This window comes from Lagopus leucura, unplaced genomic scaffold (genome assembly GCF_019238085.1).
Source record: "Lagopus leucura isolate 7727_CA_CO unplaced genomic scaffold, USGS_WTPT01 Super-Scaffold_73, whole genome shotgun sequence".
Classification (NCBI taxonomy): Eukaryota; Metazoa; Chordata; class Aves; order Galliformes; family Phasianidae; genus Lagopus; species Lagopus leucura.
The window spans coordinates 25,121,049-25,265,227 of NW_024962252.1; the positions used below are offsets into that span (position 1 = coordinate 25,121,049).

General features: G+C 38.6%; 1 protein-coding gene across 2 annotated transcripts; it reads left to right on the forward strand.

Moving 5' to 3' along the window:
- Positions 1-3,182: 3,182 nt before the first annotated feature.
- Positions 3,183-110,784, forward strand: BCKDHB (branched chain keto acid dehydrogenase E1 subunit beta). Of its 2 annotated transcripts, none has more exons than XM_042881259.1 (11): positions 3,183-3,288; positions 5,224-5,301; positions 7,599-7,667; positions 25,444-25,577; positions 28,084-28,239; positions 30,939-31,047; positions 35,036-35,133; positions 37,975-38,085; positions 60,160-60,246; positions 106,065-106,217; positions 110,454-110,784. In XM_042881259.1, exons 2-10 carry the CDS (start codon positions 5,238-5,240, stop codon positions 106,203-106,205), a joined length of 969 nt encoding a protein of 322 aa, XP_042737193.1. In that variant the 5' UTR covers positions 3,183-3,288; positions 5,224-5,237; the 3' UTR covers positions 106,206-106,217; positions 110,454-110,784. The 2 variants fall into 2 exon arrangements, with proteins under 2 accessions (XP_042737193.1, XP_042737184.1); XM_042881250.1 differs by lacking the exon at positions 110,454-110,784 and adding an exon at positions 106,324-106,734 and having other exon boundaries at positions 3,206-3,288.
- Positions 110,785-144,179: the final 33,395 nt, after the last annotated feature.

Below are 144,179 nucleotides of genomic sequence, written 5' to 3' on the forward strand. Positions count from 1 at the left end.
GGCACAGTGTAAACAAAGCAATACATACTGGGAAATGTAGGAAGCTCGTAAGGAGTCTAAGATTCAGCTACAGGCTATGTCCAAATTTGGGAGATTTTGCAGTAGAATAACAGTCCTGGGGCCATACGCTCATGTTGGAGTCCAATACTTGCAATTAGTTCACAATTAGATTAATGTAGATCTTAAGTAATATCGTGGACTTCAAAGGTGTTACATCTGATAATCTGGTCAATGCCAGCAGAGCAAGCAGTCACCACCAGAACCTCATTAAGTGCATATTCAGAAATAGTAGTAATGACTACCAGAGTTCTTTTAATGGTTGTCAACAACACAAATGATGCTCATAACGACATATACGCACAGATGGAGAGCACAGTTGATTTCAGCTCCTAAAGTCTGGAGTATACATTTAGCAGAAGTGGTCCAATGTGAGTGAATGACTTGCAGTTAAGAGAGCTGATCGGAGTTGCTGGAATATATCAGAAATGATGTGGATCTTATTACCCTATCAGAGCTGAAAGTCAGGAATCTGGGACTTATCTCCACTAACATACTGGTCAGCCAAAGTAGATTCGGATAAACCCCTTTGATCGTCCATTTCTATTTTCAGTCCAGTGTAACTTTCCAAGGCCATGCGAGTACAAACTATCCTTTGCACTCAAAAGGCGGCAATACTTCAGGTGACAAGCCTCATCTCCAGGCACTATTTTCTCTTTCATGCAGGTACGAATGGCAGTACACAGGTCCTGCTGCAGGCATTTCCTCTTTGTGTCCTTCCACAAGAGATGCCAGAACTTCCTCTATTACACGGGGCTGCATTCCTTTTCAAGTTCTGTGTACAGCAGCTGTGGGAGACAACGGCCTCTGAATGAAAGCAGCAAGGAGCATCCTTTATCGGCCGGTGCTGAAAATGGAGGCATCTCCTGGGCTGTCTAACCAAGGCCGTTGCTCTGTGTTATCCACTGCTGCATGTAGACCTACTGATTGTTACAGCTCGTGGTTTGAATTCAGCTATTTGCAGGTCCAGCAATGACGTATTAACAGATGACTCCTTGTAGTGTTTTTATGCGCCGTTCTCCATTTGCAAGTGTTGCAGTGTGCAAATACAGGTAAAATTGCTCCTACTAGAATACACTATTTTCTGAAGGAAACAACCGCCTGAATAGTAAACCAGATTGGAATAACCTACCCCATTATCAGGCGCACAGGGATAAGGTAAAAGCTTATATATACCTTCAGTTGTTATATCTTTGATGTATTATACTTTTTCAGGCATTTCAATCTCACAGAATCACAGATTACAGAATCACAGAATCACCCGGGTTGGAAGGGACCTCAAGGATCATGTAGTTCCAACCCCCCTGCCTAGCAGGGCCACCAAACATACACATTCAGATCAGGTTGCCCAGGACCCCGTCCAACCTGGCCTTAAACACGTCCAAGGACGGGGCATCCACAACCTCCCTGGGCAGCCCGTTCCAGGGCCTAACCACTCTCCTAGTAAAGAACTTCCCCCTAACATCCAACCTAAATCTTCCCTCCTTCAACTTAAAACCATTTCCCCTAGTCCTGCTGTTATCAGCCCTTTTGAAGAGTTTACTCCCCTCCTGGGTGTAGGTTCCCTTCAGGTATTGATAGGCTGCAATGAGGTCGCCCCGCAGCCTTCTCTTCTCCAGGCTGAACAAGCCCAACTCCCTCAGCCTGTCCTCATATGGGGAGGTGCTCCAGCCCCCTGATCATCTTAGTCGCCCTCCTCTGGACCCTTTCCAAAATCTCTATGTCTTTCTTGTACTGAGGGCTCCACACCTGGACACAGTACTCCAGATGGGGCCTCACAAGAGCCGAGTAGAGAGGGACAATCACCTCCCTGTCCCTGCTGACCACCCCTCTCCTGATGGAGCCCAGGATCCCATTTGCCTTTCGAGCTGCCAGAGCGCACTGCTGGCTCATATTCAGTCTCTCGTCCATCAGGACCCCCAGGTCCTTCTCTGCCGAGCTGCTCTCAAGGACCGCTCCTCCCAGCCTGTACAGGTGCCTGGGGTTCTTCCGGCCCAAATGCAAAACCTTGCACTTTGCCGTGTTGAACCTCATCAGGTTCACCCGAGCCCAGCCCTCCAGCCTGTCGAGGTCCCTCTGAATGGCATCCCTTCCTTCCACTGTATCAACCGCACCACTCAGCTTGGTGTCGTCAGCAAACTTGCTGAGGGTGCACTCAATTCCCTCATCGATGTCATTAATAAAGATGTTAAAGAGCACCGGTCCCAAGACAGACCCTTAGGGGACACCACTTGTTACCGGCCTCCACCTGGACTTAGAGCCATTGACCACCACCCTCTGTCTGCGGCCTTTCAACCAATTGCTTATCCATCGGGTCGTCCACCCATCAAATCCACTTCCCTCCAATTTGGAGATGAGGATGTGGTGGGGGACCATGTCAAAGGCCTTGCTCAGGTCCAGGTAAATGACATCGGTCGCCTTCCCTTCGTCCACCAATGCCGTCACTCCATCATAGAAGGCCACAAGATTAGTTAGGCATGACCTTCCTTTGGTGAAGCCGTGCTGGCTGTCTCGGATCACATGCTCATTCTTTATGTGACCGAGCGTGTTGTCCAGGAGGATCTGTTCCATGATCTTCCCAGGCACGGAGGTGAGACTCACCAGCCTGTAGTTCCCCGGGTCCTCCCTGCTCCCCTTCTTGTATATGGGAGTTATATGGTTATATGGTTACTCTCCCAATTCAACCCCAACACTCTTATTTTTCCTCTTGTTTATTACATTTCTCATTAAGATGCACTCACACATCGCCCCCCTCACAACACCACGCTCCCCTCCCCAGCGACCGCCGCCCGCCCGCTACGGCGCACGACGTGCTGCGTCACAGCCCTGGCCCCGCCCCCCGTCATGGCCTCGCCCCCCCGTCATGGCCCCACCCTTCAGGTCCCTCCTTCCCGCGTGCCTCCGCGTATAAACATTTCACCCTCTCCTCACTGCCCTCTCAATCCTCCCCACCCACCACGGAGCGTTCTCTGATTGGTCCGCCCCCTGCCGTCGCTGGCCAATGAGGGCGCCCACCCGGAACCCCGCCTCTTTAGAGCGCGCGGTGGCCGCGGCGCCCCCCGATAGCGGCGGTGATGGCGGCGGCGGGGTTGGCGCGGGTGCTGCGCCGGTCTGGGGGCAGAGCGCGATGTTGCGGAGCGCTCCGGAGCCGCCCGACCCCCCTGCCGGCCGAGCCCCGCCGGGCCGCTGCGCACTTCGCTTTCGAGCCTGATCCGGCACCCAGCGCTTACGGTGAGAGAGGGGCCGGGGTCCTCCCTGCGGGCAGGGCTCTGCTGTCGGTCCCGCCCCCGCCGCCTCTCTGCGGTGGAGGGGAAGGGCGGGCGGGGCCTCCGCAATCCCGGGTGGCTCGGCCTTGACTCGGCCGCGTGGATGAGGTCCCTGCGTTTGCTCAGCGCAGAGCAGAGGAGCTGAGGGGAGGCCTGATGTCGGCAGCTTCTCACAGGCAGCGGGGGCAGCGCTGAGCTCTGCACTGTGTGACAACAACGGGGCCCGAGGGAACGGCATGGAGTTGTGTCAGGGGAGGGGCAGCTGGGGGTTGGGGACAGGGCATGGAATGGGCTGCCCAGGGCAGTGGGCGCGGCCCTGAGCTGCTGGAGTTCGAGGAGTGTTTGGATGCCACTTTTAGACATAGGGTTTGAGTTTTGGGTGGTGCTGTGTGGAGCCGGGAGTTGGGCTCGATGATTCCTGTGGGGCTCTTCCAATTCCAATTCAGGATGTTCTGTGAGGTGTTCCAACTTTGTAGCTAAGTCTGAGACAGCTCTCAGCCGTTCCCACGTGCTTTGAGGAGGCACAGGCATGCAGGGCTTCCCAGAGCAATGTCTGTGTGCTGCCGGCCTCTGCTGGAGGGAACAGCGAAGAAGCCCTTATGGGGCAGTCAGCCCTAATGCTAAGTGGAAAGCTAGGTCCCTGACTTAAACAAAACTAGCTAAAAACAACCCTTGGAGTTCTGTGAGAAATAATGAAAGAAAATAAATGACAGTACTGGTCTGATCTTGATATTAATCCTGGCTTCACAGTTCACACCTGAAGGGCACAATTACTTTCTACTCTCTTGCTTCTGTAACAGCCTTTTGTTAGAAGCGGGACCAGCAGGTTGGGACAGTCAGTGCTAGCAATTTGGCAGTTGCTGAAGGAATAGGCATTTCCTTGTAGAAAATACTGAAATGAATGTGACCTGCTGAACGGATAACCTTGTGTGGTTGACTGAGAAAGGAGAAACAGCTGCTGTTCCCCAACTTCCACCTTGCAAATGTTGATTGCTTATAGATTTAATAAAATTTGAATGGTTCCCATAATGGTTTCTTACAGCTTTCTCTTAAAGGCTTCTGTAAACTATAACAAGAAAAGCTATTGAGCATGAAAAAATATAGGAACACAGCTCTCTAGCTCTGTTATGACTTGAACCATTATCTTGATCAAGAAATGCTAATTACCAAGGGATAATTGGCTGAGTGATTGTTGAGAGATACTGTAAACAGAAGTCAGTTCTTTTGGTTACTCTTATTCCTCACATATGGCTACCACTTTTGTTTTATTTTCTGCCACTTCTTTCCTTGCAGTACAAAAAGGGACCTGCATTAGATCTTAATCAAATCCTTTTTTTAAAGTTTTTTTTTAAGCTGTTCCATATCTAACTTCCCCCTCTTGTTTTTTTGTTGCTTCTAACGCTTTCTAATTGCAATCCAGAGAGTGGGCAGGAGGCATAGAAAACTTCTGATAGCAGCAGATGTCTGTAAATAGTGAAGGCAAGAGGTTAAAAAGTGGTGATTGAGACACAATAAAGGAAACTTGCTGAGATCTGGTAAACCGCAGCAGAAGGTATTCCTGTCCTCAAGGTAGTAATGCTTGACTATGGGTTCTTTTTCCTTTGAAAAATGGAATTAACTTTTGTTCCTAGTATTTGAATAAGCTTTGCAAATCTGCGTTTGCAGCCACGACTGTACTTCTTTCAAAAAGGCTGAGTAGAGTTACAGTCCTTGGGATTGCCAAGTATGCTGTACTTGGTCCCGTCTATCCCATAAATTTAAGTTTGCTCAATAAATGAATCTTTGAGGGATTGTGCTTATGACTATTGACTAAGCTTTTAGCAATGTTTTGCACTAGTGTTTTCTAATGTATTGCGTATTTTGAACTGAATTAAATATCAAAATATTCCCTGTCTCACAGGGCAAACTCAGAAGATGAATCTCTTCCAGTCCATAACAAGTGCCTTGGATAATGCTTTAGCCAAAGATCCGACTGCAGGTATGCTCTACTTGTTAGCATGTTTTGCTTTCCATCAGTTGCATTTTGTATTTGTGCACAATAGTGAATGCGTTTCTCATTGCCTTTAAGCTTTGTATTATGTTATTTTCTACATTTTGATATTAAAAAAGGCTTAAAAATGCACTGGGATTTAAAACATATAAATGGAATATTAACAGATTATTAATGGATTATGTATTCTAACCTGTAGTTGTCTTCTCTATCAGCTTGTATTTTGATTGAAAGTTGGGACAGAAATATACGTTTATTAATACATTTCTGCTATTTTAGGGTGGCCTGAGTCCCAGAAAAAAGTAAAGGAGGATTTTTTTTTTTGCCTCACTTTTAGTTCACTCAACTCTCCATACTCAAAAAGTGGCACTTTTGAAAGACTGCATGTTTCTTGTTCTGTCATTCTCCCTTCTCTTCTTCCATGTTCTCTCATACCCCTTTTCAGCTTTACTGATTTTGGGTCATCATTGTACGTCACTGTATGTAGGTGATGTAAGATTTTTCCAGACTGCAAAAGACTGGAGAACTGATAGCTTTGAAGAAACTAGTTCAACACAGATCAGTTAAAAATGAATTATCCTAAACTTTATTTTGCACAAAATGACTTAATTCATATAAAGATAACAAGAGATCAGTTGCTTCTGTCATCAACAGAGGTGGGATGAAGGCCAGATATTAAAAATGTTATTTTTTTTAATGGAATGAACACAGCTGGAAAAGCTGTACGATCCTGTTGTGTAAGTTTGTTTTTTTTTTGACTTAATGCATTAGTAACTGTTTTTGGCAGTGTTTTAACCACTGCTTAATTTGAAGCCTGACTAATTGTCTAATCTGTCAGGATAAATTCCATGTTCAGTATCCAGTAGTATGCTTGTATGCATTCCCTCTCAATCTAAAGCTGTGTTACAATCAGCTTTAGTAAGCTTGATTTAGACAAGAACAGCTTTTAGTGATATTTCTGCAGTACTAACAATATAAAAGCAAGTGCAATGTAATTCTGAGAGGAACCTAAATGTGTATGTGATCTTCAGCCTTTGACTTGCTCTAATGTTCTAGTCTTTCTCCTCAGCTTGCAGGTCTGTATCTGTGTAAAACCCTTTGCCAGACTATACTGGAATTCTGCAATCCAGATCTGTGTTTTGTCAGTATCACTCTACTTAATGAATTAATTAGTAATTCTTGCAGTAGGAAGCGTATTCTTCGTGTGTTTTCAGTTGTGTGGAAGTTGAGCAACTGTCGTTTAAGTGGTGGGGAAACTCATGCTTGGGTAGATGAGAACTAGAATCTGGCCAGGAAAGCATTTCAGTGGATGAGGAGAATGAGAAGGTTCATGGAAGCTTGCTGACATCATTGTCAAATGAGGCTGTTCTTAATACCAGATGATTCCCAAGTGTGTAATCACATGGTAGTAGGAAAACACTACAATGTTTTTAACACATTAAAAAAAAAAAAAAAAAAGCAAATTAGTAAAAATGAATTGGAGCAATGATTTGAGATTTCTGTCGTGAACACTATGATGGCATAGCTTTTTTCCAATCTCTATTTTAACAGTTTAAATAAAACTGTTTTAATGAAAGTCAAATTTCAGCATTTGGTAAATCTAAAGAAAAGAAGATCAGATGAAAATTTAGCCATAAATCAGCTGAAGATAATTAGTTTGGGGGGGGGGAAAGACTTTAATTGTCCAGGTGCTGTATGAGAATGGTAGTGTTGAATATAACGTTGAATACTAATAGTTGTCCTGGCTATTAGATTGCCATCTCTTCTGTATAGGATTTCCTTTGAAGAGGCTCTTGAGGGATCTGGTGAGTATGTTTGAAGAAGGCTTTAAATTTCACATTAGATACTTATTTTGTAGAACACTTCAATTTGACACTTTTCAAAACACTAAATATACTGGAATCTGTGGATGAAAAATGAGTGTTTGAGTTGAAGCACAATATACAACTTCAGTAACTCTTTCATAATTGCTTATTGGAATTGTTGTTTTATTTGTTTTGATGTCTTGATGTTATAGAATACTTCAGAAAAATAAATGGGCTAATGAAGCCATAACTGAGTCAGTTAGATTAATACTATTTCAAGGCATAGATGTGTTACTTCACTGATTCTTTGCTAGCCTTGCTTCTTCTACAGTTAGGCTGTCTAAAGGAAGCACTTAGATGTCTAGATAAATCTTGAACTAGAATGAAGTGTTAAGTGCTTAACAGAAAAATTGCTTCGGCCTTCATGGAAAAATCAAACGCACTGGGATTACATTAATCTTCCTTTACTTTTTTTTTTAGTAATATTTGGTGAAGATGTGGCCTTTGGTGGAGTCTTCAGGTGTACAGTTGGCTTGCGAGACAAGTATGGTAAGCCACTGTTTATATCTGGTGTTACCTTCGTATCAACATTTGCTTTTCCTGCCCTGTATGGTTTGTGGGAGAAGAGAAGAATACGTATGAGAGAAATCTTATAACTGGAGTACTTTTTTATTCTATTTGTCTTTGAAAGTAGAAGTTTTGAATATGCTATCAGTGTAAGCTTTCGAAGTTACTGAATTTACTGACATTTCAATTGTCTTCTGTTTCTTCAAATAACTTTATCAATATAACTTCACATTTTTAACTATTCTTGGACTAAATGTTCGTCATTTGGGCCCCTTTTTATTTGTCATCAAATTATAGCCTCTTATCAATGATACATAGTGATGCTTTTTGGTCTAATCTGCCACAAACTGGAAAAGACTTAACTTGAAATAGGTTTGAGTACTTTGTTAAATATAATATTTTTTAACATGCCCTGGAAATATAGAAAGAAAACACAACATAGAAATGTTTTAAGCTTGTTCTTCATCCAGAATGGAACTGGTTTACTTGTTTGGGAGACTTGTGTGCAGGCATTCAGAGAAATAATGACATTGCCATCTACATAGGGAAAAATATACATGCAAAAATATATGAAAAAATGTGACACACTTAATTATCTCAGACATTTGAGGTGGATTCAGGGGAAGAAAAATGTAGTTACTCACAGGATATTTTAATTTAAAAGGCCATCTTAATTTTTTTAAAGTGAATTTAAAATAAGGAACTTTCTAGAAAGAATAATTGAATTGGAAGAAACCTTCAAAGGTGATGTAATCCATCTGAATTTTAAAAGCTTACAGGAATTTTCAATAATTTCTTGCATTATCTGTGGTTTAAATTAATCTTTATATTGTGTTCATTTAAGAAGGAAATGCTCTTTCTGTGGTGTGATCTTCTGTAGCTTCACGTCAGTGGAGATAAAGGTGTGGACTTTGTTACAATGAATAGTCGGAAAGCAAATAAGTGCCATGTTCACAGTTTTTGTTGGATAAAGTGTGTACTCAGTGATATCTTGTTGGCAAATTTGGAGGAATTCTTGTCATCACTGTTTTTAACTTAGGTGTGATTTCCTTCTGTGTGCTTTTTGCCCCCAAGAAGTGCTGTGGAATGCTACAAAAAATCACTTTTTAATCTATGGCATGCAATGTGATACATAGTGGTTTACCCTTTTGGAAACTGGTTGTGGCTACAGTAACATGGTGGCTTGTTATGGGGGTGTTGTGTCCTCTGCTGGGCTATCCAACGGTCCAAGTAGAGCATTACAAATTCAAGGCACAAAAATGACTGGAACCACTTGCTGCAGATTACATCTATTTCACTGTTTTATCTGGAGGAGATGAGTTATTGCTGACTTGGACGTTACAAGAAAACTGGGCAGAAAAAGGGAGTGGAGGAAGGCTGTGCTTTTAAGACAATTTAGAAAGATAAGTCTGTTTTGTCTTAATTCTCTGCTTCAGTGAATATCATAGAACCATAGAATGGCTTGGATTGGAAGACACCTCAAGGATCATGAAGCTCCAACCCCCCCGCCACATGCAGAGCCACCAACCTCCCCATTTAATACTGCCCAGGGCCCCATCCAATCTGGCCTTGAACACCTCCAGGGATGGGGCATCCACAACCTCTCTGGGCAGCCTGTTCCAGCACCTCACCACTCTTCCCCCTGACATCCAACCTAAATCTTCCCTCCTTGATCATGAAGCTGTTTTCTCATTCTGCTGCTTATATATTAATATGTGTTTACATAAAGTCTGGTTGAAACTATTAGTAATAGTCATTATAGTTGCATGTTGGGATTGAGTTAGTTCTGTAAGTCTGGTGGAACATGTTCTCTGCTCATCAGATTTCATGTGAAAATGAAGGCTCAGAGACAGCAGCTAGCTGCTGTAAAAATGAGCAGCACAAGAATTCATTTGGGAAGTAAGCAAGAGAAACAGAAGGCTTCATTATCGACCTTGTTTTTTAGTTAGCATCTCCACTTTAAAATGAAAAAAGAATAAACTTTCTACCATTAGGGTGTTGCTTTGAGGATAATTTGTTCGTCTCTTCTGAGGTAAGAAAGCCTTGCAATACTGAGGGACAGATACTACATGGTCAGATGTCCTGGTGCTGTTCGAAGACTGTGACAGCTCCTGCCCCAGGGTACAGGGGTGCTGTAGGGATGGGTGCTGCTGAAGTAATGCAGGGAACATCTGCAGAGTAACTTGGTTGGTGTGACAAACAGCAGTCTCAGTGTAGTAGCAACTTAGCTAGAATTGAATTTATTTTATGAGTGTGCAATAAAAAATTTTGGTGAATATTTTGAGGAAGATACGGCATGACTTTGGGAATATTTGAGTGGAACTCCCTTAAAGCTTGAGGAGGAAGATGGATGAGGAATTGTAACAGTACTTATATTAATATATTCAATAATGGCCAATGAAAGTTAATATTGATTCTGACCTTTTTCTAGTGAAAAAGATGATAGATTTTTATGAGGAAAAATTAAGCTCATATTTCTTGTGATTAAAATAAAATAAATGGGTACATAAAGTGCTGGTGAAACCAAATTGGCAAGATGGGAAACTGACTCTTCATGTCAGTTCTGACCACCACAAGAATTGTTTTGACTGCAAATGATGTTAGTTGGAAGAGAAATTCAGAAAGGTTTTCTGATGTGTTTGTGCCTTAAAAGAAATATAATCTCTTATTTTCTTACATTATAGAAAGATCTCAAGTTCCCTTTCTGTCTTGCAAATTCTGAGATTTAGGTGTTGTTGAAAAGTGAACTGAAGATGCTGATAGTGATTGAGATGGGAGGTGGTAGTAGAGAAGATGTGACAGGAAAAACAAATTTTTTTTATAATTATGCTGTTGGCGAGGTCCCTGTAAGTACATGGTGACAATATCTGATCTCACATTTGGAGAGAAGGTGAAATACGAAGGAGTTGTCCATAAAATGATAATTCAGCTTGGTAAGGCAGGCACGGTGACACAAGTAACTTTTGGTTTCTTCACTAACAATGAAGTCTTATAGAAAGCATGCAGTAGCTTGAGTGAAAATAGCCAAGAGGAACCTCATGACAAACTGAAGGTGTTACAGTGCTTAGGAGAACTAGGAAAACCTGGAAGCACAAAAATTGAAGGAATCCAAAATTTCAATTAGGATGCATCTGTCTTAGATCAGTGTTGTCTGAGACAGGAGATAAGTTTCAGTTGCAGCTCTTGTCTTATGCAGAGGCTGTATGTAGTCTATTTTAAATGAGCAATTCCAGACAGAGCTGATGAGCAGGCAACCAGCCTCATTGATCTTGCTTGTACAATAAAGATTACATACTTACTGGCCTCTCTTTCCACACTTCAGTCCTGCAATTATCATTAGCATAGTAACAGGGAATGCAAGTAGCACATTATGTTGATATAAAATTTGATGAAATTGATTTTTTTCTCATATTCTGGAACTGGTTTTCCAGTTTTGTAGCTAATCAAAATCACTAGGTGGCAGTCTATGCCTGTAAGTAATTATTTTGCTATGTATTATCCTCCTTTTAAAGTGCATTGAAGAGATTGAGATCTAATTATCTAATGTTATAGCAGTGAGAACTCTGCACTAATATTCAGCAGTAACTCTATGCAGATTGTGGTTGCTATCTGTACTGTTACTCAAGTCTCTCTGGACAGGTAGTGAGGAGAAAAAAAATACTTCTAGAATAAATCATAATCAAATCTAAGACTTTTTTTTTTGCCAGAAGAGCTACTTAAGCCCTGTGTTTTTATTAAGACACAGATAGAGATGTATACTAATAAGCAAAAGCCCAGCTTTTAGACTTCATATAAAAAAAAAAAATCTTAGTTGTTGATTAGATGAGTATGTTTTGAAATTGTTTAATTGAGGAAATGTATGTAGAATTTTCTTTGCTATGAGAGCTGTACCTAGGATATCATGTTTCTTCCTGTGCGTCTTCTGTTAACATCTCAGTGACGTCAAAGCTGGATTCAGCCTTAGCAAATCATTATTCTTCCATGGATATTAGTAACTTCTGCTTTAACTGAATGCTTAGAAGTCAGTTGCTGTATAATCCTCCTTCCTGAAAACATGTAGATTCCTGATTATTACCACTTCATTTTTATGTGGAAAGTTCCTTTTGAATAAAGGAAAGGAAGTCTTGTTTTTTTGTTCCTTTTTTTGCCCCTCCCTTAGGTCTTACACACTAGATGGTGTACTCTTATCTTACTTCTTCTTTCCTTCCCCATTACTTCCTGCCAGGTCACCATTTTGCAGAGGTTGCATACTCTAACCTGAAGAATATCTTTGTTGAAAAAGGAACAAATACCTGCTGCTCCATACTCCTGCTATCTTGGAAAGGTTTCTTGTTCCTTGTCTCCAGAGCAAAGATGTAAAACAAATATTTTGTATCTGGTTCTTTTGCCTACTTTATTTTTGTAGCCTAGGTAGTCTATTTTCCTTTTTAAAGGATACATATTATTTTAGACTTGGAGAAAATAATTGGCTAAAATATCTGTACACATTTGTCTTCAAGCCTATGGATGGATTTAAAAGGATGTTGGAGTATAGGTAATTGTGGCTGGTTTCTCTGCTTGGAATGTGAAATAAAATTGTAGCATGGAATAATTAATATTAACTCTTTTGCAGAATCATAGAATGGTTTTCAAGACCACACCTGTTCATAGGTCTTGTCACTTACACACAGATGCCTTTCACAAAAATGCACTTGTATGTATGTATCTGGATACCTTGTTTTGGTGAAGTTATGTTTTATGCAAGTACTGGAAGGTTAAAGTGCTCCCCAAAATATTGGTGGGGAGATAAGGTGACATGCTATGATTCTAGCCCTCTGGAAAGGAGTCTGGAGGCTCTGGCTGATGGGAAGCTGCATCTGAGCCACCAGTGTGTCCTGGCAGCCAGAGGGGCCAACTGTCCCCTGGGACGCACCAGGCCCAGGGTGCCACACCAGGGTGTGAGGTGGATGAGGGAAAAAGATTGTGAGTAAAAATTAGAATCTGTTCAGTCTCTCCAGATTACAAGATATTTTTTGCAAGCTGGAAAGTCACTGAAGAAATAGCACTTGTATAGAACCCTGTGGGTGCAGGGGGAGTTGAATTAAAGATTTCTCCCTGTGGAAAATTTCAATCACATCAAAAAGCAAGTGATTTAACTGCATATGAAACCACAGAGCAAGAAAATAACATCCTTATGTGAGGATGACCTAGCCACATCATTCGCAATCAGCTGGATGCTTTAAAAATGATTTTATTTATCACTTCCATATTTGTTTTGCTCTTCTTTCTGCCTGCCTTACAGATTTGGATCTGTGAAGGACAGGGTATGTTTTGGGACAGATAACTGCCAAGGCTGTTCTTAGCCTTCAGATATGGAAATTCTGTGGCTTCCCTACTGCACTGTCCCAGCGCAGGATTATGTTTTCAAAGCTCTTTCTTATTGATCAATCCTCTCTGGACTCTGCTTACTGCAGCTGAAGATTATGGGCCATCCAAAGCTGACTACATTACTCTACTTGGATCTTACTGAGTAAAACATGATTGCTTACAGCTTTCTGCTGATATATCTCATCGTAATGTTAGCTTGTCATGCAGCCCTGATGTTTATTTCCAATGTCTGATCCCCTGTAATCCCTGAATGTTATTTTGCAGATTCTGTGTCTAAGGTGTAAGCTTGTGTGTGAGTTTGCAGAGAACACTTCATTCTCAGTAGATGACTGGTTTGTATATAGTCCAGCAACATAATTCAGGAGGTTTTGTTTATCTATCCAGGAGATGCCTGCCTTTGTAAAATTGAGGTAGTCAACTTTGGAGAAAAGTGTTTACTTAAACACACAAAATATGCTGTGTTTATGAGCTGCAGAAAACCACTGAAGGCAGACTGTTTAAGTGAAATGCCTATGGGGGAAAATGTACACGATGAGATATAGATGTCCCCAAGTTGTTATTGTATTTGCTGAAGTTCTTGACTAAGGAATGGATATGCTTAAAAAGAAAAAAAATGCTGAGCATTGTGAAATAGTAGAAGAACTTTTTGAAGCTAGGCAAATAGAAGTAGATAAAGAGTTTTTTGGTTTTTTTTTTTTTAAATTCTAAATATTTTCCTCTAAAATTTATAAAATACTTTAAAATGTTTATATTGTGAAATTGTTTTTGTTATTTTTTTTTTCAGGCAAATTAGTTATTGTGGAGACTTCAAAGCATTTTCTGCGAAGGAAGTAGAGATCAATCAATGGAAGTTCTGTGTCTGCACTTGTAGTGCCAAGCATTGCACTGCAAGGTCACCAAGTAGCTGAATATAGTTTGGATAGGCTGTCTGGGTCTTGTAGTGCCTTCCAGAAGCCTACTACTAGTTGGGGATTACGTTAGTAGGTGTGACATGTTCTTTTTTTTTTTTTTCTTTCTAGTTCTTTTTAATCAATAATCTTGGGTCTTTTGCAGGCTGTATGAAACACAGCAATAAGCTGAGGAGAAAAATTCATCCTAAAGTAGCATGAGAAATGAGTGATTAGGGGTTTATTTTATAAACGTTGCTTGAGAAGTAGTCTGCAAGCTTATTGGAGAAGCACCCTGCTACCCCTTTTATGGATATGCTCGTCCTTACGCGCACAGTGCGTGTGCTTGAATGAAGTAGCTCAATATTTTTTGATTTGTCAGACTTCAGTTGGGGTTGGAAAACATGTTGGAAAATTTCACTGAGTTGAAAGTGGTTTATGTATCTAGACGGGGTAAAACTTAAGAAGCCTAGAGTTTGGTTATCCTTGTATCTTTGTGAATAGATTTTAGCAGATAATTCTGCAGGTTTTTTTTTTTTTTTTTTTCCCTGATTCTTCCAGAGCAGTCTGGCAAGACTGTGATTTTGTTCTGATTTATATAAATGCCTTTGAATAGGAACATCTGGAGAACGTGTTCCTTGCTCATTACACAACTGTACATTTTGTTCATTTTCATCTTAATAGCCAATTCTTTTCTTAGGATTTGCAGCTTAAAAAAAAAAAGTTATTTGAGAATTTGATAATGGCATAGTATGTACTTCTACAATCTGTATCAATGGGATATTGACATAAAGTCAATGTTTTTGCTTTGTTTTTAGTGTGTCTGTTTTGAAAGCAATGCATATTTTGTTTGGGACTTACTGGTTTTAATTGTTTCTTCTTATAGATTGTAAATCTGTTTGAGGAGAAATAAAGGACTGATGCTGTAATATGGAACTTAGTATCGTAGGATCATAGAATCCTTGGAGTTGGAGGGGACCTTTAAAGGTCATGTAGTCCAACTCCCTTGCAGTGAACATCCATAGGGTTTCCCACGGCCTGATTCAGCCTGACCTTGAGAGTCTTCAGGGATGGGGCATCTACCACCTCTCTGGGCAGCCTGTTCCACTGTCAAACCACCCTTATTAAAAACAAACAAACAAAGACTTTGCTAATATCCAGTCTAAATTTCCCCTCTTTCAGCTTGAAACCATTTCTCCTTGTCCTAGGTATGTGCCATTCCTTGGATCATTTTTGTAGCCCTCCTTTGGACACACGCTAACAGGTCTATGTCTCTCCTGTATTGGGTTCTACGTCTGGACTCAGTACTCTGGACGAGGCCTCATCAGTGCAAAGTAGAGTCCAGAAACCTTAGAGACTCTGTCCAGAGCTTTCAAAAGCTACTGCAATACATTTTAAAGGTAATTAAAGATATTTTTCTGAGCATAAAGTGTTTGCTGCTGAACTCCATCAAAATGGAATTTTCCATTTGAGAAAATCCTTGCTCTGAAGTGTTTAAAAAATAATATTGTAGTAATAAGCATCAACAAGGATGAAACATCAAGTATTAAGAATGCAAGATGGAATTTATGGATATTAGCTATATCTGCCGTCTGTATCAATACGAAGTTCAGCTGCATAATTTGTATGCCTTGTTTTAGATGTCAGTCCTCAAGCCTTTACTATTCCTTAAATGGAATTAGGACATTCTCAATTGCCTTGGTTAGACCTGTGATCAGCCTGTTCTCTGTTTCGTTTGTATTCATTGCATGGGACTAATTTAGCACGTCCACTATTTTTTCTGCCTCTGAAGTTGGTGATGAGTATGTGATAATTATCACTACTTCAGTTTAAGATCACAGAATCACAGAATTGTAGGGGTTGGAAGGGACCTCCTGAGATCATCGAGTCCAACCCCCCTGCCAAAGCAGGTTCCCTACACCAGGTAGCACAGGTAGGCATCCAGGCAGGTCTTGAACATCTCCAGAGAAGGAGACTCCACCACCTCCCTGGGCAGCCTGTTCCAGTGCTCCGTCACCCTCGCTGTAAAGAAGTTCTTGCGCATGTTTGTGCGGAACTTCCTATGCTGCAGTTTCTGGCCATTTCCCCTTGTCCTGTCTCCACTCACCACTGAAAAGAGTCCGGCCTCGCCATTCTGCCCCCCACACCTTAGATATTTATAGACCTGGATCAGGTCCCCTCTCAGTCTTCTTTTCTCAAGGCTGAACAGACCCAGTTCACTCAGCCTTTCCTCATAGGAGAGATGCTCCAGGCCCTTCACCATCTTCGTGGCCCTCCGCTGGACTCTTTCCAAGAGATCCCTGTCTTTTTTGTACTGGGGAGCCCAGAACTGGACGCAGTACTCCAGATGAGGTCTTACCAGGGCAGAGTAGAGGGGGAGGATCACCTCCTTTGACCTGCTGGCCACGCTCTTTTTAATGCACCCCAGTAAGCCATTGGCCTTTTTGGCCACAAGGGCACACTGCTGGCTCATGGCCAACCTGTCATCCACCAGGACACCCAGGTCCCTTTCCGCAGAGCTCCCCTCCAGCAGGTAGATGATGTTGCAGACTTTATTGCAGGGGTACAACATTGAGTTTTCATGGGAGTAATTTGTTAGAAGTATCAAACTGCTCAAGTTATAGAATTACCAAGGTTGGACAAGACCTCCAAGATCATCCAGTCTAAATGTCCTACATTTTCCTACTAAACCTTGTCCCTCAGTACAACATGTGAATGTTTCTTGAATGCCTTTGGGGATTGAATGCCTTTGGAGCTCCATGAGCTCCCTGGGCAGTCCATTCCTGTACTTGACCACCCTTTCAGAGAAGAAATTTTTCCTAACATCCAAGTTGAATCTCTGCTTGTGCAACTTGAGGGCATTCCCTCTAATCCTATTGCTAGATACTTGGGAGAAGAGGCTGACTCCCACCTTCCAGATCCTCTTTTCAGGTAGTTGTAGGGACAGTAAGGTCTACCCTGCACCTCCTTTTCTCCGGACTCAGCAATTCTAGTTCTTTAAACTGCTCCTTATAAGACTTCTCCTCCAGACCTCTCACCAGCTTTGTTACCCTTCTGTGGACCTACTCCAGGGCCTTGATGTCTTTTTTTGTAATGAAGGGCCAAAAACTGAAAACAGTGCTTGAGGCATACAGGAGGACAATCACCTTCCTTCTCCTGCTGGCAACACTCTTTCTGATACCAGCCAGGATGCCATTGGCCTTCTTGGCTATCTGGGATACCTGCTGCCTCGTGTTTAGCAGAGCATCAACCAACACCTTCAGATCCATTTCCTCCACACAGTCTTCCAACCACTCTGCCCCGAGCCTGTACTGTTGCTTGGTGTTGTTGTGGCCAAAGTGCAGGGCTAGGCACATGGTCTTGTTGAACTTCATCCCGTTGGCCTAAGCCCAGAAATCCAACCTATCCAGATCTCTCTGTAGAGCCTTCCTATCCCCAGAGAGATCGATGCTTCCTCCCCGCTTGCTGTCATCTGCAAACTTACTGAGGGTGAACTCAATGCCCTCATCCAGATTGTCAATAAAGATATTGAACAGAATGGGTCAAATATCTGAGCCATTTTGCAACGGAAGCACTTTGAGGAGAACGTTAATCTTAATTCAGTATTGTCTGCTGGTGACTAGCATGACATAACAGACCAGCAATTACTGAATTACTGAATTACTCCTTTATGTTACTTTGTTGAAACACTATATCCTTATAATCTGGCAGGGATTTTTCCCTATTCTATGGGAGCACTGCATGTAGATCATTTTTTTCACGTACTTTGCATTATCTGAGATACATGTTTTTCATTACTGCAGATTCTTGGTAATTCAGTACTTTATTTTTTTTAGCGGCATTAAATCCATGCTGTTGTGTTGAGCGTGGTTGCTTCACAATATAGACTAGAGCCAGCTTGCTTTCAGACTGTCATAAAGTATTTCTACGCTACTGATTCTAATGAGTAAAGAGAAGCTGCCTCTGTTTCTTCCCCAGTTTGTCACTCAGATAGTCTACCCAGCCTCTCGTAGCAGAGAGGCTATGATTTAATACTTAGCTTTGGTAACTGTTGTGCATTTTCCTGTTGGATATCTTGTAGTGCTATGTAATATCTCACATGGTCAGAAAATGTGTGGAACTGATCAAAGTTGGTATATTATCCCACGTGTAAGTGTTTGGTGAGTGCTGAGTTTAGAGCTTGTTTTTTCAAGTGAATATTCTATCACCTGATACAGCTTTCCTAATCTCTGTAGTCAGTTATGCTTTTCTGCAGGTGTGCTTCTTGTGCAGCAGAAGTTTGTGGTGGGTGGGCAAGGGATAGGATGAATCATTGCTGTAGGAACACATGAATGCTGTGGTGTGGTTAGGCAGAGTGCTTTTTTCTTGAGTCTGGTATAATGTGGTGTATGAGTCAGGTGATCAGAATGAATTCATCGCTGAGTGGGCTGCCTGCATAGTCAGCAGCAGAAAGAAATTTTGGTGAGTAAATCTGCAGCTTTGATGTGAACTGTTGATAAAATGTTTTTCTAACAATTTGGAGCTGAATCAGCAGGGTAGGTGCAGAAAAGATGTTAGGACATCCAGCACATAGCCCTGCGTGGGGCTGTTAATGAGCCATAGAATAATAAAGGTTGGAAGGAAGAGGCCTTGAAGGTCATCTGCTCCAAACCAATTTTCACAGTAAGAGTCAGTTTGGGTTGCTTGTGGTCTTATCCAGGAGTTTTGAATATGTCCAAGGAAGGAGCTTGAATAACTGCTCTAGGTAGCTTGTTTGAACATTTGTCTAACATCAGAGTGAATTGTTTTCCTTAAATAATTATTTTTCCATTTTGCATCTGTTTCACATATCACCGTGCTCCTGAAGAGAACTTCTATGCAGTTGCTTGTCTGCTTTTCTAGTATGGAAGAATTAAATGACGTGCAAATTTACTGGCCGTTTCAAGTTAATGCAAAAGCTTTGCATTAGCCTCTTCTGACCTCTTCTGTTCCCACCTGCCTGCTGAGAAATGGAGAAAATTAGGTAATACATTTTATCATTTATGCTTTACTCTTTAGCTTTTGTGGGGATGCCAGTTTTTCGTAGATGATAGGAAATCTAGCATGGAGGACAGGGCAAGAAAAGTAAGTTTAACTTATGTTCTGTCAGTAGGCAGAGCTGTAAATAAGCAAATTTCCTGGGTCCTCCCTCACCCAGAGAGCCACAAGCCTGGCAGTTAAGTAAATGCTTAATGTTACTTCATGTTAGAAACAACTTCAATCTTTTACTAGAAAGTAAGTATCCTTTCTTTCCACACCTGCAACTCACTAACTGCACAGACTATAAGAATTTAAGAATTGAGTAAGGTTATAAGAATAAGGTCATGGAGAGGGTTGCTCTTCATCCAGTAGTTCTCCTGATATTGAGATTCTTTGAGAATGATGATTAAATGGAAATTGAATACTCTTTTCTCCTAAGGGTCTCTTAGGGGAGAGGTAGAAGTACAATTTGAGTATATGGAGCACTTGGGAATAACACGTACCGCATTGAGCAAGGGAGCATCATGCTGAGAATGCTTTGAGCTGTTGCTACTTCACATATTCAGATCTGTTTATATGTATGAATGCTTCAGAAATAGTAATCAGGGAAGACTTAGCAGCTGAAGGAGTAATTTTTCTTCTTATAATTTCCAGTTTACCTGAACTACTCTTCTGAAAGGAACAAAAGAAATCTGGATAAACCTGTGAGGAATTCCTGTTCTTCATAGCTACCTGTCAGAATAGGTGTCCTTTCCTTTGAACAACACTCTGGTGATCAGTGCTTCAGAAGTATAGATTTATTTATTTATTTATTTATTTCCTCACTGAAGCTTTTCTGAGAATCCTGTGAAACAAGTGAAACCAAGCAGTCATTCAATTGCTGTAAAGCTTTCATATGGAAGACGTCAGGATCTTTTGTTGCAAAGTAGTGTTATAGCAGATTCTGCAGCAATAGAAGAGGGAGCAGAAAATGTAGTTCAGTGCATGCAGGTCTCCTTTCTGACCTGGATTTCTGTCACTTGCAGTTTTCTTAATTTTTCTTTTTTTTTTTTTTTTTTTGACTTAGTTATGTCTAGATACCATGTCATGACTTGTTGGTTTAAGGGAAGAGCTGGAATACTGTTATAGGATTACCTGCTAATTAACCAAAATTCAAATGGATTTTACATTCATCCTGAGTTGTGGGATATATGTTTAGCTTTAGAATGTTTTTAGCTTGTTGGACTCTTCTGACTTGTAATGGAGATTTTTAGTTGAAGCTACTGAGATCACAGGGCAAATAAAATGTTGCCTAGATAAATTGCCAATAATTTTATTATTGAAGCAACCCAGTATTAATGTGTTTTTTTTTTTTTTAAGATGCGTTTTTTAACAAGAGTGATGTAGAAATACCCAAAAGAAAAGTGTCCTTAAGAAACTAACCAGTACTACACAAACTACTCAAATATTTGAACATATGCTCTTACAGAGCAAAATGCTCCAGAGTTGGAGCTTTGGGTCATGTGTTAGTATATAGGAGATTTCATATTGTTTGAACAGCTCATTTTTAGAGATAAATTAAAACAGAAACATGTTTCACTCATTGTAGATATTGAAAGCTGAAATAGTTTTTTCCTGACAGCTTGGAATAAATAAAGAAGAAGCAGGCCAAAACATTAATGCGTAATAATCGACTACATATGCCTGTAGACATGTGTTCTGTTAGGTTGCTATGAAGCTTTTCCTTTTGGAGCAGGAAATGGTTGTAAGGCTGAGTTAAATCCATTGCCCCTTAGGCAGAATGTCAGTGACAGTTTGAGCACTGGTTGAGGTTCTTTTGGTTCAGAAAATGTCAGAGACCAATCTTGTTTTATTCAAATAAAAGCAGTTCACAGATGGATGAAAGAACTGAATTAAAAAAAAAAAATCAATCAGCTGCTACTTTTTTTTTCTCAATTATTAATCTTTTCAGGTTTACCTTTCTAGGTGATGTATTTATTCACTTTGTTAACGTGCATCTAACCCTCCTTCTGAATTCCTGAGGTGGAGACATAATGAGAATCTTCCGCTTTCCACATAGCTCTGTATGTCACTTGTTTAACTCACTGCATGGAGAAGAACACCAGTATGTTCAGGTGGCAGAAAGTAGGGATGCTGAGAAAGCTGGGCAGGCTGAATGAAAGTGGAATGTCTCCTCAGAGGATGATGTATGAGGGTTCAGATAAGGTAGAGGTGTCACTTCCTTCCATCTGTAGTGGAAATCTGAGTTTTTACTTGCTTGTTTTGAGCTGCTTTGCTGATGTGAAAGCCATGTTTTAGGAAATGTTTCTTCGTTGATACGAAGTGAAGTATGGAAAGATAAAATATCTCTGGATTATTAGTCTTGAGTTAAAGTTCAGCTGAGTGAATGGTTTCCAAAGGCTGATATGAATAACTCCATCAAAACAGACTTCCTTTCCGCATTTTGAAAAGTATGTAAACATACGTAAGCTTTTAGTTTTCAGTGTTTAATATTTGGTATTCCTTTTATTAATGGTTTTCAGATTGTGTAAATACAAATAAGAGGCTAAAAACATACCCTAACATTTCTAGTGTTCAGGAAATTTGCCTTATCTGATGACGTGTATATCTTTTGTTCTGAAAGGCTAGCTTTTATGTAAAACAGGATCATAATGAAACTGTATCCAAGACTTGTTTTCCCATCTAATGAATAGAAAAGGCGTACTTTGGGCTTTGGTTGAAAGAGGGTCCTTATAATTGTTATACATCTAAAATTAATTCCTAATTTATGAATCTCATATACTGAGAATTACCAAAATGTCTTTACTGTTTCAAGCTGTAATACCTCAAGTTTACACCTTTACTTCTGAAAGTTGTAATTAGGTGCTTCAAACAAATTATACTATAACTGTTGTGGTATATTTTATGGTTTTTTTTCACTGATTCTCTTATCATTTATCTTATTGTACCCATTTATAGCATCATGCTGCCTCTAATTTAATCCCAAAATGATATTAAACAATTATTTTTGAAGTTCTTATAAATGACTACTCAAAAACTAATTTTGTGATTGTTCAAGTCCATTTAATTTTTTTTTTTTTTTTTGCATGATGATATTACAATTATTTATAGGACCAATGCACAAAACTATTTCAGCTTACTCTGAAAAATCTGTTCTTAAAAAAGTAAGATCAGGTAAGCTTAGTATTATTTGATTGTTTCTGGGCAATCCATTTGTTTTCTTATGTGACAGTAAGCATTGCAGACTTGTTTTACCTTTCCATCTATAGTACATCCATGAGATGGCTTCCAGTGCTCTACCTGAGAGGGAAGAATTGTGACCAAATGGAACAGCACATCTAAGAGAAACAAATTAAAATGCAAACTATACCCAAACTCTTCCCTTATGCTGCTGCTGGTTTTCAGGCCTTTAGAAGTGTGGTGAATTTAAAAAATACATTTGCTTGTATATGATCAGAATACCATGTGAGCAAATGAGGTGAAATGCTTTGAGCTGCCTGTAAATGTCTATGAAGCAGACACATGTAGTATGATGTTACCACGTTGTAAGTTTGAGACAAAATGATTAAAAAAAAATAATTAAGAAAAGCAAACATTACATTTGTCATTGAAGAGAAGGGCTTCCTGACAGGCCCAGGTGGTGGTGAAGCCTGGGGCAGGTACACACATGTTCATGGGTGCTTTATGCTCCTTTTTCCTGGCTAAAAATTCTTTTGGCTGAAGAAAGCTGGCTGTTCATTGGATTTTACTGGCTAGAGGCCCTGAAAAATAAAAATACAGGTGCTAAATGGAGGCTTGGATTGCTCAGGCCGCTACCAGTGGTACAGGCACCTGCAGTGGAGGCCTGTTGCACATTAGCAGAGGGGAAGGCTGTGGTGCCCCTCAGCAGAGGGAGACTAAGGGGGATGCATACAGCATGTCCTCTGGGGTCAGGGGCAGCAGAATGTGGTTGCTCTAATTTAAAAATCATTCTATGGCTGTGTTATAGGGATTCTTCTGTCTTTCCATGGCATTTCTTTATTTCTCTGTCTTATGGGTTAGTTCACTGATCTACTGATTCTGCACTCTGCTAAACTGCTCTTAGAGCCAAAATTCCTTTTTCTGCACGTGGAAAGGAAAGTAGTGATGTGACTTAAAATGTCCCCATTAGTCAATTTCTAAGGGTAGACATAATTCCCTTTTGAAGCTTTTCAAACCGTTTTTTCTTCTTGATAAATTTCTTGGCAATAAAGCCAATGATTGACATCTGTCTGAAATTAGGATAATTTAATTGCAAGGACAATAAAAACAAACAACATTTTTATAAAGATCTATTCCGTGTGTGGATTTCCTAGTCTTTTTATGGGAATCTTTTTGGTTTGGGGCTATTTTTATGCAGTGATGCTGGTAGTACATGTAAAGGAAGAATAGAAATATGCAGGCTTGGTGTTTTACTGAGGCACACTGGTAAGATAAATGCCCAGCAACAGTAAATGTCAGTGCTATGAAGTTACTGCCATTGTGACTTTCTGCATCACTTTTGGTCTGAAGAACTTTTAAACATGGTACCTGTAAGGATTATTTTTTATTCAGGACATGTGAAATGAAGTACAATTGACCCACATCTGGAAATTACTTTGGTTAGTTTGCTCATATATTTTGGAAATGAGAGCTGTTTGTTCTTCCTACTTGTAAAATGTTCTGAAATCTGCAGGGTGATGTGATTCAGGAGTTGATCACGATAATATTCAGTGAATATTTGGCATATTGACAACAAGGAACTTATCTCAAAATGGTTTTGTTAATCTGGAATTCAGTCTTACTTGCTGATTTAGCTATAGTAACATGTCTCCCACAAATGGCAATTCTTCTAAGTTCTAAGAAATTAAATCTCGAATTTTCTTGGAAATCAATTTCTAAACAAGAAGTGGCCCAGTGTGCTCATATCTTAAAAGTACTGTAGGTCACTGGGATTTGAGACCTACACTCATTTTTAAAGAATGAGTAGAAGTCATGGAAGTTCAGAAAACAATGCTTCCCTCCAGAAGAAATAATAATAAAAAAAGTAAGGTGCTTGCAAATATTTTTTGTCTTGCCTGTGAAACTGTAACATCTCCTGCAGTTGTGCTAGGCATTCAGGCTTGTGATGACTTACATAGCCTCACTGACACTACTAACAATTTTAGTATTGTTGGATGGCATTCTTTTTTACTTGCCTTAAATGAGTTTGTTTGAGTGGCTGGAAAGCTGCCTGATGGAAAGGGACCTTGGTGTACTGATGGACAGTCGGCTGAATATGAGCCAGCAGTGTGCCCAGGTGGCCAAGAAGGCCAGTGAAATCCTGGCTTGTATCAGGAATGGTGTGGTGAGCAGGATGAGGGAAGACATCCTGCCCCTGTACTCAGCACTGGTGAGGCCTCACCTCAGGTACTGTGTTCAGTTTTGGGCATCTCAGTACAGAAAGGACATCGAGGTGCTGGAGTAGGTCTAAAGAAGGGCAACAAGGCTTGTGAAGGGCTTGGAGAATGTACCCTACAAGGAGTGACTGAAGGAACTGGGGCTGTTTAGTCTGGGGAAGAGGAGGCTGAGGGAAGACGTTATTGCAGTATTTGAAAGATGCTTACAGTGAGTGTGGGGTTGGTCTCTTTTCACTGATGACAGGTGGCAGGACGAGGGGAAATGGCCTCAAGTTGTGCCAGGGCAAGTTTAGGTTGGATATCGGGAGAAGCTTCTTTACAGAAAGGGTTGTTAAGCACTGGAATAGGGTCCCCAGGGAAGTGGTTGAGTCACCATCTTTGGATGTGTTTAAAGACCATTTCAATGTGGTGCTCAGGGCCATGATTTAGCGCAAGGTTGTTAGTTAGGGTAGTATGGTTAGGTTGTGGTTCAACTTGATGATCCTTAAGGTCTTTTCCTACCTGAGCAATTCTATGATTCCATAATTCTATGGTTCTATGATTCCTAGTGATGAACCAAATTCTTTAGGAAATGCAGTCTTTCTTTAAAAAAAAAAAAAAAAAAAAAAAATAGCTGGTTAGACTGGAATCTGCTTATGGGGAGTGGTGGGAAAAGACAGCATACTGGAGACAGATGACGCTTGTAGGGCCATGTATGTTTGAGGGTGGACAGATAATTTTGATTGTCTGGAAAAAAAAAAAGCAGTTGATGTAACAATGTTTTTTCTTTGTTGTAACTTTATTAATGTTTGCAAGTATTTATTCCTCCTGTGTAAACATGACTACATGTGTTTGTTTGTATGTCATCGAAACAACTTATTTTCCTTGAAGTGCTAATAAGAATATTGTAAATTACTTAAACTGTTCTTATCTTACATCTAACCCTAACCCTTGTTTTCCTCTGAATGACTGCAGATACCCATATCTGTAATGGATGTTTATGATTGATACACATAAAAAGCCTATCTAAAGAGCAATATGCTTAATTGCAGACAATTTAACTTGAATATTTCTGGTGCTAGGTTTTCCACTTACAACTGATGCATTAAAGGAATTGTTCTTGTTTTACAGGCAAAGACAGAGTTTTTAATACGCCCTTGTGTGAGCAAGGAATTGTTGGATTTGGTATTGGAGTTGCAGTTGCAGGTGCTACAGCCATTGCAGAAATTCAGTTTGCAGATTACATTTTTCCTGCATTTGATCAGGTTAGTACCAATAATTTTGAATGAAGTAAAAAAGAAGTTTTATGAATTTGTTTTAAATATTCTTTTGTTGGCATTAATGCTTGGTAATACCTTATGCAAAAATAGCCACGGCTGTAATACTAATATTTATGCATGCACTATGTAAACAGGAAGGTACCAGTTCCAAGTTGAATGCTGATTAAATAATTTAAATTAGTTTAAAATGCCTTAAAATCCCCATCTGTGTTATTCCAATACCATCTCTTACTTCTTTGTGTGATTGCAGGCCAACCATTTGTCAACAGGATAAACTGTGAATTTGAACTGAGCTGACTGTCTTCTGGGAATGGGGAAACAACTGGGCTATATGACAACTCTTGATAGAATCATAGATTCATAGAATCATAGAAGGTTGCAAACGACCTGCAAGATCATCTAGACCAACTGTCCTTCCATTACCACTGCTATCACAAGCCTCTAAACCATATCTCATAGCTCTTCATCCAGACATTTCTTGAACACTGCCAGGGATGGCGACTCTGCCATCTCCCTGGGCAGCCATTCCAGTGCCTGACCACTCTATGAGGGAAAAAGTTCTTCCTTATGTCTAACCTGAACCTCCTCTGGTACAGCTTGTGGCCATTTCCTCAGGTCCTGTTTGTTGCCTGGGAGAAGAGGCCAAGCCCCTCCTCATCACAGCCTTGCTTCAGGAAGTTGTAGAGTGCACTGAGGTCTCCCCTGAGCCTCCTCTTCTCCAGACTAAATAATCCCAGCTCCCTCAGCCGCTCCTCATAAAACTTGTGCTTCAGATCCCTCACCAGTTTCATTGCCCTTCTCTGGACATGTTCCAGGTCTTCAATATTTTTTTTGTAATGAGGGGCCCAAAACTGAACACAGTACTCAAGCTGTGGCCTCACCAGTGCTGAGTAGAGGGGGATGATCACCTCCCTGCTCCTGCTGGCCACACTATTTCTAATGCAGGCCAGGATGCCGTTGGCCCTCCTGGCCACGTGGGCACACTGTCAGCTCATGTTCAGCCGAGCATCAACCAACACTTCCAGGTCCCTTTCCTTTTCACAGTCATCCAGCCACTCATCATTAAGCCTATAACGCTGCATGAGGTTGTTGTGCCCAAAGTGCGGGACCTGGCACTTGGCCTTGTTGAACCTCATCCCATTCACCTCCCCCTAGTGATCCAGCAAATCTAGATGCCTCTGAAGGGCCACCCTAATTGACACCACCTCCCAGCTTGGTGTCATCTGCAAGCTTACTGAGGGTACACTCAATCCCTTCATCTAGGTCATCAATAAAGATATTAAACAAGATAGCGACCCACTTGTAATGCGTCACCAGCTGGACTTAGCTCCCTTAAACACTACCTGTTGGGCACGGCCCTCTAGCCAGTTCCTTACCCAAAGGAGAACGTACCGGTGCAGGCCACGGGCAGCCAGTTTCCCCAGAATACTGTGAGAGACTGTGTCAAAGGCTTTGCTGAAGTCTAGGTAGACTACATCAACACCTTTTCCCTTGTCTACCAGTTTCATCACCCAGTTGTAGAAGGAGATGAGGTTGGTTAAGCATGACCTGCCTTTCATGAACCCGTGCTGTCTGGGCCTGATTCCCTGGATGCCACGCACATGTTGTGTGATCTCACCCAAGATGATTTGTTCCATAACTTTCCCTGATACTGAGGTCAGGCTGACAGGCCTGTAGTTCCCTGGATCCTCCTTATAGCCCTTCTTGTAGATGGGAGTCACATCGCCAAGCCTCCAATCCTCTGGGACCTCTCCAGATAAGCAGGAGCGCTGGTAGATGGTCAATAGCAGCTTGGCAATCACCCCCACCAGCTCCCTGTTCTTGTGCCTTTAAGATTTCCATCATGAGAAGCATCCAGGCTTCCTGGACCCCTTTACCCTTAAGGAGTGACTCCCAGGGGACCTGTGCTACAAGCGTCCTGAACAGGTCAAAGTCTGCCCTCTTGAAGTCCAGGATCGCAGTTTTTCTAGTCACCCTTCTGACATCTCCAAGAATAGAGAATTCAACAATTTCATTGTTGCTCTGCCCAAGACAGTCCCCAACCTTCACATCTCCCACCAGTCCTCTGTTAGTGAAGAGGAGGTCTAGCAGGCCGTCACCCCTGATGGGCTCTCCTACTAGCTGCTTAAGGAAGCTATCTTCCACACACTCTAGAAACCTCTTAGACTGCTTCTTCTGTGCTGTGTTGTATTTCCAACATATATGAGGGAAATTGAAGTCTCCCATGAAAATGAGTGCTGGCGTTTGCACGACTTCTGCAAGCTGCTCATAGATAACTGAGTATTTAACTTGGATCCACTAAATTACCAACTCACTTGCCTTGGAAAATGTTTACCTTTCAATAGACTTAAAGGAGTCTTTTGCAGCTAGTTTAGTTCTCTTAATTCTATGCATGGAGTAGATGGTATAGATGCATCTTGTGTACTGTAGAGGTTTAATGATATGTAACTAGAGGTATTGGACTGGATATTACTTTCTCTTTTTTCCCCAGATCGTTAATGAAGCAGCAAAGTATCGTTACCGCTCTGGAGATCTGTTTAACTGTGGAAACCTCACCATCAGAGCCCCCTGGGGTTGTGTGGGACATGGTGCGCTGTATCACTCTCAAAGTCCAGAAGCTTTTTTTGCTCATTGTCCAGGAATAAAGGTACAGTAATTCTTATGTTACAAAGATTGATTGTGAGTGAACCTGACTAATCAGACTAATAAATCTGAGTGCAGGCAGGGAAGGGAGGATGGAAGTCAATGTACACAGCAGAACATCTGAATGTGCTAATTAAGAACTCTGTTAGAAGCTTTCCATTAATAAAGCTTAAACTGTGTTGGAGAATTTATAGTCATAATTGAAACAACCTTTAGCAGGTATAGCATTGTGTTTGCTTTTGCACTAAAAGCATACGTTTTATGTTTGCTCAGTATGCCCCAACAAACTACAGAAATTAAAAACTAATGAATAGTGCTTTAATTCAAGGATGCATTAATGGGGACAAATATGCTGGTTTATGGCTTGCGGGTTCTACTGAGAAAAAGTGGGTGGTGGGCATAGGGTTTGGAAGAGGCCTTAGGGACTGTAGGGAATTATAAGTTGGTGAAGAGCTTAAAGGAACCCAAAGCAGAAATTCCTTGAGTAATGTGCTAAAAAACATTGTTACAGTTAATTGCTGCCATCTCAGTTAAAGAACGCATGAAATTCTATGGAATTGGTGGAACCATCTATTAATTTTGGATGCATGGAGGAGTGCTCGTTTGAATTTTGTATCTTTGTGAAAACAGTGTTGCATCTTTGGTTTTTTTCTGCAAAGCTGTTTGTTAATGCAGTTAATGTTTAAAACAGTTATTGCTGCTTTACTGAAATTGAAACTCTCATGAATATGTTAGTAGTAGAATATTTAATGTAACTCAGTGAAGGCTTTGTCATCTGTGCATATTTTGCATGGGAAGTAAGGCCATGATTTACAGGTTGGCGAGGACAGGAAACGTCCCACGGGAGAATGGTTTGCAGAACTGCCCTCTTACTAAGCTGTGTAGTTGGTTTCTGACTGAAGGTTTTAACACTGGTTTTGGTAAGTGAAAGGTGAGATTCAGATTTCAGTGGCAGAAGAAGGTTTGTGTAACCTTGGTTGTTGAGGGGAGAAACTGTAATCGTTACGCTTAAGATTTAAGTTTGTTGAAGTGAGGAGGACACTGTTGGATCATTGTTTCTTTTGTCTACCATTGTGAGGAGATGTCTTAGTGCATTCGTCTGTCTTAAGTATTGACTCTCTTTATTCAATTGCAAGAGTGTGCCAGGATCTTTGCCATTGCAGATAGAAATTTTCTTTCCATTTCCAGCTGAAATTTCTTTCTAACTTGAATCTTCAATTCATCTTTCCTTTCATGTACAGAGAGTAATTGTTTTCGCTTTAGTCATTGTTTCTTCTTAGACTAAACAAACTATCAAGGAGATATTTTTTGGCATCTGTTTTGATTCATTTTCTGTCAAAACAATGTACTCATGAAGTATTCCAACTGAATTTCTAGCAGTGATTTTTTCAATAACACTAATATTTCCTTCACTACACGATTATGTCTTTTAAAGCTAGTGTCCTAGTTATCTGTTGAGCAAACAATGCATTCAGATCTTTCTCTGAATGTCTACTGATGAGTTCTAAATTTGTAACAAAAATTTACTTTCTAAATGCTGACTTACCACTGTGTATCATTCAGTTTTTCTTTGATTTTGTCTGTTGCATCTTTAATGTGAACTGATCTTTTTTGTATCGTCCTTCTACTGGTAGTGACTCAGCTTTTGAATAGTTTTCATTTCTGCATTCTGAGTTTGCATCATAAATGAGTAAGGTAAAAGTCTGTCTTAAAAGTGGTCCTGAAGGAGCTGCACTGCCAGCATTCATCAGTCTGAAAATTTCTCATGTCTGTTGTCAAACGTTTTGTTGGAATTTAAATAGATTGCTTCTCCCTTGCTTAGAAAATTCACTTACTGAGTTAATTGGATGAGATAGATGATTTAGGTTGTGTTTTGAATCTTCACAGCTATAAAATGAAGTTCTGAATAGCTTCACAGCTACAAAATGTTTACTAGTTTTCTTGACCCCCAGTGTATGTCTGATTTGAATTCCATGGGATGTAATTTATCTGGTTCTGATTCCTCAATTTCTGAGGAAATTGAGCTCTCTTGGCTTCTGTTTTCATTTAAGCTGTGACATTTTGGCGACTTTATGTTTGTTATTAATATTCTCTTAGACCATCCGTAATTAACTCTTCTGTTGGCAAAGCAGTTATATATTTTTTATCCTTCTGAGTGCTCAGATTACATCTAGAGACTTTATTCAGGCTTCCAAAATGACAAGATTTCAAACTTCTGCCATAAGTAAAGTTCCTTTTCCAGTCTTTACTGCACCAAGTCTGAAGTTCTTCCATCCTCCTATGAGGAGTTCAACTACACAACTTGAGATCAGCTGCTTTTTTTGTCATCCATCTACATTAATTTTAAAAAAGTAGCATTTTGATAGTTTGTTGAATTGGACTTTTTTTTCTATTCTTTCAACCTGAAAATGCTCTTCTTAAAATGTTAGCTTTGGTTAGTATTACCTGAGGAGAATAAATTAGTATTTATAACATGATGTAAGAGGAAACTATTCAAGTCTCAAGAATGAATTAAATAAAATATGAAATAAAATTCAAAACTTGGTGTGTGTGTTAGTGACGCAGCACTGATATTAATGAACTCTGTAACAACTCAGTAGCTATGGAGTTTTATTTAAAGCAAATAATTGCTTAGTTTTTGCAGTCAGTGTATTGTTGAGGAATTTTGTACTCAAAATAAACTATTTAAAAATATTTTTACAGATTGTTATTCCAAGGAGTCCTCTTCAGGCCAAAGGATTGCTGCTGTCATGCATAGAGGATAAAAATCCATGCATATTCTTTGAACCTAAAATACTATATAGAGCTGCAGGTAAGGATGTGCTGTATTTTCCAGTAAAGCAATATTTATTTTTGCCCATGTACTTCCTTAGTTACAGCTAAATTGATAGTGTAGCAAAAATCTTGATTTGCACTCATTTTGTCTTCAGCTGTGTTTGGGCTTGTGTTTGTTGAGAAAATCTGAAAACTAGGTAAAACTTCAAAATTTGCATACAAACATGAATATTTACAGTCAGATTCATGTTCAGTGAGTGTTAGAATGCTTTGTATAGTCTTGAGTTTAGAAAAAAAAAAGAAATAGAGCTAAAAGGCATTGTCTCATGAAATTGCATGGTGAAATACAAACAAGACTGAGTCTGTTTAAGTGGTGTGTAGACTGTGTAGTTAACAGTGAGAATTTGGTAGTTAGAATAACAAAACTTTAAATCATTTAAGGATAAACTGGCTGTAGTTAGCAGGCTGATTTATGGAGTTTCTCGCAGACCTTATTGGGATAGGGCAGTGTAAGTCTGACAGAAGTGAAAGTGCTGTTCTTTTGGTAATTCTAAATATTAAAATTAATTGCTAGAATTGTTTTTATTTTTCCAAAGGAGGTGATTTTCTGCAGTCACAGTTGTTACAAATTTTAAATTTCTTTTGAATGCTTCATTTCTAAAACTGTAGAAAATCTGCTCCTTTAAATTCTGGTTTTGTTTGGTAGGAAGTGCGATTGCCTTTACTATTTTTCTTTGCTTCGGTCATAGTGACCTTTTTGCTCAGTTTTAGCAGACATCATTATGCATGACATAATACAGTAAATTGAAGATGGTAGTGCATGTTGTATCATCAGTGTTAATTGTAACAATGCAGTTGTTATTTACTGAGGACAGGTGAAGCTGTATTGGACGACTGAGTGTAGGAAAAGAAAATTGCACATGGAGGGATAGGTGTAGTGTCTGGGTGAGCAACTTATGGCAATAGGCATTGTCATTCATCATTCCTATGTTGTATAATTTTGTCTACCAGCTATTTGTGAATAGTGAAACAAATGTCTTCAAAACAGCAATTTCTTTCACTGTTTTTAGTATTTAAAATTCTCAGCTGCAGACCACAGCTTTAATAAAATATTTACTTTCATAATGGAATGAATGACTGCACATTAAAAATATCACACAGCTATTGAGAGCACAGGGCTTATTGAGTGTATGAGTGTATGAGTGTATCAGTTCCTCATGTATGAGGAACTGATCTATGAAACAATCGCTGGATCTTCTGGTGAGTTCAGATGAGTCACGTGATTGAAATCTTGAGTGAAAATGTGCTGAAATAGTGGTTAGTTGGGTTTGTAAGTTGGTCTGTAACCAAACGCAGCGTTGTTACAAGACTTCAGTAATTTCTGAAAGAACTTACTGATGATGTTGCTGTGTTATCTCGTGGGCTGATTTCCAGAGAAATTACCTTAGATTTATAAGAACATCAGTTTAGTGATGTAGGCTGAAATTTGTAGTGCCACCATGTGACAAGACCAGTTGTGATTAACTTCTTTCATTTTCTTGTTGATCACATTTATGCCCTTGGATATTGCTTCTTATGGCTTTCCTCCTAGTCTTGGTTTACTTCCTTTTGCTTTGGAAAAGTCTTTATCCAGCTATTCTTAATGGGAACAGAAGTATTTACATATATTCATGTGCATTTTATAAAATTAGAAGCACATAGATGCAAACATTTCTGAGAAAAAGACCAAAGTTAAATACAGAAATAAACATCTGCAGAGAGAATTCTGTTGCTGGTTAACTTACAAAGTTATAACATTATTACAAGTGCCATGGTGATGTCCCCCTAAATGTCAGAGATGCTGAGAAAATATCTGAATTAAAAAAAAAAAAGAAAAAAAAAAGAAAAAGGAGGCTCTGATTTATAAATAAGTGGTTATCAGACTGTGTGTGTAGTGTCGAGAGCACATAATGATTATGAATCAAAGGAGATGAGTCACCTTGACATTATCAGGTTTAGACATCTTGTGGAGAACCTACTCTGATGTTTTTTGACCTTTTCAGTTTCATTTCATTGTACCATATATGACATTGGTGCTGTAGAAATAAATACGACTTGCATCAGTGGTTGTTATAGAGACAAGACAGTAAGATTAGAAAACATATGTTTTCTTTCTGTGCTTCAGACTGCTCTTTAAAAAAAAAAAGCAACAGATGGTGCAGCCTTTTAAGACTGTGATGGTCCTTTTTGTCTGATTACTACTTTTTGTTAATTGCTTTACTTGAAATCTGGTTTTGAAATACTTGATTTAAAATATTTATAAATTCAGTAATAGATGAATGGAGTGCTCTGCATAAAAACATTGTTGTCCTGGTTTGGTTAATTGTTGTGCAAGAAAATGCACAGGATAATTTCATGTGCTGTTTTATATCACTGTTAGTGGAGGAGGGAGATTTGTAAAGGCATTTGAATAAAATCCTGTCAAATCTAGACTTCCCTTATAGTTTTTTTTGACAAGCATTTAAGTATCAAGAATGGTTTAGCCATAATAAGCAATTAGGTAATTGTAATTTGTAATTGTATGCTGCATTTAATTTTTCTAAATGGCTGAAACCATTACACAGAGGAGCTCTATGTATCATGTGTGCTATCCAGATCTTCTGCTGGTACATCTACCTGTTTTCCAAACTGTATTCATGTCAGTTGCCAGAGCTTACATTTGGATATATTGAATCTATTTCTACACTGCCCCTATTCACACTGAGATATATGTGACATAAAACTAAGAAAAAACATCTTTACTGCGAGTGTGGCCAAACAGATTGGGACAGATTGCCCAGAGAAGTTGTGGAGGTGCTGGAAGCCCTACTGAGCCTGAACCACACACTTGTGGTGAGAGAGGTCTGTGAGCACAGGGCTTGGACTAAGTGATCCCCGGAGCTTTCTTCCTACCTCAGCCCTTATGTGATTCTGTAGCACTTGGTGTTTGTATACCATTTCTGGCCTGGGAAAAAAAAAAGGTATATTTTAGAAAACTATTCAGGTATTCACTACTTGCTTTATTAAAAATAGATATGTTCCTAATGTACAAGTCAGGAAAGAACTGCTTGCATCGGATCTGCTGTACGAATGAAAGAAAACTGAAGATGCTTAATTTTTCCTAAGATGTTTCCATCTAAAAATTGTTAATTGGGTACTAATTTGAGTGGAACCATCTTCAGAGTTACAGTGAAGGCAAAATGCTTTTTTCCCCAGGGAGGTGGTTGAGTCACCATCCATGGATGTGTTTAAAGACTGTTTAGATGTAGTGCTCAGGGACATGATTTAGCGGAGGGTTGTTAGATTTAGGGTAGTATGGTTTGGGTTGCTGTTGCACTTGATGATCTTGAAAGTCATTTCCAACTTAAGCAATGCTATGATTCTATTGGGTTTTTGTTTTTCGTTTGTTTTTCCCTAGTTACTTTAATGATAATGTATTTTTGGTGAATTGAATATTTGAGTCACTTAACTGCTATCATCAGAAGTTCCTTTGACAATTTCTGTGCAGATTCTGAAAGCTGTTTTCATACCACTTCACTGGTAAACTGTGAAGTGTCATTCTTGGTAGATAGCAGGAGAGTGCATTGAATACTGAAGTATGGTTTCAAGGCTATGTTGGTGTTTACTCAAATCAACTGCAGTCTTTGCTTGAGATTTTAAACCATTTAAACTATTAAGGCAAAGTCCATTTCCAAATCTGATGTTAATATCACTGACTTGGTGAGCAGCAGGATCTACTGCTACAATGGTGTATTTGTGTACCTTTTTGTATGCTACACAAAATAAATGAAACATTACAGTGAATGCATTCAATACATTATAATTAAAATATTTTTAATTGTAGCAAAACCTCTGAAATAAAGGATAATTCTTAATGTGATTTGATCTATTGCTTTAAATAGCATTACTGATAAGAAAAAAGTTTAGTGTATGTTTTTATGGGATAGTACTGACTAGGAAAAGAATCTAATGCTTATTTTTCAGTGTTTAGTTTTTTATTTTTTCAGTGGAGCAAGTTCCTGTGGAGCCCTACAACATTCCTCTGTCTCAAGCTGAGGTGCTGCGGCAAGGCAGTGATGTGACACTGGTTGCTTGGGGCACACAGGTCAGTAAGATTCTTTGAAACTTGTTGTTGTCCATCAGAGCCCAGATTAAGGGCCAGGAGCTGAATTTCGTACTCAGTCTCAAGTGCCATCCAATAAACTTTGTATGTTTGTTTCTATGTATGTATGTAACTTTGTATTTCCATCAGTACATAGTTGAATGAATGATTCTCTTTATTTCTGTTTATATGAAATCTGCTTTTTAACGTGTAAGATTTCACTCATTTTTTGTTGAAGCTGACACTGAAAATGTGGAAGAAGTGTGGAACCTCTGCTGGAGGTTGATGATTTATGTATGGTTGTGAAAGTTACACTTTTAAGAATGTGGCAGTGGGATGTGACTCTCGAGGAAGGCAGTGGGAAGGACAGTTGAAAGTATGTTGAAAGAGAAGTATAGATCTTTACTGCACAATTTAAAAATAGTGCAGTCTGGGGTTGTCTTTATGCAGAGAATTGAAATATACAGAAAATTTAGGTAATTTAAAACCATTAATACAAAGCAAGATATTTGTTTCTGATGGTTTATTTTCGAAGCTGGTCAAGAATATGATTCAGCTCCCCCTGTCTCCAGTTAAGATGTTCAAATATTAAAAAAAAGAAATAGTAAGAGCAAAACCATACAAAGAACCCAAACACATTCATGTTGAAGAATGATAGAAAACAAATTTTAGTCTAGACTGGAATTACCAGAAAAATCTTTAAATTGCCTTTAACCTGTAATTTAGTAAACTGCAATTTTCCTGGCTTAATTATGTATCCGGGTAGCTGTTAGAGGGAGGGAGTGTTGTAAATTTCATCACAACAGTGTTGATCTGTGGAGCTGGTTATTTTTTGCTTTTTGTTTGGAATCTGTTATCCTCTTTGCTTTCCTGTGATAGGTCAAGCAGCCAGAGGACAAGAAAACTTCTTTATAGCTATGATTATTCCTACTAGTTGTTATTAAAGACTACTTCGATATCTTTACTTGTGCTTGTTTCTCCAGCAGAAAGCAATTTAGACTTTTATCCTTGTTCCCTTTTGAAAGTGAGTGTACATTTTTCCTGCCTGCTCCATTTGGATGGAATCTCAATATTCATCAGGCTCCCCAGAACTGAAATGATAAATGAAGATATGATAAATAAATAAAGAAATGATAAATAAAGATATAATGAAACCATAAAGATATTATATATATATAATATAAAGATATTATATTAAAGATCACTAAAGTATTGGCTATTGGTAAAGCTGTCGAAAGCAATTAAAGTAACATCCTACAGTTGCATGGAGTAGACTAGGAATGACATCTTTTCAAAGAACTGTGCTTCAGAGCTTGCGAAATGTAAGCCGAGTGTTGAGACAGGCAGCTGTTTTGATGTACAGCCCTAATGTGGATTTAGGATCTGACTTAACCATGGGTGTGGCTGTGTAATGCAGAATGAGGGACTGTTACATAGAACTTCTCCCTCTTTCAGGATTTCTGGGCAGAAGTATATGCATGTACATCACATGGAGGATGTGCAGTGTTGCTTTGTACAAGAACTGTTGAGTGTATCTCTGTGTAGAGATAGAGGTACATACTTAGCATGTAAGCAGAAAATACGGCATGTTTTGTATCAGAATTCTGCAAGTGAGTTTTTGTTGTGAGCGTGTGCATAACTTGAATTTGATAGCTACATGTACAGTGGAACTGGCAAATCCATTTCAATAGGCAGAGAGTGGTCACACATACCAAGAGGTTTCTTCTCATGCATTTTGTATGCTAGATAGTTGCTTGGCAGCTGCTGCCCTAGTGAGGTTACCTGATGTGTGCTTTCCTGAGTTATACTAATGAAGGGCAGTAATGGCTTTTAGTTCCCCTCCAGTTGTACTCAATGTTTTACGGTCATTAACTAATCCTTATGCCTTGTGAACTAGGCAAATATTTTCACTTATGCATCATAGAAATGGCAAAAACATCCCATGTATTACACTGAAATCTCCAACCATTGCAGCTGCTGATGCATTAGAAGTTTAAACAAAAATACTGCAAGTTATTTCTTTTTATTGCTACAATACTTGTATTGTGATTTATCTTTTAAGCAGTCCTCTGATGTTTAGCTATTCCTATTTGTGTAATGCAGATTCATGTTAAATCTTTAATCATCTTGTTTCAGTGTAGATTTTTGCTCTGTGTAACACTGACTACAGCCCTTTGATCCCTGGCAGTTAACGCCATCTCACCGTGTCCATATTATTAAATGCTGTTGTCTCCCTGACCGAGGTGACCTCATCAAAACTTCTTGTTGGGGGTGGTCCTTGGCTTCCATCTCCTGAACTGTGCCTAGCAGTTGCTCAAGGGAGATACCTCAGTCCAAACCTGCATTATGAAACATTCCAACCCTCTGACAATGAGGACTACACCAGAATTTATTGACAACATCATGTCAGGAAATTCTGTATTAAAATGCATCACTGATATTTGGATCTTGGTTTAGGTACAGCCTTGAGAAAAATCTTATCCTAAAACCCAAACTGACTGGAATTATAAAATATTGAGGCCTGATACTGCTCAGTGAATGATACTTTTCTAGCAAGTAGCGTTTTTGTTTTCAGTGATCCTTCACTGAAATTTGTTTTTCCTTTCTTGAAGTAACGCTGAAATGCAAAGAATAGTGTAAGGAGTAAATTAGAAGAATGAAGTGAGAAATAAATACTGATGAAGTATTTAAAACTAAAATAAAATAAAAAATAAAACATTTTCTGGTAAAAAAACAGGTAACGTTAAATCATTATATGTATTTAGTATGTGTAATTTAGAAATTTTAAACAGAAATGAAACGTTTACTTTTAATAATACTTGTAATAATACATTGCTTTTTCAGGTACACGTGATCAAAGAAGTTGCAGTGATGGCTCAGGAAAAGCTAGGAGTGTCCTGTGAAGTTATTGATCTGAGGACCATCTTACCCTGGGATACAGAGACTATTTGCAAGGTAAGGCAATGATGTATGTTAATTAAAAGAAAAAACAAAACCCTAAAACCTATTGGTAAAAGCAATTTAAATATTAGTAACTTTGTATTTTATGTTTTTTTTTTTTTTAAAGGTCTAAATTGTTGCGTATTTAAACATGGATTTATATCTTGCTTCTTAAAAGTTTGATTTTCAGTTGAAGTGTTTCCAGTGTTTGTTTCCAGTGTACTTTATATTACTTGGATGTGCTTTCTATGTGTAAAAAATGAAATGAGTTGTCATGACCAATATGAAGAGAAACTTCTACTACTATTTCAGTTATTTCTACTAAATCCTTTAGAAGCCCTTGTGGATAAATCAAAACCAAAATGTTTAGTGTTTTTTCCCTTTTTAAAAAACTTGAGCTGTCCTGCTGTGAAATCAAAGCATCTCTCTGAAAGAGCAGTTAAGTTCTGTTTCATTGGATTGGATCTGCGCTGAAATGCAGTCAGGAAAGAAATCTGGTTGTGCCTAGGAAGCACAGAGCTATAGTTCTACAACAGTTTGCAAATCTGTGTTTCAGAAATAGATACTTTATGCAGATCTTCAGCTTGTTTTCCATCCTAATTATCTTTTAAAGTAATTGTAGCATAAATAAAAAAGATGGAACAGACAAATGTTGCTTTAGATTTTTTAACAAGTTTACTGTTAAGAATTTAAAGTGATTTTTTTCTTGAGGTATAGTGCGTGTTGGTTGGGTAGTTCCTACATTATAACAAGTATCTAATAGTAAATGTTTTCAGCATTGCTTTTATGTTAGTATGTGTGCAGGCTGGCCTGTCTAGTGAGAGAAATGTTAAATTATCTCTTTCTATCTGTCTTGTCTGCTTGTTCAGCTGGAAATAATCAGTAGTTTGTATTTGGTACTATGCAATGCTGCAAGTTTTAAACTTCAATTGTACCCTGTGCAGCTTTTAAGGTGGGTAATATCTAACATAAGCAGAAAGATGGAAATGATAGCTATAGCTGCTTGCTGTTGCTTCATTCCAAGAGAAACCCCTTAGAGCAGTTGTAAATGGCAGTGGCTTTCAAGGTCATTTCCAGGATCAGGACTTGCTGTACTTCAGTTATTCCCTTCTTGAGGTGCCATCACCAAGGATGAGAGAGCAGCAGAAAATTTGGTGATGCTAGAGTAAGTCCTGAGCTGCTCATAGGACTGCTTAAGTCCTGTTTGGGGACTCATAACAAAATTGGTCTTGCTCCTGTCCAACCAACATTCAAATAATTGGTAGCTACATGTCTGTCTTTTGTTTGAGTCTGACTTGTGTCAGCCTCTATAAATTGTAGTTTTTGTTTTTTCTCACATTATGTATGTGTTTGAAATTTATTTATGATCTTTCTTGTGGTGGATGCTGAGGAAAAGGATGGTGTATGTGATAAGCTGCAACCTGGGTGCCATTCTGCTATGCTGGCATGCAGAATCTTCTGCTGATGAGCAGTCTGTACTGGGGGCTTATCAGACTTTGTGTTTTAGTGTAAAAACACATCTCTGTTTTATTGTGAGGAGTGGTGTACTTTGTTCTCAGTACAGATAGTTAATTCAGTCCCTGGTCTGCTGCTTCCAGTTCCTGTGTGCATATTTCCACTCGCACTTTGTTCGTACAGCCCTTAACATTTCCATATTCTCCTTTCTGCTGCCTCTTTCTAGAAGGCAGGAAGCTTATGTAACTTCTTGTAGGCTATATTCTTATTACTAATCATGAGCCAAAATTTTGGCACAGACTTCTAAGGGACCAGTGTTTTCTCTGGGTCAGAGTCACTAGGCTATAATAAAGGAACTGAATTTTGTAGAAGTGTTATGCATTTGCTTGTCTAACATGTTTTAATCTGCAGGTTTATTTTATTCTTGTGCATATGCAAGAAATGTTATGTTTTTATATTGAAATATTTTACTGGATTTTCCTAATCTATGTAATTTTCTTAAACAAAATTAAGGAGCCTTCATGGTGTGTCTCAGGGAATAAGCAGGAATGAAATGCTTTACTTAACTGAAAATAGATGCATTTTTAAGACTGATTCGACAACCGTAGCATTGGAATGAGCATGGATGGACTGAGGTGGTTACTGCTTTGGAGATGAGCAGGAATGTATCAAAATTTTTACTGGGAATATAACAGCTTTGTATACTTTCTATATAAAAAACTGAAAGTTTTGTTACCAAAATACGTATTTCTTGAAACTTTGAGTAGCTATACTTTGCAACTGCCACCAGAGGTCTCTTTTTAGCCAAGTTAAACTGCTGTTTATACTTTACACTGCTCCTCTGAGCATATTTATAAACATATAGCCCTGAGTGAAACATAAACACAACATGGATAAGTATAAGGAAACATAAATAAGAATTTAAGCCAAATTTTTACTGATATTTTCTTTGCATTTTCAAGGTTCTGATATTATTTTTAATTTTGAAATAGGTTAACATTTGTCGTCTGCGTGAGAAGGAGATGAGAGTATTGAAATCTGAACTAGTGACAATAGCTCATAGAGTTAATCAAGAAAGATATCTCCTGAGAGTCATTCATCTCAGCTATTTCAGCAGCCTATTGTGGGGTGAAATAGTCTCCTGTAGAAATGTCTTGGGTTTAAGAAAAAATAAAAAATCAAGGAGGCCTCGATGAAGTTTGAAGTCAGGAAGGATAAATCCTACCTTCATTATTAATCTGAGAGATGATACTTACTGCTGACAGAAGGGATTCAGGTTTTTGGCCGGTTTAAAATGATCTCCTTACTAAGATAAAGAATCTATGTGCATGTGTATAAATACAATTTCTTTATATAAGGCTTCATTGCTGTTTAACTTGGGAAAGATTCTTGAGAAGTGATGGTGCTTTTTTACATAAAGGCAATGGATAGAGTTCCTAGCCCTTGAAAACTGATGTAGCTTGTTCCAAGATTCCATAGCATTCTTGAGGAGTAACATTCTCTCTCTGGATCAAGAGAAATAATTGATTTTTACACGTTGGCAACTTAAAAGAGATGCAGGAAATACTTTCTCTATTGCTTTTCACAGAGATGCAAACAGGTGAAACAAAGTCAAACTGCATAAAATGCAGTATATCCCACAGTTGTCTGTGTGTAATCAGAATTTGTTATTTTGAACAAATTTCAAACAGCTGAAGTTATGACTTCTGTGGCTCTGTTTGAGATGTTCAGTGCCATGAAAGGCTGGTGTGATGCCTTTTCTAAACTTCACTTCTAAGTTCTCATGTGCTTAGAAAACTAATTCCTGAAGTGATATATTTTCTGAATTTTATGAATTTAGTTCCAGATAAACTTTTTTTTAAATTATTATTATTATTATTTTTTAATGATTTTGACTTTTCACTTGCCTTTGATGACAGTGGTATTTCTTAATGTGTCACTTTTATTTTCTGGTTTAGAAATAGGTTTGAGCTAGCATGCTTGGATGACATGATCACATAAACACAGACTTAGCTTCTCAGAAAATTCAAATCACAGTGGAAATGTCACTAGTTGAATCTGCCAGATAAATTTGTATGCCTTTGCACCCTTTTAATAATGAATAGTCTTCTGAAATGAAGACGAGAAGGATCTATTCCTTTTAATGTTGTCCTTACAGGAGTGATCACATTCTTTTTGCTTTCTTTCTGTCTTTAACTTGTGTATGAAGGAGCTGGGGTCAGCAGTGATCTCTCCCCTTTATACATTCAACTGGAAATGCAAAGTCATGAAGTCAGGGTGCTTCTCAGCACATGCTGCTGCTAACCACAGCTCTGCCTTGACTCTGCTCTGCTGCCTCCCCAGCTGTTGCATGGCATGTAGGCTTCCAGACTCAACGAAGCTAAAACAAAGAGGCTGGTTGCTCTACAGATTGGTAATGCTTTACTACTGCTTGACTGAGCAGCTGCCTTATTATTTTTGGAAGAGCAATCTGCCATGACGAGTGCTGTTCCAGAAACCAAAATACGAAATGTATATGAAATATCTATAAAATGTCTATGAGATTTGTTTCTTTACAACCTACAAAACTGTTTAAAGATACTTTGTTTCCTTGCAGAAATTGTACTTTCAGACATTTTTTTTTCTTCATTATGCTTAACAGATTTGCTTTGAAGCTTTAGAGAAATTAGACTGTGTGGATTTTTGTCTCGGAGCTGTTGGATGGTGTGGTATTGATTAAAGAGGCAATGGCACGCCTCCCACTGCTTCACTGGTCACACTTGGGGTAAAATTCTGTGGTGGTAGTGTTGTTTTTTTTTGGTACTGGAATGCCTGTGTTACTGGAAGTAGGAAATCTAGCTCAGAGTTAAATACTCCTAAGGGACTGTAAGAGTTTCTATATTTTATTCACCCTGTATTGAACCGAGAATGTTATTTAAACTTTGAATAGATTAGAACTGAATTGTTCGGTAAATTTCACTTTTGAAGTGCAAATTTTGAACTGCACTTTTTTGTACTTATGTATTATTTAGAAGGCAAGCATTTCTTATGCATAGCAATGAAGATTTGCATTTATTTCCAAGTTAGTCATATGCTAACGGTCTCTGAACCATTCCTACCGTAATGGGAGGAAATGCTGAGTTATTCCTTTATGACTTAGTAATGAAGGCACTGTAGACTGAACTGCAGTTTAAAAGACCTGTGGTTGTTGAGAGCTTGTGTAAAGCGATACAACTTTGTGCATTTTGCAGAAAAAATATGTTGTCTTTGCAGAAAATTAGTTTATGGATTGACATTATCAACGGATGGCAACTGTGAAATTGATTTTCATAGGGCAGTATTCTACAGAAAAGAGAAGGGCTTTATGTTCTTCTGGGCACTTGGGGTTGCTTCGCTATTTTATTGAAAAGTTTTTGCAGACCTCCCATCAGGTCAACATAAATGCTTAGCAGTCTGAAAAAAGACATCTGTACTCACTGGAAAGAGAAATTTGAGCAAAAGTGAAAGCAGCAGCAGTGGGAGCTTGCGGGTAATCCAGCACCATGGAGTGGATTGGAGGAAACTGTGAGCATGCTTTCCACCAGGAGTATTTGATGGGAGTGACTTGCTACAGTATTCATTTAAGCTTTCACCTTGGTGTTCAGGTAGTATTTTTGTCAGTCACTGTCATCAGAGTGATTGAATAATTGCTAACAGTGGATTCCTGGTTCTTTTCATCTTATTGGCCCAGCTGATTTAATGATCTGCTGGTCCTCTAGCTTGTTCTTCACATCCCTTTATGTTTACTTCATCAAACTGGATTGTGAATAAAGGAAAATCAGGATCAGCAAGCCTGATTTATTTATTTAGTTATTTATTTAAACTACATGCTCCAGGCACTGGACTGCATAATTATAATGCAGGTATCCTGGGATCAAATTTGTATTTCTTGGCCATCTATTCTTGGTATTTTACCATTTTACTTGTTGCTCCTCAGATTTCTTACTAAATGGATGCTCATGCCTATAAAGTGTGATTAAAATTGTATTATTTACGTGATGACAGTTGACTTTGTCACTGTTTCCATGAGAAACTTGTTTCTTTTGGTTGACTTGTACTTTGATTGAGAGCACATTTTAGGCTATTGTTTGGCTGAGAAAAGATGAACTCTGGAACCATGCCTTCAAGGAGTCATTTCTGAATAGTGAGAATATATAGAGCCATTTATAAATGAATTATTCACATCTTTTGCTCTTCTGTATTTCAGGAAAGCTTAAAATGGAAACCTTGTAGTTACTGTTTCAAGAGCCTCAAAGTTGAGATACTTGTATAGCTCTACTCTTTTCTCCCTTCCAATATAAAATTGATGTCTAACTTTCATATATGTATTGACTAATGGTACTAGAATAGGAATCAACTTATTTAAAAACAAACAAAAAAACAAACCGCATAACCCCCTTGAATAAATAGAGAAAAGGATTGAGGCATGTTGTGACTGTTAACATTGAACATTGCGTTGATAATGTGGTCCATGAATTGCTTGTGAGACCTTTTCACTTTTGCCCACGTTCTGTATTACAAGCTTCAAATTTAAAGGGGCTTAGCAAGTAAATGAGTAATGATGCTTAGTGTATAGTTAGAAGGTATTTTATAGCTCCTGTGTGTGTGTGTTTTTTCTATAGATGCTGATTGAATTCTAATGGATGTTGGGATTAAGTTCCACAATAGTAATCATATATGAATCATTCTTCCATGGAGATAATTATTACTTCTCTACAGTATCACCTTCCTTTAAATGTCTGCAGCTATTTGTCCTGTTATTATCACTCAGTTGAGCCAGCTGCTTTTTCTAAACTACTTTTTGAGGATTCGGATATTACACATTCTTACTATTTGTGCATTATTAAACATAAAGCTAAACTATCTGGGGTAAAGTGTTTCTGCAATACTTCTGGAACTTTTAAGGTAATTTGATGATTCAGTCTGCTTTTTACAGAATTACTGTGTAATAGCATAATGCATTATATTTGGTTTACTGTAAGTATTTTTCTTTTGACAGTCAATATTGATTAGCTTTCTATGGAGACAATCAGCACTGATCATAATTGTACTAGATAGACTGCAGAGATTTCCAAATGAAAATATCTTTGATTTTATATTAAGATAACTGTTAACTGTTAAGGTTTACTAAAGCTCTTAGAGTTCTAGCTGGTAGGATGACAGGCTAAACTCTGGTTGGAGAGGTATATTGATTACACTTGTCATTACGCTGTTAGTTTCCACTGCTGATAATGTTGGGCTGGAGAAACATTTTTCCTTCTCTTATGCCTTTGTTTTGAGCTGAAGAGCCTGCATTTTTGGACTGCTTTCAATTTTGGTGTGCTACCCAACTTCACATACCAAAATCAAAGGATTTCTTCTAAATAAATTCAGTATATTTTATGGTAACTTGTTCTTCTAAGAAATTACTACCAGTACAATTAAAAAATTCCAGGTCTCATAACTTAAGGTGTATTTCATGGAAGTTACCATGTCTGTAGTAGAAAAAACAAAAACAAAAACCAGTTCAGATCTCCGTAAAAATGCTCATTTAATGCACTTGTTGTCATATGCCTTCAAGAAGAACTAAAAATCCTTGTTACTACTAAAAGCCCCGGAGTCTCTTGTGACTTTTTTGAGCTTACTTAACTACTTCCTTGCAGAACTTATAAGCATCAATCTTTATGCGTAAAATCCCAAATGTTTGACTATCAAACTTCCTCATGATGATAGAAAGCAATTGTTGCCCTATGTACTTGACTGTATCAAATTGTCTTGTTATGGATCTTTGGAAGGCTGGAAGGCTGGAAGACATGCTGTAAGAATTTAATATGTTAATAAGTTATTTTTTGTATCTTTTATGTAGATGTGATTTGCTTTTCATTGCATGCAACTTACATCGTCCTCAAATATGGTGTTAGGAATTATTTCACTTAATATGATGGTGTGGAACAGAAATTACCTTCACTATGCCTGTGAACTTATGAAAACAAAAGAAGTTACTGGCTGGTCATGAAAAATATTGTAAAATGAAGTTTGTGAATTGTAATCATTACGTGTTTATGCAGTGATTTAATGAATGGAAAAGGAGGCATTGGAAATCTTTTTTTCTTCTCTTAAACAATTGTGACTGATTTTTTTTTCTAGCTCATTGTGCTTGGAACATAGTCTTTTTGATACTTAAACCTGTTTCTACTAGCCTAAATTTAAATAACCGTAAACTGAAGTGTATGTTTCAGAAATGTAGAATTGCACTATTTAAATGGTTTAGCGGACATTTCAGTAGCTACAGTAAGGAGAATATTTAACTGGAATTTTCATATATAGTAGCACATATAACAATACACCAATCAACTTGCTCCCTTTTTGCTTTTGAAATATTTTGCCTGTGTGATAGCATAGCATTGATAGGTGTCATTGCTGTACAGCACATTGGTCTGTAACTCACCTGTTATACAGTAATCCTTATTGCTTCTTAAAAACAGGCGATATGCAGGGATTTCATTTATTTGGCCTAAATTCATCAAGAGGAAAGAGTGCCAGCATTACAGAATACTTGCAATAATATCATTTTCAGATTTTGTGATTCAGTCTATTTTTTTCCACTTGAACCATATGTGAGGTACTCAAATGTCGGAACAATATACTGTCCACATAATAGTCACATTACTTAGACCAGCAATGCAGCATGACATCAGTCAGAACAATACTTTAGTTGATGTCTCCTACCTTAAAAGTTATTGTTTACAGGGACTGCTAATCAAACTTTCCAGATGAGAAAAACAGTAAGTGGCAATTTATAACCAATATAAATACAGTATAAGTAAGTTATAATTATGAATTGATTACAGTATAAATAATGCTCTTGCTGTTTGCATTATGATTTCTACATCCAACATAAAAAAAAAAAAAAAGCCACATTTATTTTTAGTAAAAGTTACATGGTCTGCAAATGACAAAACTGTAAAACCACTCTTTTTACGCGTGGTCAAAGATTACCACAGAGTACCAGTCTATACTGTATTATTATCTCCAACATCTGTGGTGCACTTACTGACATGTTACCTATATTCTAAAGTTCCCCATAGTGCTGTGTTTGGAAGATTTACAGAAAAAGGGCTTATAAATGGCTTTACTGAAAATTTGAAGTTACTTTGAATTTAGAGTAAATGACTTTCTATTTCCCACTTGCCAATAAACTGGTTCATTATTTTAGCACTGAAAGCCAAAGTTTGGGATTTTTTTTTTTAATTCTTTTTTTAAAAAAGATTCCTCTTTAATAAATAACAATAAATGTGGAAGGTGAGATTCTCGTCTGCTCCTCCCTGCTGGGAAAATAGAGGTAGAGTTGAGAAGTCTAGTAAATAAATAAAGAAATCAGTTGGGCAGTCCTGACTTTTAACTTTCTTTTTGTAAGTGTTGAATAGTCTGCAATATGATGGCGACAAATGTTGGTCTTTAAGAACAATTAATTTCTAGTTACCTACTTCAATGTTTTGTTGACATTAAGAGTGTTTTGTTTTTCTATAAAAGAAAACAAATCCATCAGAGTAATACATCTAGTGCAAACTGTCCTTTCTGCTGAAAGGTCTTAGTGGTTTGAGTTGAAAGGAACCTTAAAGATCAAAATATATATTGAAGTTGTTAATATATATGAAGGGGATATAGAAGTCCAGATTTAAAATGGATCATTGTGGTTGATAAAGCTTTTTTGTAGTTAAACTTTAAAGATCTTGTTTGCTTTACCTAATTACATTTGTTTACAGTACTAAAATGTTGAAATTTAGAGATTTTATCAGGGCAATTATTTGGTAACTGAAATTAAACTCAGAAAAGTAATTGCAATGATAATAAATGGAATCTTTTTCATTTCAGACACAGACTTATTTTCATGTTGAAATTAACTTTTTACATAAGATAAATTTATGTGTGCTGTATTTTTGTTTGTTTGATCATTGTTCCTTGTTTAAAAATATATCTTTTCTTTCTTTAAAGCATCTGTGTTAAGTAGCTTACTGACTTGTATTTTTAATGCACTATAATAAAATACCAAGAGATATTTTTTTTGGTGAGGCAGAAGTTGAAGGCAAGACTCACATTTCCTCTCCCTCCCGTATATTCTTTATTACTTTCATCTTTACTTCATTACCTAAATTTATTCCAGAAGCAACGTGATTGAGCAAACCATTTACTCAACAAAGCACCAAGTGTGATAATTGCTGTTGTGGGGAAGTGTTGAAGCTTTCGCAATATGCATTCTTTAAATGAAGAAAACATTCTGAACAATCTAAATTTATGTATGTTGAGAGACTCAAAGCTTTTATAAATTATTATTGTTAGAAATGAAGGGATATAGAGGAGAGGGGATGGATTTGCATTAGTCAAGTGCCTTAGTGAGAAGTCCTTATGCTACACACTAAGTATATTTGGCAAGTCATTTAATTGTGCTGTGGTTCTACTTTTTATAAAATATCTATTCATCTGTCCTTTTTTGTGTGTCATTAATGCAAATGCAAGTTCCTATCCTTGTGCTTTAAGTAGCTTTTAAAGATTTAGATCTTTAAAACTTTTTCAAGGCATTACAATATAACCACTTAGTACCTCAAACCTCTTTTTCTGGATGCTGCATGCTAGCTGTTCAACATCTACTTAACTGATTCCTCTGTGAAAAAAAAAAGGCGTCAACAAAGGCTAAGCAGCTGTATCTAAAATTGATGTTGTATACAGAGACTATACCTAAGAAATATAGAAACTCGTGATATGCTTGCATATCAAAAACTTTCTGCAATATTGGAGCTTCAAAGAACAAACATGTTGCTATTGAGCAGAAGTTAAGTGAGCTTCTGTGAAGCTCATTGGGATTTTGGAACATTTGTGCCATTTTTAAGAAAGTCTTTGCTTATTGACACTGTAAGAAAGTGCAATCATTTGGAACAGGAATATGGAGAGAACATCTACAATGCTGCTAATTATTACTCTCCAAGAAGGAATCCTGCTTGCTTGGAAGCATGTAACTAAAAGGGTCTTGGTGAAATTTAATGAGAGCATTATGGTGTGCCACTGTTTGTAGCAATGGACTGACATAACAGTCTATATTGTTTTGTTCAGTTGACAAGTTTGATAGTTCTGTTTCTTCCACTGACACAACTCGCCGATATTCCTAGGGATCTTGTACTTAATGTTTTCTCTCTGGTTCTTCCACCGACAGATGTTGAGTATGAGGAGTTCTCTGCAGGCATTGCAGATTACAGTGATGCAGAATTGATTTCTGTGTTGGCATGTATATTATTCAAGAGCATTACATCAGGAAATCAAAGCTTCAGTCAGTAAGAGCTCATTAGTGCTTGTATGGGTTCCTAAGCCAAGCTCTTGGTTTTTTGTCTGAATCTTATCTACCACATAATATAAATGCTGCCTTAGTGAGTTGGGAGAAAACTCTTGGTGTGACAGTTAGCCTGAGATTATCACACTTCAGTGTTTAGATTAACACTGTCTCAGATATGTCAACTATATGTAGTAAGAAGAAACAAGGGAACAAATACTCCATTATTTGGCAATATTCTCAATGCCGAAGTGAATTTACAAGCTTTGATTAGTTATTCTGTCACTGCAAAGATGACAGTTATCTTCTAGTTTGGTAAACGTGTAAAGGTTTCATCGAGCCTTCTGGGCTCTTGCTCTAAGTAATTATGCTAATATCTGTGTATTGTGTTGAATTTTGTTGAGAGAAACTGAAGAGTTGGTTCTTTGAGGATTTGTACACGCATTTATAAAATAATGCTTTGTAATTTGTTCATGCTGCAGACTCATTTTGATGCTATGGTGATCTGTACAATGGAAACGTGTAACAGGCTGTTTTTCCTGTTGTCACTTCCATGAATTTTAGGCTTATCGGGACAAGGTGTTTATAATGACTGGTTTGGTCTATAGGTAGACTTCATAGTTGCTGATGTTGTTTTACCTTTATTGAAAGTGTTGTGGCTGCAGTCACTCCTCTAGAAGAGAAAGATAAAATCCAAATTACTGGATTTAGCAAGACGCATCAAGAAGATCAATCTAAAGCTATTGTAATAAAAGCGTCAGAGTTGTTTTCAAATAGAAGTCAACTATTGTTTTGCATTTCATGTTGTTTTAATGGAAATTTGAATAAAAAAGTTACAAGCATATTACTGAACAATAATCACGTTAATTACAAACACACATGTTCTAGAATTGTTCAATGAAATGGAGGCTTGGAAAAAAAAAATCGGAGAATTCTGAGATAGTTCATGGGCTTTGGATTTGGCCTTAACATCTTTCCTCTTTCCATGCAATCCCAAGAAGGTATAAAAATGAATTTACTTTTTTCCTTTGGAGAACAGAATGAATTATTGCATAAATAATGAAAACTGTTTTCTTATAGAGTTACGTTTCATATTTCCTACCCTCCAACATTTTATATTTCTCATTTACCTCAGTAGATTGTCTTTCTAAATGGCTGTCTGGACAAAAAGTAGCATTGAAAACAATTTGATGCTTATTGGTTGTTGGAAGAGCTGTGGGAAAAATAGTACTAAGAGCATCTTTTATTTTAGTATACTGAATTAGAAGGACTACTTATCTCATTTACCCAGACAGACTGAATTTTACCAAACTTGCAGGAACTTTAAGGCTTTATCCTTAATCTTTAAGACTTGCATTTGGCTACAGTGTGATTATCAGGAGACTGACAAATAGAAGAAAATCAAACCAGCTCACAGAACCATCATTTCCTTGGCTAACAGGCTGAAAATGAATATAACTATACTTTGAAAATGACTATTCATTTTTCCATTAGTTGAACTAGGTCAGAGTTAGTGACTGATAAAGAGAGGAGACTGATGAAATGAGGGTTGCTTAGACAGCTTTGATTGAGAGGGCACAATGAACAGAAAAGATAACGGGGAAAAAGAAGAACACTGCAAGAATAAAAAGGGAAAAGGAGTGTGTTGTTGCTTTAGAAAAATAAATTTAAAGAGGAGGTAATACAGGAAAAAAAATATTCAGAAGAATGTTATCAACAGTAATAGTGATTTTTAAGAACAGTTTTGCAAGGTATTTGGCACAACATTCTTAGACGGTGTGTCTTTCCAATAGTAATCACATCTATTAGACTAGACTCTATTATTACTTTTGAAAGGGGTCAAAGATAGTGCAGGTGAATTTTCAGACATCTACTTGCCATCTTGGTCTACTTAACATTTTTTGTATATTATTTAGTGATTACTTAGCTCAGATTTTTCCATTTTATTACCTCATGCTTCCCATGTAGTCCATATTAGTAATTCAAATGCTAAATCCAATGATTCCTAGCTGTGAGTGGGTTCAGCAGCTGCCATGAAACAGATTGGTTTGTCCTGTGATGAGTTGTGTGAATTTATGTGAATCAGAACTGGGTTAATTTCAGGAATTGAGATGAGGCAGGTGCTGGAGCTTCTGCTTCTCATGGAATTTTACATTTTTAGAATTGTAACGTAGCTTTCCAGAATGGTTATTCACATTGTAAAATGCACTAGCTTTCAGCCTTAGTATACAGGCTGTGGTCTTATGTGATTCTTTTTTTATTACTTGAAAGACACTGCTGCTGATCTGTCTGAGGAATATCAGTGATTTTTTGTTTTGTTTTGTTTTTTGGTTTATTTTTTGTTTTTTTTCACAACACTTGGAAGACATCTTCACAGATGTTTATTGCTGGCTAGAAACGTACTGTTTTGTTTTTCTGCATCGAAGATGTTTTGTGAAGGTATGGCAACTACAGAACTCTGACTCAGGACTGGCTTCATTATTTCAGCCAAACTCTGGATCTAAGGAAGTTCGAATACCTAGAACAACCTTTTAAAAATATCTTTAGTCTTGGGGTGAGAAACATCATTTCAACTTTCAGTTATTTATTCCAGTTATTCCAGCTATTTATTCCATCACAGGAGTAATTGATAAGATGTGTGGGTTGTTTGCAAGAATCTTAGGAGCCTTTGTTAGACAGATTGTGTGGGTGGGAATCAACTTAAGAACTTGCACAGAGTCTGCTTCCTTGAAGAAGAGTCATTTTCATGGGATGCCAAGTTTCTGGTGAGAAGCAACGCGGTGTTTCTTGTTCTGGTTTTTGATTGGAAAAAAAAAAAGAAAAAAGACCTCCCTTTGCCTAGTTCTGAATCTTCACATTTGATTAGTTGGGTTATATATATTAGTACATTCTAACTGGCATGATTAGCTTAAAGATACACTTTATTATATTTCAGATGGTATTCATGCCCATCTTATCACCTGACATTGTTTCCTTTTTGTCTTCATATGTTGGTGTGGTGATTGGTCATATCATCTCAATATAGCAGTTTGAGGATGCTTGGATTTTTAGAAGGAATTATTTGAACATTGTGGATTTTACATTTTTCTTACCTGTCTCCTGAAAGAAGACACTAAGCAATATCAGGCTGCATTCAGTGATTAACAGTGGCACAGGGCTGTTCTCAGTTCCTTCCTCTCCTGCACTCTTGTTTCTTGCTAATATCCTATGCTTTTAAGGACCATATTCTGTTTTTTTTTGTTGTTTGTCTTTTTTTTTTTTCCTGTTGCAAATCAGGATCCACATCCATTCATCTTCACATTCTTTTCAGTCTGGGAAGCTAATGGACTGCTTCCCCTTAACATATAAATTGCCTGTTGGAGCCATTGTCCTTGCCATATAAATTTCTTACTGTGTTTTGTTCCATTCTGGGGTGGCTGGCAGTGTCTCTGAGCTCTGCCTGGTCCTGGCTGATGACAGCAGCAGTTGCTGTGGTACCTGCAGCATGTGGCTACCAGCCCCCTGGGTTGGAAAGCTGCCGAATGAACCACATGAGCAGGTGGTAATGGATTAAAAGCCTCTGTGTTGTTTAAGTATTAGCAGGAAGACAAGGATTTCTACTCTGCTGTTGTGGGTCATTTAAAATGACTGATAATGTTTTAGCAATCTGTTTAAAGTTAAAAAAAAAAAAAAAAAAAGAAATCGGATTTTCTTTTGTGCTCACTGGCTGTTAATCTGCATACTCACCTATTACAGAATTTTGTGGTTTTTCCTTTTTTCATCTTATTGTTTGAAAAGACTTATTTTCTCTCCAATCACCTTTCTTAATGATGAAATATGAATTTCATTTTTCCTTTTCCAAGTAGTTTTATCATTTGATCTACCAGCATTGCTACCTGTGCTCAGCTAGAATTCTCTGCTTTATTATTCTGCTACATGCTTACACCAGCCTTACAAATCTTAACCACTTGCACGTATGCTCAACTGTCTCATTACCAACAGTTAAGAAATCTTATTCATACTTTGGGCTGCTGTATTTGACAAAATAGTATTTTTTCACATAATTTATTTGTCTTTGCATCTTCAGGTTTACTGATAAATGAGTTTCAATTAACTTTGTAATGTAATATAGATATCATAACGTAGTAGATCTTATTTTGATCTCTGGAAATTTAGTACCATTCAAAACTGGACCATTTGTTATTTTCTTTTAGATTAATAGGGGAAATTTAGATCAGATGTTGGGAAGAGAAATCTTTACTCAGAGTGCAGTGAAGCACTGGCACAGCTGCCCAGAGAAACTGTGGATGCCCCAGCCCTGGAGACATTCAATACCAGGTTGGATAGGGCCCTGAAAAGCCTGATCTCACGGGGTTGTAGCTAAATGATCTTTAATGTCCCTTCCAACACAAGGCATTCTGTCATTCTCTGAATTTCCTGTCATTTAATGATAATAGTTATTTTTGGAGCTGTTAAAAAAATGTATACAATTTTTAGCTTTAAATACTTCTGGGAGCAGGTAGTTCATTAGTGCAGCTTGTAGCTATGATTTACAAACTGAATCGTGACCATCAGTAAGTTAGAGGGCTCTTATACGTCCAGGTTTTCTAGGGCACTTTCTATTCCCTTTCATTCCTTCTTTAGGTATGGCTTTGGGAATTGGGAACATAATTACTGCATTTGTTAAGATTGTTAATATGTCACATACAGTGACAGTTCCTTGAATCAGGGAGGCACTGGTCTTAGTGTCATGCTACCAATCTGCACATGCATAATAAATATAATCCACAGTGATTCATCTGGCAGGTTATGTGGCACGTTTCTCTCTGGGAAATGCTAAATAGAAATCTGAGATCTTATTTCTACGCCTATGATGCTTATGATATTCAGCGCCACAAATACAGCTATGCAATTTCATTTGTTATTGAAACATAGAAAGGAAAGTAGAACTAATTGGAGCTGGGGAATGTGGCCTCCCTCAGGTTTTCTAGACACATATTCATTAAAGCTGGTCTAAAATGGAAAAATATTTTTCAAGGCATTTATGGAAACTTTTTCACAGATTTATTAATTTATTTTAAGCTTCCATGTTCTGACTAGTTTTCAGTAAAGGCATATCTATTAGTGGGATTTTTATGTTGGTTTTATCGTAGTTTGCATACATGTTCATCAACAATAGAATATTTTGATACTTTTGCCAGCTTCATTGAAAACTATTTTGGAAAGCTAATTTTCTAATTATGCAGGAGTTCTTTATAGTTTGTGAGGAGTAAGATCAAAAGTATGCAGAACTTCAAAGGGGAAGGTGACCTCCAAAATAATTTCTCTAAGAGATGGAAGATTTTCTTTTCACAGGAACAGGCAACATGCCAGTGTGTTGCAATAACAGACATTTATAACATAATTCTAGCTTTAATAATTTCTCTAAGGGCAGTTGCCATGTAAAGAAAGCAGCTGACTACAGTGAAAATAGTGCTGTTACCATGTATAGGGGTAATAGTGTTGGCTATCAAACTCATTTTGATTTAAGTCTGCTTTCCCATAAGTAAGGGCCCAGAACATTGCTGGTAATGTCAGCACTTAGATTTCAAAGCATTTGGAAACACCAGATGTGTATTATTTTATTCTGTCATAAGAACCTGTGAAAGAGGAGAAAGTAATCAAAATGACAAATTGGGAACTGAGCAGAAAAATGATTATGGAAACTCTTGGATAAAGAGTGCAGTGAGGGAGATTGAAAATAATTCACAAAGCTGCTTCACTGCAAAAACATTGGGCAACTGTTCAGTAAAGCTTCAGCTGCAACCTAAAAGTCAGAGTCTGGCAAAGGCACAGAAGGTGGTTGGGGAATCGCACTGCCATCTCTGACAAAACCTCACTTGTCATTGCTGTGTCCTACACCAATGTGAAACAGATCTGACAAGCAAATTGGGGTGAAAAAACTGTATTCAATATTAGTTGTTTTGGAGTTAATTTAGTAGTTGAAAGCCTTGAACTCTTAAAAGCCCTCTTCTGCATTGAAAGCCCTATCCTCCATTGTCCAAGTACAGCACAGGTAACAGTGGAGTGGCAGCTCATGCATGGCTGTTGCTGACGGCCTCAGTGGGGGAAGTGCTGCTGAAATATGCTGGAAGCTTCTGAAGGAGGTGACCTGGATCTGCCCTATCTCTGTGCCAATGCTTGCTATTTCTGCTGACTGTACAATGCTGCAGGGTAAAGCAGGTTATCTCCTGAAACTGGCTTGCTTCACGGCCCTGTAGGTGCTTCAGGAAATGCAAGGGTAGAACGCCGAGTAGAAGCCCCCCCATCTGAGTGCAGCCAGGCTTACATCAGCTTGGCTGTGAAAATGTGGAATGGCTGAGGCCCCTGCTCTCTGAATAACCAGATGCTGCTTCTCACTTTCTTCAGTGAACTGCTACTAAAGCTAATAAACAAAAGCTCCCAGTTCCATTTAATTTAAGATAGGAAATGGCTACAGATACGCTTAGCACCTTCAGAAGTATGTCCTTTTATTTTAGAGATCAGCCAGCAATAACTTATGGTTATAGATGTAAAGAAGAAGCATTTTGTATCAGTGTCAGTCTCCAAAGCCACATCATATTCTTTGGAGATGTTTTTTTTTAAAGTCCTTTACATGAGCTGCAATTAAAATATTTGGATCTCCTGCTGAGGTAGGACTGAGGGTAACGGCTGGGTTTTTTGAAAGATAGAGATCTGCTGGGGAAATTGAATCAGGCCTTCCTGTGAATACAAAAAGTGTCTGGGTTTAAGGGGACAAAATACTTCATTCCTAGAAAAATCATCTATTTCTCTAGCTAATCCAAATGAAAAAAAAACAAAAAGTCAAACCAGCACTCCAAGTGCCTGCCTCTTTAAAAGGTGACAAAATTCTATGGTAGTTAATTTATTACATTGTGCCAATTTAACCACTGTTTTCTTCAGCAATTTTTATCCTTTTTAATGCCATTGTTATTTTGGATTCAGTTTGAAGAGTGAGGACCCCATTAGTCATGTCTACTGTGCTGCAGACAGAGCTGCTAGTGGCAGTCTGATAAAATATTTGGACTGCAAATGTTGGGTTTTGGTTACCTTAGAGATTGAATGCTTGACTCATGATGTGACAGGCAGTAACATTTTGTAGTTTAATTTTAAAATGAAATTAATACTTTATAGAAGAACATTGATATCTGCAAACAATATTAACAATTCATGTCCTCTGTGTTCTATAGCTTGCTATTAGTTTGAAAGTTTTCCCTTTAACTTCTTAGCAACCTTGCTTCTAGGAAATAGGATTAAAATTCCGTATGAAAATGTAGAAAATGTAGAAATTATTTAACTTAGCCATTCCAGAACATAATCAATGCAGGAAAAAGGAAAAGCTTTATTTTTATTTTTTTTTTTTAATAAAAATCATAGATTACAGCTTTCTTCTAAACTATATAGTTGAAAAAAGTTTTCACATGGCAATGTAAGAAAAAATTACACCTGTTGCAGTTATTATTATGTAGCATTATCATCTTTGATAGAGATAACAATGTCATAATAAAAATGAAGAGGGCATATAGAGACCCATATTGTTTGTTGTACCTTTCAACCAGTAGTTTATTAATTACTGATATCTTATGGAACTTCTTCATTTAAAACAAACTAAGAAGACAAAACAAAACAAAAAATAAAACCAACCAACTAAACAAACAAAAAAACCCCACCCTTCGCAAACAAATCATGTACTAAATCAATTAAAAGGAATGATCTATAAAACTATGAATAAATTAGCTATGAATAAAGCAAGTAGGGAAAACTAGCTTAAAAATGTATGATCAACAGTTAAAAGTTGAGATCTTTTATAGGTGCTCAAAAACAATTTATTTAGTTGAGAAGTAAGACGTTTGTAATGCCCTGACTGAACGCTGCCTTTCCCTGCCATACAGTTTAATCAAAGAGAATAGCAAAGTCACTGAGGACTTGCAGAGTGGACTGTGTAACCTGTTTAAAATTTCTATCAAAGATATGCAAAACATTTTAAACACTTTAAAACTATTATTGATTAAAAATAAATAAATAAATAAAAATGTAGAGCTAGGAAACAGTCGGAGGAATAGAAACTCAGTTACCAGTGAAGAGTTGTGTTTACTGACAGAGCTGAATGCAGACATACATTATATTTTTCAACATATTCCAATATTATTTTACATCTTGAAATAATGAGTGCAGACTAAATTCCATCCTTCTTGCAGCCAGCAATCCTTTGTTAAAGAGAAACAAGCAAAAAAAAATCCCACCACCACCAAAAAACAAACAAATCAAAGCATAATAAAAAAAAAAAAACAGAAACAAAAACAACTAAGAAATAGCACAACTCCCAAAAACCCCACCTCTTTCCCAGGAACAGGGAATCACAGTCAGTTGAATCTGGATTTGTGCAGTTGTGCTTTGACCCAAAGACCTTCTGCATCCAAGAACTACAGGACCAAGGTTACATTTATCTCTGCATTTGACAGTGTTCTGAAAAAGGATGGAATGCTGATTCTAGATGGGTGTAGGACACTGTAAACTGGAGCTGATTCAGGAAAGGATTGTAAGAATGATGAAGTGATGAATTGGAAATGTGCTGCATGATGAAAGATTTAAACTTCTGTCTGCTTAGTTTAGCAAAAGGGTGGTCAGGAGATGATTTGATCCCAGTCTGAACATATTCATGTAGGGAGCGGAGATCTGATAACAGATAACTTCTCAATCTAGGAAACAGAAGAAAAATAAGAACCTGCAGCTTTAAGTTAAGTCAGCCAAATTAGTTTAGAAATATAGTGCAAAATTTTAGCGATGAGAGCCGCTGGAACAACTTAGCAATAGCTGTGATGCATTTGCAAACACTGAAAATGCCATAATTAACATTGCATGTTTTTCTGAAAGACACACTGTAGTTTCGGAACAAGTGCTAAACTTCCTACAAAAATTAATACAGTAGAGCCCGTAAGATTCATGAATTGCAGTACTTGCATCCTTCTTTAAAATTCAGGGCTAATTTGTGGTCAGTACTGTGCTCATTTTGTTTCTTTTTTAATATTTAGAAGAATTTTTAAGATATTTCTGCATGGCACAATATGGTGCAGATATCCATGCCTGCCAGGAACAAGCTGAGTTGGGTACCAAGTGCACTCATGCCTTGCTAGCCTGGTTGCCATCTGGGTACTTTTTAGTTGGGCTGAGAAGTTTGGTGATCATGTCTATGTGTTCACTGTTAGCAAATTAATAAAGGCAACAAATGTTTGAAGCCCTTGGGAAAATATGTAAAAATATAGTTCTTTTCAAAGGAGAAGGGGATTTTAAAAAATGTGCTGTTGTTTGTTTTCAGAAGTTCTATTTGAGAGCAGACTCTTTCATGAGAGAAAAGTTGTTAATAAAAGAGACCATACTGAACCCAGAATGTAAAAATAGTTGAAGGCTGAGAAATTCCCTGTTCTTATCCTTTTCTAAACATCCAATGATCTCAGTTTTGGACTCGTGATAATAAACTGCTGGAATACTGGTTTGGTCCCATGCAGATTTTCTTACATGTTTTCCAACAGTGTCTATGTTTCACATTAATATGTTCTGAAAGATGAAACCTGTAATTTTAATAATAGCTTGTAATGTTTCAAGCTGTGTATTTCTCAGAACAAATATATGCAAAGGAATAAATAGCACTGTTTAAAATAAGAGGATTCTCCAAAAAAAGAGACTATCTTAAATTGACTAATCCTATCAGTTTTATCATATAAGATTTAATCCGGAGTGTAAATTTTGTTTGTTGAGCTGTTGTTTTGGTATATTTGACAGATTTGTAGTGCAGTTAATACCTTTGGTCTTTAGATATGAGTTTCCAGTGCAGGTCTCAGAAACACAAGAAAACAGCCTACCAAGCTATGGATTTCTTTCCAGCTATTGAGCTGCCTTTTCCTGTCTTGCTTCGATCTGAATCTAGTGGAGGTTTCAGACACAGTGCATGATACATTTTGGATTGCATATGGGCCTGTCACCTGCTGGCAGCTCTGTGGAAGAGCTACCGAGGGCCAGTCTGACATTTTAGGAAAGTGAAAGGGTTTGGAAAGTACTGTCATTAGAATGAAAATTGTGTTGCTAAGATACAGCATTTATGTATTCTATTGAATATCCTATTAAATTCTGGAATATTTAATAGAATAGAATGTATTCTGAATATTCTGTTTGTGGGGCATGGAGGTACCCTACAGGACAATGTACTGGTGTAGACTGAAGATCACAGCATTAAGAAAGATTGACCTGATAGCTAGCACTGTCCTGGGCTTTCCCACTTAATGACTAATGATACACCGACAGTACACTGGATAATTATCTTTACAATCTCACTGTAACTGACACTGAAATAATTATAAATACGTTCTTCTGATGACTTTTTTCCCTAATCTGCCTCTCCAGAATCTCTTAGATTTTTTTTTATGCACCTTATAAATGGTAAAGCGTTTATTATGAAAAATGAGGCTTGCTGCTGTATTTCTAATATTTTTTTGAACCCTAGGCATTTTACCTATTTATGTAGTTGCAATAAACTTCAAGATATTTGAGTGTATTGAAGTTTTATACTCTAATCAGATTAAAGTGTTCTGCTTTAATTGTTATGTTTCAGCATAAATACAATTTCTTTTTGATTAAAAGTAGTTTATGTCACATTCTGTATATATTGTACTATGTAGCTGTTTCTGAAATGAGTCACACAAAAACTGCACAAGCATTGAGATTTGAAAGTAAAAAATGTTGCTTTAATTGCCGAGTAAAACTTGAATAAGAAGCGCCGCACAATTGTTTTCTTCCTAAACATACACATTTATATATATATTTAATAGCTGTACTTATTGAATAGTTGTGATTTATGGGTTTAGATTGGCTCTGATGAGGCAGATTTATATATCACTGAAGGATTTCTTTGCATGTAAGCTTCTCAGTGTTTTCAGAATCCGAGCTGAGCTCTATCTGAGTCTGAGCTCTAACTGAAATCTTATTTTCCTGTTACAGTTTACATTGATAGGATAAATTCAACGGGAACTATTCTTCATATTTGTTTTAAATAGGATAGATGCTATTACCACTTCTGTAGTGAATGACAATACTGTAATAAATGTAAAAATGTGTCTATTAGTTATTTAGTTTAGATCTTTGGGGTGATTCACTGTTTCATTGAAATTGCAAGAGAGAAAAAGTAGCTACATCCAAATACTGCTAATTATATCACACAATTCATATATTTAACACACAACACATGAAAGAAATCACTAGAGCTGTAATTTGATTGCATTTTGGGGTTTGTTTTTCCTTTTCAGTCAGTAGTGAAGACCGGGCGGTTGCTGATTAGCCATGAGGCTCCCTTGACAGGAGGATTTGCGTCTGAAATCAGTTCCACAGTTCAGGTAAACAGATTAATTTCTTTATTAAGTGTCTGAATATGTTGACCTATACATGTGTTACTACATTAAAAATTGAGGTTTTCATATTTTTTAAATTAGTTTCTGTAATATTTTAATTTCAGTTTTGTTGTTGCTTGCATTACTTTATCTAGAAGATGATAAGCCATATAGTTACCATGCATTGTGCTTTGCAGCTGCTAAACTAGAAAACTTAACTTTCAGTGAATAGCAGGGAATATGTACTGTCGGATGCAAAGGAAAAATATTTTCTATGATATACTTTTAATGTGTTTTTCTCACCTTTCTCATGTCCTGTCCTTATAACTTCTTAAAATTCATTGTAGGAATGTGGAAATTAGAAACAGAAAAAGTGTCAAAATCCAGTACAGTACAGTATGGTGTTAAATGTAGTGTTTGGAGACCTTATTGGGAATGCAGTCTACAAAAGTGGTTCTGGTAGAGATTTGGTGATTTCCATACATCTGTTGAGCTTGTCTGCACAGAATGGCTTTGAAAGTTTGAGGCATGCATCAGTATCAACTGTCTAGAGCACCAGGCTTTAACAGAAGTCCTTTTGAGTTTTCTACCATGTTATATATCTGAAATTGCATGTAGGTTTTCCCATTAACTAAATTTCCTTCCCGTGTGTGTCAGTGATACAGGTTTCTAGAAAAACCTAAACTAATTGTGTCCATCGCTGTCAGATTACTATTTTCTGATTACTCTGTTCTCAGAGAAGTAAAATCACAGTGATTAGAGAGAAAGGTGATTCTAAAGTTCACACAAATAATAATCCATATGGAGAGTAGTTGAAGCTTAGGAATTAACCTTTTTTTCTTTCCCTTTTCCCCTTTCACAGAAAAGACTCAAGTTAATTGGTCTCAAAATGTAACAGGTGTCAGAAAATTTAAATTTCTTATGATATGTGAAACAATTTCTTTTTAAAGAGTAATTCTATTAATTTTAACATTACTGTGAAGGTAATTCACTTTTCTTCTTCTATGAAAATTTTCTTTCCATGAGCAACTAAATATTTATAATCTTTCAAAATAGTTAGTATTTGACCACTGTTCCATCTCCCTTTTATAGGTGACCTTGCTGGTTAAAATAGGACTAGTAGAGTCATAAAGCACTGCCAACCATGAGTCTTGAAAGTGGTGATTTCTCTTACATTGATACGAAAATGTGAAACAAAATCAATGGAGTATGTCTTTTAGTGTCTTGTGTGTTATTACCAACAGTTCTGGGGAAAATCATTTTAATTCAGGCAGAAATCTCATAACTTAGTAGAATAGAAGAGGAAAGCATGTGTGTGGGAGAGGAAAAAGAAGTTGAGATGAAAACTAAATATTACTGGAAGATTAATTGCCTGGGATAGTCAATGTACTGCTGGAACTACAAAATGAGTATTTTATCTCCTCAGTTCTCCACTAAGAGAGGTACTCACCTAATTGATCCACCTAGGGTTGTTTTTCATGCAACGGACATATCTTGACAACTATGACTTTCTTAGAAAATGAAGTTCTAAATCCTTAATACATTGCTGTTTCTTTTGGTCCATACTGAAAGCGTATATTATTTTAATGATAGTAACTATTAATCTTATATTCATGTTTTCTAGAAAGTGAAGATTTTCTTCCTGAGAAATATTAGTTAATTTATCACACATACTACTTCAGAATAAGTAGAAATATAACTTTATATTGAGTTTATCTGTAGCGAGTTTCTTTTATATAAATTGGCTGACTTGAATCTGTCATACAACTATGTTATCATTACTCTTTGTACCCATTCTTGAAGATTTTAATATCCTGGCCACAATTTTTGATAACTGTTAAGAAAATCTATATTGAAAAAGAGACTAGAATAAAATTTACAAAACACAACGGCTTTTTCAAGAGGAGTATCACTTTAGGCATAATAAAGACCTTGCTTTTTAAAATGTAGTTAGACGCATTTCCTAAATAGTCAAGTAAAGTCTGTGTGTCTGATACCAGTTTGCAGTATAAATAAAAATGAAAAGTGAAATTCATTTTTTTCTGGATGCGATGCATACTGAGAATGCCAAAAATGGAGGAGTGCAGTTGGCTTTACTTTCCTCTTGCATATGGAAGTAATAAGACTTCAATCAATTGTGTTCAGTTGAATTGGATGGTTAGTTTCCATATTGTTATTCCATCCTTGCTGTGAGGTCTCTCATCACTGAAATAAGGTGAATAAAAGTACATAGATTATTTCAAAACAGTTAACTGTCATAAATATTTTATGATGATGTAGACTTCAAGGAAATGATTATGAATGGCAATGATGGCTTTCACTCATGAGTTATGGGACAAAACTATATTGAATAGTTTCCTTTTTGGTGTTTGAGGGATTAAAATCAGTGTTTGGAGAGCATATTAACCGAGTTCTCTGTCAAATGCAGAATATTTAAAGGCGGTGTATTATTGCATTAAATAGTTATTCACTGATTTCTTAAACACATAAAGCTAAGAATGGGACAAATCACTGTAGTTAAAACTCCATGTACTGTAACTTTGCCCTCAGTATTGAAGTTTTTGTGTGTGCTCTATGGATATTTTGAAATGAATAAAAGATAACAAGATACACTCAATACAGGTACTGTTAATACTACTTGTTGATTATATTCTGTGTAAAAGCTTTCAGAAGAGTTCAGCAGTAAGGGCACTAAAATTCCTTAAGGGACACAATTGGAGCATTGTTGGAGGAGCCTTGGAGAAAAGACGACTGAGATGTCAGCTCCAACACTGTGTGTAGAAATGATCATTACATTATAAACTTGTACTATAAAGTAATGTAAACCCAGTGTTTGCTTCCCCATTAAAAAATAAAATGAGATAAGTGGGTTGTTTTTGAAGAGTGAAAGGCTCCCTTGTGAGTGGATGCAGAAGTGGGTTATGTTAGGTTGCATGACAAAGCACTGGTTTCCACTTACACGTGCCAAGAAGCCCAGTCACAGCCCAGGCAAGGGAGCCACGGTAGTCCATCCTTGGAGATGGAGCTCTGATCGGGCCGTCTCTGTGGGCTGTGAGAGTACAAGCCAGCATCAGGAATCGGGGAAGGCTGAGTGAAAAGAAACCCATGTGCCCAGTGGTAGCATGTCAGTGACTTTCACCAACCAACATTGGGCTGGACAAGCTGGGATTAGGTTAAGTGACCTGGGAGCCAGTAATATTTGTCTGCACCTCTGGATGAGAGTCAACTGGAGGAGTTGGCTGCTGGAGGAACTGCAAGATCTAAGCCAGCTACTGGCTTTGCAGCCTTTGGGCATGTTAAAATGACAGAAGAGGATTTATGTCCGAGTAATGCGAGTACCTGCTGTGTTAGTTTGCCTTTTCATTTTTGCTAATCTTGTAATCATTTTATTTTAATTAACTTGTAATGCTTCAGTTTCTAAATGTCTACCATTCCAGAGCTTTAGGTGAGGCTGACCAAGCTCAATGAAAGGTGTTTCTCCAATTAAAACAATCAGGAAGCCTTCTGAATGTTTCTGAAATTGGGTTAAGCTCTAATTCGGGCATCTCCAACCTGTGGCCCACGTGCAGCCTGTCACAGCTGGCACTTTGGCCCAGCCCCTGCCCCACACCATCTGCCCCACTGCCACTCTGACTCTGCCCCAGCAGCGCACACACTGCTCACCAACAGCCAACTGGTACTCTATTAATGCGGTCTGAGCTGAAACCAGGGCAAAAGGAGAACGCAGTGCAGTGCCAGCTCAAGCTATAGCAAATAATTGGATGTGTTTTAATTCATTGGCTAAGTGCAGTCCTGTGAACAGCAAGAAATGTGCAGCCCTGCTTTCCATTCTGATAAAGGAATTTGAGTACAGGTTTCAAGATTGCAATAAGAATTCATCCTTTTTTTTGTGTACTTGCAACTCCATTTTCATTTAACATAAATACTTGGGAATTCTCAAATGGAGTGTATAGAGTTGCAATCAGGTATTCAACTCAAAAATTTGACCATGTCTTTTCACTTTTATAAGTCCTATCTTTGCAGAGAAAAACATTCCTCACTTCTCAATCACACCTTATTCATGTCATCGCTTTTTGGCAATACACACATTTGTGAATAACTGTTTTCGGGGATGAAGCACAGGAAGAGCAAAATTTCATCAATAATCTCTGATGAACACTGAGAACTCAGTAAAAGTTGCTGCCACTGACATCAGAACAAACAATGATGCATTGGTTTCGCAAAAACAGAGTCACATCTCCCACTAGTTTTGTAGTTCTGTTGCTTTCTTTTTTTAATTAAAAAAAAAAAAAAGAAGTTTTGTTATTTGTATAAATGAACTATATTATGCATTTTATGAAGGCTACTCCAAAAGTAATGTCTCCTGTTTTATTATATTGGCCCACAGTGTCAGAGGCAGACATTGGTGGTATGGCAGTACAAGTTGATGCTTCCCACCAGTATGCTGTTACATTTTGTTGCTGTGTCACAAATGGCAGCAGTAGGGCAGTCTGACGCAATATTGTCCTACATGGAAGTGTGTATGGAGCAAATTGAATTCCTCCATTCAGAAATAAATGGCACCCATTGACACTCACTGATGCTTGCTGAACACTGATGGAGACCAAGCAGTGGATAGGAGCACAGTAAGGCTGTGGGTGGTGCTTGCAGCAGTGGTGACAATGACAGCAAGTCACCACTGCAGGTGCAAAATTTTTATTACTGTTGCATGCAACTCTTGTTCATCACTGGCAAAAGTGCAGAGCTAATGGTGGTGACTGTGTTGTCTTGGAGACTATCTTGTTTTGGAGCTGAGACTTTGCTCTGTCAAATAGTGGTGTTGTGCTCTTTGTAGTTTCCATGGAAATAAATACTTTTGGAGCGACCTTTGTCAGTCCAAGGCAATTCCTCTTTACTCAGTGTGGCCCAGGCAAGCTAAAAGGCTGGACACCCATGCTCTTAATTCACGGCTGTCTTTCTATAGTGTGTCTGTGATAGAAACTGCCTTACAGAGGCAGGTTGCAGTCCCACTTCTTCCTCATCATTGCTGCCTTACTGACAAAATAAAGATAGTGGATATACTGTCAGAAGGAAATGGAGGCTTAATAGAAGAGTATGAAACAAACAATTGTACAAGAGAAATTGAACTCACTTGCAGGAAAAACTGATCCTTGATGTTAGAAAGCTTTCATTCTTGCAATAGTTGATAATCCTGTTGTCAGATCTCTGTATTTGTAGCTGCTGTCTGTGTTCCAATTTAAATTGCTTTTTCTTGAAAATGGTTTATTATTCAAGATTGCTTTTGAGATCAGCTGTATTGATCTCTTGTAAAAAATTGAGGTCCTTACAAATGGAGAGTTCTGCTGAGCACGCAGTGTATGAGGGAGAAATCCAAACCCAAAGTAGTAGACCTGCTGTAACTGATCGCCATCACTTGAAAGAGGGATGAAGTTAATAAAGGTTTTGATTTCAACTGTAAGATGTTACTGAAAGGCTCATCTAAAACTAATACAAAAGTGGTCTTTTCTTTAAGATGTTGTCGTCATCTCTTTGTTTTACTCCAAATTTGTCTTTCACTTTGGGATGTAACATATTACAGAGCAATGTTAACACCGAAGGCCTTAAATCTTATTGTGCTCTATGCAACATTTCAGAATTGTCAGAGAATGCGAGGTTTCTGTTTTTAGGGAATGCTTGCATTTAATTCCCTTCTCTAACAACAGGTGCCATTTTAGTATAAAATCTCAGGCATTTATTTCTAGTTGTTCATGACGTGTTAGAAGAGAGTGTTTGAAATGTGGGTGTGGTTGAAAATGTCATGACAATCTGAAGAATATTTCCTTAAAAGCCTTTTGAATGATACAGTTTTGAGAAAGATGTCATGTAAATCTAAAAAAAAAAGTAGTGTTTGTTTTGAATTGAATTCTGATTTGGCAATGGTACAGCTTGCAGTTGTTGCATTTTGCTGTTTTTATGTAGCTTCTGTGTATGATAGAATGTGCACATTATTTTGAACACTGGAGACTATTCTGCTTAATTTCTGATGCACTTGGGTAAATATAAGCTGCTTCACCGCAGAACTTAATCAGCACTGAATTGACAAATACAGTGTGTGATGTTCTTTTTTGTTCAAGTCACCTTTCTTCTTGTCCTTCTTTATTGAAACTCTTTTAGAAGAGCTGTACTACTACTGTTCTGAGAAGTGATAGCAATTTGTCAGAGAATGTATTTAGAAATTGGAAAGTTGGGGAGAACAGAGTTAAAATTGCCAGAGAAATTTATAGGTGGTGTAGGAAATGTTTGTGCTGGGTAAGGTTTATGGCATGCGTGCTGAATAATGGCTTGATTTTTTTATTCCCTTGTTTTTAGGACTTGTTTGTCCAATGCATAGTTGATTCCTGCTTTCAATGGGACTAGATGTGGGAAGATTGTGTTATGGTTACAATAATGGTAGTTACTGTTTTCTTTTAGGACTAAAAATAAACATAGGAAATTAGCAGAAACCATCTGTCATTGATCTTGCAATCACAGAAAGTCTGTGACATGTGATTCTTTGTGGTTTATCCCCCATTCTTTATAGACATTATTTAATTTACTGAAAAAAAAGGAAAATACTAAATTTTGAGTGATTTAAGGTTTTTGAAATTTCATTTAGGAAAATGGTTGTGTACATCACATTAAAAAATTACATTTTTGGTGTGTGTGTGGATAACAAAGATGGCTCATTGCTCTCTATAGAATAACAAGATGGCGCAATGTGTTTTATTTTGTAGGAGACTTGCACAAATATGAAAGGGAAAGTATTCAGTCCTGTAAGAACAGAGGAGATTCTGGTTTAATTGTGGGTTTCAGTTTTAGTAGTGCGGCTTCTTTCCTTTTTGCCTGGCAGCTACTCTGACCTTGGGCATCTGATTACAGGAGAACAGAGCTCGCTCCTCTGGAGCTCTTCCAGAAGGCATCAAGGCTTCTCCAAGTTGTACCATGGTTTGTCTTACAAAGATTGACATTAATCAGGGGCATGGTCCCAGCAAATTCAATGAAATAACACGTATCAGAGGATTGAATTACATGATCTTATTTTTTCAGTTGTTCAGTTCTGTATGTAAAATTGGATATAGTAATCTTTCTCTGTTTGGATTGGTGGTGCTTTTGATTTCCTTCTGCCTCTGCAAAATAAGGCTTAATCTGTAGTAAGTGGGGTAATTTCCCGCTACTGTGTAACACTAGGAGAAACTATTATGTGAGCTATTTTTGTGAGAAGTACTTCAGTAAAAAAGAGAAGTTGATATGTCCAGGAATGCCTTTCAAAGATGTAGCAGCTTCAGAGCAAAAGAAAAAATCACCATCCCAAATTATACTTTCAGATTACTTGAACTGAATACCATTGCATGGTATGTCTTTGGAATATCTAAACCCGTATTCTAAACAGTTCCATTACTTCATTCTTCTCATAAGCTGAAGCTAAACTAGTTTTTCTCGGTGAAGCGATAACAGCTTTCCATGGCTCTTTTTGGTTCTTAGAATAAATGATTGCAATTCAGTACTCCAAAAATATTTGAGAGGCCAAATTCGAGTTTCAAATCACGCATTTATGTCTGCATTAGGGATTTACGTACTGCAGTTGGAGCTAATTAATAACTTGAGGTGGTCTGTGGGGGGTTATTTTATAATTATGATAAATAGCATTGAATCTTGAACTGGTGCCACTTAAAATCTAGTTTTAATGAACAGGTTGTAAACCTCTCTTAAAGTCTGTCTGTGTTGAAAGCGATTTTTCTGGTGTAATTGAAATTCATTTGTATTTAAATTATTTCATTTTCACAATACGTATTAAAACAAATTACCTACCGAACTGATCACTGGGATATAGTGGAATGGGTGAGTCTTAAGAATTTGGAAAACCTTGAGGTACAAAATGTTAGCACTACTTAATTGTGGAAGTGAAGGATTTGGAAGAATTCTCTATTCATTCTGCGATATAATAGAAGATGACTCAAACTCTGTTTTCCAAGTAGACTTCAAAGATGACTCAGGACAAGCCAGCCTGGACAGCTTTCATAATGTGCAGGCTTTTTTGCTGTTGAGGGCCATTTGACAGAGTTAGCTAAATGAAGAGGTCCTGGACTAAATATAAGATGGAGGCTTAAGAAAACAGCAGACTGAAACATGTAGGTACAGGAATGTGGTCATTCAGCTTGCATACATATAAATTCAGATTTAATAATTTATGTTTTTAACCTTGCTTTGCCATAGTCACAATAGGCAGTAAGAAAGCAAATAAAACACTATGTCAGTATTTCAGTTGTATCCTATTAAATTTTATTTGCCACTTCCATGCTTTTAGTCTGTGCATCAGAAATCACAAGCTATAAAAGCCTGGTTTTATAGGTTAAAATATCAATTTCTGTCATGAGGAGTGTGATCTAGGAAATATTGGCATAAAACATAAAGAAAAGCTGGAATAAACACATGTAAGTAAATTGAAGATGAGAAGAAAATACTTTATAATGCAATGGAAGAAGAGCAGTGACTTGATGGAAAAGAAAATCAGAACATATAGAAATGATCCATAATATTGGAAAACTAATATTTTTTCTTAGTAAGGCATTGAGCTTGTTTTTCTGACAGTTCCCATATTAAAGTTCTTATTCAGTGTCTTGAGTGAAAAGTGTATGTGGCAGGTGTACGACCTCATTGCTCATTGTGTTTATGAATATAGGCAGTTCAGTGAGCCCCCTGCTTATGTTGCATTGTGAACTAGAAGCAATTGTTGTTATGCAAGACTGAATTCTTGGAATGTTTTGTATGTCTTCAGCAGATTTTGATAATATAGAAAATAAGTGATTTTCTTCTAAAACACAAGCAGAAAAAGTGTTAATGACATCTGTTGTCTGCTAAGTCTACAAGGGAGTGTTTTCTTCTTCTAAGCAGGAATAAATTCAGTACAGAAAGTAGTGGTATAATGAATTGAATATAGCCAAATAGTGAACTGCAGACATAGTAATCTATTTGTATTTTGTGAAACACCCAAATCCTTAAACATAAACAAATCCCAAATTCTCAAATAACATGCAAAATAAAGTACTTAAATAGTGGGATGCATTTTTATAAAATCCACCTCCAAACATGGTCATTATAATTGTAAATGCAGGGTAGCTATGTCCAAGTAGTTCAGTTTTTAAGCACAGTAAAAATCAAATACCTTATTAATCTGCAATTTGACTTGAAGCTCCTTAAACTTCCGTAGAACATTTCATGAAAATATCTCTGCAAGACTGGACACGTTTTAAGAGATGTTGGTGTTTTTCTTATTCTGATTTGTATGCACTCCTCTTGTTTTTAGGGGACAGCCTAATTTACCACATGAGACAGCACAAAGCGACTCTACCATTCCCCACGCACTTACTGCAAATGAGTAACCCAAGCCTGAATCTCATTCACAGTCATCTGGACAATGATTCCCATCCTGTAAAAGTGTGCATTACTAACCAGGTGGTTTTGGGTTCATGCTGTCTAAAAGCTGTGGTTTGGACCAAGCTTTTCCCACACACTGTGAATATCCTGCTGATGGAGGTTAAAGCAGTTCCTTTTTTTTTTGTCTAGAGAAACGGAGGCAAGAATAGGCTTGGCAGTTTCCATAGGCACTGAAAGGCAATAAGATCTGCCTCATTACAAGTACTGAGTAAGTGAGGGAGCAAAGCTACCAGTAGAGCTTTGAATGATTTTTCCCAGTGCTTGTGAATAAATCTGCTTTCGTGGAGCTCACATACCGGCTTCACATCTCTCCCATAAATGTTCTGCTCTACTGCTCTTCGTTCCACTCCAAAATCAAACATTGCTGTATGAGTGCAACCAATTCTTACAAAATAATCAAATGTATTAATGTGCCCATTGTATTTTGCAGGTGAAAGTAATTTCAGGTAAATATTGATCTGTTAGTGATATTAGGTGTACATCCTTGATGTTCTATGGCTTCCAGGTGAGATACAATTTTAGAAGTCAGGATAATTCTGTCATTTTCTCTAGTCCAGCACCGTGTGCCATATGAACTCTTATAACCGTTTTGATTCAGTATTGCCACGGTATAATAAAGTGTGCTGCAGTATGGGATTCAGCAGTAAATATCAATTAAGTCATGCAGTTAGTAGCTTGTAACTCTGGAAGAGAGACGAAATGGCTAAGTTTGGACTTAGCAGTTACATTTGAATTTGTATTGTGGAAGAGATCATAGAAAAATCTTATTAAATCAGTTCTTAGCACTAAAATAGCTGAACATATTGGGACCATTTTAATAGCTTATTTAAATCTCATCTTTTTCACTGATGCTTTTACTTTTCTGCAAATAACAGTAGTAACATCATTTTCTAAGCTTTCAAGATGTTTGAGCTTTATAGCATTTTGCAGGAAATCCAGAGAAACTGTTACTATCCTTGTACTTTTAAATGAAGGTACTCTCCAGGGAGGAAATGGCTTTGTTGATATGTGACCAATGTTCACTGAGTGACACAGTGGCTGAGGATGACAGACATGTGCTAATTTAGACAGCCCGTCTCTCCTGGCAAACACTCATGGTGTGCATTACCCAACAAGACCTGTCAGTTTTTAGGAAAGCATTAAACTGAGAAGAATGATTTTACAATTTAGTTTTATCTTGAATGCATGCTGTAGAGTTATTTATTTTTTATTTGTTTTTGAATAGCATGAAATTTGTTTTCAAATAGATGCTTTTGTTACTGATGCTCAACAGCCTCCTGTCACATCACTGCTGCTGTCCTGCTTTCATCTGCGCTGTCTGTTAGGCAGGGGGCAGCATTTCTTCCATATGGAGCAGAAACCGATTTGATAGTCTTCTGTATGAGCTGGTTTTCCTGCATTGCATGTCTGTGCAAGAGTGGAGCTGCATACTTGTTCAGTCCTCACACAAATTATTGGACAGGCACAAGGCGTTTACCCCAGGACGATATATAGTGCTATAATACATCAGGAGTAGTAGTTGTTCAGGCAAATGGAAGGTTTGGTTTTGGCTACTGATCAAGTGTTGGATTCACCTTAATCAGTAGAATGTATAATGTTAAGTATTCTCTTAGTGTTTTTATTGAGGGCACTTTTCCCATGATCTGATATTTAATTTGGCATGCAATCATTCATATGCCTGAGGCTGAACTCCAGGATAGTCTTGCTGATGGATCTGTGTTCACTCATTGTGATTTATATATTTGAACAATGTGTTTGGCCTTCCATATGCTAACACTGAAAAGAGCCCCAAATCTGGCCACCGAGGCAGAATTAAAATTCTCTTTGCTGTGCACTAACCCCAGTTTGCATGTCACTCTCTAGCTGTTAGACACTGCTTCTCAAGGGAAAGGAAATATTTTGTTTTTATGCTAACTCTAAGGTACAGTTTGCACTTGCAAAAATACAAATTTAATTCCAACTGCTTTGATTAGAACCATGTTGTGATACTAACCATACACTTCAGATAACCCACAGAGTGATTATAATGAGGGGGTTTCCCTCCAAGCAGTGAGGAGGGCAAAAAACCTTCCATGACTGCATATCTTGTGTTTTCTCCTCTGTGATGTGGTGGTACTTTTTCCATTTTTTTCCCTCTAATAGTGTATTAGAGTTCAGTTACATCAGCCTTTTTAACTAGTATGTAAACATAACTAATGATGTTTTAGGAGCACATCAAAGCCATGAGACCTTCTATAGTATTTTTAGATAAATGTTAAAGCTATTACTGAGCAGACCTTTATATTATACTATGTCAAACTGCTGATTCATTGCTTAATTCAAATTAATAAAAAGAAAATCTCTGTCATTTAATGGACTTTACAGTGCTTTGAAACTGTGACTCTAGTCTGATAAAGACAATCTGTGGCAAGATTCTTAATGGAGGGAATTGAGGGTGTCCAGGTTGAGTGAGTTGGGCATGGTTAGCTTGGAGAAGGCTCCAGAGAGACCTCTTTGCAGCCTTCCAGTACTTTAAGGGAGCTTATAAGCAGGAGGGGGAAGGACTGTTTACATAGTCTAATAGCGATAGGAAAGGGGAATGACTTCGAACTAAAAGAGGAGAAATTTAGGTAAGATGTTGGGCTGAAGTTCTTTACTCAGGGAGTGGTGAGGTACTGGAACAGGCCACCCAGAGAAGCTGTGGATGTCCCATGCCTGGATGCGTTCAAGGCCAGGTTGGATGTTGCCCTGGGCAACCTGATTTGGTGGGTGGCAGTCCTGCCCACAACAGGGGAGGTGAAAGAAGATGATCTTTAAGGTCCCTTCCAACCAAAACAATTGTATGATTAAGGCAGATTTGCAAAGTAATTAATAACTTAGAGGATATTTAACTTCTCTGCTTAAAAAGCTAACAATGCTATGTATAACTTGTATTATTGTATTTGGCATTATCTTTTCTTAAGAATGAGTTATGAATTGCTCTTAACAGCAGTTTATAATGCCATACCTAGCAGTCTGCAGAAACAGCACAATAATGAACATTCTTCCATTTGCCAGTGTGTTGATAGCTATAAGAGTCTTCTTGGGTGCTTGAAGTCTCTTCCCTTCGTCATCAGCTCTCAAAACACTTTTGTGGATGCTAAAATTCTTTATCAGCCACAGGTTATTGCAGCATCAGTACTAAGGCACCCTGGTAAGACATGGTGGAGAATAATGTGGAGTTTGGTCATTTTAGTGTTTGAGAGGAGACCTCATTTTGGCCTACAACTCCTCGTGAGGTGAACAGAGGGGCAGGTACTGATTTCTGCTCTCTCGGGGCAACAGCAGGACCTCAGGGAACAGCATAGAGCTGTGTCAGGGTGAGTCAGGTTGGGCATTAGGAAAAGGTTCTTGACCAGAGGATGGTCAGGCCCTGGAACAGGCTCCCCAGGGCAGTGGACACAGCCCACAGCCCCATGCTGCTGGAGTTCAGAGTGTTTGCATAATGCTCTCAGGAATAGATTCTGATTTTTGGATGGTCATTTGTGGAACCTTGGTGATCTTTGTGGTTCTCTTCCAATGTGGGATATTCTGCGTTTATATACTTTAATGAGTGTGTATGGGATTGTAATGGGTACGTTTGGGGTTATTGAGGGTTGATTCATAAGAGCATTGTTTTGTACTTTCCATTCATTGACCATTCATATGGTCATTAGAAATGACCTAACTAGATAGTGATGAGTTTACAGCAATGGGCATAGCTCAGGGTAGCACAACTGAAGTAGAGTGGTCTGTGGCATACAAAAATCCGTGCAGGATTGAGAGGAAAAATGTTCAACAAAATGAAGAAAAATCTGTACTTCCATGTTAATGACTCATGAAAGGTTTAAAAATACTATATATAAGCAATATATATATATATATTTTTCTTGTTCATAGGGGTCTACTGTAAATAATACACAAAAGGCCTTTAAAACAGCATGTAATTATTGGCGTTTTATGTATGCTCACAAGATCAAATTATTTCACAGAATCACAGGATCACAGAATGGCCAAAGTTGGAAGGGACCTCAAGGATCATAAATCTCCAACCCCCCTGCCACATGCAGGGCCACCAACCTCCACATTTAATACCACACCAGGCTGCCCAGGGCCCCATCCAGTCTGGCCTTGAACACCTCCAGGGACGGGGCATCCACAACCTCTCTGGGCAGCCTGTTCCAGCACCTCACCACTCTCTCTCTAAAGAACTTCCCCCTGACATCCAACCTAAATCTCCCCCCCCCTCAACTTAAAACCATTTCCCCTTGTCCTGCAGTTATCAACCCTTTCAAAGAGTTGGCTCCCCTCCTCTTTGTAGGCTCCCTTTAGGTATTGAAAGGCTGCAGTGAGGTCACCCCGCAGCCTTCTTTTCTCCAGGCTGAACAAGCCCAGCTCCCTCAGCCTGTCTTCATAGGGGAGGTGCTCCAGTCCCCTGATCATCTTCGTGGCTCTCCTCTGGACCCTCTCCAACAGCTCCTTGTCTTTCTTGTACTAGGGGCTCCAGACCTGGACACAGTGTTCCGGATGAGGCCTCACAAGAGCAGATTAGAGGCGGACAATCACCTCCCTCTACTCATCAAAAGAGTCCACCCCTCTTTTGATGGAGCCCAGGATACCATTTGCTTTCTGAGCTACAAGGGCACACTGCTGGCTCATGTTAAGCTTTTCATCTGTCAAGACCCCCAGCTCCTTCTCTGCAGGGCTGCTCTCAAGGACCGCTCCTTTCAGTCTGTATGGATGCCTGGGATTCCTCTGGCCCAAGTGCAAAACTCTGCACTTTGCCGTGTTGAACCTCATCAGGTTGAACCTCACCGGGCCCACCTTTCCAGCCTGTTGAAGTCCCTCTGAATGGCATCCATTCCTTCCACCATGGCAATTTCAGTTCTGTACTGAATATATTAATAGGAAAGGGTGTAAAAAGATCCTCTTGAGCTCTTAGGCACTTTGGTACCTTTCTAAAGTGCTGTCAATATTATACTCTTGCTAGGTTTAATGTCTTTAATGTAGAGGGAAAAACAGAAGCTGCAATACTATCTTTAAAACCTAGACTGGCAGCTTCAGCTTCATCCTTGTGTAACACTATCCAGCCACTGCTCAAGTTAGTGCGCAGATATTCCCCCAGCTTCAAGTCTCAAGTAGGGACGTATGATTGTAGGGTAAGTGGTGGCAGGGCTTAATTTTCATATAGAAGCTTAAATAAGCCTGGAGAAAGAACATATGGAATGTCTTTTTAGTCCAGTAGGGTTTCTGAGTGCAGGCATGCATTCATCACCATTGTGTAGGGATGTAGCAATTAAAAAGCAATAAAAGCAATTAAAAATTCCTGAATAGCAAATGTAAGCCAACAATTAGTTCCCGAAAGAAACAAATTAACCAATTTCAGTTGCATGAGAATAGCATCACTGGGAAATAGACCTGCATACACCTCTGTTCCTGTCACCTTATTTGTAGCAATCCTGTAGACGGCCTGCAAGATATCCATTATATACTCAGTGTAATACCAGCATGAACAAATGAATGTGAGTTACTATCCCAGAGGTAAGCATGATTGACGTGCTATGTCTAGGTGGTGCCTGTGATGCTTCTTGTAGTTGTGCTGTTTGCTATGGAAGTAGGATCTTGTAAGGCAGCTTTATTGTAAGCAGTGTTTGTTACTGTTACAGTGCTTAATAGGGGACATATAAGCACAAAATAAGGTTGCAGGCACATACAGCATGGATTGTTCTGCTTGCACATTTCACAAGGAACAAAAATTGATGGGTGTTAGACACGACTGAGTCAGGAAGGAAAGTAGGTACCAAATATTTAAATGCATATTTTATAAAACGCACAGTGTGAAATAGTTTGAAACTGGAAAAGTTGCTCTGTAAAGAGCCAAACACGTATTTTCCTTCTATATGGAAGATCTGAGTTTGGAAAAGTGGATGCACACATCTGGAATTGTTCCTGAGGTATGTGAGCTTGCGAATAATACTGTGCTCACTGTGAATGAGCACACTCACTGAGTGGAGAGCCTTTTGTGGAGTTCTGATCAGTGACTGCTTTTTGAGGAAGCACTAAGTATGAACAAATGACTGTGCAGTCCCTTTGGTGTCTGAGTGTACGTATTGACTTGAACAGGAGTCAGAAGCAGGGGGCATTTCCCTCTCTCCCACCATTTGGTGAAAAACTACAATTTCTCCTTTCTTTTAAAAGAAATGACAATCCTATATTAAGGGAATTGCTGAAGAGAAAGGAATTTGGATAAAATATAGCTCTTTACTAGACATTCAAAACATTCAGAAACACTCCTAGGCAGTGAGGTGGTAGGAAATGCAAATTGCTGAGCTTTCAGAGCCATTACCTGGACACTGCATCCTCTTCCTCCTCTCTGTGCCTCTGGCACTACAGACTTGGCTCAAATTCACCAAGGGTGAAAGCCTAAGCCCTGCTGGTGAAGTCAGTGGAACTATGATTTCAATTTGAATACTTTTCTTTTGTATTAAATAAATTAGTACCTCGGGATGGTTGGCTGCAGTTGTCACCTCTGTTAATTTCTTTCTTTAAATGACTGCACATGTATGGCATGGAAAGCTAGAGGTCTTTACAGCAGAAACTACAGTGGTTTGCTTTTCTGCACCTTCCTTGGTTCACCAGTTGTGATGCATTCCAAAGAATAAATCCCTGAAAAGTACAATGGCTTTGGGCAAAGAAAATGCCAAGAATGTACTCTAATTACAGTATTGTCAATAAAATCAATATACTTTAAAAAACAAATGTTTCAAGGTCTTCTAGAAAGGAGACATCCAATTTTATGCTCTTCCTCTGGTTTCATTGTTTTTGTTTTTTTCAGCATGGTTTTCAGAATCTTGTATGGCTTTGTACTTTATATAATAAGAATAATCAGAGTTTATTGCATATGAGGAGAGGTAACAGAAGTCATTTAGCATTCAGCTATTAAAGTTGTAACTTTGACTAATCCAGCTTAAGATAATTGTGTCTTAACATATTGCTACATTTTAGGGCACAGTGATTCATTTCAAAATTGTACCCACGCCACATCAAAAGGTAAAAGCTACAGTAAAGAAGGAATCTCATTTTTGAATTATAAGTAGAAAGTGAGATATTCACTGTCCATTAGTACTTCAAAAATGCAAATTATTTTGTGTCTTGCCTTACTGGAAGTTGTACAAGGCAATGCATTTACAGGCCTCAGGAAAATGCATTGTACAACACTCAGAAAAATAAGCCACAGTTGTGGTGGGTCTGTTGCAGAGGATCAAAAAAGGTCATTTTATTTTTTTTAACCTTTAATCTTAAATGTCATTTGTATGACTATGTAGTTATATGTATTTATCTTTATTCATTCATTCTCCTAGATAGCTTTCCTTAAAAAGGACCTTTTTTAAATAAAAAAAAAAGTATTCTATATCTGTTGTGTATATTTTATCATTCCAAGAAGTCTGTATTTGATCACTTCAATATATGCCCTGAGTTACAAAAATGTTCATGTTTCATAAGACTTATTCTAACAGTAATGCAGGCTTCTTTCTCTTTCAAATGTTTCATTAGTGAGAAAGAAGAATTATAAGCTAATTGTAAAAGGTAATTGAAATATCTTCCAGATTTTCCTTCTAACATTCATACTTGATAGACCGTCTGCTTAAGAAATGAGGGAAAGAACATAATCACAGTGATACTTTTTCAAAAGTAAAGTGCTGAAAGAAAAAGAATCATCATAGTGCCAGTGACATTAGTAACTGGTATTAATCTGTTCTGAAATTTCCTGGGTGAAGAGTAATTGAACCATTGAGATCATCAAGCTATTTAGTTCACTTTGGAAGGACAGGCATTTCAAAATTCCTCAAAGAAGCTGTTCTACACTAACTAAAATAATCAGCAAGCTACTTTTGAAGGCAAGAGAGATCAGGTTTTTATGCAGAAGTTCTTTAGCAGCGCTGCGTAACCATGTGACTGAAAAGGTTTTATGCTCATCTATCCATGTGTTGATTTGAGAACATCTTTAAAGTGAGTTGCTATGGAAATGAGAAATTAAAGCTGGTGTTTAAAAGATTTTGTTAATATGGGCTGTAACTTTGGGATTATTTTATTTTTTCCAAGATTGCAGCGCTTTCATGGTTAGCAGTGATATGTTTCATTGCTTCAACATTAAATGGTCAAATTCAACTTTTTAGAGAAAGAAATTGATACTTGACTTGCACGTACATTACACTATTTATATATATAAATCTATTAATATGTGGATAATTTATTTTGAAATATAATAAAATTAATTTATTTTGATAATAAAATTAATTTATTTTGAAATATAATCAAGTTAACATTTGGAATGAAATTTTTTTTCCTTTCCTTTGATTCTTTTTTTCCCCTTCCATGAGCTGAACTTGTCCAAGAACAAGCATTGTTAATGGATGGGATGGCTTGCTGGAAAAGAGAGCTCAGAATTAGCATAAACCATGCTTCAGTCATCTTTTTACTAAATTCAGTGTTTTCGTATGTCAGGGATGTACAGTTGTAACTCACAGAAAGTTGTCTGGCTTCTGTGATTGTGTAAGCTCATAATGTTGGCCTCCTGTGGTTAAAAACATAGCTTGTTCAGGAATTGATTTAGTTGAAAGATGCAGATGTAATATTCTGTACCACGCACAAAGTGTTGGTTAGGCAGTGGAATAACTGCCATGACAAAGTCATGAAGTTGAGCAATATAATAATGCTTTTTGTGTTAAACTGATCAAATATTTTGTATTGAGTATATTCAGACATTCCAACAAAAACAAATGCAGGAATAATTAAAGCTCCACTGTAATCCCATGTTGATGATATTCCTCATTATTGCTTCTTCCAAGCACCACAGTTAGGTAACTCAAGATGGCATAGTAATATCAACTGCTAGAAATTTCTGTGAAGATAATATGTATCTGCTTTTGAGCAGATACAGTAGAGAATTGCAGTGATGCATGCTAGAGCTGTACAGTGAAAACTGCTGAACCATTTACAGACATGCAACTTGGTACTGCAAAAGTGAATTTCTGATGTGTGTGGTGGTAGTACACACTGCTGTCTGAATGACAGGAGGAAGAAAAAACTGCTATTGAAATGTGCACATCAGTGTTTGTAAGTGATGCTGAGATCACAGTGAAGCGTATTTCTAACTGTACAAGTATGCGTTGCCAAAGAAAATCTGTTTACTCATCTGACTGCTGCCAAGTAGTTAAGATTTCAGAATGTCTTAAATAAAACATTTTTACAGTGTTACATAAAATGGTGGTTTGGTTTCCTGTTGAGATTTATAGGCTGTACAGTGTCATAATTGGGTAGCTCTGCTTTAATTTGCTCATAAAAAGACAAGGATCATTATTAACATTTTCAGCATAAAGAAGTAAGTCCTTTTCACTGGTATTTTAAAACATGTTCTAGAAGAAAGTCTGCTAGCTTGCAAATGTTCCACTGCTTTACTGTGGGCTTTAGTTCTGCATGCTGTTACTCCTACTCTAATTCATCAGACTGGAGCACTGCTGGAAAACGTGACAAGGGTCACTTATACCCATGGAAGTAATTTGGTTTTATCAGACCTGAAAAATATTTGTGGTATTGAAAATTTATTCCTGTCTATTTATGTGCTAATAGGTTTGTGCTGACCTTGGTTAGTATTCCTGTGCTATGTGCCTTGATGGCTGTTTGGCACTTCAGAAAGTCTGAGGTATGAGTGCTAATTTTCAGTCTGCATAATGCAAGTCTTAATCTGGTCTTAGTTCTGCAGTAGTTATTGAGTGGCTCAGGTGGGTATTTATAGCACAGATTTTGTGGAGCATGAATTTATATACATACGTATCTCTCTATATAAATATTGTCGGTGATTGAAGTATTTCAAAACATGGCTGAAATAAATTCTCAGACAAAAGGGCCAATGTATAGGTTTGTTCTGTTCCTCATGGACTGTAATGAGAACCATATTTCAGGCAGCAGCACAGTGAAAGCACTTAAAATGCAGCTCTGAAATAATCAGGAAGAAAAGCTGAAAAGCCCTAAAAGCTTAGGAATAGCATTAGGAAAGGCTGCTGCTTTATTGCTTATTGGTTGTGCAGATTGTCTTGCTGGTGACAAGCTATGGAGCTGCGGTAGCTGAGTTAAGCAGGCATATGTTTCCATTACATTCACACTCAGCACAAGCAAAGGGAGGGAGGCCTTTTCAGATTGTTCTAAATTTATGTAGTGAAAGCGTAATCTGTCCATACAGAATGATATGAAGCATGTACTTCCTGTGAAGGAAAGTTTATCTTTACCAGCAGCAATGACAGAACAAGAGAAGTCATTCCAAGTATTAACCCCTAAAGAAACAAGAACAACAAACCAAAACAAAAACCCAACCCAAATCCTTTGTGTATCAGAAGTAAAGTCACCTCCGGTATAAATCCACTGATGAAAATGGAGTCCCAGGGGACATTAAGCTTACAAATATTTAACTTGAATACAGTGTAATTGGGCATCGTTTTGGACAAAAAAACAAAGACCATCTTCCCCCTAGCTTTGATATCTTTTGAGGGATAAAAGGAAGGCCCTTGTTTTAAGAATTGTCATTTAGATCCACTTCAAGTGCTGGAGTCATACAAACTTGCTTGCACAAGGCTATATTGTGCAATAGCTTTAGTCTTTATAACACTGACAGATTATGCAAAGGCATACAGGCAAATTCCTTGCTATGTTCTGGGCAGCTCCAGCACTTAGAAGCACTGTACGCATTCATCATTGCTTTCCCCAGACAGTTGCAAAATTTTCTAATCTGTGTTCACTTTTTATTTTGCCAGAATTCTTAGCATATTAAAAAGGCAAAGCAGTTGAGAAATGTGGGTTATGTAAAGAGTTTTCGAAGTTGTTAGAATTTTGCCTTTACAGCTGTTGTGACTAAAAGCAATCCTATTGCAACATGCCTTTTTTCTCTCCTGAATGAAGTGGCAACACGTGTGCATTCTGGAACCTTAGGGATACATAAATCGGAAGGAAAAACGATGGAGAAACACGGCTGCAGTTTTGAAGTTTGAAAATAAGCAGTGAATAAATATGGTTTTAATGCGCTTCCAAGATGGAATAAGATTTATTTTTTTGACTGTGTAAAGATTACTTTTTCCTTTGGGGTGGGGTGAGGAAAGGGGATGGAAGAGTCTTGTTCTTCCCAAGATTTCAAGCTGGAATTAATTATGTGAGTGGTGCTGAACCGCTGGTATCGTTTGATCACAGAAGATGATGACAGTCATTAGCTTCACATGTAGGTGATTTTTATTGACTGAACGTTTTTTAGATAAGAAATAACAGGAAAACTAATTTTTGGAAGATGTGTGCAAGCATGCTCCCTTCATACTGTTTTCTAAGGCTTGCAAAAATGTTTGGTGTAACTGTTCTGCTACAGTGTCGTGTCTGCTGTCTGTTGTTCTGTGCTAAAGATAATATTGAATCATTCCTATATGGTTTCTTTGAGGGCCAAATGAGTTGTGTTCATGCTACTGTTTCTTCTGGCCTGGTTGAATCCTTTTCCCCACTTTCTCATCTGCACCATGCAGCATGAACTGCATGATCATGAGATCACGAACTTATCTAGGCTTTACAGCCATAGCCACTTTTTCTTCCATTTCTGCATACCTTGGGAATGGATATGGGAGGCAAATAGTAGCTCTTTACTAACAAAAAAATGCATCATGTTGTGCTCTGTGTTTTTTGGTATCAAATTGTCACACACTGAAATTCAGGAATATTATTTTAGCAGATGTGAGCATTTGTTGCCTCTATCACTCGACACCTGTACCTGTGCCTGCCACACCACGCAGCACTAATTAGGGAAAGCAGGACAACAGGGGCTGGAACTGTCTCAGTTCTCACAGTTAATCCATGCCTGTTATTTTAGAAAGGTTTCAAATCATAAAAGCTTTTTGCAAAAGGCTGTCCAGTGCCTAATAAGCATACAATACTGATGTCAGTGACTACGCAAGCAAGCTTTCTAGTTTACTTTGCACTTCCCCGTATACAATGCAAACAGATAGCTAATGACTGGGTAAATACAATGGGAATGTACTTTGTGCACTGTGTGTTCTGAGCTTGAGTGTTTTGGTCTTTATTTTGTTTGCCTATTTTTATATTCTTTCACAAGCACATTTTGTAATGATGGAATATTACAGAGTTCCTAGTACAGTACAGAGGAATAACACAAGGAATGCATTGTGCTCACTCTTTTTAAATCTGAAATCATTGATGCTAATTATTTTTGGCTTTTATTCTTTTGAACTAATATAGTATGAATGGAGGTAATGTGCTATGATTCTTCTAGCATAAGACTGTTCATTCCAAGCAAAAAAAAGGAAACCACCAACAAAAACTTTGCAATACACAGAGATGTAACTTAAGACTTTGGTGTATACATATTTTTTTTTTTTTTTTGCTATCATTTTTGTTTTATAAGGAAAATCCATAAAAAGTGTAGATATATGTCAGAAATGACTGTGAGACCTGAGGAAAATGTCATTAGCTGAAAACTGAAGGGTTCTTCAGAACAGAGAAGTTATACATTGACCCCCAAGGATTACCTTCAAGCCATGTAATGGATATAATTTGTGAAACTATGAAAGACAAGTATTAAAAGCAAGGTCCTTGAAACCAGACTGATTTTGGCCTTGCTGATACAGCCCAGTGCTTCCCAGCATTCAGGTTAGTCAGGCAAGCTTTGCCCTTGTTAAATTTGTGTTGGCCATTCCCAAATAGCTTATGGTCCTTGATGTTCTTAGGCACAACATCTCGGGTGCCTCGCTCCATTATCTTTCTAGGAACTTGGGATTATGCTGACTGCCTTATGGTTTAGTAGATGTTCTTTCCTCGCCCTTCCTGAAAACACAAATATGTTGCTGTGCAGCTCATACTCCTTCTTGTTCTTTCAGTCATACTAGCTATGAGGAAGAAATCAGCTACTATAAATCATCCTCTGATGCCAGAGATTCCTTCTAAGAAAAATAAGTAAATCAATCCTGTATCAGCCATCTGATTTAACTGCTGCACCCAGTGGCCTGAATGGAATGGATTGGCACGAGTGTAGTGGCTTCGGTCTGTTCTTATATAACTAATTTTTCTAATTAATTTAGAATTTTACAGGAGAAAGGGAAACTAATTGTAACATTCTGCAAAAAGCAAGTGCCTGCCAGTTATTATGTAAATTTGCAAAGCTGCAGTGCCCATATGAGACCTGGATGTTTTGCTCCATATTGTGTTAACATATCTCACTACCTAAATTACCTCTCATTTGGTCTGTCAAGTTCAGTTGCAATCAGACAGGTCAATTAGATTTTTGTTTAAACATTCACCTGATGTACTTGTCTTTAAAATTTAAGCAATGATAGTTTGAGATATTTGCAAAACATAAGCTAAGTGAATAATTTATTGTTTTTGAGAGAAGAAAGATATTTATTTTGGAAATCTGGTAAGCTTCGTATCCCAAAGGGATGCATGGTCCTCAGCATCAGATTTCTCTGCAGGTTTTTGGCAATGTATTCCTTCTCAGCATCTGGAATTGGCCTGAGAAAATGGACAAATGGAACAGTTATCTGAGAAAAATTTGGAAAACTTTATCTCCTAGGTTCCTGTTTTGCATATTGTTGGCTGATTTAGAGAAAGCTAAACTTCGGTTTGGAAAGTTTGGAAGCCCGTGCTGTGTTTGTGTGGGAACAATTAACATCAGAAGTGCAGTGTTGCAGCCTGGGTGTTCATCTGTTATCTGGTGCGTATCTCTCCAGACCAGTTCCCTGCTGCTGGATGAGCCTTAGCTGACTTCTACTCTTACTTTTCTGAGTTGAATCGTTTCCGTAGGGTTTTAGTGCTTGAATCCATTTATATTTGGGATTGCTGGAAGATATCTGAGTGAAGCCTAATTGCTTATCATTTATGGGACAGTGTTCTGAAGAGCCCTTCAGACCTCCACATTATCAAGTTAAACTGTCACATTATTTAATTAAACATCTTAATTTTTTTTCCCGGTTTTAAATGTACCTTGCTTATTTTTATTATTGTACTATTTATGCACAAACCTGAGCAGCTTTCTAAAACATGTTTTGAAGGAGTGCAATCATATGGTCCTATTTCAGAGGAAATATTTAAATTGATCTAATGAAAACTTTTTGTGGTAAACTGACTTGTTTTTAATTTGGACCATAAAAACAATGAGAGAACTGTTATGAATTTGCAAATAAACCTGTTATTATTTTAAGATGAATTGCAGAGCAAGCAAGTGTGCTCTGTGAGGGATTTTGCAGAATGAAGCATAAAATATATGTCTAAGTTACAGAAGTGCAATGGTTTAGGTCTGCAAACTAAGGTAGTATTGGCAAGTAGCTAACTGATCTTGCTGAGACTGCTGCTTTGAGATGGTGCTCATCAACAATTACTGTGTTATTGCACTGAATTACTGTATAACTGCTCCATGCTACTGACTGCATCAATGTGATCAATACAGTGTTAACAGTTGGAAATGAAATCTTTAAATCTTTAAATTTGTACGAAACTTGCTAACTTCACTTACAAATTATAACAGCGTGTGACCATTATAATTCAGATCAGAGATGTGTGGATGTGATTGGTGTATTTGCTCATTATGCATTACTTAGAAAATTAAATTGCTTAAGAAACATTCAAAACAACATTGAATTGATTACATCTGGGAACATTTTGTATTCACAAGCAACAATATCAATGCTTGTAAGTGAATGTTCTCCAAAGGCAAATTGTAGTTTAAACTTGTACTGCAGGCTGCCAGTTTCTTAATACAATTTGCTTTGTCAGAGATTTAATCAATTAACGTAAAAGCTATCTTTATTTCTTCTTATCTTTTTATTTTTATCTCTATCAAAAAAAAAAAAAAATTGGCACATTGAGGGGGCATATGATCTCTGCTGTCTCTTATTTTCTAGCATAGAACATACTCTAGTTTGTGAAGATGTCCGATTTAGGCTAAAGTTAGGAGAGAAGTTCCATCTCAGAGACAAGAAGTAACAGGCAGCTAAATAAACAGCACAACCCAGATCACATTACTCACAAATGAGGACTTATAAATTCTACAGCTGGCAACAATTAAATTCTGAAACTGTTTTCATTTTGAGTGAGAGTTGATAATGTCATCTGCTCAGACAATTAATAAACTTTTAAAAGGCAGCACATTGTGTTCAAAAATATTTTTGTCAGTTTTATTGGTGATAGGAAACATGGAAGTAGTAAATTCCTTGCAATTAGCTGTTGTTTTGCCAGATATGTCAGTTTAGACTCAAACTGTCTTCGGAGCAGGCATTTGTTGACATATATTGGGCTATTTCAAAGGGCATTTTTGTACTTTGAATACTCAATATTTTGAATAAGGTGAGGAAGGCATTTATAAGTGAGATTAACACGTTTATGTATGATGATATGGAGATCAGCTTTGAACTGTAGAGGGAATTAAGAATTTTACATTGAAAGTGCTATCTAGTGTCTAGTGTGAAGTGAGCTACAACATGAGAAACATTAATAAAATGCAATCAGATGGGAGCAGCTACCCCTTGCAACACATATGTACCTTTGAATATATCTATATACATCTAGATTTGTATAAAATAATCATTTGCAGTTATAAATCTTGGGTAAAAATGCTTTCAAAGTTTATAAACTAAACCAAACTACATTTCCCATCCTTAAATTTTTCTCACAGAAGCAATACTGTACCTTTTCAATCATTACTCTCTTAATGAACGGCAGACTTCGAAATCATTCATGAAGAATGAGCTGTAGTTTTTAGCAGTGTGCAGCAGGGAAATGTGGGGGATTAAATGTTTTTGGAAATGAGTTAAAAGATAATTTCTTGTGTTTAAGTTTCTGAGTACTGAAATGGATCTGTCAGAAATCGGACCAGTTTAATGTAATGCTATAACCGAAATGACATGTTACTAAATGAAATTAAGCTTCTGCTTGAATTCTTTAGTCACCAGTTAAGAATATGCTAAAGAAAGTGAGCTTGATCAGCCTGCTACATTCAGCAGATTCCCTGGTTTTCAGATATCATGAAAATCCTGAAACTAACACAGAAATCTGATTATCATTATTATTATTATTATTTTTGTGCAATGCAATTACTTCTAAGTAGTGTCAGCTTCAGTGAAAAGAAAAAAAAAAGAGAAAATTAGTATTAGTTCCATACTTAAAATTTGCTAATATTATTGGAAAAAATACTACTGGAATTGAGAAGGGAGTCAAACAAAACGGGCTTATGAGGAACCCAGTAGTGCTTGCAAAATTGAGAGCTCATAAGAAAAAGTGGGGAGGGTGCATTGTCAAAATGCTAGCCTTGTAAAGGTCAAATAAAATTAATTCTGGATGACAAGCGTATGAAGAACAACAAAAATGGTGCTGAATGAATAAATAAATGCAGTTGAAACTATAATATAAAATTGGCTTTGCCCTTGGCTTACTAGCTTTGGTAATACCCTAGAATTTGTGTATATTATGTGCACAAAAATATTCACAGATCATAATAAAAATTCGAGCAGGACCATATTGACAAAATCTATGCTGTTGTTAGATATTCTTTCACATCAGCCAAGCTTTTTCACAGAAATATTTTGGTACGGAGAGTTTTTTAATAGGCTTACAATTACTGAATTAAGCGGATGCTTTTCTGGACTTTCAATTCCTTTTTTCTTCATTAGAAATTGGAATTTTTAACAATATTTTCATGTCTGGGGAAAACATATATTGAAACATATTATTCCAGAAGATAAGATTAGGTATAAAGGCTGTTAATAATTTTTTTTCCTCTGGAATCATTACTCATAAGTTCCAAATTGCGAAGTGTGTGCTTGATTTTCAAGTGGGCAGCGTTCTGCAGGTTTTTGAGAGTGAGCTTTTGTACGTGAAATTTTGAAAATCAGTGTATGTGAAATACATGCACTGCCTGTGGGTTTGGTGATTTGATTTGTTCATGTACCGTAAATAAATGCTCCATTTGTTGGAAATGCTGTTGCAGACTTTGCAGAGCAATATGCTCGAGCTCGTTGGAACCACTGACAGTTTCGATTATGTAGCTGGCAAATGTTGAGCTACCAATTACTCATATATCTCGTGTGAGTCTTCACCCTGGAATATTAAGGAAAGGAAATTTCATGTCAGCTCTGAGCTGTTACATATTTATGGTAAGAGAGTTGAAAAACTAAGGTTTGCAGCTGTAAAAGTTGGGTATTTGTATTTTAAATTAATTGATGCTCTTAATCCAAGATATGTTCACCTTATTTAGGCACAGGGCAAGGTCATGAAATGGTGAAGTGCTGGAGCCAGAGCCTGGCACTAGTGAAGCAGGGGAAGATGTGATCTTTAATAGAAAACAAATTTATTAAAGACACAGCTCTGCAGATAAGTGTGCTGGTAGTAAGTATGTGACAGAGAAATAAACGCTTGGACGTTGCAATACCATGTAAGTATTTTTTTACTTTTGTTTACACTTTTTTGAGCTTTTTTTGGCATATGGTAGTTTTTAGTATTGATGTTTCACAGTCTTTTGGCTGGATCCTTTTTTTTTTCTATTCCAAAGTGGCTCTTTTGATTTAAGACATGCTTTTCAGTGACATCTACCAGCATGTATTGATTTATTGCACTGAATGAAAAATAAAGATATCACTTCATTAGGTATGGAGCCATTGGGATAACTGAGTCTGAACATAGGAAAAAGAAACCAAACAACACTTCTAATTTTCCAGCTTCCTACAGTTCTTTATGGCTTTAATAGCTGAAATTTTCAGTTGATTTTTTTTTTTTTTTTTAATAGCAGTTAATTTTTGATGCAATTATTTCTTGTTTTGATAGTTGCCTCGGTCAGGTTAAGTGAAGGGGCCAAGAAGTTTTGCTGCTTTAAGCTCTGCCTCTGATTGACAGGCAGAAATCTTGGCAGCACCTGGCACCAATGTCCCAGGGCTTGAGGAATGTGTGCAGGTGGGCTCCCACTCTATCATGTTGTATGGAGATCTCAGACAAACAGCTTAAGCCAGCTCCTGACTCTCCAACAGCCAGATGAGAGTAGAAATAGCCCACTGGAGTGGCCTGGTCTTGAATACTTTGTTGGGAGAAGAGTTTTACATTAAATATTTCACTGTCCAAAGTGCATTTTTAAGTTCTTTGAGGTAACATTCAGCTGCAGCTGCTGTCGTTTCCCATTGGGTAATGTTCACAGCAAATTAATACACAGTCCATATTTATACAGTGGCTTCTGAGTAACAGAAGCTGCCTTTAGCTTTGGAAAACGACCAGACTGGGGGCTGCTATTATCATTTCATCACCTGAGGGGCTCACCTGCCCTGCCAAAAATTGGAGCATGGTAGCTGTGCAGCCCTCAGATGCTGAAAAGGCCCTCCCTGAACACCAAAACTTGAACTTAAGTTGGGTCCATGTGCCTGTAAAGTGGTAAGGCCTCACTTTTCAGAAAAGGGAGCACAGTGTTGCGTGCAGACACTACCGTGTGTCACTTTTTGCAAGCTGGACATTTTCCTTCCTAGTCTGTACAGAAGTACAAGCAGAAATAAAGCATAAACAAATCTAGAAGCCAAACTGGGGAGCTTTGCCACCACCACAGTGCACTTCGTTATTGCCATTTATTCTGACCACAGTGCAGTTGGGAGTGCTGCTTGTGTCAAGAGTTTGTAGAATGTGTCTGCCACTTGAAGTTAAAAGTACATATGGAAGAGTGCACACTGAATTGATTTTATCAAAACAGGCTTGTGGTGAATAGAGCAAGTTCTCATTGCTTTCTCAGGTGCTCACTTCCACACAAGCAGGTAAGTTTAGATTGGACATTAAGAAACACTTCTTTACAGAAAGGGTGGTTAAACATTGGAATAGACTCCCCAGGGAGGTGGTTGAGTCCCCATCCCTGGACGTGTTTAAGAGCCTTTTGGATGTGGTGCTCGGAGATATGATTTAGCAGAGGGTTGTCAGAGTTAGGGTACTATGGTTAGGCTGCGGTTGGACTGGATGATCCTTGAGGTCCCTTCCAACATGAGTAATTCTATGATTCTATGATTCAATCCAGTTGAGTTGCTATAAGTATAAAGGAAAATCAGTTGTCTTTTACGAATTTTGAAATAGTAATATTTGATAATGCATATGCCTGTCATTTTGTGTGGCCAAAATACCCTGCCTGAGTACAGTAGGACTGAACCGATGGAAAACAGAGTGGGGAACTGTTTTGGCTTAAGTCCACAGTTCAGTGGGCTGCAAGTAGTTTGCTCAGTAAAGTAAATACAACCAAGGAAATTTAGTGTTTTTTAGCTTGTTCAGCATTGTTTCTTTCACAAAAAAAAAACAAAAACAAAAACAAAAAAACCCAAGCCAACAACAAAACCAACCCAAACATTACCTATGTTTACAGTTTCAGATTGCTACAATACTTGTACCCAATAATACTGTCAATGCTGTAGCACAGTGAGATCATTTCCTTATGAAACTATAAATACCAATCTCTGATTTACTTTCTGCAGTTTTCAGTTACTCTAACCTTTGGAGATAGCATTACTTGTGCAGTTTGCTTCTGTCATCTCCCACTGAAGTGTAAGAGTTTTAAGTAAAACTGAAAGCATTTTGCAGCTTACAGTACTGGTGTTTTTAATCTCAATGTAACTTTAAGCTCTTCTGACAATTTAAACCACCCTCTTTGTTTGCATAATAGAGAGGAATGGTAACTAATGAATATTAGAATGAATAAATTTAGCATGTCTATTTAAATATTAATCCCATTTCCAAATAAATATTTCAGAGAAAAAAAAGCATATTTTTGGTATTACCTTGTAGTATATTCATTCTTTCTTTCTTTCTTTCTTTCTTTCTTTCTTTCTTTCTTTCTTTCTTTCTTTCTTTCTTTCTTTCTTTATACATAGCTTGATACTAAAAGATAACAAATTATCCCTAATTCTCTTTAAGTAAACCAGTTTATTTGCAAAGTATCACCATTTCAAATCAGTTTTTAAAAATCTTTATTTTCTCTAAACACAGCCTAAGTTGATTGCCATTTGAGTTAATTGCTTGCATGTGCTCTAGTTTGTAGTAGGTCTACAGCTTTGATATTTAAAAGCTATTCTGCCTATTTCATAGCATGAGATTTTTTTTTACAGTACATTGCAGAGTATAAATACAGAACTGAAATACAGAACAGTAACTTAAAACAGTCTTTCTTCACTAAAATGATCTATTTATCTTTTGCCATTCTCTGCAGATTATCAACGTTCTAAAGATAAAAAAAGAATATGTTATTAGAAACCATGTTAGCTGTTGAGAATTTTTTTTTTTAAATTAAGAAAAATCTGAGAAATCTGAAAAACAGCACACTGTAAATCTGAAACTTCAGTTTTCCGTGTGTAGAAATCATGGTATTAATTATGGCATTGTATCTGAAACTCAGTATGTTCAAGCTTTTTTTTTTAATCAAGGTGAAAAATTTCCTTTTTACAGCTGTTCATAGGTTTCACAGTCAAGAACAGTTTTGAGCAATACGACGGAAATTTCAAGGGCTACATTTGTACTCTTGCCAAATGTAATTAATTAAGTGTAAAAAAAAAAATACCTCAGAGGCTAATCTTACAATAATTAAAATATGCAAACTGCAGTCATCGTATTTTTAAACAGTTTACTGAACGTGAATCATCTCTCAGTTGAAGCTGAAACACAGGTCTAGCTCCACATGCTTTATAATCTGATCCCAGCATATAAAATCTTTGGAGCAATATAAATGTTTGTGTAAATGAATTGTTTTAACTTTTCAATTCTCATAATATAAATGCCTTGAATCGTGAAACCTCAGACCGAAGATATTCCATCAGGGAGGCAGAAATGCTAGTAACAGTGAAATCCAAAAAGCGTACAAGAAACAGCTTTTGGGTTTATGAGTCCAAAGACAACTCACGTGGTGTTCCTGCAAAAACTTAAGGAGAAAAAAAAAACACAACAAAAACCCACTGCTTAAATCCCACATCATAATGTGAAAGCTCCGTGCTTTTGTTGGACAGCTGAAATGGATGAATCCTAAAGTATTTTAAGATTGGCTGCTGCTCTGAGTACAGTTAAACTTATACTGTGCAACATTGTCACAGAAAATAAGTTATCTGCAAGCCCAAGTTTCTGTAATTAAATCCTGGAAGGCCCCTTGGGTGGCTAGCATTGACTGGTGTTATTCAAGAGAAAGAAGCATTGCATTTCGTTTATGAAACACTCAAATAGAAAAATAATGCATCTGCCTCTTTACCTAATATAGTTTCAGTGTTTTTCTCTAAGATGAAGTGAGGAAGATGTGCAGATTCTTGTGTTTGAATGCATTTGTAAGGCGTGGATAGGTCCAAGGAAGTAGTATGGAAAGCAGAGAGGTGAATATCAGTGAAGACTTGGAGAATAAATGGTCACCTAGAACCACCAGGGCTGCCTGTACATTCGTTGTTCCAAAAGTAATGCATTCTATTTATTTCTGTTTATTATCTGCAACAGATACAAAGAGCACAGTAACACTGTTTTATAGAGCAGTCTTAGCTATGAAACTTTTTTTTTTTTTTCCAACATAGTCACTTAGAGTAGCTCTGCATTGTCACCAGCAATGAATAGGGGCAGGCACACCAAACTCATAAAAATCTGCAACAGTGGAGGTGAATCACTCTCACCACTGCTGGAATACACCACTCACTGCCTCACTGTGCTCATAGCCACTGTTTGGTCTCCATAAAGATTCCATAACATTGATGAATGTCGATGGCTGGCATTTTTTCTGCATGGTGGAATTCTATTCCATACCTTTGCTTCATATGCCCTTCCATGTCAGAGTGCTTCTCTGCTGCTACTTGTTGTATGGCAACAGAATGTCATGGAATATTTGTGGGATGGTTCCACTGCCACTTCACTACCTCTTATGTTATGGGCCAACAAAATAGGAGGCGTTACTTTCGGAGTCACCCTAGTACTTAGTCCCTGTAAACCTATTATTGCAGTCAGGCAGGTAGGTAACTACATACATCTTTTTCATCCTTTAAACAAGAAAAAGGCAAAGTTCCCTTGTATTTTGACTAGTGTGGATTTTTTGACAAAATGCCTTTCTGTCAGAAAATGCCATCGTTAGATCTTTTTGCCATTTTTGCCATCTTTTTGCCAGACAGTTTTGTCAGGCAGCAGTTTTGTCTTTCCAGATGGAACTTCTGACATGCTTGATTGAAAATCTGAATCATTTCCCTGGTCTGTTTCCACATTTTTGCATTCACTACCATTGGATGAAATATATGTACGAGGAGGAATACAAAGGAACACAGGAGCTCCAGTCCCCAAGGTGAGCACCTTGGCCATGGAGCAAAAGTGCCGTATTCATGCTTGTTTGCTTGCTGTTCAGTGACACTGCTTCTGGGGTGAGAAATTAAGCACTGTTTTTGTATACTGCATAGGATGTTGCCTTGTTTCCTAGTACTACTTTTTATCTGAAGAGCAGTTTTTGCTTCAGAGAGCTCTCTTTGATATTCAGATCATCAGGACCAACTAGGTCATTTCTTCAGCTCTAAGTTGAATTTACAGCATATCTGTTGTTCCATTATAACAGAATTGCAGTTAATTTTTCTAGATGGAAAAATGGATATTTTTTTTTATTTGTTTCCTCAGAGATTAAAAAGAAAAAGTTATGTGAAAGGGAGTGAAATTTTTTGACTGACAAGAAAAGAATGAGATTGGATAGGGGCAAACCATTTCTTGACCCCTACAATTTACATTGGCTTCAGGGTGCCCTTTTTTAGAGCCTGGTTAATTCGTTCAAAGCCCTTTACTCTCTCCCTCCCCGCCAAAAGTGAGCAGCCTGTTTTCTCCTGCAAGGCTTGGAGAAGCCGGCCATTAAGCTTTGCAAACTGGGTTTTTAATGTTTATAACATAACTATAATTCTTATTTTAAAGTAGTCAAAACTCACTTCTGATGAGATTACATTACTTACTGGTTTGGAAGCTGCACTGAAATGGAGATATAACTGTGATGAAACAGGTGTGAAGCCAGAAGCTTAGTTGCAGCCATGTGTATGAGGGACAAGATTACCTCCAGGAACAATTGTATGAAAAACTCAATGAGAGCTGCCCCAAGACTTATTTCAATTTGACTTCCCAAAACATTAAGCACTTCTTAAGCTGATCAAAGCTGAGTCTTGATTTGGGTGTTTGGGCTTGCAACGTTCACTAGTTCTTAGCTACAGCATGTCTTCCTCATATCTGGTAATAAAAATGATCCTCAAGAAAATGAAGGCTGCAAATGTATCTGATAAAAAGTCTCTAATAACAAATAGCTTTCATGTCTGTCATACCTTTCTAACTTCTAACCATGTTTAAAATTTGGTACATTCAGTAATTTCAGTCTCCAAGTCTATATGTGAAGTTACTACCAATGAGAAGTTAAAAATCTTGCATAGTGATGCAGGATTCTAGTTCCATAATAGCAAGAATCCTGAAATATATGCCTGGATATGTTGTGTGCTGCTGCTATATCTTGTTATGAACTTGTTTCATCCTCTGTTTTGTGGTGATCATCCAGATGAAATTTACATTTATCACTGTTTGCTAAGAAATACCAAATGTTTTTAAAAAAGCTAGCACTGAATTTTCTTGTGTACACTATAGGTGTCAAGATCAAGCCTGCAATGTGCACGTGTCTGAATCAACCTATATATATATATATATCTTTTGATAGAATTAATGCAATTATTCGTGATAAATATATTGATAGAGTTATGCTGTATTTAATCCCAACGGGCAGAAATGAAAGAACAGAAAATGCCTCTGAAAATGTCAATTGTAACACTATATATTGCTGTGCTGAGGAAGCAAAATGTTCTTATTTATTCAGTATGATTCAGAGAAGCAATTTATCTTGAACATGTTTTGGGAATACTTCAGATGAGCAAATAGCTTAGTAACTGATACAGAATAAGCAATCCAATTTTATTATAAGATTACTTTATCAACATTGCATTTCAAAGTCCGTTTTAACAACTTTACTTTAGAGGAATTCTGTTTGATTAAACTAAAATTGAGAAACCTAATTTCCTTTGAGGCAAAATTCTCTAATTCTACATATTTAATCACTATCTGTATTTAGAATGCTGAGAAAAGGCTTTCTTGTATTAATAAGGATGACAGGATTAAGTGACTAAAATGTGGATGTTTTTATCTTTCCAAAAGTTATAAAGAATGATGGAAGTTCTCTGATTTAGCATTGAGGAGGGAGAGCTGAACTTCTCCCATTTTCATGTTTTTTTGAGCTAGTAACCATCTGATTTTGAATAATACATATAATATTACCTACAAGAGCACAGTTTTATAATGGTGGTACAGTATATTGTTAAACATTTTCCTTATCAATTCATTCAATTTCATTACTTAGAGAAGGTTAAGAAATTCTAATTGGATTCTATTGTGAGGAAATGATAATTTCCATCAGCCACTTCATTTGAGAAGCGAGTTACTCCTAAACCTGCTGACATGAATTTATAGGAACGTCTTCAGAATTTGTCAAATCACCTCACAAATGCCATGTTTTCTCTGTGATGCATTTGATCACTTGCAATCAATCACCTTTAAAACTGAATATTACACTAACTTTAAATTCCAGCACATAGTCAAGAAACTTGAAAGTTTTAAAGTAAAATAAATGTTTTTGCCCCAAAGCATTTCTTTTACATTCTAAATAGCCTATATTTTTCTTACACTGTTATTCAGATTTATTAGCTATGACTTTAGTAATGTTCTGCAATTTACATAATTAGAAACACTCACACTATCTGAAGTGACCCATTACAAAGCAAAATGTTATAATAAAGGAAAATTACTCAGCCTTAATCACTGTTTGTTTCCAAAGATGCTGACAAACTTAACATGACATGCAACAGCCCAGAGTGAAAAGACTGAACACTAGTTGATTAGAACTGGGAAATTCTGATATATTTTTCATATTCCCATTTTTTGAGGGGAAACAAAACAGGAATAAAGAAGTCTTGAAAACATCTGTTTTAAGACAGCAAACAGTAGTCCTTTAGAAAAGTTACAGCAAATAAGGATGAAATCTTTTAAAAGATAATTGGTTATTGGAAACTATTATACTAAGAAATAACATAAGAAAACTGCAAAGCAGCAGCTTAAGTTTCGGGATGCTTTGTTCACCACACTGCAGTAAACCTCAGCCATTGCTTTGCTTGGTCAGAGGGTCTTCTAGACTGAAGTTGTTTATTAACCACTAAAAGTTAAGCTTTTCTTTCTCTATAATTTGCGGTGACCAGTAAAATAAGTAGAAACGTCTTGAGAAATTATCTGCTGCTCAGAGAAAGCTGCTTAAACCTCTTATTTTTGTAGAGCATTCAAGATAATATTAATTTTTTTACTATGGATAGGAAACTATGCAACCAATGAAACCCATAATTTCTGGAATATCCCTGAATTCATATGGGATACAAACCATGAAAATAATGTGTTACATGTGAGTTTTATTTGCCTGTTTTTGTTTTTTTTTTTTTAACCTAACCACTAAAGAAGACATTTGAAACACATTTCCTGACTTGATCAAGACACAAAGGACAATGTTAAGCTCTTAAAGCTGGATCTTCAGTAATATAAACTTGTATCTGCAGTATCTGAAGGATTCTTCCTAACAGTTGTTAGCAGAACTGGTGGGCTGTATTTCTACCAGCTGACATGTGAAAAAAAACAAACAAACAGAAACAAAACTGAGAATTAATACAGTAACCAAATGCAAGGAGAACAATTTTTGTGCATACCGTTTTTTTTTGGTTGTTGTTTGTTTTGTTTTGTTTTGTTTTTTGTTTTTTTTTTCTGCACTGGTTTCCCATCTTCATGGCTTTGCAGAGGGATAAAATACTGGTTTTATTCAGTTATTGTATTCTGATACAATTTTTTGTCAGACTAATGTTTTCTTAAACTAAATTTGTTACTGAGTTTGTGAGGTCTTAAATAGAAAGTCTGTATTGTGCCAAAATCAACCTAAAGGATCCTGGTATAATAAAATCTTGATGGTAAAAGAACTGCAGGGTATACGATGAACTTTTAAAATTTAGTTATTACTATTATTTTTTACATAATCATGTAGCTTATTAGTTGGGCAAAAGAGGAAGAGGTGATTGAACTTGGATCAGTTATACTCTGCTCAGTTACGTACCACGAACTCCAGGCAGCTGGATAAAAGGACAAGTGCTTTTCCAGAGAGTTTTACAGTAGAAATAGTGTGTATTTAATTGTAGAAGATACTGGTAGGATCTTCTGTGGAGCAGTGTAAGAATCACGGTTGTCTAATTTTAAGAAAAAAGTATTGGAACCAGACTGTCTGAGTGAGGAGCTATGAGGGAAGATGGGCAATGTGGAGAGCTTGCTTTGTGAGCTCCTTTGCAGTGCCCAGGTCAAAATAAAGGCTAGAAAAGATGGTGTTTTACTAACACTGGGCAAGAGTAACTGAATGAATTTGGGTTTAAAATTTGAAGAAGAATTGTAGTATTTCCTGTTAGAAAGAAAGAGCAGGCTTTAAAATCTGGTAAGTACAGTATAATACAATCTGTTTATGATAGAAGCCATGGCCGTCTGTGTTGGCTGAGATTTGACTTCCATTCTGTGACCTCATCAAGTCTTGGAACCTCGTGCTTTCTCGGAAACTCCGAAAAGAAAAGCTGTTCAGGTAGACGTGCCACAGTGGCCTGATTTATTGAGTAGAATTAAGGCACGTAGGGTGGTAGAAGCAGGAATTTCCCTGAATGGTTGGTCACTGTTTAAAAATGTGTTTTGGTTTTGTGGTTGCACAGCTGGAAGAAAACATCAATATCAGCGTACTTCATCCCCGACTTCTGCCATCAGAGATGATGTGATGGGTCAGGAATTCTGATTAGGGCAATGGCGGGTTTGGCCACCAGCAAAAGAAATGAACCTAAAGAAAAGCTCTGATTTCCACAGAATTCTGCTTTTTGGTTTCTCTAATGTTGCTTCTTATTATATGTCATATATCCCAGCCTCTGGGTCTGAAAATGGCTGGAGGTTCTGCTACTGTGTAATTACAGATTACTGGGTTTAAGCCCAGTGTTTTTCCAAAAATATGTTATACATTGAGGAAATCAGTTACATAGAGACAGACCCTTGATTCTTAAATGGTCCTGCTTTAATGTAACAACTGTGGATTTTGTTTCAGAGGAGAGAGATTGACTGCTGTTTTGCTGATTACCTTTGCTGAATCAGACTTTCTGAACATTAAAACAATCCTCATTCATATCACAGTTCTGATTTATACTTCCTTCTGTTATCCTGTTCCTCTAGCATGCAGTTTGTGTTGATAAATTCATTTCAGCAAAATTTGTACTTACTTTAGAAATTGAAAAATAACTTTCTGAATTACTTAGATGAGGGAACTGTTTTGATTTTTACCATTTAGCAGTCATTTTGGGGAAAAGAAAACCTGAGCTTTCCCTGTGTTGCAATTTGCTTTTTGCAGTATCACCGGTAGCTTATTTTTACTTTCCTTTCATGGCAGCTCTAGTTGAAGTGATGCTTTGTGGAGCTGAAAAGAAGAAAAGTCTGCCGGGTGCTTGATATTAACTGAGACAACATTATAGATAGTTCACTTTTTTGTTCTATGTCTTCATTCTTTGTGCAGTAGATAATATTGGTAGGAGAGAGAGGTTAGGTTGCCTAAACATTTATAGTTTTCTCTGCAGCAGAAAGTTCAATAGTGGAGGGAAATGTAGTGTTTTATAGTTGATTTAATGTAAAAGTAAAGTTCACATCATTGTTGTATGATTTTTAAATCTTCAGTAGGATTCATTCATTGTTTCTCAGTATTTTTCTATGGCAATCCTTACTTTTTGTAAAACCTTGTTGCATTTCTCTCCAGACAATTTTTTTCTCCTTTTTTTTTTTTTTTTTCTATAGAATAAAATATATGTATATAAAGTAAAAATCACCTCACTATTGAGAGGTTTTTCTCTATATATGTACCAGTCAGTTACAGCCATTATATGGGAGGATATTTAATATATGAGTTTAAACTTTGCACAAGAATACTTCTGTCTGTGGGTTTGAGTCGTCAAGCAGGTTCCTATAAATTAAATTAAATACACCAGTAAAATGGCAGTTTGTTTTAAGGAATATGCTATAAAATTTCTTATACAGCTGTTTTGAGTAATCTAATACCCCCCCCTTCTCTCATTTTACAGAGATGGTATGTTAGAAAATGCTGTAGGAAAACACTAGAACCCACTTCTTCATGAGTGGAAGAGATCATTTCCTTTACTTGCCTCTCCACTGGTTTGCAATACAGAAGTGTTCAATGATGGGCAGCCAGAATGACAGCGATGCTTAAAATTATGCTGTCACAAAAATGAAAATGCTTTGATATAAAATGTCTTAAATTATTTAATACCAGCAGATAAAATTACATTTCCTTAGAATTTAATTAATGTGTTGAGTGAAGTACTTCTGTTTTACTGTTTTGCTGGGCTGAATGTGTAGATTGACAAGGCTGTTTTTTGCAAGTATGTCTGAGCTGTCTAAACAGCTGTAAAACAGCTGTAAAAACCACTCACTAGCTGTTAAAACTCAAAGTAGTAAATCCTTTCAGTCACTTCTGGCACACTGAGCTTATCTAAGAGATGATTTTTCAAAATATTTAAATAAGTGATTACAATGTACACTGGTTGACATTGAGTACAATGGTAGGTGATAGACAGTGATTCAGAAGTACAAAATGGGATTATATTGATAAGTATTACAAGCTTTGTGATTAAAAGGTATTTGTTACAATTAGAAGTCAGATGATCCTTACTTAAAAATATTAAATGTTAACTGTGTTGCTTGTTGATGAAGAGAAACAACTTGTGATCTGCAAACATTTTTATGTGCAAATAATTTAATGTAAATAATTTAACTTCATTGATTTCACTTGGATTTTTCTCCAGTATTAAAAGTATGACAGTTTGCAGGATCATTGACTGAACAGATGAGTTAGCAATGTCAACTAATTGAATAAAGCAATTATCTTCTGATACCCTTGAGCCTAGAAAACCGTTATAACTGTGGGACTAAAAGACAAGCTTAGAAAGTATGTGGTCCCACTGCAAAATATTCACATTTACTACTAGTTTTAAGACTCTGAATAGTAAACTTGAAAATTATTATAGAAAATACAATTTGTGGTAACCATGCTATAAGGTTGTTTGTTACTCTGCAGAATAAGTAGCGTCTGTAATTTGTAGGAAAGACTGTAGATTGTTTCAGATAGGATAAAAAAATATAGAAATAGGAAAAAATTGTATTTCTAGAACTTGTAGAGAAAAGGCAGGAAGTGATCATTTGGTGGAGTACAGTTAAATATAGAAACCCCTACTTGCCAAAAAGCATTAGTAGGGTTCATTTGAGACAAGAGCATATTCTAGCAATCTTCAAGTACTGTTACATCCTCCTGAGCTTTTCTGTTGTGTGCTGTGTATTTTGTAGAGTCGCGTCTGTTGCTGCATCTCATAAATAAAAATAAAATTGTTTGGCAATAAAGTTATGAATTTTCAATGAAAAACTTCAATTCTGTCAATTTGTCATTCTGAGTTGAATGTATTTAAATTCTGGTCTTGGAGTCTATCACAGTAGATATAAATTGTGTAAAATTTTTAAAGGAAAATCTTTTTGGATAATGCATGATAGGATGGAGAGGAATTAAAATTACTTTTTAGTTTTTGTCTCCACTTATGGGAAGGATAAATTGATACAAACAGATTTTTTGTTGTTTTGTTTTTAAACACCTTAGAATTATGATGGTGATTTTTGTTTTGTACTACCAGGATTACTAATTCACTGACTGAGTCTCTGGTTACAACAGCTTCCAGTTACTGCTGTTATCATGAACATTTCCTGGAGTGACTGTGTTATAAATTTGACCAATAGAACTTTAACAACCCAGTGCAAGACTGATACAGTTTGTTAGGATTATTGCTGTGCATTTGTGAAACCAGCTGTAATTTGGAGTTTGGAAGCAGTCTTCAAGCCATTGTGTGTGCAAGAGAATCTACCTGCATCAGACATTTCTTCCATAACTGATGTTAATGAAAGTCAAAAAAGTGGCATGATAAACAAGAAATGAAATATTCTTGAGTCCATATGAAAGTCCTCCATGTGTAACAGGGCTATGTGATGGAAATGAACAAAGGTAAAGAAATGTGTCATTGGTGACTCCCGTCATCCATAAACTATTGAAGCTGGAGAAATTAGTTTACGTTTTTTTGATGAAAGTGCAGAACTTGAAAAACTCACAGTTAATATTTCATGAGCAGCATTGTTTTCTTACTGTAAGGAGCTCAGTGATTCTGTGATTTCAGTACATGAGCTACAAAAGGTGTGACTCCACAAAAATAATGCACATGGATTTATTTCAAAAGTTGAAATTCAGCCCGTAATAAGGAGTATGTCCTGAATTTCTGATCAATTCCTCTTTCTGGATATTTACAGCTCCCAAAGGTACAAGTGACAACGAATACGACATTCTCCTCCTCTGTTTTACTTGGCTAATTATGCACATTCTTTTCTGTGAAATGGAAGTAATGAGCTTAGCAGAGTAAATTGGTTATTTTTTAATATAAAGAAATTGCAAATGGTCTGGAAAAATATGCAACAGAAACATTTTTCAGGGACATAAAGAATAAAAAACATCCTTTCAGTGTCATTAGTTTCATCAGCTAATAGTATGCCAGAAACAAAGCATGGAAACATGTATCTGCAGTGTATCAAGGATAACAGAAAATTAATGTATTGGAATCTCTAGACAGTGACTTTCCAGAAAATATTCGTTTAATATTTCAATCTTTTTTTCTTTTTTTTAACTTATAGAACCCAGCATTGACTTGCAAGATAGCTGTTGGCATGTAGCCACCCAATAGTTGCTATAAGAGACCTAATATCATTTTATGGGATTGCGGTTATGTCTGTAGCACCAGCAGTTTGCATCCTGTCTGAGGGGAGCAGTTTTGCAAATACTTGATTTACTACCTGCAGATGTTTTTATTCTCACATTTACTATGTCAGGGTCACTACCACGTGTATTAACCTCATTTTACTTTTTGTTCAAATTCCTTCAGCATTTATTGGGAAACTTAGAAATACATTTAGTTTATGTTTGTGTGTTTTGTATATAAAAGAAATATATGTTACCAGTAACCACTTCCCTGTCTCTTGTGTCCCCTTCCCTTCTCTTGCTTTTGGATTGTATGTATTACATACATATAATTTGATGGAGACAATATTTAAAATGGACATGCTCTGTCCCTTTCTTTTCTGGTAAAGTTCTTAATATAAATAAGTCTTTTACAAAGCTTCCTTTCTATTTTTTTATTTCCTTTTTTTCCAAGTTTGAGATAAGTATGATTAAGCAAGATTGTTAAAATGCTTCATTATGGTGTACGTCTGGATTCTAAACATTCTGAAATCAGTAAATATTCACTGTAATTAGATCCACTCTCGTTAAAAATAGCTGGAGTAAATTCTTATGTTAGTATGATGATGATGGCTATAAGGGATTGGAATTAATTGGAATTAAGCTTGTGCATTTCATATTATAATGCTTTATCTTTTGTGTAGTAAAAATTGGGCTTCATCTATAAATATTGTTTTATGTGATTCGGTCCTCTAAAGACAATATTTGCCATTAATTGCTTTATTGCTTTTTTATGGTAACAGGCCAATAAATTATACAAAACAAATCCCCCTCCCTCGAGGACTTCTTTATTTCTAATTGCCAATCTGTTTTCCAATTAAGATGTTTTCTATTTGGAAATCCAAAAATAAATAATTTTAGCAGGGAACTGTTTATCTGTGTTTTTCAAGATATTAATTATGTAAATTCAAAGAGCTGGTAACAAATAAAAACAAGCATTGCAAGCTGTACTGTGTTATAAAAGAATCATTGCGACGTGCTCTTGTAAAAAGCAGAAAGCTCTGTGGTGGAATTAAATATAAAAAGGATAACCTCAGTGCTCTTTGAGGAAAAAAAAAACTATCACTATTAAAGCTATCGGGAAGAGTTATTAAGTTATATATAACTTAAAAGCATTATTTTAAGTCGAGTCAGGCTAAACAAGTGGAAAAAAAAAAAACGTCCTCCAAAAATTGAAACAAAAACATAGCTTCAAAATATCCCTTGGATGTGCTGCACTTACGCAGCTCATGGAAGTGGCTGTTCAAAAGGATGTAACATATATTTTGTCAAAGCAAATTCTGTTTAAAATTTGCAGCGTTCAGTGCTTGCAGCTGTCGATTACTGGTGCTACAATGGAGACATATAACAACTGGCACTGCTTGACGTTTCCCTTCTTGAAAGTAAACTGTGCAAATTAGGGAATTTTTAGAATCAGAAACCAAAGAAAGGCTTCATCCGTACTTGGAGTTTGTATCCATAAATCCTCCTTTATGGAGGATTTATTTCCTCCATAAAGAACAGATACTTTATCGACTACTTCTTTTGAAAATCTCTGTATTTTGTTATATATAAATATATATTAAAATGAGCTTATTATTTATCTAGAATAGGATTCATTTCATTCTTACAGTAGTAGATAATATACAGTTGAAAATTTGCAAGGGGAAATAATAGCTAATGTAAATGTAACATTCCTCTACAACATGATACAGAATAAGTTTTCTAACTGTTTGAACCCACACTTAAATTCAGGACAATGGCATATCTGAAATAAAAATAACAGAAAAGAAAGTGAATCTCTAAGGTAATAAGTATTTTCTCTGAAGTGTTCTTTGAATGTATATATTCTGAATTTTGCCATCTTATCATCTATATATATATGTATTTCTTATAGTGCAGTCTGTAGATATGATGCAAAATTCAGAATTCTAGTTGACAGAAATTTCACAACTGGATTAAACCTTCGCAAGCAGTCACTGAGTTCTTGGGTGTAAGTTCTGCAATTACTGTCTGCAGAAAAGCAGTCCTTCGTGAAGTTTTCCTACCGTTTGTCTTATGAAATGGGCCTTAACTTTATTTGTAATCTTATTTCTATCACAGCAGCTAAACTCCAAGAGAAATACTGAAACTGCATCCGATCATGTTAGTCTTTAAAGTTGACTTTTGATTTGTCACAACATCTAAATTCTGTGAAAAAAGAGTTCACTGTTGTCAGATAGCAGCTCTGTAGTCATGTGATATTGTTTAAGCTCTCCATCTCTTCTGGGTATGCGCAGTGTTGCTAAATAAGAGTAGCATGGGAGAGGAACATAAAATGTTGCAGAAATAACTGATTTTTTAACAGAACTTTTCTCAGCTTCAGGAATAGTCTACAGAGAAGAATAAAAAAGGTTTCCTAAGCAGTGTCAATGATCAGGGAAAAATGAACTAGATCCAAAACATATGGAAATGAAAGGACTGAAGTAGATATATAATTATTAGTATTATTTCCAAATCATCTGTCTTACTTAGTTACACATTAAATAGCGTCATTTACTGTTACTTATAGGAGTGTTTGCATATGGAACTTTGTTTGCTTTGTGTAAAGGATGATGCAGATTCCCTTTTACAGAAGAAAGAACTGGAGCAATGAACTCTTAAGTGTTTTCTTACTGGCCAGATGCCTACAAGTTCTTTCTCTGAACTATTCCAGATTGCTTCGTTTCTCTATAAGATGCAGAAAGATGAGTAATACTTTCTTTCAATAATGTCCAAAATGAGTTTGTTTTTTCATCACTTTTGTACCATTCCATATCTCTATAAATACCCGCCGTTCCAAGTTCTACATGTTTTCAATGGTTTTGCACTGATTTAGCAACACTGAAGTCAAACCTGAGAGCCTGTTTCTCTGATGAGAGTAAAGCACACACTTCAGGACCTTACTGAATGATAGCGTGAAGCTAAAATTAACTTGGGTGAAGTTTTTCACATGAGCTAGAATACAATACTTTAAGGAAATAGTGGGTCTGTACCCAGTAACAGAGACTATGTTTTAAGTAGAATCCTGCAACGTCTGCAAATCCTTGTTTTCAACATTTATTCTAAAAATCAAGGCACAAGATTCTTCTGTGGTGTCATGTGTGATACATTTGACTGATCGTTCTGAATTTCAGAAGTTGGAACTGTACTCCTGAGTAGTTTTGAACTCTTCCTAAATTCGTGTTAAGCATCGAAGGTCAAAACGAAAGAATGTTTCTAACTAAAAAGACTTTATGGAATACAACCATGTATGTTACCAGAGGCATTGAGTGAAATTCAGGGAAATGAAGGTAATTGGCAAAAGTTGTATCGATTAACTGAGGCCAGAATTTTACTTCTGCAGTTCAGAAGCAATGATTTCCTTCTGTCTGATCTCTTTAAAATTAGGACAATTTGGATGTATTACACTAATAACCTTGTTTCCTTCTGACCATTTTTTCTCTAACAGAAAGTTATTTTTTGCTTCATTTGAATTTTGGAATCTAATATATACTAAACAAGTGTGATTTTTTCATAGCTATTTTCAAAATTGAACTTTAAATTTTGTACTGAATCAGAAAACCCATACCTATTTTGCTTCAAAACCATTTAATTTTTTAAGATTTTTCCTAACTCCTTTCCCTGGATGACAAGAGATTTTAAAGTAGACTCTCTTAAATAAGCAGAGATTTACTGAAGGCTTTCAGTTTGCATTCCTCTGTAGTACAAGAACACTTTGAGCAGTACTAGCTGTTAGATATGCAAATGGTATGGAGTAAATCCACTAAATTTATAATTGCGCTCTTCTATCACTCTTTTAAATGCTACACTATACTTGCGCTTTTAGGCTTGTACAGTTGATGTCTTCTACTTTGTCCTTAAACAAAGCTGGGTGAGATATATTTAATATTTTCAGTTATGTTTCTCTACAATATGGTTGCACAGGTGCAAAGGTGCAAATTTGATTTTGGCACAAAAATCTATGCAGCAGATGTTGCAGCATCCTGTTCTTGATCAGGTGAACAGTTGTTTCTCATACAGTCTGGCTTTTAGCAGCAGCTGTGAACAAAAATCAATTTAAGTTAGGCTATTTGATGGGCCAGTCACTTGTTTGTCAATCTTAAGAGGGGAGGTGGTTTAGGAATTTGCCTAAAGACTATAAATTTTTTGAATTAGCATATAGGACTTGCTGGCTGTATATATTTTTCTGATTGTAATGCCACTGATTAAGCACATCATCTTGTTTGCTCGCATTGAAGAGTTCTGATTTCTTTTTTTGCCAGATACTTAGCATATGACAAGTGTAATGGTAATTCTCAGAGCCACCTGAATGTTTTATTTCCTTCGAAGAAATATGCCAGTTCAAATGCACAGAAGTAGTAGCTGGAGAAAAACTGTTATATTCGTGGTGTCTTACAAATACTTTCTGTGCTGCCATATATCATGATGTATAAAAAGCACTGTACAGTAGAGTTTGGCCACCATGAATTGCAAGGCAACATTCATTGAAAATAGCGATGTCTTTAGTTTCTTCATTTGTGCGCTCTGGAAAGCAAATAGATACGCTAAGGCATAGTGAAAAATGAGATAATAACTAACATCAACATTAGTTTGATGTGACAAACTACATTCTCTTGTTTCTACATGCCTTTGCTCTTGTACTTGAGACTAGCAATATTCAAACCCTATTATATATTCAGTTATTAAATACTGTAACAGTTTATATGTATTCCCACAGGTTATTTTTGGATTATCACAGTGCAATATTTTGTGCCCTGGTCGGTTGAGTAAAGAAACTCTGTTATTGCCAAATCTGATCTCTGAATAGAATAAAAGTTGTGTTTATTTGTTTAAAACATGGGTTTTACTCATGGGGTTGGAGATGTGGAAATGCATTCCAGTTCAAATTCATAATTTCCACGAGTGCTTAGCACTTCTCAGGCAGAGTCTTAATTGTAGAAAGGTACAAAGAAATTTAAATGTGACGTTCGTTGTCCAAGAAACAATATGTACTGTTAGATTACATAGATTTTCTATATGTTTAAAAGTGGTGCAGGAAAGAAACTCTTACTATTTTGTTCCTAAAATATTTGTTTTTTGGCAGCATTTGTCTGGATGTATAGCAGATGTACTATGTATAACCTGAGTACAACTTAATGCAGCACACATGTAGCAAATGAAAATAACATTAATAGAAGTTGTTATTTTAATATGGACCTTTGGGCAAAAGGAAGCAATGTTCTGGTCTGGGCTACTTATGCTGTGATATAAATAGAAGATTTCAGTTTCCAGGACTGTCAGTCTGGCAAAGTTCATTTGACCTCAATTTGTGATGCAAGACTCCTGCAAATAATGGCCTCACTAACTTTTATTCTGTTTCTGTTAATAGGAGGAATGCTTTTTGAATTTAGAGGCTCCTATTTCAAGAGTCTGTGGCTATGACACTCCTTTCCCTCACATCTTTGAGCCTTTCTACATCCCAGACAAATGGAAATGCTATGATGCGCTTCGAAAAATGATTAACTACTGAGCAGTAACACAGGTGAGAAATACTGTTCTGCAATGGTAGTTTGCTTGTAAACTGTTTTAACGGGGTGATAGCAAGGTTTGAGGATAAAATATCACTCCATTTATTTTTTCTTTCACAGGAATTGCTTGTAATGGCTTTGGGCCTTTAGTCTGAAAAGTGTCTGAATATTTTTTAGTAGTGCCACTGAAGTCAGTGTTTGAAATTAATTGCTTTCCTTAATCAGAAAATTAAATTTATTGTATCCTGTCAAGTAAGATCAGATATATTTTCACCAATATTTAAAGACTGTTATTTCACAAGAAAACCGTATTGTTAAATTACATTTTTCACTATTTGGGGTGGACTTGTAATCCTGTACAAGTCCTTTACACTGAACATGACACAGGCACTGCATGACAAAGTGTAGGAAGTGAAAGTGTAGGAAGCATTTGTAGTGTTCTACTATTCTATCCAAATATGGCCATAAGGCTTATACTTTGTTCTAAAATATTTGTTCTAAAAAAACCATTCTTCTATATAACTCTGCCCTGGTAAGGCCTCCTCTGGAGTACTGTGTCCAGTTCTGGGCTCCCCAGTACAAAAAAGACAGGGATCTCTTGGAAAGAGTCCAGTGGAGGGCACAAAGATGGTGAAGGGCCTGGAGCATCTCCCCTATGAAGAAAGGCTGAGTGAACTGGGTCTGTTCAGCCTTGAGAAAAGAAGACTGAGAGGGGATCTAATACAGGTTTATAAATATCTGAGGTGTGGGGGCCATAGCGGTGAGGCCAGTCTCTTTTCAGTGGTGAGTGGAGACAGGACAAGGGGAAACGGCTGGAAACTGCAGCATAGGAAGTTCCGCACAAATGTGTGCAAGAACTTCTTTACAGTGAGGTGACGGAGCACTGGAACAGGCTGCCCAGGGAGGTGGTGGAGTCTCCTTCTCTGGAGATGTTCAAGACCTGCCTGGATGCCTACCTGTGCTACCTGCTGTAGGGAACCTGCTTTGGCAGGGGGGTTGGACTCGATGATCTCAGGAGGTCCCTTCCAACCCCTACAATTCTGTAATTCTGTCCTTCTGTGATTAATGTAATCGCAGAGAGATTTCTATTTGCAGAGCCTTCAGGCACTCTGGCCTATGAAGTAGTCTATTTTTATCACTTCTCTATTGTCTTTGTCTTTGATTTCATTTTAATACTGTACCAGCAGTAGTTGGCTGTGCGGTGGCCAACCACAACTTCAGAAATTATTGGGTGTTCTTACTGTAGAACTCTTGGTATTTAATAATCAAAGTTCAATCGTCCGTTGTGTTCTGATCTTTCTTTAGTGAAGTAAATCAATAGCTTTTGAGATTGAGTCTCAATAAGAAAAAAAGCATGCAGATGACACCATAACTGGCCGGTTTTCTTTTACAACAAAGAGATCCTCTAATAGGTAAAGGAATTTGTCGCTGTTGATGCTGAGGGCCGTGGCTCTCAGGTAGGCCCTATATTAGGAGCGCCCTCTTGTGTCAGTTTTACTCAAAAGTTTAGCTGTGAATTAGATTTAGGGCCAGGGGAGAAAATTGTCAGTACCTTAATGTTAATCTCGTTTGCATATTTACTTTCTTCCAGGATGACTTTTTGCATTTCACCATCTTTGTTTCCCACGGTAGCTGAAAATTGAATTTCTGTATGCAAAATGGGAAATTTACTACACAGGCAGCATCTCCAAAAAATAATATAGTTCCCCATACAACGTGTCTCCAAAATCACCCATTATTGACATCCTATAGCATTTCTTAGTAGAATTTTGTAAACCCTTTTGTAGAGTATGCTGTCTTTTTCAGAACAGTTATTCTTGCCTTTTATCTGAGTTTAATGTATTTAACCTGTGTTGACAGTGCCTCACTTGCAGATAGTTGCTTATCTTGAGGTTGACATTACATACATTACATATTGTTTTCTTGCTCAAAGATAGAGTTTGAGAGTGCATGCTGTATAGCTGCCAGTGACAGAGGCAAGAGCAAAATCTGTATCTTTCAGCAGTCTCTTAGTTATTAAGATTTATAGCTAGGTTAGGTATAAGACAAATAGCTTCAAGGTAGGCATCTAGGTTCCAGACAACTATTTGTAGCTGGGAAAAAAAGATAAAGAGAGAAGAGGCGGTGAGATTAAGATGGTTGTACTGTTTCTGGGTACTGGTGCCTGCCACTCATTTGGGAAAGCAAAAAAGAAGAGAAGAAAGAGAAGAAGAAACAGAGGAAAGCAGACAACAAAGTGTATAAAACACACTCTTGAACACAAATATATTGAGGGGAGCTGTAGAAAATTGCCAAGTGGTTTTCTTTTACCTTTGCAGCTTTATCTACCATGTTTGTGTGTTCTGGTTTATTTTTAAATGGATTCTATAGCTGTTAACAGATGACCTTCCTAAGAGTTTGTGTGCTTATGTAAGGTGATAATGTTTCCATTACAAATTTAGCCTCTAAAATTATCAAGTTATCACACTGTTAACTTCATTATGGAGGTTTTTTCATTGTTGTTTTGTTGTATTACAAAGTTTAAGCATGGTTATTAAAGGTTTAAAGATGCTGTGAATGAAGGAAGGTGTTTTGCATTTATTTTGCTTTTCGAGCACGTGTTTGACGTGTTGTCAGCACCAAATGTCTTTTGCTGAGAACCAGTGCTACAGCTGGGAGAGGCTTGCAAGTGGCAGCAATACTTGTCCTTTCTCAGCCACTAATTTGTGCTGGGAAACAGCAAGAGACCTGTGAGATAGATAGTTTAGTACCTGTTCTCTGCAGATAATTATTATTACCCCTGTTCTTAAGCAGTACCTCATAAATGTTGAAGCACAGAAAAATTATCACTCTTATCCCCATTTGTTGAATAAAATGAAGAGACTGGGCAATACATACATACATAATTAACTTGAGACTAATAACCAGTTCTTTTTCAACACAGAATCCCAAATGTTGTAGGCTAGACAGCCTGCCTCTCGTACTACACTGTCTGTAATCCATAGGATAAACATCCTCCACAGGCTTGAATAGATCACAGCATTTCTGACTGATTATGTTTGGATGACCAAATAATGCTGGATGACCAAAAAAAAAAACAACCACAAACAAAACACATGGAAATGGCCTGTAAATCATGTCTTATTTATCAATCCAAATAAAAGATAACACGGGTCTACTAGTGCTATGAGTTAAGCTGGCTTTTTGCTAGATTGTACCTAAGTATCTTAATCTTGCATTCAAACCTTCCTGAGAATCTGTGTAATCTACTACAGTAAAGGTATTGACTGTAGTTTCTTACAGCACCTCTCTTCAATGTAATAACAGATTAATAGGATATCTAGTAGAGCTCTAACAAAAAACAACACACGTGATTCCCTGCTTAACATTCACATACTAGAGTGGGATGGAAGATACTTTATTGCATAAATGGCAGGAATTAGTATTGTCTTCTCACTAGACATCAGCACTTAATTACAGCATTTCTAATTTTTGCTCTCTTCTTGGGCAGCATTAAGAATGTAATGAAACTTTTAAAACATTAAGAAAGTGCACTGTTGGAGTTTAGACACCTTGATGTTCTGATGGTGTTTACATCACATTGCATAATTAGGCACCTTGATGCAAAGCATCTCCTGGAACACAGGCCATATGAGGAGAGGCTGAAGGAGCTGGGAATGTTCAGCCTGGAGAAGAGGAGGCTCAGGGGAGACCTTATTGCTCTCTATAACTTCCTGAAGGGAGGTTGTAGTGAGCTGGGGGTCGGCCTCTTCTCTCGTGTCATTAGTGATAGGACCAGGGGGAATGGTTTCAAGCTACGGCAGGGGAGATTCAGGCTGGACATGAGGAAGTATTACTTTTCAGAAAGGGTGGTCAGGCACTGGAATGGACTGCCCAGGGAGGTGGTGGAATCACCGACCCTGGGGGTGTTCAAGGAAAGACTGGATGTTGTGTTGAGGGACATGGTTTAGTAGGAGCTATTGGGAATAGGTGAACGGTTGGACTGGGTGATCTTTTAGGTCTTTTCCAACCTTGGTGATTCTATGATTCTATGATCTCCATTCACTTACCTTTACCTTCCTTTTCAAAAATGGTTAGAAGTGGATTTAATCCAAATGTACACCTAATAAAGGATTTTTTTTTTTAATATATGGCAGAGAGCATTATAAATTTCAAAAGGAAGATTACCTTGAAGAATGATAGGTGTTTAAATTGTGGATATTACTTTCTGCCTTAAGATAAATAATTTATTTTGTTATCTTCTTCTGCAGAGCTGAGAGGAAAAGCAGGAAAATACAGAAGTCTTCAAAACTGTTGGCACTTACTAAAAATGATTTTGGAATTCACATAGCAGACTGTTTTCTCTGAACTCAACTTATTAGTATTTATCTTGGCTGTTATTCAGGAAGTTCAAATCCTCGTTAATTATGAAATTAGTGATGGACAGGTGATTGCTATAATAAGTAGTGTCAGATGTATTTAAAGATATTCCAGATGTTTAATGAATGTTACACATTGCAGTGGTTCACAGGGTTACATCTCTAAACTTAATTGTGTAAATATTAGAAGCAGGATTTTATTCAATAAAACATATTATACAGACGTGGTCTCTTGGTTTTGTTATTGTTTTGGGAAATCTCAAAGAATCTATTGGAATTTTGACTGTATTTTCAACAAAATAAACCTTGGACAGCTGGTGCCTCTGGTGTGACTAAGACCCCCTTTAACCTGTTTGGTGAGCTGCCTTTCAGCTGACTGTACTTCATATGTAAAATGGCCCCAGATACCAATTTTCCTTCCTACAAAGGAAATGAGAACTCCATTTTTTCTTGAGTAGGGAGGAGAGATTGTGATGCATCATTGCTCTAGTTGAGAAGCTCCATTGGTACACCCCAGTGCAATATCTGTCTTTGATATTTTTCTTCTGGAAGTGGAATGTGTTTGCATGTGGGAGATTTTCTTAAAAACGTGCTGATGCACTGCAAAATTCATGCTGGTGGTGGGAGAGGAGACACTGCACGTAATATTTTCTGTCGGTGTGGGCATAGAAATGCAGAATTACCAAAAAGACTATACAATAAAATTAAACCAGAATGCTTTTTTCCTACTAATATAAACAGCACTGAACGTCACAACGTACAGAAAGAATTCCAACCTTCCAGAATGAGAGCTTCTGAGATCAGTGGAGGTTTGCCAAGTTTTTGATAGTATCCTTTTTTTTTCTGTATGACATGCTAAGGACAGAGCAAAGATGCTTGCTAAGAGACTTGTCCTCTCCTATCCTACATTCCAGGACTGCTGAAAAGGCAGCAGATCTAGCACAGTAGTTTCACAGCCTGTTAGTGAATTCCTTTGGTAACAGCTTTTCTCACTTTTCTAATCTATTCTCTCTGTCACAAGAATCTATGTGTAATAACATATTGCTTCTTAATTTTGGAGAGAAGGAGTAGAGGGGTGAGAAGGTGGGAAGAAGTTTGCCAGTAGCCAAATAACATCTCGTCTCTAATTAGGGGAGTTCCTCTGGGGAGAAAGAGGAACATCTTTTGTATTTGTTCAGGGCAATCCCCAGGATGGTGGTTGAAACACACCAAAGGTGAAGCTCAAGAGAGTTAACTTCACTCTGAATGTCCGTGGATATTCTCTCCCCTTGCCTGTCCATCATCCATTCTGATTGTCTGGGGGATTGGAGCAGATCCACTGAAATCCAGGAGAAACTTGGCTTTTGGACCAGCACTCTCAGGAGTGTTATACTTGTGCCCACATCTCAAAGCAGCTTCATGGGGCTACCAGGCAACTTTCATCACACTCTCCCAAACCTCAAGAGCAATCCTTGTTGTCTACTTTGTTGTTTCTGAGATGGGCTGATGCTTGCTTTCCAGTAGAACTCAATTCAAAGATCCAGGTTCAAAAGATATTTACCAATGGAAGGTGCTTAATTATAATGCTTCAGGTCCTGCTACCATGTTGTCTAAGATGCTGCATTCATAGTTTGTTGCCCACATTATCTTACAGGAGGGGAAGGAGGAGGAAGGCATTTTGTCATAACACAGCCAAAAAGTAATTGGTTAATTAATATTTCTGCTCAAACTTACATTATTAGTCAAGTCTTCTCTAAATGTCTTCTGCCTGTAAGTCTTCTGTAAATGCTGTGCATAGAATTTGTTAGTTGTTTTAAATACAATGGGTGCATTATGTATTTCATATTTTGTCCCATGTGATGGTAAATGTTTCATTTTTATGAAGAAAAACACATTTTAAAATTTCTCTTTGTAGAAAATGAATAGATATTTTATTAACTGTCTTTTTTAAATGTGCTGTTACTGCATTTTAAAACATATAAGATAGATACAGTACTGCCAAATTAAAATGTGCTCTCTTTAATAGCCTTAATACTATATGCCTTGTATTTGTATTTTTTGTCACTACAAGCATTTTCTAATATATTGCAGAGTTTAAAATTAACTTACATATATGGAAATGCAGAAACAATGTATTTCTCAATAAACACGCAGAAAATATTTTCTCAGTGCAGAACACTACACTGTTTGAAGAGTATTTTTTGTATTTTTGGCCAATTGTGATGCGTCATTTTTTAATCATATAAAAATTGTTCTTCTTTCCACCACTTTTGATAGCAGAATCTTTTTTCCAGGCAAAGACGGTTCGTATTCGAAGGTACTGTGCTGTTCCCACAAACCTGCCTAGATGGCAGTGTGCACTCGTGTAACCTCACAGGTGCTGCTGTTGAAAGAGTGTTGTGGAAAAATAATTTATGGCTCTAATTGGAAAGGAAGGTGTATGCTGATACATACAAATAACTGTCTCATTAAATTCCTCACTAATGTAAACCAAAGCCGATTCGTGGTTGTTGGTTTTTTTTTTCTTTTTCTTTGCTGCTAAGGTTTCTTAATTAGATTAATTATATCATGCAAAAGATATGAGATGGAATACTGTCCAGTTTACCCTGGAATACCCTACTGGTAGTTTTGCTATGACCGTCTCCTTCTAAAGAAAAACCTTGTTGCTGCTCCTTTCTCTTTATACAGAACCTTAGAAATCTATCAAGTCCTGCTCATTCAGTATTAATTGCTAGAAATAAATAATTTCTGTATGTAGTTCAGTGTTGGGTCCTGAGACAGCAGGCTGAAATTCAAGAAGGACACACAGAGCCTTCATGGGACCACAGATTTACTAACTACAAAGACATGTACGCTTGTCTCCATTCATGCAGCTAAGACTGCAGTGCCGTGAAAACTTTGCAGTAATAAGCATTGCACCAAGTAATAAGAAAATGATTTTAATCACTTGAAGTGTTCTTGTTCTAAAAACTGTGTGTTTTTAGAAGAGGATTACATGGTAGCATATTTTCACCATGGTACCCAGGAGTCTTGGCGCAATGACCTTCCACTCTTATGGTCTGATAATCAATTCTGTGCTCATGAATCTTTCCAGATGGCTATCTTGCTTCCGTGGCTAAAAAACAGTTTTCACAGTGCTCGGGTATATTGCCGAACCTCTGTTCTAGCAGCATACCTTCGGAGGCAGCAACTGAAAGGCATTCATTCAGCAAGCTGGCAGAGATTGTTATCATAGCAACTCATGGGGTTCAGCGAGCATTTTATGTTCATAACAAAATAAGCTGACACAATCTGCGAGTCCTGCCAGATTTCAGTAGACCCGAAATAAGGATGCAGTTCTTTTGTGGCTCTTCTGCTGCCTAGCAGCTCCACAAGGTACGTGTTTGTTAGATTCAGGAGACATACATCTGACTGCAGTATAAACAAGAATTTTAGAACTTAATTCATTTGCATATGTTTTGGCATTAAGTACCATTTGAAACACCCTGGGGAATCCTGCAGGGTCTCCGATCACCGCTTCCATAGGTCCTATGTGATACCTGCCAACCCCATGTGTATCTTGGGTGCTTTAGGGCATCTCAGATGGCACTAGGTGCTTCTGTTCAGGCATATAAATGGAGCCCTTTGTTTGCTGGGGCTTGGATAGCTGATACCTAGCTATTTTTCTGTGAGCTTACGTAAAGTGCTAGCGCTGAGATCAGTGTATGCCTGAATTTTCAAAATAAATTGCTGAAAACTCCAGTAAATGCATAAGATGGGATGCAGGACATGTTGTGCATGTGAAAGAAAGGGTTGTTATCTGGGTGATGGGCTGACACTGTGCTTGGGAGTTGGTTCCTTTAGGAAAAAAATTTAGAGCAAAATTCCAATCCTATAAACATCCCCTGGCTGCAGCTCTTTAAGTTTCTGCTGAATCTCAGAAGACAGCATGTGGGCAGGATCCGGTTCAAGTTCAGCAAAGCCATGAGGAACAGTGGTGAGTTAATGGGATATGTGGAAGGTGCAGTCCCACTGCTTCCTGCAGGAGCTTGTGAGTGGGATTCAGCTTAGGGTTAAGCCACCTATATTTAAGTGCTAAACAATATATGTCTTTGGCTGAGCAGAGCAGTTGAGCTTGCTAGTAAGATTTTTTAGGGTAATCTGACTCATTCTGTGAGCTGAACTGATTGTATTGACCGCCTCACATTGTTTCATGCTAGTGCCAAATGAGAGGCTGTAATGTATCCTGTCTGGCCTCCACTTGGAAGTCTGGAGGGATTCTAATCTCCCATAGCTCCTCAGTCACACCTTCTAGCTCAAGTCTTGCATCCCCGTCCTTCCCAGCATCTCTACTTGACAAGATCTAATTCTTAAGTGGCTGCAATAGGATCATAGCCCAGAAATGAATGGTGGAGTTCAGATGTTTAACTTCAGCTGAAACTGTCCATTCCATGCTCTTGGCAGAAGGGCAAGAGAGCAGGTGGGTGCTGGGTCAAGAGGTTGGGAGAAGATGGTCTGTCCCTCAGCCTCCTGGTACTGGCTCCACTGGTATGTAATGTTATGCTAGTTGTCCCCACTCCTGTACCTGGGGCCTAAATGATCTCATTAGCCACACTGATTAATTTGGTTATCACATTTGAATATATTTCATATATTGGTATTACAACTGCAACAGTGAGTCATTTCCACCTTTGGGTTTATGCTATTTGCTTTGAAATGTTTGTAAGTTCTTTTATTGCCTTTTTTAACCTAATTTTCTCTTTTGGAGAAAAAAAAACAAAACAAAACATCAAAACAGTCATAGTACATTATGGGCAGAAACTTGAATCTGTTCTTGCTCATGTAGGTCAGTGGATAAGTATTCCACAACTGACAGTAATGTGCCATCAGTATTTGAAAAGGATTCCCTGTTGATTCCCGTGTCTAGTTAATTACTTTTATATGATAATTAAATCATTACCATTTACTCTCTCTCCATTTGCTTGCAGCTGAGTACTTGCTGAAAACAGAAATTGTCTGAATTTGTTATGCCTGTGGTTGCACTGCTTTTACAGTGTTTGCAAGCTCTGTAGTGTGTGAGCTGCTGCTAGCTCCAGTTTTGTGCATCCCAAGCAGATTTTAGCTAAGTGACCTGGGCTGCAGATGGACAGCTTCTTTCCAGTCATTTCACCACGGCCCTTACCAGCACCCATGCAGATGAGCATGGCTGTTACACTCCAGGCAGAACTTTTGGGTTGACTCTGCTGTGCTTGTCCCTGTAGAGAGTCTGGTGCCGGTGGAGGAGCACAGCGGGGGGTGCTGGGATCTTCCTTTGGCTCTTGGGGGGAGCTAGCAGAGACAACACTGCTGCTTCTACCCATGCACCTGGGTGTCAGCAAGAACCTCCACTGCACAGAAGCAGTTTGGCTTGCCAGGACTCTGGCATAAATCAAATGAATGGTAAAGCCATTGCCCTCTTCCCTTCATGCATAGGACCTTACTGACAAATGACTGATGGAAGATAAAGTCAGCCTGTGAAGTGACGCTAGAACCCTTAGAAACCTTTTCGCTTCACCCTGGGTCAGGTAAGGAGCACTCACACAAACAGTTCCTCTGTCTGAGCTGGACAGTGAAACTGTATGTGTGATGTAGGGATGGCGACCTTCATTGGGTGACAGAAGCACTTTGCATAACGACAATGCAGGCAGTGGCCCAACAGTGCCTTCATCCAGCCAGCTGAGTCAGAGCAGCCTGATACATGGGAGGCAGGAATAAGCTGTGATGGAGACAGATGGAGGAGCCAGCTCATCTCTGCAAGCTTGGAGATGGGGCCTGGCTGGCCTTGAACAGCATATCCAGGTGGTAGGTCTCAATGGCAGGTGAGATGCAATTGCACAGAGGAAACATAAGGGAAAGATTGCTGCTCAGTGGCAACCTGGGACTTGACAGGCACTGAATGACTCAACACCTGCACACATTTACAGTGCAGTACTGCAGCTTTCTGTGCGCTCAGATAGCTCAGCTAACTCAAACTCTCTATTTGCTAACCCAGGGCATTGTAATAGAGGGTCAGCTTAAATATGGTTTTTGCTTGTTTATTTGTTTGGTTGGTTTTGGCTGGTTTGTGCAGAAGATGCAGGAAAGGTACTTCCAGCAGGATCCGTGAATGCAAGCCAGCAATGTAGGCTTTCCTTGCCTGGTGCAGAGCAGTGCCTCAAGTCAAGTCAGGACACTTGAGAGGTATGTGTCACATATTAGTGAGGTTTGGCTCAGTTTTTTTATCCCATAATAAACACCAAGCTTGTGCCTGCTGTGATGCTAAAGCGCTAATGTCTACAGGCATGACGTCAGGGATGTCCAAAGATGCCTCTCCAATGAGCAGTGAGGCAGTGGAAGAACAAAACACAACCTTGCTCAAGTGCACTTTGAATGGCTCTATGCATTTCTTGTTGTAACTCTCCAGCACTGTGCTTTGTTGACATGATTTAACTTGGGCAGGAGAGTGTGAACAGGCTGCCATGCAGGTGTTAATACCTGCAGAGTAAAAAGGAACGAGGATAAGGCTAGAATAATCATAACTGTTATTCCCTTTTAGTCATCTTTTCTTGTCCCCCCAATTCAGCTCTTCAGCTAGGTTTTTCCCTCCCTTTTTTTCTTACATCCTAGCTACTTCATCTACTACAACATTTTAATACTTTTAAAGTGATTTCTATCTCATTTTCTTGTATAAAAACCACTATTTTGGTTATCAAGCTGTTCCTCATTTGGCGTTTGCTTCACTTAAGGTAGCTGTAGCAAAGGATGGTGAATGTTGAAATATCAGAGACTTGAAGAGCAGAGATGATCTGCAGCCATTACTTCCTTTGACTGTCCCTTAGTCCTTTCCTTGCTGGCTTTGTTCCTTGCCACAACCAACCAATGCTCTCTGTAGCATGGGGGAAACTTTGCTTCTCCATGGAGGGACTGCTGGTCTCAGCCCCAGCCCCACTGAACCAAACAATTCATTGCATCATTGCAAGAACTGCCTGTGCTCAGCCTGCTGTTTTGGAGAAGGGGGTGCTCAAGTTGTTGGTATGGTTAAAATAATCTCAGTGAAGCATAGCTGTAAAAGCAAACTGGAATTTACACGTGTGTGTGTATCTGTGTGTCTGTACACACTCACTGAACAGAGTAAGACTGCTCTTGAATCAATCTGGCTCCCCAAGACTGAAGTTCAAAGCCCTTTCCCAAATGAATTTGATTATTTGTATTTTTAAAGACAAACAGTCCTTGGGTTTTAATTATTTCCTTCCTCTGTGTTTGTAACGTCTGTCTGTATCCATAGACGAATCCTTATGATCGTTCATCAAGGTATGAAAAATTGAGCCATTTCCTAAGCAGGTTCTTTGGATTTATCTGGTTATTTTTCAACCAGTGGGAACTGATAAATTGTTCTCTTACTGCTTCTTTATGGGGCTCTTCAGTTCCTTCACTAACTGGTGCTGTGCTGAGCAGCCTGCTAGCCAAGCCTCTGTGCAGTCCCTTGTGGTGAGGTGAGCAGTGGGGTGGGGATGGCCTTGAAACATTGCCAGGGAGAATGAAAACTGTAAAAACCTTACAAATCTAAGAGACAAAGTGATGAGTGTTGTTTTGTGCAGGGTACACTTAGGACCATCAGTGCTCCCAGCCCTATAACTGTGCCCACATGGATGGTGGCTGGGCTAGTGCAGGCCTTGCCACTCTGCCACGTGTCTCTTGAGCTGGGGCAGATGGCTGAGGGAGCCCAGTTTGCAAATGCTCCTGTGCTTCTGCCTGAGAATAAGTGATCAAGGACAGGACCTTCAACAACGAGCTGTGGCAGCCTTGATCTGCACTCAATCCCTGTGAGCTCACCCATAGGTCTAGGAGAATTTCAGGTTTTTCTTTGCACATCAGATATCTTTCCTTTCTACGGCTGACAAGTCATGGGGGTGGGCACTCTTCGGCCTCACCACCTGTTGTTTCCTCTGCCTGCAGCCTTTTCCATCATGGTGGAACACTGAGGTGTCCCCTGCCCCGAGGTGTAGGCTCCTGACCTGTTTGCCAGCCCCACCAAGAAGGAGTGAGCTGACAGCCATGAGTCTACCATAGTGGTATTTGGCAGGGCTGGCTGGGACTCTGTGCACTCTGGATAAGCTGGATCAGAGATGAAGATCTGTGGTATAAGCCCCATCTGCCTGGTGTGTATTTTAGGCCTTTGGCATGTTGACTGCTGATGGCACGTGTGTGTACTATATATATATATATATATATGCTTTGGAGTACAGCGTGCTACAGGTACCTGAGTATCGTGGACAAAAATAAACACAACAAAATATTGCTCATGCATGTTTAGAAGACTGTATATAGTCAGGCTCTCTAGCTGTGTCTCATCATCTGAAACGAGGTGTTAAGAAACATCTTAGTCGAGATTCAAGAAAGTGACAAAATGTGGTGAAGGCTATAAATCATAAACTACAAAGCAAGCCCACATCTTGCAATAAAAGCTGCTTTATTCAGGCAAGGAAGTGCACTTAAGAGTAACTTTAAATAGCAGGCATCATAAAAACTCTCTCAAATTCTATATAATTTGACATAATTAAATGTAGGTATTTCATCCGACTACAATTTACTGCCTTGCCCCTTGTGCCTACAGTGCTGATATTCATCATAGATTTGAGCTGTTTATTTCAGTGAACACTAACCCACCCTTGCAGAGCTCAGATTATAATTATGCTGTTCCCAAATGTCAGTCACGATCACTGCAGTTGCCTATTTGTTCACAGTGAAAGCCAGCCACGGGCAGAGAGGCACCCAACAGCGCACTTGATGCAAGGGCACACAGGTAGATCTCTGAGCAAGCTGAAACCCACCCACTCTCTTTGTTTTCCATCTGGAGTTGAGTTGGCTGGAATGCTCAGTTTCCCATCTTGTTTTGTTCCTCCTGTCCCTGGCCACAGCCCTGACATTAACCTGGGAAGAGCTGCTGGCCACAAAATAGAGCAAGCTGTCCCCAAATCATCATGCCTGTGGATTGTCAGATGGTGGGCTGCTCAGGACCACTGAGGGCTGTAACTGAGGCAGTATCAACTCATCAAAAGATTTGTTTGCGTGTGGGGATCCTCAGCAGCTATTGCTGAGCTCTTCACTGAGCTGCTGAAAGCAACCAGCAGCACTGCTCTGCTTTGGAGCTACAAACAAAAGGCAGCCATCTGGCCAAGACTGTGGCTCAAGGTTAATTGCTGTCACCTGTGCAGTGCTGCTGGCGTGCTGGAAATGTTGCAGAATGTGTAATGATGTTGCTGACTGAGATCCTTGCCTATGCCCAAAGAGCGTAGTCTGTCACTCCGGGAGAGCAGGTAGACCTGAGAGTGGCTGAGGATCTTCTTTCTCAGTAGGGTCAGCTCAGTCACCTCAGCACTCATGATCTACTTCAGGCTTGAAATAGTATAATCTGTACATTGTATGCTGGTACATATCTGTGTTACACGTGCTCAGACTGGTATATACTACCAGAAACCGACTATTCTATAGTTGGGATGTAGTCTACACATATTACCAACGTTCAGCTTAATTTTGCTTCTCCTTTCCTTTCTTATCTTATCGTTGTTAGAAAGAAAAAGGTGAACAAGAGGCTTCTCCAGTGATTTATGTTGAGAACATCTAGAAATGTGGCCAGCAATGTACTAAACTAATTCTTTGATGTCAACTCAACACCAAAGTTGTTTTAAGTTCTGATAAATCAGCCTTCACCTCCAAGTCTTTTCATTTCTATTTTTTACTTTTTTCTTTCTTTGAAAATATGTGAAAAAAAAAAATGCAAAAAAATACACTCAGGAGAAAAGTGCCAAGTTTCTGTTGGTGTGCCAAATGCTGGAAATTCAACCAGATAAATGAAGAGAGAAGAGAAAGGTTTTACTTTTGCTATTCTTAAAGTCACTGCATGGAAGAGTGCTTCCACATATAATAGAGCAAGAGATTTATTCCCAGAAGATAATTGTGCCAGTTTTGTTACTACGAACGTGTACACCACAAAGGAAGACAGTGTGATATTCAATGTTAATAAGGGATGGAAGTGTAGTTGAAGTCAAATTTACAACACAACAGAAGCCAACATCTGTCAAATAATCACTGATAGCTTAAGTGTCTTTTTTCAAAGGCTAAATTAAATGCCATCCAAGTCACGGACTTGGATTAGGGCTCTGTACTCATAAGATGAACGTGAAAAATGTTCATTTTGGTACATTTTAGTTTGTTTGCTGGGATCCATTTTTAGCTCCGGCAGCTCAAGGCAGGACTCATAGCAATGGTATCTAAAAATACTTTCATGTGGATGTAAGATTTCCAAATTGACACGATTTCTTTAACAGAAAAATCTGTCTAAACAAAGCTTGATTTACTTTTTTCTCACCGCTGTCTCTCAGGCTTGGCTGCCCTCAGCTTGCAGCATAGGTACAGCTAAAGGCAATGAAAAATATGCAAAAAAATGCAATGGGGGTTAGCTGGCATGCTTGGTCATTTTCTCAGCAACACTGTCTGGGCTTTTAGGGAGAGACTGTCATATCCATACATTTCTATTTTTACCACCTGCAGCAAACATGTTATTACGACTGAATTCAGCAAGGCCAGCTGAGAGGGCTGTAGTCCCTGTGGACATTTATGGGCATGCCCAGTGTGAAAATCAGAACTGATTCCTTGTTTTCCAACAATGGGAAGCTGCGGCCAATGTCAGGGCTCAGACCTACGTTGTGCCTTCAGGGCTTTGCAGAGAAATAACTGTTATCAAGTCCTTTTCAGGTTTGATGGTTTGCAGAAGTTAACAGGTCAGTGGTTTCACAGTTACTGGGATTAAAGTCCTGAGAGCTCTACTGAAGTTCCCAAATAATAAGAAGAACTGAAAAAGTAAGAAGGTTTCCCATTGTATGTAAAATGCCAAAAGATACAGGAAATCTATAGAAAGATAGATAAATTTTTTCACTTTGACAGATCCCTTAAGATTAATAGATTTGCTGAAAAGCCCTTTTGCAAGCAGTATTCATGCCAAGCATTTCCTTCTGAAGCTCACAAAATACCTGAAAGTATTAAAAACCCCACGTTCTGTACCTGTACAGCTTCCAGTTATAATAAAGTCAGTCATGTGGTGGATATGATCAAACTGATCTTTTGTAGCATTTTGGGATTGTTTACATAGTTGAAGTTTTCTAATTCAGGTCCCTGTGCCAGGAACTTGTAGCAACTTTCCATGCTGAAATTTTTTGAAGCATTATTTTTCATTATGTTCTCCCACAGTCCTGCTCTACAGTTTAATACAAAATGAGAAAGGCATTTAGGCATTACCTAAATGAAAGGTAAAACTGAAGCTCCGGGTGTGATCCTCACCACAAATGTTTGCTGAGGCACACTGTCCTATATGAAGCATAGCAGCTTTTGCTCTTGAGACCTTCTTTGGGCAAAATTACATGAAAACATGGGGTAAATTATCAAGAAAACAATTATAAGTCTCAGAGGGATGACTTCTGCAATGGAGAACACTGCATCTTGTTTAGGATAGGGGCAACGTATGCTAACTGCAGCAGTAGTAATAAATGGGAATGCACACACTTAATTCCAGCAAGATTTCAAGCCTTCAGGAATAGCTTGTCTATAGGAAGGGACAGCAGCTGCTGTCAGGGAGGAAGGTGGCAGAGATGGGAGATCATGTAGGGAGCAAACACATGTTGGAAGTGCTCTAGAAAATGCACCAGAGAGCCACGGCCCATCCATGAGCCATGCTGCCTCAGAAGTGGTCTTCTCATAGTGGTGGCAACATGGAGAGAGCCTGAGGAAGGTGGCAGCACCTTGCTAAGTGGCAAAAGAAATAGAGAAGCAAAACAGCATCTCTACACAGACAGTGAAGGTAAAATCCCATCCACAAACCTACAGGTATGTTAAAAGCAATGACACAGATTGAGTTAGGATGATGGACTCTGCATTTTGCCACTTGCAATGGGGATGGTGTGGGTGCTGCCTGGCATGCAGGCAAAGGTGCCAAGCAGTGTCTGAGATGGAAAGGAGACCTGAATATGTCTTGTTTGCTTTTTGTGGAGGAGAACGGCAGCTGCAACAAGAAGCAGAAAAAGTCAGTAATGCTGAGGAATTTCATTTCCTTAGTGATCCTGTATTGGTATGGCAACAACAGGCAGGTCAGAGAGAAAGCCAAGGAGGGAAGGCAGTGAAACCCCTTCAATGGGCATCAAGGTGAAACAGTGAGACAATAACATAATGCTTGCTGGTGGTAAAGAGTTAAAACTTCAGTTTGTCTCCTAATGTTGATAGAGGATAAGAGCTGAGGGAACATGCTAGATTATGGGTCTGGAAATGTAAGAGAGAACTGAACAAGAGCCAGTAAGAAAAAAGAGCCAGCAAGGTAGAAAATCTGGTCAGGTCACAAGCACACTGAGCTGGAAAGCAGGCAAAATCCTACAGCCAACACAAGTCCAGAAAATGCTTGGGAATGGGAAAATGTTTGGCCATGGATAGCAAAGAGCACCGTGTCAATACAGCATTAACAATGACCTAAAAGAACTGAAGATCAGCTGTGGAGAGGTAGATGAAAGGGCCAGAGGTTGAGGTTTTGGAGAAATCATCTGTTGGGTTTATGTGTCATAGTGACTAAAACTAGAAAGGAACCAGAACTGTGCAGTCACAGTTATGTCCTGCTGGGTCAGGATGAACCACTAATTTAATGTGCATGTGCTGTGTTGCTGATTCTCTCCATTTCTGAATTAAATAATAGACCTTTTTACACCCAGAAAAATGAGTAATGCTTAGAAGCTTAACTCATACCACTTGCATTGCTTCTTTTGCGAATCTAGTTGCCAGTGATTATAAGCATACATGGGAACGTTAGCTGTTCCCTGGCTTTCATTTAATCCATTTACTGCACTTCTGATGAACTGGAACATTGCAAACCAGGTTGCTTTTGCTGGATCCCACTGCACTTCATCTCCAGTTATTTTCCTTCCCTTTGAAACCACTGTGCATCCTGAGTCCTTCATGCTGTGGAGCAGAGCTTTCTGTCCCCATGCAACAGCTGGAGTAGTGATAGCTGCCACACGTTCATGGCCAGATGTGTATTCATGGCTGCTCATGTGTCTGTGATAGAATGGGATGCGGCGAGTTATGAACTGTGTTTTTATGATGTGCTGGTGCTTGCTTGGAGTCTGGATGAGGACAAGCCTGCTATATCACATTCCTGAGAGTTTGTGGAAAGATTTCTAAGGACCTTTTATAGGGTGTTACTAAAGGCCATAATAATTTAAGCGTGTGACACTGACGGTTTCTCAGTCACTAGCAGCGTTCTGGTGCCTGGCAGATGGGGACGCCAACAGAACTGATGGATCTGGTATCTTTCATCACTTCTGATGCTCATTCACTTGAGGAAGAGGTCTCTGATATACTAATGCTTTCCTCCCGTTTCTGTACATAACAGCATATACGATTGTCATTTCTTCTAACAACAGTAAGACCATGCTACAGAAGAAGACCAGTGGGAGAAGAAACAGCAGTGGTCATCTATCTGAGCTCCGTTTCTACTGCTCTAGTTGACAAATTCAGAACTCCACTCATCATAAAGAGCAGAAAGTCTTGGCAAAACTTGTGTTACTTGAAAGAAGATGTTAGGTCTTGGGACACCATCTTGGTTATTATCCTGAGCAGAACTTTCAAGTGATCAACCATGTTCCTGGTTGCTTCAGTCCCAGAAGTGTAAGGCAGGTTCCTCCCTGGATCAGTTCAGATAGTTCAGCTGAACCCAGGTTTGACTTTCCACTAGAAAAAGTTGTTCCCACAGAATCACAGAATCACAGAGTCACAGAATCACCCAGGTTGGAAGGGACCCCAAGGATCATGTAGTTCCAACCCCCCTGCCTAGCAGGGCCACCAAACATACACATTCAGATCAGGTTGCCCAGGACCCGGTCCAACCTGGCCTTAAACACGTCCAAGGACGGGGCATCCACAACCTCCCTGGGCAGCCCGTTCCAGGGCCTAACCACTCTCCTAGTAAAGAACTTCCCCCTAACATCCAACCTAAATCTTCCCTCCTTCAACTTAAAACCATTTCCCCTAGTCCTGCTGTTATCAGCCCTTTTGAAGAGTTTACTCCCCTCCTGGGTGTAGGTTCCCTTCAGGTATTGATAGGCTGCAATGAGGTCACCCCGCAGCCTTCTCTTCTCCAGGCTGAACAAGCCCAACTCCCTCAGCCTGTCCCCATAGGGGAGGTGCTCCAGCCCCCTGATCATCTTAGTCGCCCTCCTCTGGACCCTTTCCAAAATCTCTATGTCTTTCTTGTACTGAGGGCTCCACACCTGGACACAGTACTCCAGATGGGGCCTCACAAGAGCCGAGTAGAGAGGGACAATCACCTCCCTGTCCCTGCTGGCCACCCCTCTCCTGATGGAGCCCAGGATCCCATTTGCCTTTCGAGCTGCCAGAGCGCACTGCTGGCTCATATTCAGTCTCTCGTCCATCAGGACCCCCAGGTCCTTCTCTGCCGAGCTGCTCTCAAGCACCACTCCTCCCAGCCTGTACAGGTGCCTGGGGTTCTTCCGGCCCAAATGCAAAACCTTGCACTTTGCCGTGTTGAACCTCATCAGGTTCACCCGAGCCCAGCCCTCCAGCCTGTCGAGGTCCCTCTGAATGGCATCCCTTCCTTCCACCGTATCAACCGCACCACTCAGCTTGGTGTCGTCAGCAAACTTGCTGAGGGTGCACTCAATTCCCTCATCGATGTCATTAATAAAGATGTTAAAGAGCACCGGTCCCAACACAGACCCTTGGGGGACACCACTTGTTACCGGCCTCCACCTGGACATAGAGCCATTGACCACCACCCTCTGTCTGCGGCCTTTCAACCAATTGCTTATCCATCGGGTCGTCCACCCATCAAATCCACTTCCCTCCAATTTGGAGATGAGGATGTGGTGGGGGACCATGTCAAAGGCCTTGCTCAGGTCCAGGTAAATGACATCGGTCGCCTTCCCTTCGTCCACCAATGCCGTCACTCCATCATAGAAGGCCACAAGATTAGTTAGGCATGACCTTCCTTTGGTGAAGCCGTGCTGGCTGTCTCGGATCACATGCTCATTCTTTATGTGACCGAGCATGTTGTCCAGGAGGATCTGTTCCATGATCTTCCCAGGCACGGAGGTGAGACTCACCGGCCTGTAGTTCCCCGGGTCCTCCCTGCTCCCCTTCTTGTATATGGGAGTGACATGACCCTTCCTCCAGTTGTTCGGGACCTCACCTGACAGCCACGACTTCTCAAATATGATGGAGAGCGGCTCGGCAACCACCTCAGCCAGCTCCTTCAGGACCCTGGGATGCACGCCATCCGGCCCCATAGACTTGTATTCATTCAGTCTAAGGAGGCACTCTCGGACTTGCTCTGCCCTTACAGTGGGGAGGGATTTACCCCCTTGGTCCCCACATAGAGGTTTGGGGATGCAGGGTTCAGGGACGTGAAAAAGACTAGAATCCTGGCCACCAGTGAAGACCGAGGTGAAGAACTCATTCAGCACCTCAGCTTTCTCTTCATCTGTTGAAGCCAGTTCTCCTTTTAAATTTACCAAAGTAGGTACGCCCGTTTTGGCCTGTCTCTTCTGGGCAATGTACCTGTAGAAGGTTTTCTTATTGTTTTTCACGTCCCTTGCCAAGTTCAGTTCTGCCTGCGCCTTGGCTTCCCTGATCCCACGTCTGCAAGTCCGGACGGCATTCCTGTACTCTTCCCAGGTGACACAGCCTTGTTTCCAGAGCTTGTACACCCCTTTCTTTGCCCTCAGTTCTCTCAGCAGGTCAGTTCCCACCTCATTCTAAAGCAATGCCAAGAAATGCTACGAAATAAAACTGACTTCAGAATAATTTTTAACTTTGTTTTCTGCATAATCATCTCTACTTAGACCTTTTCTTTCCCAAACCACTGATTCCAGATTAGAGACCACAATACATTTATTCATAAATGCAGTAAAATCCAGGCTACAGACTCCCAGATCCCGTCTAGTCACAACCTTACACAAATCTCATCAACTCTGCCTGTATGTAGCTCACTAAAGAGCTCATTTTGATTAAATTTTTGTAATTATCGAAGAGACACGGGATCTGTTTCTCTCCAAACACACCTATTTTTCTCCATATCAAAGACACATATTTCCTCATTAAGATCAAACACTTTACAGTGTTAGAAGTTTCTTATGTTAAGAACTAAGCCAAACAATTACAACATGCTCATCTTATACCTCTATCAAACAATATTTCAGTATGTCCATTGGTTTTATTTTGTACACTCTCTACTGTGTTTACTTTTTTGTTTGATTTCTTTTAACCTCGGGAGCCCAGAAAGACTGGCATCAGGCATCACATCAGCTTTGATATTCCTGTTATAATACAATCCTTGTCTTAGCTTTTTAAATTTCATAAAGCACTTGGGTACATTTTCCAGGAAGTTAAGTAGGCCTACTTAGGACTGGATTATGGACTCCCATAGAGAATTGTATTAATGAATGAAAGAAACAAATTGCCCAGGCAAATGGATTTAGCAGACAGCACGGAGCTTCAGGGAGCTGTTTCTTATCATACTTATGCACACTCCTTGGAGCACACGGAGGACAGAGAAGAGTACCTCCAGAATGGATGAAAGTCCACAAGCAAAAGCTTCAGACCCAGGGAAAACAATTTCACTATTTTGAACTCCTGATTATTTACAAAAGAAGATTCAGGTTGAATATTAGGAAAAACTTCACCGAAAGAGTGGTTAGGCACTGGAACAGGAAGGTGGTGGAATTGTCATCCATGAAGGTGTTCAAGAACCTTTTGGATATAGCACTGAGGGACATGGTTTAGTGGGCAATATTGGTGGTAGGTGGACAGTTGGACTAGATGATCTTAGAGGTCTATTCCAACTTTAATGATTCCATGATTCTATTCTATATGTTTCCTTGACTTGAATTAACAGCAAAAATGAGGTAGATCATAATTACTTTGGGGGGCAGGGAGAGGTTCCTGCAAAAGGCTGTAGTAGCTTTGATCAGAAGCACAGCCAAAGGAGAGGAGGTGGCTCTCTGTTTCTTCTCTTAGTACCCAGGGACGCATTTCACAAGGACTGTAGTGAGAAAAGCCCCAAAAGGTTAGCATGAAGTAAGTGCCAGCTGTAGGACTGCTACACGTAAAACAAGAAGCAAGACCTGAGGCAGGCTTGCCTCTGCTTCTCTAACAGTCAAAGCAACTGATCCCAGCTGCAGGAGAGCTTCCAGCTGCAGACAGATGTAGTTGAAAGGATCTAGTCAGGATTTAGGATGAGACAGACAACTTCTTCCAGTAGAGATGGGAAGCATTAGCACCACTGTGCAAGGCTTTACGTATGATTTTGTTTAGAAAATTGTTTCCAGCTCTGATCAGCTGTGTTTTAAAAAAGGATAAACTGGAACAGATGTGGTGAAAGGCTCTAAGGGTGATCAAGGCAATGGGAACTCTATCATCCACATGAGCAATTAAAGTGACTTGCTTAAGCTTAGTAAAATGAAAGAAAAGCAGGAAATTCATTTTAAAAAATATGGTGTGAAATAATAGGGAGAGAAAATAATTACTTAGGTGAAATGATAATGCTGATAACAGGGGGAAAAAAAAAAAAGCTGTAAATTTGTGATGAGTAAATTATGGTTGGAAATGAGAAATCCTCTGTCCAAAATATGGTGTCAGGAAGGGGCATCCTAATCAAACAGCAGTGGGGAGTTGAGACGGCTTCAGGAGGAGCTCGCTACCTGTACTGTGTGGCACTGGGCATGCCTTCATGCTACTCAGAAGCCTCCCTGCATACTGTAAAACGAGGGGTGAGCACTACCCTCATGCTCTATATTCTGCCAGGTCCACAATGCATTTCCATGCTGCTGAACAACCAAATGCCTCAGTCCTTTTGTGACTACAGCCTTTTGTCTCTGCTGCTGCTGTTCACTGTGTGCTGTGAAGCAGAGCTGTTACAGCTGTGCTGATCAGTTTGAGGAGCTGGTAAACAGGAGTGTGGTAAAGGTAGCGATCTGCAGTAAAGAAGATCTGTGAGCAGCTGAGGCAAGAGGGTTGGGATTTCAAAAGCCTCAGATAACGTTGAACAAGCCTTGCTGAAATCCAGAGGAACCTTTATCCTCTATCACCAAGCCACTTTGAAAATTCTGACTGGGCTTGCTTCTGATGGCAAAGAAAACCCATTTTCTTGCAACTGCTTCTCAGAAGGTTTAGTGGGAAGAGCAGCGCAGAGGGTGCATGGCCTGGCCGGAGGCCTGTGTGCTCTGAGTGCTTCTTCCACAGCTCTGTGCCTAGAGTTTTCTGCATGCTCCGAATCATCATAGAATCATAGAACCACAGAATGGTTTGTGTTGGAAGGGACCTTTAGATCATCTTGTTCCAACCCCCTGCTATAGGCGGGGACACCTCCCTGCAGACCAGGTTGCTCAAAGCCCCATCTAGCTTGGCCTTGAGTACCTCCAAGGAAGGGGCAACTTGATCCAATGTCTCACCACCCTCACAGCAAAGAATTTCTTTCTAATATCTAGCCTAAATCTACCCTCTTCCAGCTCAAAGTCATTTTTGCTTGTCCTGTCACTACCTGCCCTTATAAAAGCATACCCTTATAAAACCTGAGGCTTTCCTCGGGTATCCATTCACAGTCCTACAGGGCTGCTTGGAGAACACACTATTCAGACAGCTGCTGCCTGCAAAACAAAGCCAGTTTCTGTCCTCTGCCTGTCAGAAGGTTGCATTAGAGCCTCTCCACTTTCCCAGCAAAGTCCAACATTGTTACTGTCCAGATGTTCCCTCCCTATAGCTGGAGGTCAGTCCTCAATAATCAGCTGCTCTAAGTTTATCTGTGCAAATGTATACTTTCATGTAAACAGGAAGAAAAAGTGACACAGCATTTGTGTGGCTTGGATACTATTCGCAGGGCTCCTGAGAACCATTAATGCACTGCTGCCAGAAAGGAGGAGGACCATGATTGTTTCAATCTGTAACAGTCTACAGGATACCTATTTGGAGGTTATGTTGTTCATCACTCATTGTCAGCAGTTGCTAGAAGTCATAAGGAAATGAAAAAAAGGACCCAAACTAAATCGTTCCCAAGTGAGAAATGGAGCAACCTAGCTGCCAGTTCTCCTACCCACAGCCCCTGGGCTGCATAACAAAAGAGTTTGCAAAGATCACCTCTTCCCCTACCCACATCCTTGGGCTGTCTGCTTTTGTTTTGCTCTGAGAACTAGTTAATGATTTTCACCTGGCTTCAGATAGAAGGAACAGAGCCTATTTGTGTGGCTCCAACTTCTGTTTCATTTATCTCTGCATGTGCTGCATCTGTAGCTTCACAGAAGTTGTTTCTCAGTGAATACATCCTGCAGTGCTCTAAGGGTTACCCGAGCACAACTCTAAGGAATTAATAGACTCAGAAGATCTGGTCAATATAACAACAACAACAAAAAGACCAATTTTCTCCCAGGCAGCAGCCTAATCAGTTTTATCACAGCTCATGCATTGCTGGCAGTTGTTCTTTGAACAAGGCACACTTGGGCTTAGCGGGCTGTCTTTGCAGCATGTCTGGTTAATTGAATTATTTCTGAGATCACTTCTGCACCTGTAGATTAAATTCCATTCTCTGAGACTTGGACACAGGCATGGAATGCATTAACTGCAGAACTCCCCTCATTCTCCGTAGGGAACTGTATATTTGTTCACACACACATCAACCATATTGCAGTTGCTCCCTGCTGAGCTATTTCCAATGCAAGAACAAACTGCCACATTGTCCCATGTACTCTGGCTACATGCCACCTGGTGTCATTGACCTCTCCCAAGGACTTCACTTGGACCCCACAACTCCACTGCGTTGCTTTTGTTGCAGCTGCATGGAACGTAACATGGATGCCTGGCCTGGAGTGATGGAGATGAGCAGTCAGCTTTCATTCCTGACAGAGCAAACAGCAAAACAACAGGTTCTGTCAATGGTCTACAGGCTCATATTTCACTAAGATTCCATAAAAAAAGCAGTTTATGAATACACAGCAAAAGAGTCACATGGAACAGCAACACATTTTCTGCAGAATGTACAAGCTGCTTTCAGGTAGCTCCAGCTTTTTTTCTCTCTCAGGGCATTTGGGAGCACGAGACCTTTCTGTCTTCCTTTTGAGATTACCCCAGCCGGATATCTTTGGGAGACAGCTAGTAGGCAATGCTTTGTTCCCTTCACAAGCTTAGGAGACCTTTTGAACTACATGGCAGAAATACCATTTTATTGCTTGTTTATATCTTCAGCCTATAGGGCCTGACTATTTTTAATTAGATATAAAATCCAAGGCTGAACTGTAATTATTTTCTGTAGTCTGGTTATTGAATCACTGTAATGTTGATGAAGGTGATTTTTGAAACCAACATGGAGGGTACTGCAACACATTGCAGTGAATAAATGCTATGAGAATGTGTAAAAATAAAGCAGGATATACCTATATTAAAAATATGTTTAACGGGCTAATTCTTCAGCAATTGTCCCTGTTTCTGGATATGGTACTTCCTCACTTTTCCTAAGCTATGTAAAAACAAGACAAACAAGCGTGCTGTTAGCTATAAGAAACATCCATTTCACCTCTTGATGTATGCTTAAAAAATCCCATGGTTTTCTAGGGCAATTGCTCTCTGTTCAGCAACCAGTAATTAAGTGTCACTTAATCTCCAACTGACTGCTGTCAGCAGAGCCCTTACTTGCGAAGCCAGCCCACCTCCCCTAGCTGCTGGCTGCCCAGCATGTTCCTCCTCTCATCTTCTCACTAAGGATCCCGCCTTACACTGAAGCTGTCCCTGTTTTTTCATCTCCCTCCCATGAATTTCTGGTCTATCTAAACCTATCTAAATCCTATCAATGTCGTCTGTAAGAGGCTATTTCTTCTGCTCCTTCCCAGGGCCTGGATTAACACTGGTCCCTCAGATGTGTTAAGAAAGTGTCTGTGGAAGGTATGTTTTTTCCTGCATGTTTTTTTTACTACTTAGCATGGAGAGCCCCATTTTAGCTTGAACTCAGGTAAACTCTGGAGCTGTAGGCAGGATTTGGCATGATTCAAATGATACTTTTCTTCTACTTTCAGCTGGCAGCACCCACCATTTCTATGGTAAGTTGCTTCTGTGCCTATTTTAGTTCATGCTGAGTGAAGAATATATTTAAAAAACGTGGAAGAACATCAAGCCATAAAATAGTCCTCCGGTGAGTCACGAGGCCCAAATAGCTGTGCAGAAAGCAAAACAACCCCTGGGCAGCCACCCACACTTCCCACGCACACCAGCGCCCATCCATCCTTCTACCAAAATGTCCTTTCCATTGAAACCCCCTCAGTTGTAATGACCAGATTTAAGGGGTGTTACACGTGCTTAATTAATTTGTGTGTGGAAGAACTTTAGAACCAGAGTCACAAGGTGTTGTACGTGTCTCAGGCAGCTCACTCTGCACGTCTTACTCAGTTTTTCTTTTGCAAAGTAGCTTGTAATGCAGCGCAAAGTTCCCTCCATGAGATTTTAATGATGAACTCGTTGGCGTTGCTCTAAGTGTTTTCCAATCTCTGTGTCACCTTGTGATAAAAAGTATGGTTTCATCTGATGATACCCTTCAAAAAGGGGTTTCATCAGAATATTTATCTATTTTTGGTCTACTTTTACATTTCTTGTGGATTTAACTTAAAGAAATCCTTTTTTTTTTTTTTCCTTTTCAAATCCTTAAAATCTACATTTTATAATAGACTCTGTAGGGACGTCAGCAAACTATTGTCTAAAAATGTAGTTTAGACATATTCTTAATTTTAAAAAAATATTTGGAAAACTTTTTATGACTAAATAAAGAGTTACACAACATTATTTATTCTGGAAACATTTTTTCCTGAGTCTTCTACATACAAAAATAGTTCCTACTTTATTGTTGAGCAGGAGCAAGTTAGAAGATTGTACTCATGTGGCAATAAAACACACTTTATCTTTCACTGACATATATCATCAGGAAACAATATTGAGATGAAAACTCATCTGACGTATTTATGATTTTCAGCCCCAGGTTCAAGTTGTTGAAGAAACGTAGAGTATATGTTTTAAACATGCCACAGTGAGTATCCTGATAGCCCTTGCTTTTCCAAACTCATCCACTGTCTATCATCTTTATCAGACTTCTGATGGTCTTACAGAAATTGCACCAAAAGCTGTAGGGGCAATGTAAGCACTGTAACACTTCTCACAAGAAAGTTATGACTCCTCTCTGCACATACGAAAGAGAAAATTACAGTTGCAGTGGCAGGGGAAATTTGTGACTTCTGCATAAACAAGAAACAGAGCAGCACCACAACTTGGGGCTATCTATTGTGGATTGATTTCCATTTGAACATCTGGATGCATGAGACATTTCAAATGGTCAAGTTTAGCACTGAACACTAGGCTAAACCTGTGTTATCCGCAGGTCCCACACACCACTGCCCCGCTTGCCCAACTCTGCCACCTGGGTGAAGGGATGCGAGGGCCCGTGCTCACCCTTAGGACAGTCTGCTTAAAGCTTACCTTACAGCACTAAAATTTCTTAACTTAATGACAAAAGCAGCTGTGAGAATTTGCTCAAAAAGATTCATCTAGTCCACTTCTCTGCTAAAGCAGGTTCCCTGCAGTAGATTGCACAGGAAAGAATCCAGGTGGGTTTTGACTATCTCCAGAGAAGATTCTACCACCTTTCAGAGCAGCCTGTTCCAGTGTTCCGTCACTCTCACATTAAGGGAATTCTTTCTCATGTTCAGATGGAACCTCCTGTGTTCCCATTTGTGCCCACTGCTCCTTGTCCTATTGCTAGGTACTGCTGAAAAGAGGCTTGCCCCATCCTTGTCTCCTTTCCCGTAGATATTTATAAGCATTGATAAGATCTCCCTTTGGACTTCTCCAGACTGAAAAGTCCCAGGTCTTTCTGCCTTTCCTCATGAGGGAGGCTCTCCATGCCCTTAATCCTTTTTGGATCCCTTTGCTGGACTCTCTCCAACAGTTCCCTGTCTTTCTTGAACTGAGGAGCCCAGAACTGGCTACATTACTCCAGATGAGGCCTCACCAGAGCAGAGCAGAGGGGAAGATCACCTCCCTCAATTTGCTAGTCATGCTATTTTAGTGCACCCCAGGATACCACTGACCTTCTCAGCCTCAGGGGCACACTGCTGGCTCATGCCCAGCCTGTTGTCCACCAGGACACCCAGGTCCTTCTCTGCAGAACTCCTTTCCAGCAGCTTAGCCCCTAAACTGTACTGATGCATTCAGAATCCCTTAAGCATTTTTCCAAATCAAGGAGCTAAAGCAGATTTGAAGTGAATTTCAGTCCGTTTTTCTTCTCTTCTAAAGAAGAAAACTATACCTGAAGTCAGTTTATTGTAAAATCGGTGCTGCACATTGCCTTGCAAATAGAAATAAAAGATTCCATTACTTCCTATTAAACAATCATTTCTATGGTGTTGCAAAATGGAAATGTCATAACCCTCCTGGCTTATTTACTATTATACAATGAGGGATGTTGTGCAATTCACCTGAGGCATGAACTAAATAAATATCCTTTATAAAGGGCAGATATCATCAATACGCAGCCTTGTTTGCTGCTTTTATTCAAAGTAGAGCTATGGGCTATTTAGAAATGTCTTTATGGAGCCAAATGTCAAAGGTAACGGCTATTTACCTGGCTGTCACTGTTTCATATACACACAGTCAGTTGCTGTATCACTTTCTGTATGCTCATCTTGCTCATAAACACATTTCTCTGCCTGCTGTTCCCAAGGTCGAAAGCGGCCCCAGTGTGCAATGCACAAGCTGAAGTTTAATGGCAGCAGTTCCCAGGGCTCTACCTTGCCATGGCCAGCACCCATTCACTCAGCATTCCAGTTACTGAGCTTTGGTGGTACTGATCTTGGAAACAGCAGGCCACAGAAATTGATTGCACTTATGGACATTTTACTGTAGTCAAAATGATACTGAAGAATTGTCCTTTATTTGTCCTGATGACTTCATTGTGCTAATGGTTGTCAGCACCTCTGTTTTCAACTTTGATTTAAAACTGCCTTTAACTATACAAGTATTTTCTGTGTTTCCTTGTACCTCTTCCCACAGATATCAGTGTACACCAAAAAAAAAAAAAAAAAAAAAAAAGTCAATAAATCATATAAAGCTAAGCTTATAATTCTAGGTTTGATGAACTTGAAATGAAATGAAATGGTTTAGGACTTATGAATGTACATTTATGAGTAAAAACTGCACAATCACCAGATGTCATAGAATCGCAGAACATCCCAAGTTGGAAGGGACACATGAGGATCATGGAGTCCAACTCCTGGCTCCACCCAAAAATCAGACACCAAAAAGATGTCTTAGATGTGCTGCCTGCATCCCCATCTGCAGGGCTGCTGTGGGATTCAATTCCTGCTCAGGAGTGTAAATTCTGACCCATGGTGTAATTGGAAAGTTGGAACTCTGAAAAGCAGGAGGGCAGGCAAGAAATGGCTTTTGGCATCTCTCCATCTAAAGCTGTTTTTGTAGCATCTCCTTGGTACCCTACCTCTCTCATCTGAGTCCATGTTATATGTACAGTTGTAGCTTGAAGTATTTTGAGATGAAATTGAGAAAAAAAACGTTTTAATCTAGAAATTTGGAGTATTCTCATTAGTATAAAGGTCTGGATGGGGCAGTTGTTTAATTTCTCACAGAGAGATTAGATATTCACCTTCACAAATTATATATTCACCTTTGACAGTTCACAGAGTTTTATTAGAAAAATAATGGAATATTATGGAAGAGGGAGCTCCTCCTCAGTGTCTTCACTGAATCCCATCAAAGGATTCATGCCTTCAACAGAATCTACCTTTCCCAAGGAGCATGGAGATTGCAACACTGTGATTGCATGCATTGTGATGCTGTAGCCAAGGGCAGTGGCTGAGAGCAGAACTTGACGGGAGAGAGCAGAAGAAGCATTTCTACCTGTGAAATGAGCGAAAAGGCCATAGCTCCTCAATTAAATGTAACCTCCCTATGGCATGATGATCAGTGCTGCACTGCCTACAGCATCAGCTGAAATAAGGAATGAGCTTCCTTTGCAAGTGGCAAGAAAATTAAGAAATGGTTGTTCTCTATATTCTGTCCTGTTGGAGCGGTTGTGAAGGTGCCAGTGGGTCACAGGGCACAAGGATGGCTGTGTTGTAGCTCAGAAAGGGAAAGGGGAAACCTGACAAAGTAGTCAAGGCGTCATACCTGAAAATAATAAATGATAGCTAGCTGTATAAATAATAAAAATAATCAGCACTATCTGCAAAGCGTCCTATGTTTATACACTATCAGAGGGTGACCTCTCCAAAACCTGTGCCGAGTGTGCTGCTGCTGTGCAGGGGAGGCAGCTTTGTGTGGGTATGTGGGGCAGCTCCTGCTCACCCCACATGGTCCAACCAGCTGCACTCAGCCTCAGGCTGGTGCTCAGCTCCATGCATGGTTTCAGCATGGGGATACCCCAAAGTGCTGCTCCAAACCCCAACCCCAGTGCAAGTGGAGCCTGTGCAGGCTGAGCCTGAAGATGTTTTCAGTGACCTGAGTCAGACTTTGAGCTGCAGTTCTGATGGGAATTCAGGCCCCTGCTCCACTGGCAGACATTTAAGCTTAGGTGTCTTAGCACTGCTTTGCATCCTGGCTGAAGCATTCCCACTGGGAGAAACAACAGCTTCTTGCAAGTGAGACTTTTTTTCTTGCTCTTTTAAAAATGCCTTTAAGCACACCCAGGGGTGAAACCAAACAGCAATTAAATAAAGCCCAACAGGAAGAACTAATCATGAACAATGACTCCTAATGACTGCCTGCAATCAAACAACTGAGACTCTGAGCCAGGAACTCCTTTCAAGCTCTTCAGCATGGCTCTCCTTTGCAGGAAATGAGAACAGAAATGTAAAAACTTAAAAACTTTTTGAAAAATCATAGAATGGCCTGGGTTTCCAAGCTTCTGTTTGATGTGAGATTAAAAGAAGGGAACTGTGGTATTTGGGCTGCAAGGAGAAAGCAAAGTACCTGATAGGCCAGATGAAGTCCAACAGGTATCTGGTGGCATTCATTTTTTTGCAGAGCTGATGCTAGAAGTGAGCAGAACCAACCCTACGTGCCAGCATGTGCTGTCTCAGCGAGATGTGAGCAATGCCACAGTGCCTTCTGCCAGTGCAATGCACCCTGTAAGCTGCCGTAAAGAATGGGGAGAAGTTATGTCTTCTGATAAGCATGTTCAGTGTATCTTTTTAACACTGCATGCTTGAGGATCCTCAGATGCAGAGTAACTAGCACAGCCACATGCACAGCACAACAAAACTGAGAAGATGAGCTGTGTTTCTGAGGAACTTAAACTGAGTCCTGCAGGGGAGATGGCAAGAGCAGAGAAATGGGGATGGAGGGAGAGGAGAGTGACCATGAAAAGTTTCTGCAGTTCTTGGCTTGGACCAGTTTCTCCCTCCTGTCATCAGTGACCATTGCTGTGGTTTGTCCCCTTTCTGGGAACACTGGAAGACTCTGAGGTATTTGAAGCATTGCTGTGCAGTGTGTGGGCAGTCTGGATATCGAGAGCCTGCACGCTGCTGGGGGACACAAGGGAAAGAAAACTGGGAGAACATGGGTCAAACAAAAAACTGCAGCTGGTTGGACAAGGGAAGGGAGGAGAAGACTTGTCCAAGCAGGAGTGGAGTGATCCTGCAACAAAGGGATCAAGGCTGCTTGGGCTATTTTAAGACAGATGAACAAAGCTCAGGAAGCTTTATCCTGTAAAACCTGTTGGTGGCTCCTGGGTGTGGTGGGAGATGCCTTTTGGCTTGTTTTTCCAATGCCACTAAATGCAAACAGCCCAAAGCCTTCCAGGGGTGTCCTCTCCAGTCCAAAAGCAGACACGCTTGTTCCCAGATGCTGGGGACTGTGGTGGGCTGCTTCAGTGGCATTTACCTGTGCAGATAAATCTGGAACAGAATAATGTTCAGGTCACCCTCTGATAGTGTATAAACATAGGACGCTTTGCAGATAGATAGTGCTGATTATTTTTATTATTACGGCAGCACTGCGTGTGGCTGTGCTTCTCATGGACACGGCCTTCTCTGCGCTGCAATAGACATGCCTGTCTTCACTACCTGACCTCAAATCCCTCAAAGCAGGACAAAACCCAGACGAAAATATCACCTTGTTCATACATAATAAAAGAGTCATTTTCACCCTAAACCAGGGCTTATTTTGCTCTAAAACTGGCATGGTCTTAATGGAAAATGGGCCTGATACTGCTCTCACAAAATGTGCAGAAGTGAACCCATTTGTTTATACTGAACTAGGAAAATCCCTTTACTTTGCTGCAGTTACAAATGCTTTTCATACTACTGTTTGAGACTTCTATTTTTTCCTCTGGCCTGGAAGACGTTTCTCTCAGACTGTCAAGTACTTGTTAACCCCATTTATGGGAAATGAATGGCTGACTCAGAGGGAAGGATGACACTTATTAGATCATCAGCACCCCATGGGTTTTCTTTGGAGGCTTCTCAGCTAAATATTAGCTAGGAAAACACAAGGCCATGAGGGCTGACACACCAATGCCAAGCATTATTTCACCAACTGCAGCCCCATTGGTTTCGGCACTCATGTACCCCACTGAGCCCCAATTCCTGTACAGGAGATATCACACAGACCTCGCCTCTTGCCACATGCTCATTCTTTCTGAGTCCCATTGTCCCAGTCCAGCCACAGCCTGCAAGCCTTCTTGGTGCTGTCCAACAGCAAATTGAAATGCTTCTGGGCAATGTTTGCAGCCTCTCCCACCATGCATACTCCAAATCTGGTGGGGCAGTGGGTGACAGCCAGCTGTGCCTCCCTGTCCCTTCAGTGGGCATCTTGCCCTGCTGCCTTCTCAGGTCTTCTTCAGGCTGTGGGACCCCATCTGCACTTTCCAGAAGGTAAGGTACAATACCCAAAGCCATGGGAGGAGGACAAGGACAGCTGCAAGCAGAGCTTGGCTATATCTGAGACCTCAGGTGGTGAGTGATCATGTTGGAGCATTTGTGCTCTAAGATCGGTTGCATACCTGATTGACCTGAGCAAATCATGACCAAGAGGGGCTCATGGTGTGTCCCAGAGTCCATCACATTTTCAGCAATCTCAGATCTGCCAGGAATGTGGGCTCCCAGATTGGTCTCCCAGCACAGGACTGGAGTCAGCTGGAGACATGTCCAAATGGAGGGAAGCCACCCAAATTGTCAATGGATGTAGACATGTGAGCAAGCTGGAAAGCTGCAGAAGTTGGAACACAAGCGGATGCTTATTGATAACTTCCCAGAAGAGAAGCTTTTGCCTAATCTGAGATCACAATATCATGTTGATTCTCTGAAGAAATTTTTATCCTGAATTACTAAGTGGAAAACATTCCTTAAAATAAAATACTAGAATTTTAACGTTATTGTTCTCTCCACATAACAAAATGGGTTGCATTTTTTTTTTTTTTAATCCTTCTGTTGCACAGATGCTTTCATTAAATTTCTCAGAATGCTGAAAAGTTTTGGTGACAGAAGACATTTTATACAGTCTGGATACATCCATTACACAGGAGATGTATACTTGTGTAGGATTTGCATTCTTTGTTTCACTTGAATGTCTTTTATTCTGTGTACTGCTGTATAAAAGATGTTCAGATGCTACACAGAAAGTACTCTGTGTGTGAAAGACAAAGTGAAATGGAGCAAAACCACCATTCATCACATTAAGCAAATGTGAAAACTGCCCAGATCTCTGCCCAGCCCTCCTCTGTCTCCCAGATCATGCCAAAGCATCACCCATGGCACAAGCCAGGAGCACTGAAAGAGTCTGTGGACTGGAGGACACTATGCTCTTATCAGCCAGCAATGGATGCCCGCAGCAGCCTCTCTAAATCTCAGCAGGTGATTTCAATATGTGGTGAATAAAATTTTGATGCAGGCCATGGTCCCCATAGTGGCTGGCATCCAGCTCCAGTCGTGTTCCAAACTTATGGCAAGTTGTTGAATGTGTTGTTGCACTGAAACTGGGTTGTTGCACCATACCAGGTGAAAGTTATCCCAGAAGGGCTATTCCACATGCCGAGATGACTGTCTTTCCTCTTTGCTTTAAAAGCCATTGTTTTTAATGGCTTTTAGTACTAACCATTCAAAATGGCTTTTCCAGTCCAGCTGAAAACTGGACACATGCTTCAGTGGTCTGTCAGGCTCTTTAGTACACTCTTTTATGAGGTCTTGTGCTTAGGTAATAATAATATAAGTAAATTTTAGCCACTGGTTCTGAAATTTTCCAAACTTAATGCCTTTTATTTTTCTTTTTGACTGTGATTTTAGGCAGGTGGAGGAGAATGTATCATGAGTGGCTTTGTGTGGCAGAGGCAGGTGGTCCAGCACAGCTACATGTCTGTGCCAGAGGCATGAGTGCAATCTGGTTCCTGTATGTAGTGCCAAGTTATATAAACATACCCACCTTTGCTTTTGCTTTAATCCCTGCCTCTTTCCCTGTATGTGTTCTGGTACCTGCAATCCTACATGCAGCAGAGGCAGTTGGGCTCTGGGCTGTGGTGTGGAGCAAGATTGGTGCACACAGGCAAATCCCAGCATCTTGAACCCATGGGGCTGAGGAACATGCACTTTTTTTTTTTTTTTTTTCTAGAAGGCTTAAGTCCAGTTAAGCTGCAGAGCTGCTCAATTTTACAGCCTTTTTTTTCCAACCTCAGGTTTGAATAGCGTATTCATAGACGCTAACTTCTCTCAAGCCAAGGGTGGTGTTTTCATTGATTAAACATAGCCAAGGTTTCAAGCCAGGTCCCCAGAAAAAAATAAGAGATGACTTTCTTTCAGTGCAGCAGGGACTAAACTATTTGGAACGTTCCTCTCCTGCCCCTCTCTTGTCTGAAAGATTGAGCAATTTAAAATTTGTGCAAACTTTATATCAGTCAAATGTTAATAAAAAATTGGTTGTGCTGGCAGTTGCTGGAGAGTAATAATGAGCATTGGGTATGTAATCTGAGGTGAGAGAGGGTTTGTCAGCACTTTCAGAAATCTGACCTGCCTGTTTGCAACCACTTATCTCTGGTGGGCAAGCAATAACTGTTTTACAGGGAAAACTTTCATAGCGCTCAGGAACAAAGAAGCAGTTTCAGGTCTTCTTAAGCAGGTTAAGGGAGAGCTGTTCTCCAAGGAGCCGCAGCTGTGTTGACATGCTCTCTCTCTGTTGATTTTATTTATTGATGTATTTATTTATTCTATTTTATGTGTCTCCAGAGCACCAAGGTCCGGATGCTGGACAGGACTGACGAGACCATGGCAAATCCTGTTGGCTTTGCTTGACTGCTTGACTGCTGCATGTCCATCTTCCAATCATCTGAAGTTGAGAGCCCATCTTCCCCATTTGGTTTTATTTTCATCAGAATGGCAGGGATTTCAATGCAATATTTCAACTTTCTGGTAGCTTGAGACTTAATTTAATGTATGGTGCCATCTGAGATTTTCTTGATTTTTTTTTTTTTTTTTTTTTGGCTACAGTAGGAGGCTTGTGTATCAGTTGCTTCAAGATATTTCCCTTTTTCTCCACATATCTTGCTTTTAACTTCTTATAAGACAGAAATGATTTAGTTCAAGTTATTGGATGTAATGAAAATCTTAGTATGATCAGAGATGACTAGAGTACACAGCAAATCAAATCAAAATCTCTTCTGGGGATATTTTCAGTGGAAGTGTTCACATACAAGCAATCAGGCTGTACATAGATAGATTTATTTATTTATTTACTTATTTTGCCAGTGCAAGCAGGTAAGAATAGGGTTACTGGTGATGCTTTTTTTGTAGGCTGGAGACTCTGCTGGAGACAGGGTGATGCACCATACAGATCTTTGGACTGGCCCACTGTGAACAAGCTCACATATACTTTAGCAAGCCCAGCACATTGAAGAGAGGCCTTCTGCAGCTCAAGGCCCTGCTGTACAAAGAAATATTTTCTTCTGTTTAGCTTCAGCCTATCCCTTGTCTCAGTCAATGCTCCTCAGGCTCACAAATTTACTGAAAGACATGGTAAAAAAATTACCAAGTCTGGAAAGAAAAAGCATCAACTATTCAAGAGGTTTAAACATAAAAGAATTGTTAACCTCTTGTTCTATTGAATTTTTGATAACAGTATCATTTTTATCAATATTCCCAGAAGCATGAACACAAAAACTTTTTCAGAACTCACTGAAATCTCTTCTACTGTGCACGGACATCTGGGTTGTCTGCCTGCAGAACATTAATGCTGGCAGCCTGCAGGTGGGCAGCTTGCCTGTGGCTTGGTTCTTTTCCCCCTGCTTCATTACATCCCCTGCTGAAATGCACTTCTTGCAAAGGGAATATAAGGTACAGGAAGGTAGATTGCATTTTGAACTGAACTTAATTTATGATGTGAAATGAACTCCTGTGGACTGCACAATTTTGAAAAGCTTTAACAGATATTTTATATATTTATATATTTTATATATTCTTGCATATAATGGAAAAGTATATCCTATCTTCTTTAATACAAAGCTGTTCTACAAGTCTGATTACTTTCCTCACTCTGGGTAAGTGTTTTGGGAAAGGTAAGTAAAGGTTATGCAGTTTATTCTTCCGTTATACTCTAGATTAGGGATTCTCTAATTTATTTGAGAGTAAGTCTGCATTACTTTCCTGTCACTCATAAATATTGATAGATACTATTTGGCTAAATAAATAATTAGAACAATCAATTTCACTTGGGAAATCATCTGAAGCTGCTCTGTCTGATCTCTCATCTGCTAGTAAATACCGGCTGTGTCTGGTGGTGTCTTAAGAAATTCAAGGTTGGGGGCACTTCAGATTTAATACAATGTGCTTTTATTATTCTTGTTTAATTATTAACTTCCTATACAGATGCTTTCATCAATCAGTAGGAGGAAAGCTTATTCATTGGCATTGCCATTTGGAGTACTGCCTGTCATCAAAGGGAGCCAGTTAAAGAGAATGTAGGTGCCTGGGGCTAGAAAGCATGCAGGTTCCTGAGTGCTGTAACAGCAAAGAGGAAGAGATACGTTCCTTGTTAATTATTGTTCTTTTCAAGGCTTTCCTTGACCTGCAGTAACCTGCACAACTCAAGAGGAGGCACATATCTAGGCGTTTTGGGAACACGGGCACATTATGTCGGAGTAGACAATAGGGGACCTCAGTTCACATTACCTGCTCTACAGCACATATGCACACTTTTGCTCTGCCTGTAATATAAAAAAAATCATCTTTACCACAGAAAATAAGCAGAGACCAGCTTATGTACTATGTCTTCTTCTCCATAGTGGCTTGACAGCATAGCCACAAGCCCTCCCATTCGCTAGAAAAGAGGCTTACATTTGCCACTTTCAATTTCACATGTGTACTATCAAATGTGAAACTATTGGTCTGTTATTCTGGGCATAACTTTTCATTGAATGAAGGCAGTACTGAGCCCAGTAAAAATTCTACTCAACTAAAAAGTATTTTCCATCACCCTTTTTATATTCCTAGAGATGGGGAATTTCCAAATCACTTGCAACTTTTGTTTCATTGAAAAGAGTACATATTTTGCTTTCGTATTCTAGCAACTGACCATGGAGTTTTGTTTTTGGATATTGAAGTACTCTTGTTTATTCCAGCCCTTTGTCTAATTGGAGCCTTGATTGAATCTCCAGTTGTAGACACCAGTTGCAGACCTGCAAGTGCAAAGTTCTTTCCACGTTTAGAATATGGCCAGGTACCCATAGCGATGTAAAGGAATGCACCCTGCATTTTCATACTTCAAACCTGGGTAGATTTTTCTTGACACAGAACTTTCAAGACACTAAAAAAAGATTGCAGACCTGGAGTCCAGTGACTACAGAAAGTTAGTTCCAAGAGTCTTGGGTATAGAATCTGCTGTGCTCTTAATTGCAGAAATGAATTTCTCGTTGGGTTTTTGCAGACTATACACCTTAGACAAACAGTTTATGAGTAATTTACTTGCAGAATCAGGAACATTGTAAGAAGGTGTGTGATTTTACTGATCTAACCATTATAAGGCAGAGTGAACCAGCATTATCCATGAGAGCTTCTGCTGTTCTCTTTGACATACTTTCTCCTCCATTCTCTAATCATTCACATTCCATCTTCCATGAGCGTGTTGACATTGCTGTAGAGTTTTGAAAAATTAAGGAACTTTAAAAATATTAAATATGAAAAAAAGGAATAATTTTGTCATGTACTACAAGCTCTTGGTGTACATTTATCTCTTCTCCAGTTTCAGCCTTCTTTGAATCAGACTGAAGCAGAGTTCTGATGTTCAGCTCAGGTCAGCTCTGAGGAAATGCCATTTCTCAGCTGGGCTGCTGTCTTCCTGAAATAAAAATTCCCCTTGCTATTTTGAGATGGAAAGCAAATATGTATCTTTATTGTTTGCACAGTGAAAGCTTTCATTCAGCTAGCATCAGATGTCTATTTTTCTAAAAGAAAAAAAGACACCACCACTTCTCCATTAAAAAGACTATTTAAATAAAAAACAAAATTATTTACGCAAGTCATCTTCCTAGTCGTTCTATACCAGAGTCAAATTTTGAAGGATTCAAAG

Bases quoted from the DNA above. Each gene is read 5' to 3' on its own strand.
- BCKDHB (XM_042881259.1), top strand. From the start codon at position 5,238: ATGAATCTCTTCCAGTCCATAACAAGTGCCTTGGATAATGCTTTAGCC. The intron at 5,302-7,598 runs GTATGCTCTACT...TTTTTTTTTTAG, and splicing joins AGCCAAAGATCCGACTGCAG to TAATATTTGGTGAAGATGTG. The intron at 38,086-60,159 runs GTAAGGCAATGA...TTTCCTTTTCAG, and splicing joins ATACAGAGACTATTTGCAAG to TCAGTAGTGAAGACCGGGCG.